The sequence below is a fragment of the Hypanus sabinus genome, chromosome 6 (genome assembly GCF_030144855.1).
Source record: "Hypanus sabinus isolate sHypSab1 chromosome 6, sHypSab1.hap1, whole genome shotgun sequence".
NCBI classification, from domain to species: Eukaryota; Metazoa; Chordata; class Chondrichthyes; order Myliobatiformes; family Dasyatidae; genus Hypanus; species Hypanus sabinus.
The window spans coordinates 118,088,285-118,198,953 of NC_082711.1; the positions used below are offsets into that span (position 1 = coordinate 118,088,285).

Here is a 110,669-nt window from a genome sequence, read left to right on the forward strand (position 1 = left end):
AAATATTTACACAATTTGCCTTTTGGACATTGTTTCATTTTGTCAGTTTTTTTAATGTAGAGTTCTGCATAAATTCTATTGTATTGCTTTATTTTTTGCAGTAAATGTCTGCAAGAAAATGAAACTCAAGCGATAATATATATGCTCTTTGATAATATATTTGATTTTGGTTCTGCCTGGTGTCGCTGTATCCCTCAGGAAAGGACTGCAATGAGGACAGAGCAGCCTGTCTGACAGCCTTCCCCTCCACCTCAGCATGCATCGCTGTTACTCATCCACCTGCTCCATTACATGCCACCTCCACAGCACGCAGCTCAAGTGCAGCAGGCACATGTGGATACTGCCACCTGCAGGTACGTCCTGCAAACCCCATAGACCAAAGAACCATACAGCACAGGAAACAAGTCCGTTAGCCGAAGGTGTTGCAGTGAACCACCCAAAGGGCCAACTAAACTAATGTCTTCTGCCGACACACCCTTCAATTTTGCTCATATCCATGTGCCTATCTAAATGTCTCTTAAAAGTTCCTAATGGACTGTATCTGCCTCTGCCTCGATCACAGACAGCACACTCCAGACACACACCATTCTCTGTGTAAAACAAACTGCCTCCCACATCGCCTCTGAAATTACCCTCACCCTCCTTAGATGCATGCCCCCTGGTTTTAGACACTTTAATCCTGGAAAGCAGTGCTCCCTGTCTACTCTGTCAATGCCTCTCATAGTCTTATAAACCTCTGTCAGGTCTCCCCTCAGTCTCCAGTGCTCCAGGTTCGTTCAGACTCTTGCTATAGCATATGCCCCCTAATCCAGGCAGCATCCTAGTACCTCTTCCAAAGCCTGGACATCCTTCCTATAACAGGGCAACACAGACTGCATGCTATACTGATGAAGAATCTCAGCCCAAAACATCGACTCTTTATTCATTTCCATGGATGCTGTCTGACCTGCTGAGTTCCTCCGGTATTTTGTGCATGTTACTTTGGATATCCAGCATCGACAGGATTTCCTGTGCATCCAGTATTTCAGATGCAGCCTGACCAGAGTTTTATAAAGCTCCCGACTTTTAAACTCAGTGCTTTGACTAATAAGGGCAAGCATGTCATATGCCTTCTTAACCACCCTGTCAACCAGTGGAGCCACTTTCAACAAGCTGTTGGAGAATCACTTAGCAGCTTTGTGGTTATTTTCTTGAAAGAGGAAGCAAAAACCATTCCAGATATTACAGTTAAGGAAGAAAAGTGAGAAACCAACAAGAGTGAGCTACCGATATAGCTCACAAAATTACAGAATTTGCTACAAGACAATTTGGTGAGAATAAAGCCTGATGAATCCCAAGGACCTGATTGTCAACATCCAAATGAGAGGCTGGATAAACTTGTGTTGTTTTCTCTGGAGTGGTAGAGGCTGAGGGTGATCTGATAGAGATCAATCATATTATGAGAGGCAAAGATAGAGGAGACAGACAGAATCTTTATCCATGAGCTGAAATGTCTTGTATCAGAAAGCACGTATTTAAGGTGAGAGGTGGTAAGTCGAAAGGAGATGTGAAGTGTAAATTTTTTTACACAGAAAACGATGGATGCCTGGAATACACTGTGCGGGGTGGTGGAACTTTTAAGAACCCTTTAGATCGGCACATGAATGTGAGAAAAATTGAATGATATGGGAATTCTGTAGGCAGAAGATGTTAATTTAGTCGGCCACTTAATGGGTTTGGCACAGCGTTGTTCCTGTTCCAGTAATGTACTGTTCTATGTTTTGTGTTCTGCGAAAGAGTTGATTAATGGACCTGCATTCCTTGGTTATCATTTTCCAAACTTCTATAAATTCATGAATTCTTCCTTGGATTCACAGGGAATAAGTGTGATCCAACAACACAAGAAAGGAGGGAGAGAAACAATCAAGGAAATATTGACTTGTTAGCCTAATATCAGTTGGAGGGAAATTCTGGAAATCAGAACACAACATAATTACAACACAGGTCAAGAATGAGATTAAACAGAGAGTCCACTTTATTGTGTACCTCCTCAACCTAATAAAGGGGCTACTGAGTGTATATTCAAGGTCATGAGGGAATCTGCAGATGCTGGAAATTCAAGCAACGCACACAGAATGCTGGTGGAACACAGCAGGCCAGGCAGCATCTATAGGGAGAAGTAAAGTCGAAGTTTTGGGCCGAGATCATTCATCAGGACTAACTGAAAGAAGAGATAGTAAGAAAGTGGGAGGGTGAGGGGGAGATCCAAAATGATAGGAGAAGACAGGACAGGGTGGGATGAAACTAAGCTGGAAAGTTGATTGGAAAAAGGGATATAGAGCTGGAAAAGGGAAAAGATCATGGGATGGGAGGCCTAGGAAGAAAGAAAGGGAGAGGGGAGCACCAGAGGGAGTTGGAGAGCAGGAAAGGAGTGATTGTGAGAGGACAGAGAGAGAAAAAAAGAGAGAGAAAAGAAGAAAAAGGGAAAAAGTAACAAACAAATAAATAAATGGATAAATAAATGAATGAATGAATATATAAATAAAGGATGGGTAAGAAGGGGAGGAGGGGCATTAATGGAAGTTAGAGAAAACAATGTTCATGCCATCAGGTTGGAGGTTACCCAGCCGTATATAAGGTGCTGTTCCTCCAACCTGAGTTTGGATTCATTTTGACAGTAGAGGAGGCCATGCATAGACATATCAGAATGGGAATGGGACGTGGAATTAATACGTGTGGCCACTGGGAGATCTTGTTTCCTCTGATGAACAGACAGTGTTGGAGTGTTGGAGACAGGTACCTATTTTCCGTCCTTCTCTATTGTATTTTGTGTTTAGTTCCGATGATTTTATTGCTGATAATGGTAATTTGTCACAGGGGTTGGGGTATGGTAGAAGCAAGTGAGTTAGTCACATAGTCTCACTTTGTGCTCGTTAGTTTAGTTGGAGAGAGTCTCGGTTACTTGGAAGCGCATCATACAGTGTCGAGTCCGTCACTCAGTCAACAAGCGTGTGTTGGTTTAGTTTTCAAATAACTCCTGACGAGTCATACCAAACAAACTTCAATTTACCGCAAGTGATCACTTCAGAGCTTGAATTGGAATCACCGCTTGCGGTAGGATTATATGTGACCTTTGAGTATTTGTGGTTTGGACACAGTTTTGAATGGTCAGCACTGCCTGCCCATCACAGACTGTTGTTCAATCGAGTGGAGTTTGCCCGAGGGTCCGTCGCTTTGTTTTACTGAAATGCTGAAGTGTTCCTCTGGTTGCCGAATTTGAATTGAATGGTGCTTGTTTACGCGCTGTGGATAGTTTGTTTGTTGTATATGTTTATTGAATGGAATACCGCTGGTGCATTTTGTGAATGTGCTGTGGGTGAACAAAGAGTTAATAAAGGGAAAGTAACATGAGGGAATCAACCCGGAAGTCAGGGCTGGCAAAAGAGAAGTTAACCTTACTGCCAAAGTGTTGGTGAGTAGAACTAAAGGTCTTCAAAAGGAAAGTAAACAAATTTGAACAAAAGAAAGGTTTAATACCATCAATATAGTAAGAAAAATAAGGAATATAACTTAAAAGTGTAATCTCAGCTTGAGAATTCAAGTAATTTCTGTGAAACTGTTGCTAAATAACATCAAGAGCTCATCGCATTGTTGCCCAAGGACAAACAGGCAAAACAGAAGGAATGGTTTTCAAGCGTAGCAGTGGACTCAGAGGAGATGAAACAATGACCCAGATGAGTTACTTTGAATGCCATGTTGCTGTAATCAGTGAATGTGTCTCTCCACCCAACAGACAAAGTTTCTCAAACTCCAAGGCATGTTTCGATGACACATAGAGCCGATGACTCACAGGATGATGTGAAACCAAGTGACAGAATTTCATATGTCAGCACTTGGAACTCTGCTGCTGGAAGAAAATCTTCAGTGTCAACTACCTCCTCTGCAGGTATTAAAACAGAGGCTGATTTAGCTGCATTAATGGCACGTCAATGACTACTGAATGACCAACATGAACTGGAACAAGAGCAAGGAAAAGGAAGGAGCAGTTTAAGTTGCAGGAAGAATTCGCCCCACAGCTGGCCAAAGTTAATGTGTTAAAGGCTTCAAGTGTGGTGAGTCCAGCAGGACTGTCCTGTGGTGAGAGCTCCCATGTTGAAAGGGCGGAGAGGAAAATAAAAACACCCAGTGTCACTGTTGAGTCATTTGTTCCTGAAGTGTTTGGGATGTGGGATTAAAACATCCAAGAGGTAGTGCACGGTGTTTACTCTCAGCCTGTTCCAAAGTGGCACTGTGAACATATGTCACATCCCTCAGATCAAAGGCTCATGGAAACATTCATTTACAGCATGAAAACCCTCTTATTTCAGGTGATAGACATCAAAATAGAACTATTGGATAGTATGAGGAAGCAAAATTAAATAGCAACCTTATTTCCACAACAACAACGCATTTCATCTTTGCTTAAAAGTGAGATTCAAGTATTGGATGGCAACCTGTTGCAGTATCATGCATTCATGAAAGCCTTTAAAAACAGTATTGAACAGATGACCGGCAGCCATCGTGACGGCCTCTATATTTTTAACAATACCCTAGGGGTCGCCCTAGAGAATCGGTCAGAAGTTGTCACCATGATAATTCTAGAAAGGATATGCCAAGGCTAAGGCTTTACTACAGGAACATTTTGTATTGAACAGAAAATTTCATCTGTCTACATGCAAAAGGCTTTCTTCAGTACCTATTAAATCCAAAGATGTGAAATGTTCTTCAAGTCTACAGTCTTTTACCTAAAAGCTCTTGAAATGCCACGGAAGAATTGCAGTACAAGAATTGGAAATGCCTGCCAATATGTTGATTGTCAGAAAGGATAAGCTTAGGGATAAATGGAGAATAGTGATCTGTGAACTGCAAGAAAGGCACAATGAATAAGATTTCTTTAGCTGATGTTGTTGATTTAATAGGAAGTCAAGTACAGATTACTACACACCCAGTGTTTGGGAATATACACGATGCTCCATCGCTGGCAATAAGCAAAGGTGTGAACAAAACTAAGTCACAACTTTGTTGTAAGGCTAAAGCTGCTTAGCTTTGCCACTGCAGTTACTCCTGTGAGAAGTTAAAGCTAAAACTGAACATGTAACTAATGGAAGGGAAATAGTCTCATCAGCCAAAGGGATTTGTCTGTTGTGTGAGGTTGAACACACATTGGATTTATGCCCTCAGCTAAAGAAAGGGCTCAAAGTGAGAAGACTACCTTCCTAAAGGAAAATGGTGTTTGTTTTGGCTATTTGTGTGCAGGATGCATCAGCAAGGATAGCAGGGAGCATCTTACAATGCATGATTTACAGTTTTAAGCATGCCAGCACACTTTATATTTATACTAATGAAAAAGGTGCAGAATCAAAACAAGCTGAATTAGGCACAGCAGTCTGTAGTGATAATCTTACCAGGGCTGGTGATCATGATTGTAAACTTCCCAGAGTTCCAGTACGAGTGAAGTCTAAGAAGGTTAACAAGACAGTGGTTACAGGTACTTTCCTAGACCAAGGAAGTACAACAGTGTTTGGCACAGTGGTCCTAATGAACAAGATCAACCTCACAGGAAAAAGGACACATTCTCTTACACCCCATGGGTCAAGAGAAGGTCATGAGCAGCTGCACAGCTTCAGCATTGGAAGTGGCGGGCTTAGATGTGAAAACTATTGAGGACTATCTAATATCTATACACAGGAAAGTATGTCTGTCCAAACAGAGAACATTTCATGACAGAGAGCTCTCCACGGATGGTCTCACCTGAAATGTGCCAAAGATTGATTTGGAAGTTCTGGGACGAATGTGCCTAATGCATTAGAGCCATTGCATGTGATTTACATGTTAATAATGGACCCTATGCAATTAGAACAATGTTGGGTTAGGCTGAAAGGAGACAATGGTGGTGGGAGAGACTGTGCACAGCCTGAGCGGGATCTCAGTTTTGTATTTGGATGAGCTTTGGCAGTTCAAGGCTGACTTCACTAAATGCAGTCAGGATGAACAACCTGGCTTGTGAAGAGAAGACCACAAGTTCATGGAGCTGGTTATGTTATGAATTCTGTAAAACTGGTGGATGACCACTACCAGACCAAGTAATAGGAAGATTACAGAACAGCATGCTCTAAATCCAAGGAAGAAGCTCACACTGACTACCCAGCTTTCAGGAAGGATGTCATATCTGAAGATTATGCCAAAAGAGTACCGGCAAAGCATCTGGAATGCAGTGATGGGGAAGTGTGGTACATTCCGCATCATGGTGTTTACCAGCTCAGGAAAAGGAAACTTTGTGTTGTGTTTGACTGTGGAACAACTTTTCAAGGGAACATCACTTGATCCTCAGCTCTTACAGAGACCAGATTTTGCTAACTGGAGTCATAATAAGATTGAAAAAAGAACCAGTGGTGACCATGGCAGGTAATGGTTCATCAGGTTAACATACTAGTGGAAGATACAGATCTGCTGAGGCTTTTCTGATTTCCCAGTGGTGACTTTAGAATGGTGGTGCATCTCTTTAGAGCAACTTCATTGCCGAGTTGTGCCAACTTTGCCCATTGGAAATACACAAAACACAGTGAAGAACAGTTCAGCTGTGAGGTGGTGGGTAAGGTTTTGCATTGCTTCTATGTTGATGACTGCCTTGTGTCAGTGTCCTCTGAGGAAGGAACAGACTCTCTTTATCATGATCTTGCTTCCGTTTGTGCTACAGGTGACTTTTTGTTCACAAAGTGGATAAGCGACAGACATGGTTTACTATCTGTGATATCAGAGGAGCAAAGAGTGAAAGACATGAAGGATTTGAATCCAGATCAAGATATACCTTCAATGGAGAGAGTATAGCGTGTACAATGGTACATTCAGTTTGATACTTCCAAGTTTAAGATCAGGATCTAACATAGTCTACTCACCAGAAGAGGAATATTCTCCACAGTTAGTTCTATCTATGATCCTTTAGGAATCTTGAATCAGGCGGTGCTATCTACTAACAAGATCCTACAAGATCTATGTAAGAAAGAACTTGGCTGGGTTGACACTATATCAATGTCAGTTGCTCATGGAAGGACAAGCAGGCTGGAAGAACTCTGCAACTTGGCAGACTTCAAGGTTGCGAGATGTTTGAAACCCCTGGATTCTGGAGAAGTTACTGTAGCACAGTTGCACCACTTTTCAGATGCAAGTGAAGATGGCAATGGGGCAGTGACCTGCCTATTGTTGAACCATACACACAGGTGCACAGTGCTTTCATCATGGGAAAATCTAGGCTAGCTCCACTGAAATCAGTTTCCATCCCTCATCTGGAGCTCTCTGCCGCTACGATGGCAAGCCGTGTGGACACATTATGGAGGAAGGAGTTGCACGTGCAACTTAGGGGCTCAGTGCTTTGGATGGATAGTACTTACATGCTGAAACATATCAATAATTAAACTTCCAGGTTCCAACCCTTCATTGCAAACAGACTTGCAGAAATCCTTAAGATCTCACAAGCATCTCAATAGAAATATATAAACACATCAAGCTACTACCCAGCAGATGTGGCCTCTAGAAAGTTGAAGGTGGAAGCATTCCTGAAGAATGAGACATGGGTGTCAGGGCCTCAGTATCTTCCTCAGCCTGAAAGGGAATGGCCTGTGCATACCATTTGTTCTGGAGAAATACTGCCACAATGAATGGCATGCAGATTGAAGAGGAGGTGGACGAGGTAACATGTCTAATCCATCACTTCTCATCTTAAAGCTGTTTGAGGAAGACAGAAGCCTGGATTCTTAGAATTAATAACCTGCTCTTCTTTCTTAGTTGAAAGAGGAAGCAACTGAATATCCCTCCTGCTCAGTCTGACTTGGATGAAGAACAACATGGGTATTCTTTAGAGCTGGAGATGGAGACAGGTCCAATACATGTCAAACTTGTTTTGGAAACGGTCGGTGAAGGAGTACTTACCACAGTTACAGGAACACCAGAAATGGTAAGGTATAATATGCAAATTCCTCACAGAACACATTGTGTTATAGTTGATGTGTCAGCACCTTTGAACTCACAGATCATGGGAAGAGTCATTCAGGTCTTTCCAGACAGAAGAAGATTCGAGCACATCAAGACCAAGACCAGCTCTCTGGACTGGCCTATAACCAAGATCTGTCTTTCCCAGGAGGCAGAGGTTTGACATGCTCTAGCTCTTCACTTACTTTGGATGTTTGACTTCATGACTTCGACCTGACTTACTGACCTAATAGAGAGTGGTGGTAAAGATCACTCTGTACTGGGCTAAGCGTTGGTCACCTCTGGCCTAGATGGCTGCTACATGACTATGCATGAAGAAGAAAGAGGATATTTCCGTAAATACTAAGATGTTACTCCTTGGAGATTTCATGTTTCCTATTATTACAAAAATTACAATTTTTTTCTCAGCTCAAGCTGGTAAAGCCTGAGGTACAGGCATAGGCAAGCACACTCATTTGTCAATTGCTGGGAACTTTTCGACTATTCTAGCTTTCTTTAGTATTGGCTTTCTGAAGATTTACATAGATATTACTGTCTAACCCTAATTGTTTAATGCTATTGTGTAGTGCCTTTGGAATGATACCCATTGTAGATATTACAATCGGGACCTTTATGATTATCAGTATTTATTTTCACCTTCTTTTTTCTATTTGCAATGTTTGTTGCTTTCTTTCACGTTTGTTGTCCACCCTGTGGGTACAGTCTTTCATTGATTCAAGAAAATGGATCTCAGGATTATATATGGTGACATACATGTAGCTTGATAATAAACATTGATAAAGATATATCTTCTACTCCTCTGCCTCTGTCTGTACAGGATCTCATCCCAAAGCCCTCTTTTTGTAACAGATGTTGTTTGTGGTCGTCTGACCACAAGACTCTGGATTGTGAGGACTGCTGAGAGAATCACTGGGGTCTCTCTTCCCCTCATACCCAGGACATAACACGAGAAGCACTGCACACACCAAGCCCCCAGCATTGTCAAGGACCTCTCCCATCTGCCCACAATCTCTTTGACCTCTAACAGTGAGGCAAAAGGCACTGCTGTAAAAGAACGTTAGACTGGGGTAACAACTTCTTCCCCCAAATGGTGAGAATCTGAACACCCCAATACCACCCAGTGGACAATATTTGTGACTGTGCCAGAAGCATTCTTTATTTATTAATTTAGAAATACAGCACAGTGTGACAGCAACCAGTTGATAAACAGACATCTCCTACACACATCTCCTCCCCCCTCCCAGTCATTTGGCTGTCATCGTCGTGCTCAGTGTACACACTTCAATGCCTTCTCCAGTATATTCTAATAACCGAGCTGATGTACTCCAGTTGGCTTTATGGTGCCTTTAACACCATACACAGTGGAACACTGTGGAGTGGCGCAGAATGATGATGGCGCTAAATGGCGACTCCTTTGCTTCCATCTTGAAACAACTCAGTTTCCATCTTTAATTTTTCCCTTGTTGTTCGGCACACTAGGGGCTCGGCCTAAGTATTTGGCTCAGCTTTGGAAGCCTAGGATCTCGGAGCTCTGCAGACGGGTGGATCGAGGGTCAGTATCATGACAGGAGACCCGTGTGTTGTCGGGGGATTTGTAATATCTACGGCTGTGTGTCCAGAGACTCGTGATCTAGAAGAAAAACCAACATGGCGGTCTTTTAACATCATTAACCAGTGAGTTATTTGTTAAGTGTAAAAACAGAGTCACTCCTTTCTCCCCTGTTAGATTGAGAGCCTGTGCTTTGTTGAATGCCATCTTTGGGGTAAATGCAAGTCTGTGTCTTTGCTGTTGCTTTGCCAAGCTTGAGGGCTTGGTGGCAGGTGCTGATGGTCTTTCTGACGGTGGGGGGAGGGGGTTTGTTGCTTGTTACCACTTACCTGCAGGAGAGAGGGGTGCTAGGGGGGGATTTTGGGGTTCTAATATTTAACTGTCATTCATTTGGGTGATCTCCATAGTCTTCATGGATGGTTGTGAAGAAAAAGCATTTCAGGGTGTATATTGTATACATTTCTCTGACACTGAATGTACCTTTGAAATGTTTGAATACTGCATTTCTTTACAAATGGGGGTGTAAAAGTTGTTTGTATGCTGTATGTCAGGTTGATACTCCTGTTTATTCCATAATATGATTGTAACTACATTGTGGGGAACATCATATTCTGATTGATGTGTAGTCTTCAGTTAACTTTGTGGTAATCAAAGATGGTATGTCTATGAAAAGGGACAGTTCATTCCCAGAAGGAGAGAGAGATTGGGACTGCTAGGAATTCATACTGGACAAAATGTATGCAAATAATTATTGTCTTTTCTAGTATATATCTTTTTGTAAAGATTGGCAGTTTTCTTTTCACTATTTTAGCAAATTTGATTTTTGATGCACTTAATAAGTATCCCTGCATGAAGTCCTAAGCAACTCCAGCCATTTTTCCATTGGAAAAACATGTGGAATAGACCTGTCCAGCCCAACAAGTGCCTATTTAACCATAGCCTAATCACAGTACAATTTACCATGACCAATAAACCCTGTAAACTGTACGTCATCGGGATACGGGAGGAAACCCACATGCTCATGGGAAGGACGTACAGACAGCATTGGAATTGAACTGCAAACTCCAACACTGCGCCCTCATAGAGGTTGTAGATTGATTAAATCTGCAGTGGCTGAGGAGCAAAAATGGGGGATGGACATTTGAGAGAGTTACGTGAGCTGAGAGAGTGAGACAGAGAGACAGATTGAGGCAGGCAGAAAGAGAGATAGTGACGCAGAGACAGACAAATAGAGAGAGAGAGAGATGAAGATAGTGAGTGTGAGGAAGAGAGAGAAATACAGAGATAGAGAGTCCTGAGTGCCAGAGGCAGAGAAACAATGTGAAAGAGGAGAGGGAGGGAGGGAGGGAGGGAAAGGGAGAGGGAGAGAAATTCTTTTTCCAGTTTAAGATTGTGCTACTGAAAGCATATGACAGCTCACTGGTAGTACAAAAGGCAAGAAATGCGACTAAAAAAATCACTAAAAAAGCCTTTACTGAAGTAAATTGAGGTAAATTATCAGCGCAAACACAATCAAAGCAAAAGTGATGCAAATTTGAGTGATGAATCATACAGGGGTGTTGCAGAACTGACGCAGATGGAGTGAGCTATTCGCAGAAAAGCTGAGCTGGAAGAGTTCCGATGCCAGTACATCTGGCCCGGGTGTGAGGTTGTTTCACTCTGGGCGCTGATCAACTTGGAGAACTTGAGGTCAGCTTTGGGTTGGGCTGCAAAATCTGGGCCTGGAGTGAGTTGCTGGGCAGCGTCGTCAATGTCCAGTGTGTTTTGCTGGGTCGGGGCCAGGGTCCTAGTGCAAGGTTCGATGTGCTGTTTGGACAATTTAAGTGCCGACTGTTATGAATGTACCACAGCTCTGAGGGGCCGAAGGGGCGGGAGCAGCCCCCTCCTTCCGGAGAATCGCAAGAGTACTATTAATTTGGGTCTCGGACCCAGGCAAATGAGAGACAATGTAATGGTTTTGGCTAGGGCTCTTAGAGACACCTGTGCTGAGGGCATGACCCTGCTACGTAACAGCTACCACGGATATGGACACCCTCGGGCAATGTGGGGGTGGGGATTGCATCACCCTACTTTGATGGACATCTACAACTCTGCAAGTCAAGATAAAAGGGGACTGCAAAAGGTGGTACCCCAGAGAGACGCACCAGAAGGACTCGATCACGGGTGGCTGATAATACCGAGAAGGACTTCGAACTAATAACAGGGAAACAACGCTCCCCTGATTCAATGGAGTTGCTTCGTCAAAGACCTGGGCAAGTTTTGTTGTTTCTGCTCACTCTCTCTGAAACACGTGAAACCCAGCGATTCCCCAAAAAAGACTGAAGCCTACAGACTTCTGAGTGACTTTTATATTTCCAACGGACAATATATTATCCCCTAGACAACAGTCGAGATTATTTCTTAATGATGATTATTGCTATACCCGCGCTTTAGATTGAGTTTTGCCGATGTATATGTTCTGAGTGTTTGTATTGACCTTACTGTTGTGCCCCCCTTTATGAATAAAACCGTTCGAAAATAGTACCATCAGACTCCAACGGACCTCTCTATCTTTGCTGGTGAGTTATCCAGTTACGGGATACGTAACAACTTGGGGTTTCTCATCTCGGGATTTGACACCAAATTGGGAGGCCAGTGAATCGGGCTTGTAGTCCAAAACTTGAATCTGGTTACGCGGGTAGCCAGACGGGAAATCAGCAAAGATGGACGTGGGTGAATTTATGGAAAACACGACTGGGGGGGGGGGGGGGGCGCTAGAAGTGGCCACCAAATCAGACTTGTTAAATTTGGCGAAGGGGTTGAACCTCGCAGAAGTGAGGTCATCTATGAAAAAGCGGGAGGTGCGAAGGGCCAAAACTCAGTATTACATTGGGAAGAATGTGTTTGAAGCTGAGGTATTGGGAGATATCCCTGAAAAGGTACCATCAAGTGGGATGGTTCAGTTAGAGGTGGAGAAATTAAGGCTGGAACGTGAAATTAAGTTAAAAGAGCTGGAAGCGGCTGAGAGAGAGAAAGAAAGGGAGAGGCAAAGACAGCATGAAATTCACCTAAAGAGCTAGAAGCAGTCGAGAATGAGAAACAGAGGAAACATGACTGGGAGATGGAGAAGATAAGGAACGAGCGAAAAGATCAAGAGTTAGACCGAGCGGAGCGGTTTAATGTTAGTAGGGAGTTGAGATTGGTACCCCCGTTCGAGGAGACAGATGTCAATAGTTATTTCTTGCTTTTTGAAAAGGTGGCAGTAAATCAGAAGTGGCCAAAAGAGCAGTGGGTGGCGTTGTTACAAAGTGTGTTAAAGGGGAAGGCCCAACGAGCATATGTGGCGTTGTCCCTGGAGGAGGGGGAAGCGGAGAATTATGCTGAAGTAAAGGAGGACATTCTCCGAGCTTACGAAGTGGTCCCCTTGCATAGGGTCCTTCTAGATTGTGAGTTGGTGTCGGGACCAGTGGAGCTGGGGGTCCTGCCGGAGTTGCCGGGGGAAGGCGTGGATGTCCTTCTGGGGAACGACCTAGCGGGAGGGAAAATGGGAACAGCCGTGAAGCTGACAACCCAGCCTGCGAGGATTGAGGCCCCTCCCTCCGATCTGAAGATATACCCCGCCTGCGCGGTCACTCGCAGCATGTCGAAAAAGACAGCTGAGAGAGAGCAGTCTAAATCTGGCCGGTTTTGATTTGGCCGACACGTTTTTACCGACTCTGTACCAGCGAGGGTTCGAGGAAGGTAAACCGGAGAGTAAGGAGGGGGGAGAGAGTAAACAGGGGGAGGTAGACCTGCCCTTAGCCAGACGAGAGTTTGTACAGGAACAGGAAAGGGACGAGGAGCTGATAGCCTTGAGAGAGTTGGTTCTTTCGGAGACCGAGGTTGAAACCGAGCCCGAAGGTTACTACCTGAAGGAGGGTGTGTTGATGAGGAAGTGGAGGCCCCCCAAGGTGTCGGTCGATGAGGACTGGTTGGTGGTACATCAGATAGTAGTCCGGAAAGCGTATTGGGACGAAATTCTGAACTTAGCTCATAAGGGAGCATTAGGTGGGCATCTGGGAATAACGAAGACAGTGGATCGGGTTCAAAGAGAGTTCTATTGGCCAAACATGAGAAAAGAGATTACTGAATATTGTAAAAGGTGTCATACCTGCCAAATGGTGGGTAAGCCGAACCAAGTTATCCCTAAGGCACCCCTCCGACCCATCCCCGCGTGCGAGGAGCCTTTCTCCCGAATCATTGTAGATTTTGTGGGACCCCTACCTAAAACTGCAAGGTGGCGGCAATATATCATGATCATGATGTGTGCCGCTACACGATTTCCAGAGGCTGTGCCTCTGGGTAATATTAGGACCGCAGTGGTGGTGAGGGCCCTCATCAAATTCTTTACCACAGTGGGGCTGCCTAAGGAGATACAATCGGATCAGGGGAGTACCTTCACATCTAACGCATTTCGGCAGATGATGACCCAGCTAGGGGTCAAACAAATTCTAGCCTCCGCGTACCACCCGGAATCCCAAGGGGCGTTGGAAAGGTTCCACGCTACACTAAAGACCATACTTAAAACTTATTGTCAGGAGAACGTTCGAGACTGGGATGAGGCTTTACCCCTTCTGTTATTTGCCGTCAGGGATACAGTCCAGTGCTCACTGGGGTTCAGTCCGTTTGAGCTCGTTTTCGGTCACAGACCCAGGGGCCCTCTAACCCTCCTGAGAGAAAAGTGGTCCAGCCCGACAGTTCCAGTCGACCGATCGACTATGTTCTGAAATTCTGGGAGAGCCTGCATAAAGTACTCGCCTTGGCAAAGGAAAACCTTAAAGAATCCCAGGAAAAAATGAGCTAGTGGTATAACCCAAGAGTGAGAGAACGAGAGTTTTACGTAGGCGACAAGGTTTTGGTCCTATTTCCGGTAGTTAACCATCCCCTTCAGGCGAGGTTTCAAGGACCATATACAGAGCATAAGAAAATAGACTCGCTGAATTACGTGATTGAAACCCCCGATCGGCGAAAGCCGACCCAGTTAGTTCACGTGAACATGATGAAAAGGTACCATGACACTACCCCCGCGGTGGCCGGTGCGGCCATGAAAACCGATCACAACCCGTTGGTATTCCTGGCCAATACGGAAAATAAAAAACAGGAGGTTATTGAGCTGGAGTCTGATGCTGCTGGAATTCGATATTAAGATACAGCACGTTACGGGGAGTGATAATGTGCTAGTGGATTGTTTATCTCGATGCTGAACTAAGTGTATAACTGTATGGCTCTGTAATTAAAAGAAAAAGCTTGGGTATTCTGTTAGATTAAAAACCATGTAAGACTCTGTACAACTCCGTTTTTAACCGCTGGTAAAAAACGTTTTTTTAGAGGGGAGGTGTTATGAATGTACCACAGTTCTGAGGGGCCGAAGGGGCGGGAGCAGCCCCTTCCTTCCGGAGAATCGCAAGAGCACTATTAATTCGGGTCTCGGACCCAGGCAAATGAGAGACAATGTAACGGTTTTGGCCATGGCTCTTAGAGACACCTGTGCTAAGGGACACTCTGCTACGTGACAGCTACCACGGATATGGACACCCTCGGGCAATGTGGGGGTGGGGATTGCATCACCCTACTTTGATGGACATCTACCACTCTGCAAGTCAAGATAAAAGGGGACTGCAGAAGGCGGTACCCCAGAGAGAGACACACCAGAAGGACTCGATCGCCCAACGCTCCCGTGATTGCTGGAAGCCAGTCAAAAGCCACGTGCGCTCCGTAACTTCTCTGCCTGGGGAGCTGGTGGCTGATAATACCGAGAAGGACTTCAAACTAATAACAGGGAAACAACGCTCCCCTGATTCAACGGAGTTGCTTCGTCAAAGACCCGGGCAAGTTTTGTCGTTTCTCCTCACTCTCTCTGAAACACGTGAAACCCAGCGATTCCCAAAAAGACTGAAGCCTGCAGACTTCTGAGTGACTTTTATATTTCCAACGGACAATATATTATCCCCTAGACAACAGTCGAGATTATTTCATAATGATGATTATTGCTATACCCGCGCTTTAGATTGAGTTTTGCCGATGTATATGTTCTGAGTGTTTGTATTAACCTTAATTTTGTGCCCCCCTTTATGAATAAAACCGTTTGAAAATAGTGCCATCAGACTCCAACGGACCTCTCTATCTTTGCTGGTGAGTTATCCAGTTACAGGATACGTAACACAACCCAGATAGATCGGAAAGACATTGTCACTCTCCCCGATGGTCTCTCCTCTTTCCATGGCGCTGAGGCTATGAAGACTGCCCAGTTACTGTGCTCCACACCTGCCAACATGGAGGCATTGGGCCTACTCCAGGCTGCTTCACGGTTCAGATCTAAGGACTTATTTTTGGTTCAGAACGCTGTTGTTCAGTTCAATTGTTTGCATGACTTGTGTTTCTTTCCCCTCTCTCTCTGCGTTGGGAGTTGGTCTTTATTTTATTTTTTTTTAAATTGGGTTCTTTCCGGTTCCTTGCTTTGTGGCCACCTGTAAGCAAACAAATTTCAAGATTGTATAATTTATACATTCTTTGACAATAAAAGTACTTTAAAACTTTGAAACTTGGAAGTCACACTGACAAAGCCCATCTGAAACAATGAGAGAGACTCACACAGATAAAGAGGGACTGACAGGGATAATGGAAGAGACAGACAGAGAGAGATGGGGGAGCATTCAAGATAACATTATCTTGAAATAGAGAGAGAATTTTGGAGAAAGTGAGACTAGAAAGCAGACAAGGGGAGACCGAGAGTTGCACCAAAATTGAGAGGCTGATACAGACACACAGCAACTGAGAGACACACACAATCTAATTCAGAGAGAAAGTCAGAGAGTCCATTGAGACAGAAAGACGGATGGCGGGGAATGAGCGAGCAAGAGAAGCACAGAAAGAGATTGAGAGACATTGTGTCTGACAATGGAAAAGAGAAATCAAGTGAGGCAAAGAGAGAGAGAGTGGAAGAAGTTGGTGCAACTTGTCTCTTCACTGTACGTCCCTGTGTCAGATGTAAAACATGCTGCCTGATCCAATCACAGGCGAGTTTAAGTGTCAGTTCCTGTTCTTTATTCTGTTGCTTTGAATCCCACAATACAGAAATACAACTTCAAGATGCTGCAGTCCTTCATGCTGAGGGTTCTCTGCCTGCTCTCCGTCTCCCTCTTGGCCATCTGCACGGGTAAGGTCTGATTTTAAAACTGATGCTGGTTATCGTGTGTGAGCCTTGCCTTGGTTTTCACTGTGTGTAAAGGTCTCTCAGTCCATTGTAATCACACCTCGGCTCTCTGCTAGTCCGTACACTGCCCAGCTGAGACCCTAAAATACAACACACTACTGCCTTGCCTTGTCCTCTTTCCTTCATTAATTGGTTTTATGTTCTCTTGAGGTCACCTCTCTCCCACGGTCTGTGTATATAATGTGTGTGTGTAAATGCTCCTTTGCTCTTTGTCCTCTCCAGCTCTGTCACTATTTCTACAACCTGACTCATCAGCTTTGAAGATTACCAAGCCTTGCCTTTGTCTCCCCAACTCCCAACCCATCTCTCACTCTCTGTCTGTCTCACTCTGTTTCTGTTTGTCTCTGTCTGTCTGTCTGTCTGTCCATCTCTCTCTGTTTCTCTCTCTCTCTTAACTCTCTGACCCCCAGCTGTTTCCTAATATCCTGAGTCCAGCCAGCACTATTCTTGGCTGCATCTACCACTTGTTCACCAGAACTGTTCAGAGCCTAAACCACTTCCTCTCAGTGTCTGCTGCAGAGTCTGACCAAACGTCCTGCATTTGAGAATCAGCTCATCACACAAACTGACTGCAGCTTCCCTCTGTCACAGGGTGGGTGGGTGTTCAGAAATGCACCAACTTTTTCCAGAGGGAAAGCCAGGGAACGGGCCAGTGACCAGTCAGGACAGAGGACACCAGATCGTTTATGATGAGTGCTTGTCCCCTGAATGAAAACATTCAGAACAGTCCTGGCCAACTCCCCAGATGGGTGGTGAAGCCTCCAGTTCCTGCCAGTTTGCTGGGGTAGTCTCCCACACAGACAGAGTGTGTGGTAGTTCACACAATCTCCTAAATCCAAGGGCCCATTAACACTGACCAGGCAGTTCACAGCAGTGTACACAGGACAGATTGGGACTACAGATTCATAGAATCAAACAACACAGCAATAGGTCCTTCAGCCCATCGGATCCAGACTAACCCTCATTACTCCCATTTATTCCTATCATCCTGTGACTTGCCTGTTTGATTGTCTGTCTGACTAAGTGTCTCTTCAACACAATGTTTGTATCCAGCACTTTCAGATAACAAACACTCTCCAATATCTCTGCTCAGTGTAATAAACTGGACTCTGATTCTGTGTTTTTAAAAAAACATATGCCCCGGATCCTCCTTCAAACGTCTTCTTCGCAAAGTTCAAAGTAAATTTATGTTGTTTTTTGGTAATTTATTTTTATTGAAGTTCATCATCAAACAAACATTTCCATAAGATGTATTTCAGATATTGTATGTATATATCATATGGTCATATATATCACAGATTTCCACAATTTATCTGAGGTATACACTTACAGAAAAGAGTGGAAAGAAAGAACAAGGCAAAGGAGAAAACTATGTACATCCCCCCCCTTTCCTTGGCTAATTGTAAAGTTTTGAAATGAACTATAGGCCTTTTACCTTGCCAAATATATCTTGATAACATATTGTTCCATTCATTGAATTGATTTTGATTAATCTCTATTGGTAGGGTCTGAAAGAGATAATATTCTGGGCAGTATATTCATTTTAATAGATTCAATCCTTGAACTGAGAACAAAAAAAGGAATTAGGTTCCATCTTGTTCTATCTCCCTTAATTTTTTTATATGTACGCTGATAATTGCATTCTGATATTTTTGCCAAATCTTTTGGCATAATGACGTCCAAATATTTTTGAAGACTCTGCCATGCCCAGGGATATCTACTTTCAATTTACCTTGATGGGCTATAGTTATATGAAAGTAATTGGATTTTATCTAATTGAATTGAATTGAATGATCTTTATTGGCATTCTACATAGGTACAATTAAACTCTGTTTGGCTTCCTCTCAGGCAATCAAACAAAGTGGTAGATAAAAACAAGTCAGTAACAGAAAACAGTATTAGATAGATAAGTAGCAGAAAATAAGTTGCAGCAACACCTGAACATCACAGTAATGCACAAAGTGGCATTAGTGCAATGAGTCCTTGTGTGTGCTCACAGTTTCAGTCATTGTTCTGTGGGAGTGGTGTGATGGAAGCCACAGATCTGGGGTAGAAGCTGTTCCTCTGTCTATTTGTTCTGGTTTTTAGTGTCCTGAACCTTTTGCTGGACGGCAGCGGGTCAAACAGGGAGTGGCCGGGGTGTGTGGTGTCTCTGGTGATGCTGATTGCTTTCCTCCTGAGTCTGCTGGAATAGATGGTGTCCAGTCCTGGGAGCTCCATCCTGACAATTCACTGGGCCGCTTTCACCACGGAATGCAGGTCTTGTCACTCAGCGGCTGTGCAGCTGGCATACCACACTGTGAGGCTGTTGGTCAGGATGGTTTCAATTGTGCTTCTGTAGAAGTTAAGCAACAACTTTTGTGGGAGTTCGGCCTGTTTCAGCTTCCTGAGGAAGAAGGGTCTTTGTTGTGCGTTTTTGACAAGCAGCGAGGTGTTGGTGGTCCATGTCAGCGAGGTGTTGGTGGTCCATGTCAGCTGCTTTGACAACATAACTCCACGGAACTTCAGGTTTTCCACACTTTCCACTACCTCTCCATGTATATGGATGGGGGTGTGTACTCTGTACTTTGATCTCCTAAAGTCAATGATCATCTGTTTTGTTTTAGAAGTGTTAAGGACCAGGTTGTTGTCCTTACACCACTCTGTCAGATGATCCACCTCGAGCCTGTAGGCTGTTTCATCCTTATCTGAGATCAGGCCAACCACTGTGGTATTGTCCACAAATTCATTATGGAGTTGGAGGTGTAGATGGGTGTGCAGTCATGTGTGAAGAGTGTGTAGAGCATTGGGCTCAGCACACAGGCCTGCACGGGGTGCCTGTTTTTAAGATGAGGGTAGTGGAGGTGTGCTTACCAATTCTGACTTGCTGTGGTCGGTCTGTGAGAAAGTCCATGATCCACGAGCACAGGGAGGAACCAAGGCCAAGAGTGTTCAGTTTGCTGACCAGTTTATGGGGATGACTGTGTTAAATGCAGAACTGAAGTCCACAAATAACATCCTCACATAAGTGTTCAGTTCCTCTAAGCGAGTCAGAGCAATATGGAGGGCTGTTGTGACTGCATCCTCTGTGGAGCATTTTGCCAAATAGGCAAATTGGTGTTTGTCCAGAACAGGTGGGATTATAGCCTTAATGTGTGAGAGCACAAGTCTCTCAAAGCACTTGATGGCTATGGGTGTCAGTGCTACAGGGCAATAGTCATTCAGGCACTTCAGAGCTGATTTTTGGGCACTGGGATGATGGTGGAGGTTTTAAGGCATGTTGGAACAGCAGCTTGTTGGTGAGAGGTTAAATATACTTGTAAACACCTCAGCAAGCTGGTCGGCATATGCACAGTACCCGGCCGGGCACTCCTTCTGGGCCAGCTGCCTTACTCACATTCACCTTCCTCCGGGAGGATCTCACCTGCTGTTGCTTAAGAACCAGTGTGGACTCATCGACAGTTGGGTTCATGAGTGGAGCAGCCTCCTCCCTCTGAGTATCAAAGCGGGCAAAGAACTGGTTTAGGACATCAGGCAGGGTGGCGTCATCATCTGGCAGCAGATTATTGGTTTTGTAGTCTGTCAGCACCTTGTTGCCTTTCTACATACTATGGGGATTGTTGTTATCAAACCGATTTTCAATGTGCAATTTGTATTTGTGCTTTGCATCCCTGATGTCCCTGCGGAGATTCCCCTGTGCTTCACTGTAGGCTTGTTTGTCTCCTGCCCCGGAGGCTGCATCGTGCTCATTTAATATATCCTAGGACTGAACCAGCATATTCCTCCAGGTCTGCTCCCTTTGCAAACAAGCCCCAATCTGTGTTGTCAAAACAGTCCTGTAGCCTTGGGGTGGCTTCCTCAGACCACACATGTACTGTCTTGATGGTTGGCTTTACTCTGCAGATCGGTGGTCTATAAGCTGGGGTCAGTGTGAGGGAGGTATGGTCTGATTGTCCTAGGTGTGCAGATGGGGTTGCTTTGAAAGCTCCCAGGATATTTGTGTAGACTTGGTCTAGTATGTTGATCTTGTGTCAATAAGTTTATTTTAAAAGAACACATATCTACTATAGACAACCCTGAGATTCATTATCCTGCAGGTATGCATAGTGAATAAAATGAAACAAAAAAAAAATAGTAAATACATAAGCAATAAGTATCACAAATATGAGATGGAGAGCTTGAAAGTTTATGGGAACAGTTCAGTGTTGGGGCAAGTGAAGTTATCCCCTCTGGTTCAAGACTGAAGGTTGAGGGGTAATAATTGTTCCTAAGCCTGGTGCTGTGGGTCCTCAGGCTCCTGTACCACCTTCCTGAAGGCAGCAACGAAAAGAGTGCATAACCCGGATGGGTGGACGTCCAAGATGATAGATGCTGCTTTTGTAACCCAGGTTAATTAAACCCAAAGATGTAATGGTAGAAAGCTCCACCTGGGGAAGGATGAGACCGAATTTGAAAATGACAACTTGGGGAAAAAAGCTGTGCGTGTCACGAGGTGGGGACAAGAGTGCTGGGAGAGGACCCACAAGCAGGACACAAACACATCTTTCTTAGGTACAATAAAATGGCATTTATTACTTGTTACACAGAAGATCGGGAAATCGAGGACAAAGGAACATGAACCTCGGACTAGGGGACTGGGGACTCGGATCGCCGCGGACCTGGGTCTTGGAAACAGGGAACTAGGATCACCGATGCCATGACTTGGAGACTGGGACCTTGATTCACCGCCGCCAAACACTTGGATACCATGGATCGTTGCAGCCAGAAACGTGGACACCAAAACACAGGACAAGGAATCTTGAACCAGGACTCCTCCTTCAGATCAGGCACTGAGCCGGGACTCTTCTTCGGTGGGTAGATACAGACACTGGGCATGACATCGAGCCGGGACTCCACCTTCAACTCGGACACCGAGCTGGGACTCTTCTTCGGTGGGTAGATACAGACACTGGGCATGACATCGAGCCGGGACTCCACCTTCAACTCGGACACCGAGCTGGGACTCTTCTTCGGTGGGTAGATACAGACACTGGGCATGACATCGAGCCGGGACTCCACCTTCAACTCGGACACTGAGCCGGGACTCTTCTTCGGTGGGTAGATACAGGCACTGGGCATGACATCGAGCCGGGACTCCACCTTCAACTCGGCCACCGAGCTGGGACTCTTCTTCGGTGGGTAGATACAGACACTGGGCATGACATCGAGCCGGGACTCCACCTTCAACTCGGACACCGAGCTGGGACTCTTCTTCGGTGGGTAGATACAGACACTGGGCATGACATCGAGCCGGGACTCCACCTTCAACTCGGACACCGAGCTGGGACTCTTCTTCGGTGGGTAGATACAGACACTGGGCATGACATCGAGCCGGGACTCCACCTTCAACTCGGACACCGAGCTGGGACTCTTCTTCGGTGGGTAGATACAGACACTGGGCATGACATCGAGCCGGGACTCCACCTTCAACTCGGACACCGAGCTGGGACTCTTCTTCGGTGGGTAGATACAGACACTGGGCATGACATCGAGCCGGGACTCCACCTTCAACTCGGCCACCGAGCTGGGACTCTTCTTCGGTGGGTAGATACAGACACTGGGCATGACATCGAGCCGGGACTCCACCTTCAACTCGGACACCGAGCTGAGACTCTTCGAGGGGTAGACATGGACAAGGGGCATGAACGTCAGGTCAGGACTCCGCCTTCAACTCACCACTGGTAGATTGACCTTGCCCGGACCCAATCTGGTGACAGAAGGTGAATTGCTGGTACTCCGATGCGGGCTGGATCACTCCGGCTTGTCGTAGCGGCGACGGTGACTTGCGAAGGCATCTTAACACTCTCGCCCTGAACGGCTAAGGCCAGGGGCTTATAAGCTGCCGGTTCGGGTCAAGGGTAGATTACCTTGATTGCCAAGCTCAAGGGATGCGTGAAACGGAATTAGAAGGGAATAAGGCGTCAATGGTCCGGATCGCAACCTAATTAAATTTAAAGGGGAACCGATCCGGACCATGACAGTGTGAGAACGAGGCATGGATGACAGGCGCAGACAAGCAAAATGGAGTAAACTATTCAAAACTAAATATATAAGCTGTTAAAAGTGGAATTAGTAGTGAGCATCTCTACTCTAATTACTAGAAAAGCTCAAGGTAAAACTCTGCAGGAGAGAATATCGATGAAAAGGTTATTGAAGCCTTGGCTACTATAACGAGACAAGATGGGCAGAGACGAGTGTGGAAGATCTCTACCGTATAACCAGGAATTAGTTTTGGTACATCATATCTAAATTTGATTTTCTGGAAGAACTGATTATTTTTGCTTTGATAAGTTACTGCATGAGATTTATTTGGTTTAAAAGTGTGATGTTGGAGAATTGTTGTGAAAGGATTTAAGCTGTACAGATATTTTTTGAATTTGTAAACGTACTGACTGGCACTGAAATTGAAGTTAACCATAATACTTAAGAATAGGAATTCAAATAGTTTTCTAACTAACTAGGGATACATAGAAAAGCAATTGTTGGTCTGTAAACCATTAAATAAGGAATTACAATGGATCTAATTAGTTAGAGGAATTGGAGTAACAAGGCTTATTCTAATGAAGATCATTCATTCTAATTAAACAGCACTTTGGTTTTCGTTTGATGTCTGAAATCTGGAACCTAAACAGAATGTTGTAATTCTGAAGTGTTCTTACTCGTGTAAGTACTTAGTATATGTATTTTTGTGAACAAAACTTACCTCCAGAAATGTGACTTTTCGATTCACTGCCACATTCCAATACCTGGAGCTTCTGATGGTCCACGAGCACCTCATGCAGTGCTCTGTGATTAGATTTTCTCATAAAGGGAGCAGTGTCCAGTCACATGAGATCAGACCGACATAAAACTTGGTGAGCCAGCCAGGAGGCCGTGTATCAGATAACCAGTAACACACTCGTTAGTGTACAAAGCACTGAAAGAGTCTTACTGTTCAAACTCACTTGTTCAATTAAGCCTACAGTGAAAGAAAATGAAAGACATAGAGGAAAAGGGGGTTAAACCCCCAATACTGTTTTATTCAGTGGCAAACAGGAACAGAAAATGATGAGGAAATACCAGACTTTCTAAAAGAATGTGGTTCAGTTGCCACAGACTAATGGAGTTACAGTGAACCCATCCCTCTCTCCCAGGCTAATTTCAGTTACTTCTCAACTGGCTGAATAAATTGCTGAGCTTCAAAGTCAACTAGATACTCCACAAACTACAACACAGCAGAAGGTAAAAGTGAGTTCGAAGGCAACAAGTGATAAGTCACTAAAAGGAAAGGCAGACACAAATGAGAACCCACTATCACTGACAAACAGACAAGTGTCAAACCAAAACCTTGGTTGTGCTTTAAATGTGGTGAATCTGGGCACACAACCATCTCTTGCTGCTGTGAACCCAATCCAGCATGAGGAACAGAAAAGGAAAGACAGCTTGAAAAGAGACGGAGTGAGAGGGAATCACGTCATGGTACTTTTCAGTCTCATTTTAAACTAGAAACAATTGCTGTTGTGGGACAAAAAGGTACAAATGTTGACAAACCATGTCCCAAAAGCACCAAGAACTTGCTTGGTGGAATGAAGTACTAGATAGGGTACAGGAACCATGGTGTACAAAGGCTGTTGTAAATCTAGTCAAGAAGGAAAAAAAAAGCTTATGAAAGGTTCAAAAACCTAGATAATGATAAGAATCGAGAAAATTATAATGCTAGCAGGAAGGAGCTTAAAATGAAATTAGGAGAGCCAGATGGGGCCCTGAGAAGGCCTTGGCAGACAGGATTAAGGAAAACCCCAAGGCATTCTACAAGTATGTGAAGAGCAAGAGGATAAGATGTGAGATAACTGGACCAATCAAGTGTGACAGTGGAAAAGTGTGTATGGAACCGGAGGAGACAGCGGATGTACATAATGAATACTTTGCTTCAGGATTCACTATGGAAAAGGATCTTTGTGATTGTAGGGATGATTTACAGTGGACTAAAAAGCTTGAGCATATAGACATTAAGAAAAAGGATGTGCTGGAGGTTTTGGAAAGCATCAAATTAGATAGGTCACTGGGACCGGATGAGATGTACCCCAAACTACTGTGGGAGGTGAGGCAGGTGATTGCTGAGCCTCTGGCGATGATCTTTGCATCATCAATGGGGACGGGAGAGATTCCAGAGGACTGGAGGGTTGCGGATGTTGTTCCATTATTTAAGAAAGGGAATAGCGATAGCTCAGGAAATTATAGACCAGTGAGTCTTACTTCAGTGGTTGGTAAGTTGATGGAGAAAATCCTGAGAGGTATAATATGATTACGAGTAGTCAGCATACGAGTAGTCAAGGGCAGGTCATCCCCACTACACCACACACACCCTCCCCTTTACCTCATATTTACCCTCCTGAAACATACCCCCCACTCCTACCTACTGGGTTCCATTTGTTATTTCTGCACTACCCTAATCTGTCTATTGATATCTGGCTGAAGGGTGCCATGCCCTTCCTCAGGTCTTCACTCTTCCCTCTCCCCCGTGACTCACTGTTAGATGAAGGTACCGTAGGCCGATCATCCCACACAGGGCCAGGAGCCTGACGATGGGCCACATGGTCTTCGTCTTTGCCTGTGACTCTCCCAGCTCCGATTTCTCCTCCGGTCACTGAGCTGACCTGCTGTCTGTCTCCTCTTGTCTCCTCAGCTGGGAGTGGGGCTGCCCCTCTCACCGTGACTGGAACCCTGGGACAGTCAGCCTCCTTACCTCCTGGGATCCCAGATGGAATGGATGTTACTGAGTTTGTGTGGAAGAGAGACGTATCGGCAGTGGTGCTGTATGTGAACAGAAACATCACTTACTTTGGTTCTGAGGATTTCAGGTCACGGTTAACTCTTGATCTGGTGAGCTTCAGTCTGCAAATCCGTGACCTACGGAGAGAGGATGCCGGTGATTATGAGGCACTTGTTACATCAGGTTCAGGAGCTGAGCATCGTGTGACAATGTGACTGGAGGTGTACGGTGAGTGACATTCCTCTGACGGTCCCGGATTTACTGGTTCCTGAACACCCATGATTAATGGGTGAGGGTACGTTGGAGAGACACAGCACAGACCAGACAATGGCTCGATCAGATTTGTCCTGCTTTCTGTGAACAGGACACACCCGGGTAATGGTCCACATTGTCGGTGGATGCCACTACTGTACACGTCCTGGGACAGCTCGGCCAGAGGTCCATCTGGTGCTGGACTCTGGTCTTCAGAACCACAGCTGGGGTGTTGTCTAGTCCCGTAGCTGTTGCTGTATCCAGTGCTCTCTGCCATTCCCTGATATCACAGGCAGTGAACTGAATTGTCTGGAGACAGGTTTCTATGACGGTGGTCTCAGGGGAAGTCGAGGGAGATCATCCACTCCTCATGTCTGTCTGAACACATACGTGAGTGGTCTCCTTGTCTCCTGCTCTCACACGTGGGGTCCCAGCATCAGTGAGGGTAGGGATGTTCCTGGAGCCTTCTCCTGTGAACTGTTGCCAGACATTGTTGGATGAGATTATTATAACCACAAGGTTTTACAGATGCTGGAAGTCCAGAGCAACACACACAAAGTGCTGGAGGAATTCAACGGGTCAGGCAGCATCTACTGAGGGAGATAAACAGTTTAAGTTTCAGGCTGAGTACAAGCCGAGGGTGATAGGTGAATTTGGGTGAAGAGGATGCTGGGTAGGTGGGGGAAGGGGGATAAAGTAAGAAGCTGGTAGATGATAGGTGGAATTGGAAGAGGTAAAGGACTAAAGAATGTTTGAACAGGGCATGACTGCGCAAGCGCGTATGTTTCAGCCAGTGACAACAGTGGGAAGAGTTTAAAAGGAAGCAGAGTTTAAAAGGTGACAGATATTTGTTCAGCGGCTTGAACGGGGCACAACTGTGCAAGCACATGGAGGTCAGCCAGTGAGAACAGTGGGAAGAGTTTAAAAAGAAGACAGATTTATTGAGCGGGTGTCAGCGTAGTGGGAGACAGGCCAGGTAGGCTATCTGTTTAAAATAAAAACAGAAAGTATGTGTGTGAGGCCTGTTTTCTGTGCTCTGTGTCAGATGTGGGAAGTCCTGGAGACTCCTGGCCTCTCGAAAGATCAAATCTGCACCAGGTGCATCGAGAGTAGTGGGAGACGGAGTAGGAAGGCTTTGGCTCAATGGGGCTTCGGCGATAAGGGATTGAGGCCAGTTAAGTTATCTATTTAACCTACCTGGGGATACGAATTGACAATAAACTGGTCTGGTCAAAGAACACTGAGGCTGTCTACAAGAAGGGTCAGAGCCGTCTCTATTTCCTGAGGAGACTGAGGTCCTTTAACATCTGCCGGACAATGCTGAGGATGTTCTACGAGTCTGTGGTGGCCAGTGCTATCATGTTTGCTGTTGTGTGCTGGGGCAGCAGGCTGAGGTTAGCAGACACCAACAGAATCAACAAGCTCATTCGTAAGGCCAATGATGTTGTGGGGGTGGAACTGGACTCTCTGACGGTGGTGTCTGAAAAGGGGATGCTGTCCAAGTTGCATGCCATCTTGGACAATATCTCCCATGCACTCCATAATGTACTTTCAGACACAGGAGTACATTCAGTCAGAGACTCATTCCACCGAGATGTAACACTGAGCGTCATAGGAAGTCATTCCTGCCTGTGGCCATCAAACTTGACAACTCCTCTCGGAGTGTCACACCCTGAGCCAATAGGCTGGTCCTGGACTAATTTCCACTTGGCATTATTTACTTATTATTATTGAATTATTTATGGTTTTATATTGCTATATTTCTACACTATTCTTGGTTGGTGCGACTATAACAAAACCCAATTTCCCTTGGGATCAATAAAGTATGTCTGTCTGTCTGTCTACCTGTTTTCTGTGCTCAGTGTCAGATGTGAAATTCCTAGAGACTCCTGGCCTCCCAGAAAACCACTTCTGCACTAGGTGCATTGAACTGCGGCTCCTTAGAGACCGTGTTAGGGAACTGGAGCTGCAGCTCAATGACTGTCATCTGGTCAGGGAGAGTGAGGAGTTATAGGCAGGTAGTCACCCTGGGACCACAGGAGACAGAGAAGTGGGTAATATTCAGGAGAGGGAAGGGCAAGAAGCAGGTGTTAGAGAGTACCCCAGTGGCTGTCTGCCTTAACAATAAGTATTTCTGCTTGAGTACTGTTGGGGGGGAGCAGACTACCTGGGGGAAGCAACAGTAGTCACGCCTCTGGCACAGAGTCTGGCTCTGTGGTTCAGAAGGGTAGGGAAATGAAGAGGATGGACAGAGCGATAGAGGACTCTATACTTAGGGGGTCAGATAGGTGAATCTGTGGACACAGGAAAGAAACGCTGGTAGTAATTTGCCTCCCAGGTGCCAGGGTCCAGGATGTTTCTGATCGCATCCACGATATCCTGATGTGAGAAGCAGAACAGCTAGAGTTTGTGATACATGTTGGTACCAACAACATAGGTAGGAAAAGGGCGGAGGTTCTGAAAACAGACTGCAGGGAGTTAGGAAGGAGGTTGAGAAGCAGGACCTCAAAGGTAGTCATCTTGGGATTACAGCCTGAGCCACATGACAGTGAGGATAGGAATAGAGTGATTTGGAGGATAAATGTGTAGCTGAGGGATTGGAGCAGGGATTCCATATCATTTGGACTTCTTCTGGGGCACGAGTGACCTGTACAAAAAGGACGGGTTGCACTTGCATCCCGGGGGACCAATACCCTTGCTGGAAGGTTTGCTAAGGTTATTGGGGAGAGTTTAAACTAGAATTGCTGGGGGGTGGGAACCAAACTGAAGTGACTGAGGAAAGGGAGGTTGGCTCACAAATAGAGAAAGATTGGAGACAGCACGAGAGGGAGGATAGGCAGGTGATAGAGAAGGGATGCACTCAGACCAATGGCTTGAGATGTGTCTATTTTAATGCAAGGAGTATCATGAATAAAGCGGATGAGCTTAGAGCATGGATCAGCACTCGGAGCTATGATGTTGTGGCCATTACAGATACTTGGAGAGTGCAGGGGCAGGAATGGCTACTTCAAGTGCCAGGCTTTAGTTGTTTCAGAAAGGACAGGAAGGGAGGCAAAAGAGGTGGGTGCGTGGCACTGTTGATCAGAGATAGTGTGACGGCTGCAGAAAAGGAGGAAGTCACGGAGGGGTTGTCTACAGAGTCTCTGTGAGTGGGAGTTAAGAATAGGAAGGGGTCAATAACTCGACTGGGTGTTTTTTATATACCACCCAATAGTAACAGGAACATCAAGGAGCAGATAGGGAGGCAGATACTGAAAAGCAGTTGTGGTGGGAGATTTTAATCTCCCAAATATTGATTGGCATCTCCCTAGAACAAAAGGTTTAGATGGGATAGAGTTTATTAGATGTGTTCAAGAATGTTTCTTGACACAATATGTGGATAAACCTACAAGAGAAGAGGCTGTACTTGATCTGGTATTGGGAAATGAACATGGTTGGGTGTCAGGTCTCTCAGTGGGAGAGCATGTTGGAGATAGTGATCATAATTCTATCTCCTTTACCAGAGCATCTGAGAGGGATAGGAACAGACAAGTTAGGAAAATATTTAATTGGAGTAAGGGAATTGAGACTATCAGACAGGAACTTGGAAATATAAATTTGAAACAGATGTTCTCAGGGAAACATACGGAAGAAATGTGGCAAATGTTCAGGAGATATTTCCGTGAGTTTCTGAGTAGGTATGTTCCAATGAGACATGCAATGGATGGTAGGGAAGAAGATCTGTGGTGTACAAAGGCTGTTGTAAATCTAGTCAAGAAGAAAAGAAAAGCTTACGAAAAGTTCAAAAAACTAAGCAAAGATAGGAATCTAGAAGATTATAAGGCTAGCAGGAAGGAGCTTAAGAATGAAATTAGGAGAGCCAGAAGGGGCCATAAGAAGGCCTTGGCAGACAGGATTAAGGAAACTTTAAGAGATTCTACAAGTATGTGAAGAACAAGAGGATAAGACATGAGAAAATAGGACCAATCAGGTCTGACAGCAGAAAAAATTGTTCTGAACCAGAGGAAATAGCGGAGGTACTTAATGAATACTTTGCTTCTTGGCAATTGTAGAGATGACTTGCAGTTTCGAGAATGTGCTGTAGCTTTTGGAAAGCATCAAGTTGGATAAGTCACTGCAACCGGACGGGATGTACAGTCTACTGTGGAAAGCAAGGGAGGAGATCGCTGGTCCTCTATCAATGATCTTTGCATCATCAATGGGGATAGGAGAGGTTCTGGAGGACTGGAGGGTTGTTGATGTTGCTCCCTTATTCAAGAAAGAGAGTAAGGAAAGCCGAGGAAATTATAGACTAGTGAGACTTACTTCAGAGGTTGGTAAGTTGATGGAGAAGATCCTGAAAGGCAGGATTTATGAACCTTTGGAGAGGCATAATATGATTAGCAATGCTTTATCAAAGGCACATCATGCCTTATGAGGGTGTTTGAAGTTTTGGAGGATGTGACTGAACATATTGATGAAGGTAGACAGTAGATGCTGTGTATATGGATTTCAGCAAGGCAGTTGAGAAGGCATTTGCAAGGTTTATTGAGAAAGTAAGGAGGTATGTGATCCAAGGGGATATTGCCTTATGGATCCAGAATTGGCTTGCCCACAGAAGGCAAAGAGTGGTTGTTGACGGGTCATATTCTGCATGGAGGTTGGTGACCAGTGGAGTGCCTCAGGGATCTGTTCTGGGATCCTTACTCTTTGTAATTTTTATAAACAACCTGAATGAGGAAGTAAAGGGATGGGTTAGTAAATCTGCTGATGACACAAAGGTTAGGGGTGTTGTGGGTAGTGTGTCGGGCTGTCAGAGTTTACAGCGGGACATTGATAGGATGCAAAACTGGGCTGAGAAGTGGCAGATGGAGTTCAACTGAGATAAGTGTGAAGTGGTTCATTTTGGTAGGTCAAATATGATGGCAGAATACAGTATTAATGGTGAGTCTCTTGGCAGTGTGGAGGATCAGAGGGATCTTGGGGTCTGAGTACATAGGACATTCAAAGCTGCTGCACAGGTTGACTCTGTGATTAAGAAGGCGTATGGTGCATTGGCCTTCATCAACTGTGGGATTGAGTTTAAGAGCTGAGAGGTAATGTTGCAGCTATATAGGACCCTGGTCAGACCCCACTTGGAGTACTGTGCTCAGTTCTGGTCACCTCACTGCAGGAAGGATGTGGAAACTATAGAAAGGGTGCACAGGAGATTTACAAGGATGTTGCCTGGATTGCGGGGCATGTTTTATGAGAATAGGTTGAGTGAACTCAGCCTCTTCTCCTTGTAGCAGCGGAGGATGAGAAGTGTCCTGATAGAGGTGTACAAGGTAATGAGAGGCATTGATCGTGTGGATGGTTAGAGGCTTTTTCCCAGGGCTGAAATGGCTAGCACGAGAGGGCACAATTTTAAAGTGTTTGGGAGTAGGTACAGAGAAGATGTTGAGGGTAATTTTTTTACGCAGGGAGTGGTGAGTGCATGGAATGGGCTGCCGGCGATGGTGGTGGAGGCGGATACGATAGGGTCTTTTAAGAGACTCCTGGATAGGTACATGGAGCTTAGAAAAATAGAAGGCTATTGGTATCCCTAGGTAATATTTAAAGTAAGGATATGTTTGGCATGGCTTTGTGGGCTGAAGGGCCTGTACTGCTGTAGGTTTTCTATGTTCCTGTATTTCTGTCTCCAAGTCCGGGTAAGGAGAGCAGCTGTTTGGTGCATTCAGACTCTAATCGTCCTAGAGTCTGTAAAAGGTGAGTTTTCAGCAATTGGTAATCATTGTTTCCACTTGGTGTTCAAGCAGACTCACCACTCTCACCACCATGGCATTGCTGAGTGGTAGAATTTGATGTTTTGAGCATTAACTTCTCTCAGTGTGAATTGGGCCTCAGCTTGTATGAACCAAGCGATGGCATTTTGCTCCCAAAACTCCAGCAGATTCAAAGTGACTGTATTAGCTGACATGCTCAATAACTCAGGAGTTGTCCTAGAGCAACAGGGTCGCCAATCTAGGTCCTCGTAAATAAAATGAAGTAAGGCATTTTATGATTAATGAAATCCATTATATATTTTATTGAACTCCAAAACCTAAACCCCAAAGCACGCAAAAAATCTTTACATAATAACGTCATCACATCAGGCCATCCTCTTACAGCGAAACCCCGACTCAATGTTGTTGGTTGTGAATATGTATATTTCTCCCGATTATGTTATCCTTGCAGTGCAGAAGAAGCACTCCTGCCTGGAGCTTGGCCCTATTAGTCCATGCCTCTGATTTCACTGTGGGTGAATCTGTCGCCTCAGATCCCTACTGCATCCGGTGATGGATTCCACATTCTGACCCCATGTTTCCCTCTCAGAACGAACCACAGCACTGGTTTGTTGTCCATCATGTTCAACGACACCAGGAAACCTGTGCAGGAGAGTTTTTAAATGTGGAAAAGCTGTCATACTGGGGTAGTTCCACTGTCTCATCCCTAGAAATCTGGGTCCGGTGGTACAAACAGTCATCACAACTGGGGTCTTGCAGTGGATGACCATAAGTTCTGTGCTTTCTCATACCCCCTCCCTTCACAAACTGTTGCAGAACTTCCTTCCTGGCCATCCATCCAGTCCACTGAAGCTGCCTTCACATGCTAGGATAGGTATAACTTCCTGATTCCATCCCCCTATCTATTCACCCGGGACTGTTGGGGATGGGATTGGGAGCTGGGGATTGAGCTGTCCAGGATGATCTCCTGTACTCATCTTACATCTGTCCATCCCGTGTCCAGAACACACATCAAAGTTCAGAACATGACTGGGAACTGTGACCTCACCCTGACCTGCTCCGTGACCTCAGGCAGCCCCACCAGCTTCAGCTGGTGGAGGGGAGGAGAAGCTGTGGGAAATGACGACACCCATCACCTCTGGGAACACAATCAGACTGTATCGATTCATCATACCGGAAAGGTCAACGATGCGAACTACAGGTGTGAGGTCAGGAACCCCATCAGTCAGGACACAGCAAATATCTGGCTGAGGGACTTATGTAATATAACCACAAAAGGTGAGTCAAACACACTAAAGATATTGGACATCTGAAATAAAAATAAATGATACTAGAAAAATGCACTGAAGGTCAGATGGTAAACAGAGAGAACATCTTTGATCAATGACCTTGAGTCAGAACTTGGAAAAAGTTTGGAATCAAATATGTTTTATCTGACAGAGCATTGAGAGGATTGGATGTTAGTGATGAGTAGAGGCAGAGAGACACGTAATAACTGTGAAGATAGTGGTGGCTGAGAAAGGGCGGTGAAGACAACTTTGGGACATGAATTAGGATGAGAAAGGGAGAGAAAGAAAGAGAAGGGGAAAGAGAGAAAGAGCAGAGATTGAGAGAGAAAGGAGAGGGGCAGAGATAGGCAAAGACAGACAGAATGAGAGGGAGGATGGGGAGGAAGGAGAAAGAGGGAGAGGAGGGAGAGTCAGAGAGGTGAGGAAGGAGACTGAGAAAGGGAGAGAGAGAGTGTGGAGAGGAACTGAGTGGGGAGGAAGAGAGAGAAATAGAATGGGGGAAAATGAGAGGGAGTGAGAGAGATTGGGTGGGGGAGAGAGGGAGGGAGAAGGGGAAAGAAAGAGGATGAAGAGAGTAAGAAAGAGCGGGAGAAAAGGAGAAGAGGAAGAGGGAGGGGAGAGAAGGAGAGTGAAAGAGAGGTAGAGAAATGGGGTAGGGGGAGTGGGAAGGAGGGTGGAGAGAATGAGAGAAAGGGAGGGAGAGAGAGAGTGGGAGAGAAACTGAAAAGCAAGAATGATCCAGAGGAGTTTTGGAATTGGAGTTGTTGAATCAAATATGTTTTATCTAACAGAGCAGTGGGAGGATTGGATGTTAGTGATGGATTGGATGTAGAGACAGAGAGACACGTAACAACCGTGAAGATAGTGGTGGCTGAGAAAGGGCGGTGAAGACAACTTTGGGACATGAATTAGGGTGAGAGAAGGGGAGAGGGAGAGATATAAAGAGAGATATAGAGAGAGGCAAGAGGAAGGAGGGGGGAGAGAGATGAAAGAGTGGGAGGGAGAAAAAGATAAAGAGAGCGAGAGAGAGAAGAGTATGAAAGAGAGAGAGAGCAAAGAAAAAGGAGGAGGGGTCGAGAGGGGGGAACAGAGAAGGAATGGATGGAGAGAAAAAAGAGATAGTAGGAAAGGGGAGAGAGAAAGAAGGAGAGAGATAGGGAGGGAGAGAAAAAAGAGACAGAAACCTCATGCTGAAGCTGAGGGATAAAAAACCTTTTATTCCTCATCAAGGCGGGCTAGAATTCATCAGGATTGTGATGTAGGAGATGAAGCTGGAGGCTCTGCAAAGAAGAGATTGTCAGAGGGTGGACAGCAAGTGAAGAGAAATGCAGGGAAGAGAAGAAAATACTGAAAAGCGAGAATGATCCAGAGGAGCTTTGGAATTAGAGTTGTTGAAGTTTGTGATTATTCATGCCTGAAAGGACGTCTTCTGAACCATCAAGTACAATGATAAGTGCAGTGGGACTGTGGAAATGGACAGATTTGAGAACTTGTTGAGAGAGATCAAGAGAATGTTCTTGTCAACGGTCAGCCTTCAGCATGGATCTCAGAGTGCCATGGGAATGCTGAAGAACTTGAATGTTCCTCCAATCTTAGGTAGGTCTGGAATTCTGAGAATTCCACTTGGAATCACCACACCAGCATACCCACCATCAAGGGCATTTATACAGAAAGGTACTTCTGGTGAGATGATAATGGTAAAGTGGACCTAAGGTGATTACAGTAAGAAACAGACAGGTTATGTGAGGGAAAGGATCTGTAAATGGAGGATAATGTGGGAATATGTGAGATTATTCATCTTGGACATTATGTAAATGGTGAGAGATCACAGTCATGGCATCAAATAGCACAGAAACAAGCCCTTCAGTCTTTGATGTTCATTATCACCAATTGACACTAACCCCACTCACCACTTCTTTGTCCATAGTCTTCTAAGCCTTGTACATTCACGTTCAGCCAGAAGTTTAAATGTTGTACTTGCCTCACCACCTTGTTGAACAGTGTAGTCCAGACTTTAAGTGCTCTCTGGGTGAAAGAAAATCCTCCTCAGATTTCCTATAAACCACTTATTACTCACACTCAACTTATGTCCTCTGGTGTTAGAAACCTCTATTATTGTGAAAGGTTTCTTCCCATCAATTATCTATGTGCTTTTGTACACTGCTATCAGGTTCCCTCAGCCTTCTCTGCTTCAAGAGAAACATCCAGTCAGTTCACTCTCCACAGATAGAACAAACACTCCATCTCAGAAACATCCTGCTGATTCTCCTCTCCAATGCAATCACGTCCCTCGGAGCCTTGGTACTTGCGTGGACCAGACCCTCTTGCTGCAGTGTTGCCTGTTACAGCCACCCAGGAGAGGAGATGCTGAGGTGGAGCGGGAAGGAGCAGAGGCCCCTGTGGGCTTGCAGGAATCTGTACTGGTTTGGGTGCTGCCCCCACCCATCAATGCTGCTCTCCTGCTTTCGCTCAATGCTGCCTTACATTCTTCACTCTGTGCTGCCCTCTAGTGTTCACTTGGTGGAAGACAAACTGGAGCATGACATCCTCCCATGTACCATCAATCAGCAGAGTTGCAGATATCTTGGTCCAGACCCCCAACTTTCCCTTCCATAAGGCTCAGACATAGGAATACAAAGAGGCCATTCAACCCATCAAGTCCTCTTCATCATTCCTTCTTGGCTGATTTATTATCCCTCTCAACCCAATTCTCCTGCCTTCTACCAGTAAACTTTAACACCCTCATCAAGAACATATCAACCTCCACTGTAAATGTACCCAATAACTTGGCATCCACAGCCATCTGCACACGTTCACCACACTCTGGCTAAAGAAATTCCTCATTATCGCTGTTCTACAGGGATGTCTTTCTATTCTGAGGCGATGCCTTCTGATCCTTAACTTCATCACTATGGGAAACATCATCTCCAAGTTCACCCTACCCAGGCCTTTCAAAAGTTGATGGTTTCTATGAGATCCCCACTCATTCTTCTAAACTCCAACAAACTCAGGCCAAGAACCATCAATTTCACATATATTAACCATTTTATTTCTGGAATCCTATTTTATGAATACTCTCCGGACCCTCTCCAATGCCAGCTCATTTTACCTCAGATAAGATGCCCCAAACTGGTCACAATACTCCAAGTGTGATCTGACCAATGCCTGGTAAAACCTCAGCATTACATCCTTGTTTTTATATCTTCTCAAAATGAATGCTGACACTCCCTGAGAATCCAGCGTAGTTCCCATCCAATCCCTGGGATTTATTCCTTATTTTGCTTTGCAAGACACCTAACAGCTTCATCTTCTTGATACTGACATGAACCAGACCATCGATATATCCCTCTCTAAATTTGACATCCTTTGTATTCTTCTCATTACTAAGAACTATTGATTAAGGATCTCACTCACAGCCCCTATCTCCATACATCGATTAAGAACACATACAATTTCTCTGGCAATCTCTTTTGTTTAATGTATTTACAGAATATCTTGCTTGCCAAGGATATTTCATCACCAAGGACTCTCGGAAATTTGTACAGATGTACTGTGGAGAGCATTCTAACAGGTTCCATACTGTCTGGAATGGAGGGTCCCTGCACAGGACTGGAGAAAGCTACAGAAAGTTGTAAACTCAGCAAGGTCCATCATGGGCAGTAGCCTCCCCAGCACGGAGGTCACCTTAAAAAGGTGATGCCTCAAAAAGGCAGCATCCATCATCACAGACAGCCAACACACAGGACATGCCCTCTTCTCATTGCTCCTACCAAGGAGGAGGGACAGGAGCCTGAAGACACACACTCAACATTGCAGGAACAGTTTCTTCCCCATTCACCATCAGATTTCAGAACTGGGAAGCAATAGGAGGCTCTGGGTTAGTAGGATAAAGGATAGGCATTTGGAGGAGGGAAGAGAGGAAATAGTAACAGAAGCAGAGAGATGATTGGGCATCATGGTAGTGTGGTGATTAGTGCAACACAATTACAGCTCGAGGTGTTTGTGTTTGGAGTGCATTCTGGCATCCTATGTCAGGACATTTGTACGTTCTCCCCATGAGAACATGGGCTTCCTCAGGGTTCTCCAGCTTCCTCCCAAAGTCCAAAGACAGACTGGACTATTGAGTAGTTAACTGGTGATTGTAAATCATCCTGTGATTTGGCTAGGGTTAAATAGGTGGGACTGATGGGCTGAAATCCCTAAATAAATCAACGGAATGACAGGTGGAAACAACAAAGGGCTGCACATGATGGACCCGATATGAAACAAAGCAGGAACACGGAATCACATAAGGGCGGTGGGGAGAGCAGATGGGAACAGTGGGGAGAGGAACCGAATGGGAGGTGAGTGTGCAGAGGGGAAGATGAAGTGTATAGGGGAAAGGAACAAAGTGATTGTGGACTGGGAATGCGTGGTGGAGATAGAAAGAAATGGGTAGATTAAAGAGGAGAAAAATGGACAGAAAGCAAGCAGGTTATCTGAAATTGGAGAATCGATTGTTCAAGCCATTGGATTGTACACTACCAGATGGAAGGTGACGTGCTGTTGGGCTGTATACTTCCTGACAGAAGGTGACGTCCTTTTCGGTTGTACACAACCTGACAGAATGTGACGTGTCATTGGGCTGTACAACACCAGATGGAAGATGCCGTGCTGTTTGGTTGTACACTACCTGATGGAAGGTTACATGTCATTTGGTTGTACGCTACGTGAAGGAAGGTGAGATGTCATTGGGTTATAAACTACTGGATGGAAGGTGATGTGTCATTGGGTTGTACACAACCTGACAGAATGTGACGTGTCATTGGACTGTACAACACCAGATGGAAGATGCCGTGCTGTTTGGTTGTACACTACCTGATGGAAGGTGACACTCTGTTGGATTGTACAATACCTGACAGAAGGCAACACTACCCCTACACTGTGTTGAGTCTCACCTCGGCAGTAGAGGAGGCTGACGAGGTCACTGTGGCAATGTGCAGAGAGACTGAAATGGCTACCAACCATGAACACCACAGAGCCACGACAGACTGTTGTCTGCCAACTAACAGCCACATTTGCTGCCTGACTGCTAAGTTCCTCCAGCAATTAGTTTTACAGTGAGTTTGAATGTTGGAGAGCTGTATTGAAAATGATATCAATATTCTGTATGTCAAAGTATGGCCCATCAGTTCCCTGTCAATGGAGACAAAGGATAGAATTGTTGCTTTGGATTTCCAGCATCTGCAGAATCTCTTGTTTAGGATATGAATCACTGAAAGTTTTTTCTATTTCTGTTGTTATTGCAGAATCATCAAGATTAACAATGATTGAAATAATTATTATTTCAAGAAGTGTGGCTGGTATATTTATCGTTGTTCTCCTTATTTGGCTTGCCTATTTCATTCCCAGAAAAGCAACACCAGGTCAAATGCCTCGAGTCACCGGAGGTAAGTATCTGACAACCAGTCCATGAGTCTGAGGATTCGGGTGGGGGAGCACAGGGTGCTGGAGGGGTGAGGCAGATGGGAGAGGGGACTGGAACAGGGATCACAAGGGGGAAGGTGCAATGGTCAGAGGGGGGAGGAATTTGTGTGGGGCAGGAAAGGGCAGAGTGTGTGAAGGGGCTGTTAGATTCTGGTGTTTTCAATCGTGTCCTTTCAAAAGTCAGGAAAGAGGTTTAAAACTTGATACTTCATAGTCATTTTATTAAGCACTAATTGAACAAAGAGAGCTGGAAATGTAGAGTTGCAAAAGTCTAGTATGTAAGTGAGAGAGTGGAAGAAGTGATCAGAGAGAGAGTCAGAAAGGGCGGGGAGATAGGAAGGAAGGGGATGGGAGTCAATAGGAAATGGCTTTGAGGTAATTGGTATTTGCTGATGTTGTGTGGAGGTCTTTATCACCTCTACTGTTGCTTAACAGACCCACCACCCGAGGAGGCTGTGTACACACAATTTCAGCAACCACAAAGACATGCAGCTGGCCGAAAGCATCCAGAGGGGAATGAGATTGTAATAGGAGGGGAAGAGGGCAACAATCTCTCAATCCCTGAAGCATTTTCACCATTCCTCATATGGACACAATTCCCCATGAAGGGGGAATGGGGAAGCGAATTGCTCAATCTTCTGGGACCACCTTCAACATCCTGGGGCACATTGTAACAGGAACCTGCTTACACATAGAGCAGTGCTGGGATGAGCCAGAGATGGCTACTGAATGAATGCAGAGTACTCTTCTGTCATTTTAGGAAACTACACAGAGGTTCAGATACATCCCAAAAACAAACAAGGAACCTGTTGCTCAGGAAGGACACAAGCCCAGTTATCCCCATATCAGCGAGGCTGGGAAAGAGAGAGGTGGAACCACCCAGTCTCTATTCTCCATGTACCAAACACACTGGGGTACACTGACCCCACACACAGTCACTGGGGTACACTGTCCCCAGACACACCCAATCACTGGGGTACACTGTCCCCAGACACACCCAGTCACTGAGGTACACAGTCCACCCACACCAAGTCACTGCCATTTGATCAGATTTCATCAGGGAGCTTGAGGTAAAGGATCAGTAGAAGGCAGTGATGATGATATAAAATATTTCCCTCCTGCAGTTTGAGAGGGAGAAGCTGAAGTGAGATTTATTAGTAGTACAATGAGTATTACAGAGGTGTGAGAGAGAGCTGGCTGGGGTAGAGCAGGATCTTCCAGTGGCCCCCATGTCATTTCTACTTCCCATTCCCATTCTGACATGTCAGTCCTCAACACCCTCTGCTTCAGCACTGAGGTCACACTCAGGTTGGAGGAGCAACACCTTGTATTCTATCTGGGTAGCCTGCAACCTGATGGCATGAACATGGATTTCTCAAAGTTTTGGTAATTGACTCTCCCCTGTTCACAATTCCCTCTTTCCCTTTATCTCTTTACCTGCCTTTCACCTCCCTCTGGTGCTCCTCCCTGCCCTTTCTTTCAAGGTCTTCTCACCTCTCATATCAGATTCCCCCTTCCCAGAACTTAATTTCTTTCATTGATCAACTTCCCAGCTCTTTACTTCACCCCTCCCCGTCTCCCGGTTTCACCCATCACTTACCACCTTGTACTTCTTCCTCCCCACCCCTCACCCCACCTTCTGTCTCTGACTTCTCATCTGTTTTCCAGTCCTGATGAAGGGTCAGTCTGAGACTATTTCCATTGATGCTGCCTGGCCTGGCCTGCTCTTCAGTATTCAGCGGGTGTTGCTTGGATTTCCAGCAATTACAGATTTTCTCGATATGGACAGACGATTGTCTGATTGGCAGGAGACAAAGAGTGGGAGTAAAGGGGAATTTGTCTGGTTGTCTGCCGGTGACCGGTGGTGTTCCACAGGGGTTGGTGTTGGGGACTTTTCATGTTATATGTCAATGAATTTCATCATAAAACTGATGGCTTTGTGGTAAAGTTTGTGGATAATATAAAGATTGGTGAAGGGGTAGTTAATGTTGAGGAATGAGGGTATCTGCAGAATGAGAGAATGGTCTTGTCCCCCACCTGCATTTCCCGTATCCAGGATTGCATCTCATCTCTGAAATCTGTGCTTTCTCTGCAGGTTCACAGTCAAGAGGAGACGATGGCGGTTACTCCTACTGTGTATGATACTGTCAAGGCTCCTAGGTCCCCTCCAATGACCCATCTGTTGTGAACCAGGAATCATCCGTCCTCCACGGATGTGATCCGTGTTCTATAACCATGTAACATATAACAATTACAGCATGGAAACAGGCCATTTTGGACCTTCTAGTCCATGCTGAACACTTACTCTTACCTAGTCCCACTGACCTGCACTCAGCCCATAACCCGCCTTCCTTTCCTGTTCATATACCTGTCCAATTTTACTTTCAATGACAATACCGAACCTGATCTACCATTTCTACTGCAAGCTCGTTCCACACAGCTACCACTCCCTGAATAAAGAAATTCCCCTTCATGTTACCCCTAAACTTTGGCCCCCTAACTCATGTCCTCTTGTTTGAATCTCCCATACTTCCCTTCAAACTTCTACGCTCCAAAGAATAAAGGCCAAACTTGTTCAACCTTTCCCTGTAACTTAGGTGCTGAAACCCAGGTTTCTACAGCTGCTATCGTGAGTGCTAGGGTGTTAAATCATGGTGGGGATGGTGGGAGGGGCAGATATGGCAATGGGTTTCTCTTGTGGCCCAGGCAGTGCCCCTGTGAGGGTAGGTGTGGGTGGGGTAGGTAGAACATGTATATCGGGTAACTTGCCCACCCCATCCTTCACCCTTCCTGTTCATACAGCTCACCGAGTACCATCTGTACCAAACCCATTCACCAACACCTGCTCCGTAGCCTCTGTGCTTTGACTATTCGAGTGTTCACCAGATACTTTCAAATCTTGTGAGAGAACTGTGTTTCAGGTTGCAAACTTGCTTTCCCGAGATCCCCTCAAATGCCTCTACTCCTCAGATTAAACCTATGCCCTCTGGTACCGGATGCCTCCATTATCTGCCCTTCACTAACTCAAGTTCAAGTTTATTGTCATCTGACTGTTTTTATTTACAACCAAATAAAACAATATTCCTCTGGAGTGTGGCACACCCACAAGACGTATACCACACACAACACATAAAACATCACGTTATTACCACAAATAATAAAATGTAATTCTGAGCACATGTAGTCTGCAGGACCAGTAAGCTGTTCACTATCTGAGTGACGAGACCTCGGTGCTGACAGGGGAGTCATTAGTCTCACAGCCTGGGGGAGTAATCTGTTCCCAGTCCTGATGCATCTGTACCTCCTTCCTGATGGTGGTGGCAATTTTGAGATGGGTGGAAGGGGTTCTCATCAATACTTTGGGCTCTTTTATCAACACTCCCAGTAAATGTCACACACATGGTGGAAGGAGTCCCTGCTGAACCTCTCAGTGGATTTTACTGTCCTCTGTAGGGACTGTGGTCCAATGCCTCACAGCTTCCATATCACACAATGATGCAGCCAGACAGGACACTTTCAATGGTGCTCCTGTAGAGAGTTGTTGGAATGGGGCCAATCTCCTCAGGAAGGCCAGATGCTGCTGTGACTTCTTGATGAATCAGGAGGAGTTGTAGGTCCAGATTAGACTGTCCATTCTGAGCGCACCAAGCAACTTCATGATCTTCACTCTCTCCACAGCAGAGCCACTGATGTGCAATGGAGAGTGGTCGACAGGCGCCTCCTGAAGTGCACAATCATTTCTCGTCTTGTCTACATGGAGACTCAGGGTGTTGCTCTCACACCATTGGACAAGCCTCTCTATCTCCTCTCTGTTTGCAACCATTGTCCTATCATCAGCAAACTTGATGATGCGCTTGAGCTGTGGTCTGGCAGTGCAGTTGCGGGTCAGCAGCAGGAACAGCGGTGGCCTGTCTATCAGACACCAGCCCACACACTGACCGATCACATGGAACAGTAACAGGCCCTTCAGTCCACATTGTCATGTTGAACCAAAAGCCTGGGGAAACATCAGTGATCTCTAGAGTAGACTGTGGGCATGTAGAGGTGGGGAAACAGCAACCACCCATCACTAACATACTCCCACCCCCTACACTGACTCAGACCAGTGCCTAGGATCTGTTCAGCAAAGATGCTGAGAGAGATGGCCAGATAGAGAGATAGAACACATTCATGAAGGAAGAGCAGTGGATGTAGTGTATGTGGATTTCAGCAAGGCATTTGATAAGCTACCCCATGCAAGGCTTATTGAGAAAGTAAGGGGGCATGGGATCCAAAGGAACCTTATTTTGTGCATCCAGAATTGGCTTGCCCACAGAAAGCAAAGAGCAGTTGTCGGCGAGTCATATTATGCATGGAGGTTGGTGACCAATGGTCTGCCTCAGGGATCTGTTCTGGGACACCTACTTCATGATTTTTATAAATGACCTGGATGAGGTAGTGGAAGAATGGGTTAGTAAATTTGGGATTGAGTTTAAGAGCTGACAGATAATGTTACAGCTATATAGGACCCTGGTCAGGTCCCACTTGGAGTACTGTACTCAGTTCTGGTCAACACACTAGAGGAAGGATGTGGAAACTATAGAAAGGGTGCAGAGGAGATTTACAAGAATGTTGCCTGGATTGGAGAGCATGCCTTATAGGAAAAGGTTGAGTGAATTCGGCGAAGGATGAGAGGTGACCAGTTAGAGGTGTAGAAGATGATGAGAAGCATCGATTGTGTGGATAATCAGAGGCTTTTTCCCAGGGCTGAAATGGTCAACACGGGAGGTCACAGTTTTAAGATGCTTTGAAGTAGGTATAGAGGAGATGTCAGGATAAGTTTTTTAAGCAGAGTGGTAAGTGCATGGAACGAACTGCTGGCAACAGTGGTGAAGGTGGAAACGATCGAGTCTTTTAAGAGACTCCTGGATAGGGACATGGAGCTTAGAAAAATAGAGGGCTATAGGTAACACTAAGTAATTTCTAAGGTAAGGACATGCTCAGCACAGCTTTGTGGACTGAAGTGTGTGTATTGCGCTGTAGGTTTTCTATGTTTCTATGTTATAGTGTTAGAGCAGTGGGAAGAATGACACTCTCTTATTCCCATGTAACCAACTCAAGAGGAGCTGAATATTCCCTTCATGTCCCAACACGGGCTGAGAACAAAATCTGACATTGGCTGCTGCCTTTAACAGCAGCAAGTTTTGTGAGAGCTGAACCACGTCCTGTACAGTGGGGAACCTGGTGCTGATGCACTGACAGATGAAAGCACAGACTTGTGCACAGAGCTGGTGATCAGAAAGTTGTTGCTGAGCTGACTGACTGCAAAACTGTACTGCAGACATGGGGTTGGAACTATCACTAGAAAGTGGATGCCCCCATCTCTCTGAGATTGGAACTGCAAGTTAGAGCAAAGCTCCAGACATTGGGTAAGGGCTGAGATAGGGAACAGTTTCAGACACAATGGGTATTGAGATACTGAAATGTGTGAGATTGAAGGTGTAACAGGAGTAAAAGGTAAAGATTTGGTGGAGGTTATAAGGTGTGTTTTCACAAGGAGTGAGGGGTGCCTGGAGAGATGGTAATGGAAGAGGAGTGGGTACAGAGACAGGAAGGGGAGTGAAGATTGAGTGGGTACAGAGACAGGAAGGGGAGTGAGGATTGAGTGTTCACAGAGACAGGAAGGGGAGTGAGGATTGAGTGGGTACAGAGACAGGAAGGGGAGTGAGGATTGAGTGGGTACAGAGACAGGAAGGGGAGTGAGGATTGAGTGGGTACAGAGACAGGAAGGGGAGTGAGGATTGAGAGTTTACAGAGACAGGAAGGGGAGTGAGGATTGAGTGGGTATAGAGACAGGAAGGGGAGTGAGGATTGAGTGGGTACAGAGACAGGAAGGGGAGTGGGGATTGAGTGTTTACAGAGACAGGAAGGGGAGTGAGGATTGAGTGTTCACAGAGACAGGAAGGGGAGTGAGGATTGAGTGAGTACAGAGACAGGAAGGGGAGTGAGGATTGAGTGAGTACAGAGACAGGAAGGGGAGTGAGGATTGAGTGGGTACAGAGACAGGAAGGGGAGTGAGGATTGAGAGTTTACAGAGACAGGAAGGGAAGTGGGGATTGAGTGGGTACAGAGACAGGAAGGGGAGTGAGGATTGAGTGGGTACAGAGACAGGAAGGGGAGTGAGGATTGAGAGTTTACAGAGACAGGAAGGGAAGTGGGGATTGAGCAGTTACAGTGTTTGGAGATTTCCTTTTCCACACAAGGCTCAAACCCAGGTATTCGTTACAAGACTCTTTATTTCTGGGACATGGTGAGCCTCCCTCCAGAGAGCAATGACCATCAGTACACACGTCCCTTTCTGGTTAATTGGAAGGGGCTTGGTTTGTTCCACATTTCCGTATTTAGAATCAGCACTCTAGAGGGAGAAGCACCTCAGTCTCGTCACCTCGTGCTGTCCGGTTGCCAGCTGGAGTATAATACCATGTACAGTAATCGAATGTCTACAGCAGTGGGGCAAGGGGCAGCTTCACGAGTTTCTGCTGAGCCAGGCATTAAGTAATACAGACACACAAGTCTATAGTCTCACAAAGTATTTACTCAACCCCAGAAGATGAACTCTGAAATTAAAGAAAGATGGCACTACTGTTGAGCAGACCAAGGTTCAGAGACCTTAGCCATGGTCAATGTTGGGGGCTTATGATCCACACAAGCCATAAATGGACGGCCCTCTCAGAGAAAGAGAAAATGCCATTCTACATGGTATTGTACTCCACCAAGAGGTTCATGGACGAACCTGCTGTAATTGCGAAGCTGACAGCGAAAAGAGGTGAGAGGCTGCCAAATGCCATTTACCAAGAGCTGATGTACTGTATCGACCGCACAATCCGACATGTCCGTGCTGAGAGCGATCGGTGCATCTGGAAGGGGGGCGCGCACCAGCTGCGTTGCATTACACAATGCCTGCTGAGTGTTGAGAATGCCTTGGACCTTTCCTCCATCCAGTCCACAATATGCTTCGCTGCTTTTCCCCCAAGGGCCTCGAGGAGTTAAGCCGCTTTGGTGACAAAATGGTGATAAAATTTCACCAAGCCCTCAAACTCCTGCGGGGCCCTAATAGTGACTGGTGGAGGGAAGCGTTTAACAACCTGAACTTTCACCAGCAGGGGATTGCCCCTGCTGTATTGACATAGTGTCCAAGGAAACTGACCATGGACGGTCCAAGCTGGCACTTCGCCAGGCTGACAACAAGACCATGCTGACAAAGGTGTTCGAAATGGGTTCTCATGTGTAAGAGATGTTCATTCCGAGAAGAGCTGGCTACCAAAATGTCATCCTGGTAAACAAACAAGAATGGAAAATCCCTGGGAACACTGTGCATGAGGAGCTGAAAGGTCTGGGCCACATTCTTCAGCCTGAATAAGACCATAAGATATAGGAACAGAAATAGGCCATTTGGCCCATCAATCATCGCTGATCCAATTCTTCCAGTCATCCCCACTCCCCTGCCTTCACCCCATAACCTTTGATGCCCTGGCTAATCAAGAACTTACCTATATCTGCCTTAAATTCACCCAATGGCGTGGCTTCCACAACAGCTCGTGGCAACAAATTCCACAGATTTACCACCCTCTGACTGAAGTTATTTCTCCACATCTCTGTTCTAAATGGACGTCCTTCAATCCTGAAGTCCTCTTGTCCTAGACTCCCCTAACATGGGAAATAACTTTGCTATATCTAATCTGTTCAGGCCTTTTAACATTCGGAATATTTCTATGAGATCCCCCTCATTCTCCTGAACTCCAGGGAATACAGCCCAGGAGCAGCCAGACATTCCTCAAATGGTAACCCTTTCATTCCTGGATTCATTCTTGTGAATCTTTTCTGAACCCTCTCCAATATTCAGTATATCCTTTCTAAAATGAGACCAAAACTGCACACAATACGCCAAGTGTGGGCTCACGAGTGCCTTATGGAGCCTCAATGTCACAACCCTGCTCTTATATTCTATACCTCTAGAAATGAATGCCAACATTGCGTTCACCTTCTTCACCATCGACTCAACCTGGAGGTTAACCTTTAGGATATCCTGTACAAGGACTCCCAAGTCCCTTTCCGTTTCTGCATTTTGAATCCTTTCCCCATCAAAATAATAGTATTCCCATTAACTTCTTCCACCAAAGTGCATTCCAACATTGTATTTCATTTACCACTTATTTTCCCATTCCCTAAACTATCTAATTCTCTCTGCAGGCTCTCTGTTTCTTCAATACTACCCGCCCATGGACTGCTGGACTGCCTGACGATGCCCAGCCCTGTATTGTGCTGTCGGTTTTCTATGTCTCAATGATTGCCTCATGTCCAGGTGGCGGCAAAGCCATCCAGCCGCATGGTCACACAGGTCCTCTTGGTGGTGGAAAACACCTTGTCAGCCTCTCTCGCGAGAGGCCGGATGTCTTTGAGGGGAGAGTCGCACCTCGCCTGGTAGTTGTTGCAGGGAAAGCTCTCTGAAGATGAAACACGACTGATGTCCGCCAAGGAGGGACAACATCCGGCTCGTCAACTGCAATGGCTTGGAGTCACCTAAGCCGGGCAGTGAGAGAAGCCAACAGGTGCACTGAGACTCAGAAAGTCCAAAAGTCTTTAGAAAGAGTTGCTTAAGAGTCTCTTACCTGCTGACTTCCGGGGGCTGCTCTAGGACGATCATCACCCTGGTCACTGTAGAGCGACAACACTTCCACTTCCTCATCCAAGTCAATTATAAAATCCACAAAGAGCAGATTCACAGAACAGATCCCTGTGATCACTGACCTACAGGGAGTTTACATTCTGAATCTACAAAGCCAAGTTTCCCTGGACCCTGTCCCTCCTAACTTTCTGAGCTGACCATTGGGAACATCATCAACACTTACTAAACTCCAGAAGCAATTCACAACAGTATAGAGTTATAGAATCACCAGCACAGAAACAGGCCATTCAGTTAACCAAGATTCCCATCTAATCTCGTACCATTTGCAATCATTTCATCCATATCCCCCGAAACGTTTCCTATCTATGGATCTGTCCTGATCTCTTTTACATGTTCCTATGTTCCAAGGGAAAAAGTCCCAGACACTGAGTATATTTAAAGTGGAGTTTGATAGGTTCTTGATTAGTAAGGGTGTCGAAGGATATGAGGAGAAGGCAGGAGAATGGGGGTGAGAGGGACAAATAAAGCTTATCTTTATTTACAGCACCACAGTAGGGGAGCATTTAGTATGACACAACTACGGCTTGGGGCATCGGAGGTCGGAGATCAACTCTGGTGTCATCTGTAAGGAGTCTGTACATCCTTCCCATGAGTGAATGCCTTTCCTCCAAGTGCTCAAGTTTCCTCTCACAGTCCAAAGTCTTACCGGTTAGTAGATTAATTGGTCATTGTAAATTGACCTGTAATCAGGTAAAGGTTAAATAGGTGTGTTGTTGGGTGGTGTGCTTGTTAGGCCAGAGAGTGTATTCCAAACCCAAAGAGTGGGGTACGGTCCCACCCAAACACAAACAATGGGGTATGGTTCCATCCAAACCCAAACAATGGGGTACGGTCCCATCCAAACCCAAACAGTGGGGTACGGTCCCATCCAAACACAAACAGTGGGGTACGGTCCCATCCGAACCCAAACAATGGGGTACGGTCCCATCCAAACCCAAACAGTGGGGTACGGTCCCATCCAAACACAAACAGTGGGGTACGGTCACATCCAAACCCAAAGAGTGGGGTACGGTCCCGTCCGAACCCAAACAGTGGGGTACGGCCCCATCCAAACACAAACAGTGGGGTACGGTCCCATCCGAACCCAAACAGAGGGGTACGGCCCCATCCAAACACAAACAATGGGGTACGGTCCCATCCGAACCCAAACAGTGGGTACAGTCCCATCCAAACCCGAACAATGGGGTACGGTCCCAACCAAACCCAAACAATGGGGTACGGTCCCATCCGAACCCGAACGGTGGGGTACGGTCCCATCCAAACCCAAACAGTGGGGTACGGTCCCATCCAAACCCGAACAATGGGGTACTGTCCCATCCGAAACCAAACAGTGGGTACGGTCCCATCCAAACCCAAACAGTGGGGTACGGTCCCATCCAAACCCGAACAATGGGGTACAGTCCCATCCAAACCCAAACAGTGGGGTACAGTCCCATCCAAACACAAACAGTGGGGTACGGTCCCATCCAAACACAAACAGTGGGGTACGGTCCCATCCAAACCCAAACGGTGGGGTACGGTCCCATCCAAACCCAAACAGTGGGGTGCGGTCCCATCCAAACACAAACAGTAGAGTACAGTCCCATCCAAACCCAAACAGTGGGGTACGGTCCCATCCAAACTCAAACAGTGGGGTACATTCCCATCCAAACCCAAACAGTGGGGTACGGTCCCATCCGAACCCAAACAGTGGGTACATTCCCAGCCAAACCCATACAGTGGGGTACGGTCCCATCCAAACACAAACAGTGGGGTACGGTCCCATCCAAACCCAAACAGTGGGGTACGGTCCCATCCAAACTCAAACAGCGGGGTACATTCCCATCCAAACCCATACAGTGGGGTACGGTCCCATCCAAACCCTTAGAGTGGGGTACGGTCCCATCCAAACACAAACAGTGGGGTACAAGCCCATCAAAACCCAAACAGAGGGTACGGTCCCATCCAAACCCAAACAATGGGGTACGGTCCCATCCAAACCCAAACAGTGGGGTACAAGCCCATCAAAACCCAAACAGAGGGTACGGTCCCATCCAAACCCAAACAATGGGGTACGGTCCCATCCAAACCCAAACAGTGGGGTACGGTCCCATCCAAACTCAAACAATGGGGTACAGTCCCATCCAAACTCAAACAGTGGGGTACGGTCCCATCCAAACCCAAACAATGGGGTACAGTCCCATCCAAACTCAAACAGTGGGGTACGGTCCCATCCAAACTCAAACAGTGGGGTACAGGCCCATCAAAACCCAAACAGTGGGGTACGGTCCCATCCAAACCTGAACAGTGGAGTACGGTCCCATCCGAACCCAAACAGTGGGGTACAATCCCAACCAAACTCAAACAGTGGGGTACAGGCCCATCAAAACCCAAACAGTGGGGTACAATCCCATCCAAACTCAAACAGTGGGGTACAGGCCCATCAAAACCCAAACAGTGGGGTACGGTCCCATCCGAACCCAAACAATGGGGTACGGTCCCATCCAAACCCAAACAATGGGGTACGGTCCCATCTGAACCCGAACGGTGGGGTACGGTCCCATCCAAACCCAAACAGTGGGGTACGGTCCCATCCAAACCCAAACAGTGGGGTACAGGCCCATCAAAACCCAAACAGTGGGGTACGGCCCCATCCAAACTCAAACTGTGGGGTACGGTCCCATCCAAACACAAACAGTGGGGTACGGTCCCATCCAAACACAAACAGTGGGGTACGGTCCCATCCGAACTCAGACGGTGGGGTACGGTCCCATCCAAACACAAACAGTGGGGTACGGTCCCATCCAAACACAAACAGTGGGGTACGGTCCCATCCGAACTCAGACGGTGGGGTACAGTCCCATCCGAACCCAAACAGTGGGATACGGTCCCATCCAAACACAAACAGTGGGATACGGTCCCATCCAAACCCAAACAGTGGGATACGGTCCCATCCAAACACAAACAGTGGGATACGGTCCCATCCAAACACAAACAGTGGGATACGGTCCCATCCAAACCCAAACAGTGGGGTACGGTCCCATCCGAACCCAAACAATGGGGTACGGTCCCATCCAAACCCAAACAATGGGGTACGGTCCCATCCGAACCCAAACCATGGGGCACGGTCCCATCCGAACCCAAACAATGGGGTACGGTCCCATCCGAACCCAAACAATGGGGTACGGTCCCATCCGAACCCAAACAATGGGGTACGGTCCCATCCAAACCCAAACAATGGGGTACGGTCCCATCCAAACCCAAACAATGGGGTACAGTCCCATCCAAACCTGAACAATGGGGTACGGTCCCATCCAAACCCAAACAATGGGGTACGGTCCCATCCAAACCCAAACAATGGGGTACGGTCCCATCCGAACCCAAACAGTAGAGTACAGTCCCATCCAAACCCGAACAATGGGGTACGGTCCCATCCAAACCCAAACAATGGGGTACGGTCCCATCCAAACCCAAACAATGGGGTACGGTCCCATCCAAACCCGAACAATGGGGTACGGTCCCATCCAAACACAAACAGTGGGGTACGGTCCCATCCAAACACAAACAGTAGAGTACAGTCCCATCCAAACCCAAACAGTGGGGTACGGTCCCATCCAAACCCAAACAGTGGGGTACGGTCCCATCCAAACCCAAACAGTGGGGTACGGTCCCATCCAAACACAAACAGTAGAGTACAGTCCCATCCAAACCCAAACAGTGGGGTACGGTCCCATCCAAACACAAACAGTAGAGTACAGTCCCATCCAAACCCAAACAATGGGGTACGGTCCCATGCAAACCCAAACAGTGGGGTACGGTCCCATCCAAACACAAACAGTGGGGTACGGTCCCATCCAAACACAAACAGTAGAGTACAGTCCCATCCAAACCCAAACAATGGGGTACGGTCCCATCCAAACCCAAACAGTGGGGTACGGTCCCATCCAAACACAAACAGTAGAGTACAGTCCCATCCAAACCCAAACAGTGGGGTACGGTCCCATCCGAACCCATACAGTGGGGTACGGTCCCATCCAAACACAAACAGTAGAGTACAGTCCCATCCAAACCCAAACAGTGGGGTACGGTCCCATCCGAACCCAAACAGAGGGTACGGTCCCATCCAAACCCAAACAATGGGGTACGGTCCCATCCAAACCCAAACAGTGGGGTACGGTCCCATCCAAACTCAAACAATGGGGTACAGTCCCATCCAAACTCAAACAGTGGGGTACGGTCCCATCCAAACTCAAACAGTGGGGTACAGGCCCATCAAAACCCAAACAGTGGGGTACGGTCCCATCCAAACCTGAACAGTGGAGTACGGTCCCATCCAAACTCAAACAGTGGGGTACAGGCCCATCAAAGCCCAAACAGTGTGGTACAATCCCATCCAAAACCAAACAGTGGGGTAGAATCCCATCCAAACCCAAACAGTGGGGTACAGGCCCATCAAAACCCAAACAGTGGGGTACAATCCCATCCAAACTCAAACAGTGGGGTACAATCCCATCCAAACCCAAACAGTGGGGTACAATCCCATCCAAACTCAAACAGTGGGGTACAGGCCCATCAAAACCCAAACAGTGGGGTACAATCCCATCCAAACTCAAACAGTGGGGTACAGGCCCATCAAAACCCAAACAGTGGGGTACGGTCCCATCCGAACCCAAACAATGGGGTACGGTCCCATCCGAACCCAAACAATGGGGTACGGTCCCATCCAAACCCAAACAATGGGGTACGGTCCCATCTGAACCCGAACGGTGGGGTACGGTCCCATCCAAACCCAAACAGTGGGGTACGGTCCCATCCAAACCCAAACAGTGGGGTACAATCCCATCCAAACTCAAACAGTGGGGTACAGGCCCATCAAAACCCAAACAGTGGGGTACGGCCCCATCCAAACTCAAACTGTGGGGTACGGTCCCATCCAAACACAAACAGTGGGGTACGGTCCCATCCAAACACAAACAGTGGGGTACGGTCCCATCCGAACTCAGACGGTGGGGTACAGTCCCATCCGAACCCAAACAGTGGGATACGGTCCCATCCAAACACAAACAGTGGGGTACGGTCCCATCCAAATCCAAACAGTGGGATACGGTCCCATCCAAACACAAACAGTGGGGTACGGTCCCATCCAAACCCAAACAGTGGGGTACGGTCCCATCCGAATCCAAACAGTAGAGTACAGTCCCATCCAAACTCAAACAGTGGGGTACGGTCCCATCCGAACCCAAACAATGTGGTACGGTCCCATCCAAACCCAAACAATGGGGTACGGTCCCATCTGAACCCGAACGGTGGGGTACGGTCCCATCCAAACCCAAACAGAGGGTACGGTCCCATCCGAACCCAAACAGTGGGTACAGTCCCATCCAAACACAAACAGTGGAGTACGGTCCCATCCAAACCCAAACAGTGGGGTACGGTCCCATCCAAACTCAAACTGTGGGGTACGGTCCCATCCAAACACAAACAGTGGGGTACGGTCCCATCCAAACACAAACAGTGGGGTACGGTCCCATCCGAACCCAAACAGAGGGTACGGTCCCATCCGAACCCAAACAGTGGGTACAGTCCCATCCAAACACAAACAGTGGAGTCCGGTCCCATCCAAACACAAACAGTGGAGTACGGTCCCATCCAAACCCAAACAGTGGGGTACGGTCCCATCCAAACTCAAACTGTGGGGTACGGTCCCATCCAAACACAAACAGTGGGGTACGGTCCCATCCAAACACAAACAGTGGGGTACGGTCCCATCCAAACTCAGACGGTGGGGTACAGTCCCATCCGAACCCAAACAGTGGGGTACGGTCCCATCCAAACACAAACAGTGGGGTACGGTCTCATCCAAACCCAAACAGTGGGGTACGGTCCCATCCAAACACAAACAGTGGGGTACGGTCTCATCCAAACCCAAACAGTGGGGTACGGTCCCATTCAAACACAAACAGTGGAGTACGGTCCCATCCAAACCCGAACAGTGGAGTACGGTCCCATCCAAACCCAAACAGTGGGGTACGGACCCATCCAAACCCATACAGTGGGGTACAGTCCCATCCAAACCCAAACAGTGCGGTACGGTCCCATCCGAACCCAAACAATGTGGTACGGTCCCATCCAAACCCAAACAATGGGGTACGGTCCCATCTGAACCCGAACGGTGGGGTACGGTCCCATCCAAACCCAAACAGAGGGTACGGTCCCATCCGAACCCAAACAGTGGGTACAGTCCCATCCAAACACAAACAGTGGAGTACGGTCCCATCCAAACCCAAACAGTGGGGTACGGTCCCATCCAAACTCAAACTGTGGGGTACGGTCCCATCCAAACACAAACAGTGGGGTACGGTCCCATCCAAACACAAACAGTGGGGTACGGTCCCATCCGAACCCAAACAGAGGGTACGGTCCCATCCGAACCCAAACAATGTGGTACGGTCCCATCCAAACCCAAACAATGGGGTACGGTCCCATCTGAACCCGAACGGTGGGGTACGGTCCCATCCAAACCCAAACAGAGGGTACGGTCCCATCCGAACCCAAACAGTGGGTACAGTCCCATCCAAACACAAACAGTGGAGTACGGTCCCATCCAAACCCAAACAGTGGGGTACGGTCCCATCCAAACTCAAACTGTGGGGTACGGTCCCATCCAAACACAAACAGTGGGGTACGGTCCCATCCAAACACAAACAGTGGGGTACGGTCCCATCCGAACCCAAACAGAGGGTACGGTCCCATCCGAACCCAAACAGTGGGTACAGTCCCATCCAAACACAAACAGTGGAGTCCGGTCCCATCCAAACACAAACAGTGGAGTACGGTCCCATCCAAACCCAAACAGTGGGGTACGGTCCCATCCAAACTCAAACTGTGGGGTACGGTCCCATCCAAACACAAACAGTGGGGTACGGTCCCATCCAAACACAAACAGTGGGGTACGGTCCCATCCAAACTCAGACGGTGGGGTACAGTCCCATCCGAACCCAAACAGTGGGGTACGGTCCCATCCAAACACAAACAGTGGGGTACGGTCCCATCCAAACACAAACAGTGGGGTACGGTCTCATCCAAACCCAAACGGTGGGGTACGGTCCCATCCGAATCCAAACAGTGGGTACAGTCCCATCCAAACCCAAACAGTGGAATACGGTCCCATCCAAACTCAAATGGTGGGGTATGGTCCCGTCCGAACCCAAACAGAGGGTACGGTCCCATCCAAACCCAAACAGTGGAGTACGGTCCCATTCGAACACAAACAGTGGAGTACGGTCCCATCCAAACCCGAACAGTGGAGTACGGTCCCATCCAAACACAAACAGTGGAGTACGGTCCCATCCAAACCCAAACAGTGGAGTACGGTCCCATTCAAACTCAAACAGTGGAGTACGGTCCCATCCAAACCCAAACAGTGGAGTACGGTCCCATTCAAACACAAACAGTGGAGTACGGTCCCATCCAAACCCGAACAGTGGAGTACGGTCCCATCCAAACACAAACAGTGGGGTACGGTCCCATCCAAATCCGAACAGTGGGGTACGGTCCCATCCAAACCCGAACAGTGGGATACGGTCCCATCCAAACCCCAAACAGTGGGGTACGGTCCCATCCAAACCCAAACAGTGGGGTACGGACCCATCCAAACCCATACAGTGGGGTACGGTCCCATCCAAACACAAACAGTGGGGTACGGTCCCATCCAAACACAAACAGTGGGGTACGGTCTCATCCAAACCCAAACGGTGGGGTACGGTCCCATCCGAATCCAAACAGTGGGTACAGTCCCATCCAAACCCAAACAGTGGAATACGGTCCCATCCAAACTCAAATGGTGGGGTATGGTCCCGTCCGAACCCAAACAGAGGGTACGGTCCCATCCAAACCCAAACAGTGGAGTACGGTCCCATTCAAACACAAACAGTGGAGTACGGTCCCATCCAAACCCGAACAGTGGAGTACGGTCCCATCCAAACACAAACAGTGGAGTACGGTCCCATCCAAACCCAAACAGTGGAGTACGGTCCCATTCAAACTCAAACAGTGGAGTACGGTCCCATCCAAACCCAAACAGTGGAGTACGGTCCCATTCAAACACAAACAGTGGAGTACGGTCCCATCCAAACCCGAACAGTGGAGTACGGTCCCATCCAAACACAAACAGTGGGGTACGGTCCCATCCAAATCCGAACAGTGGGGTACGGTCCCATCCAAACCCGAACAGTGGGATACGGTCCCATCCAAACCCCAAACAGTGGGGTACGGTCCCATCCAAACCCAAACAGTGGGGTACGGACCCATCCAAACCCATACAGTGGGGTACAGTCCCATCCAAACCCAAACAGTGGGGTACGGTCCCATCCAAACCCAAACTGTGGGGTACGGTCCCATCCAAACCCAAACAGTGGGGTACAGTCCCATCCAAACCCAAACAGTGGAGTACGGTCCCATTCAAACACAAACAGTGGAGTACGGTCCCATCCAAACCCGAACAGTGGAGTACGGTCCCATCCAAACACAAACAGTGTGGTACGGACCCATCCAAACCCAAACAGTGGGGTACGGACCCATCCAAACCCGAACAGTGGGATACGGTCCCATCCAAACCCCAAACAGTGGGGTATGGTCCCATCCAAACCCAAACAGTGGGGTACGGACCCATCCAAACCCATACAGTGGGGTACAGTCCCATCCAAACCCAAACAGTGGGGTACGGTCCCATCCAAACCCAAACTGTGGGGTACGGTCCCATCCAAACCCAAACAGTGGGGTACAGTCCCATCCAAACCCAAACAGTGTGGTACGGACCCATCCGAACCCAAACAGTGGGGTACGGTCCCATCCAAACCCAAACAGTGGGGTACAGTCCCATCCAAACCCAAACAGTGTGGTACGGACCCATCCAAACCCAAACAGTGGGGTACGGACCCATCCGAACCCAAACAGTGGGGTACGGACCCATCCAAACCCAAACAGTGGGGTACGGACCCATCCAAACCCAAACAGTGGGGTACAATCCCATCCAAACCCAAACAGTGGGGTACGGACCCATCCAAACCCAAACAGTGGGGTACGGACCCATCCGAACCCAAACAGTGGGGTACGGTCCCATCCAAAGCCAAACAGTGGGGTACGATCCCATTCGAAACCCAGACGGTGGGGTACGGTCCCATCCAAACTCAAACAGTGAGGTACAATCGTATCCGAAACACATGCACATAAAGACACACAAAGACACATGAGATGTGTGGGACAAATATTATTTTACATAGAGAAGAGGTGGGTGCCTGGAATGGGCTGCAAGGGCTGATGCTGTTGGGTACATGAATATGCATCAGCAACTCACTCAAAAACCTGGAGGAACACAGCAAGTCGGGAGGCATCTATGGTGTTGGCACAAAATGCTGACTGTTTTGTTTTCTCAAAAGATGTTGCCTTACCTGCCGAGTTCCTCCAGCGTCGTTGCTCCAGTTTTCCAGCATCTGCTGAATCTCCTGTATTGATGATGACCCATGAGGTGACCGATTAGAGGTGTATAACAAGAGAAGCAGCAAAGAGTGGACAGCCAGCAACTTTCTCCCAGGGTGAAAATGGCCAATATGATGGGACATCATTTTAAGGTGACTAGAGGAAAGAGTTGCCTTCCTGTCAGCTTGAATCAGTCTGGCCATTCCCCTCTGACCTCTCTCATTAACAAGGCATTTTCACCCACAGAACTGCCACTCAGTGCAATTTTTTGTTTATCACACCTTTCTGTGTAATATGTAGCCACTGTTATGCAGGAAAATCCCAGTAGATCAGCAGCTTCTGAGATACTGGAAGGTGACAAGTGGAAAAGGTAAAGGCTGAAGATGAAGGACTCTGACAGGGGAGGAGTGGATAAAGGGGAAGAGGATCGGCACCAGGGTAGGTGATGGGCGGGGAGAAGAAGTGGTAAGAGGCCAGAGTGGGGAATTGAAAATGAGGGGAGGGACAGGGGCAAAATTACTGGAGGTGGGGAGTCCTGATGAAGTCCTTCAAATTATCTTCTAAATTTCAAGAGAAACGTCAGTGACAATAAACCTGATACTGATTCTGTGCTCCTGTAACTCGTGAGCGTATGTACTTCTAAGTCAGGAGGCATGAAGAAGTATTGTTGGAAAGGCAAGTAAGATCAGGGCATGGATCAAAAACCTGGAATTATGATATTGTAGCCATGAGTGAGATGGTTGCAGGAGAGGCAGGACTGGCAGCCCAGTATTCTGGGCTCCCGTTGTTTTAAATGTGACAGAGTGGGAGGGATTAAATTAGGAAGTGTGGTGTTACTGGTCAGGGAAAATGTCATGGCAGTGCTCATTCAGAACAGACCTGTGTAATTAGACAGGTAAGACCACATTAATGGGCTATATTACAGAGCACCCAACAGTCTGAGGGATTTAAAGGAACAAATTTGTAGAGAGGTCTCAGACTGTTGTAAGATACATTAGGTTGTTCTGGTAGGTGATATTAACTCTCCACTGCAGACTCAGACTCCCATACTGTCAAAGGACTAGATAATAGACAATAGACAATAGGTGCAGAAGTAGACTATTCGGCCCCTCGAGTCTGCACCGCCATTCTGAGATCATGGCTGATCATTCATTATCAATACCCAGTCCCTGCCTTGTCCCCATATCCCTTGATTCCCCTATCCATCAGATATCTATCCAGTTCCTTCTTGAAAGCATCCAGAGAATTGGCCTCCACCATCTTCCGAGGCAGTGCATTCCACACCTCCACAACTCTCTGGGAGAAGAAGTTTTTCCTCAACTCTGTTTTAAATAACTAACCTCTTATTCTCAATCCATGCCCTCTGGTACTGGACTCTCCCAACATCTGGAACATATTTCCTGCCTCAATCCTATCAAATCCTTTAATTATCTTAAACGTTTCAATCAGATCCCCTCTCAATCTCCTCAGTTCCAGTGTGTACAAGCCCAATCTCTCCAATCTCTCTCCGTAAGACAGCCCTGCCATCCCAGGAATCAACCTAGTGAATCTACGCTGCACTTCCTCAATTGCCAGAATGTCCTTCCTTAAACCTGGAGACCAAAACTGTACACAATATTCCAGGTGTGGTCTCACCAGGGCCCTGTACAAATGCAAAAGGACATCCTTTCTCTTGTACTCAATTCCCCTTGTAATAAAGGCCAACATTCCATTTGCCCTCTTCACTGCCTGTTGCACTTGCTCATTCACCTTCATTGACTGATGAACTAGGACTCCTAGGTCTCTTTGCATTTCTCCCTTACCTAACTCTACACCATTCAGACAATACTCTGCCCTCTTGTTCCTGCTTCCAAAGTGGATAACTTCACATTTATTCACATTGAATGACATCTGCCAAGTATCTGCCCACTCACCCAGCCTATCCAAGTCTCCCTGTATTCTCCTAACATCCTCTTCGCATGTCACACTGCCACACAGTTTAGTATCGTCAGCAAACTTGCTGATATAGTTTTCAATGCCCTCATCTAAATCGTTGACATAAATCGTAAAGAGCTGTGGTCCCAATACAGAGCCCTGTGGTACCCCACTAGTCACCTCCAGCCAGACCGAGAAACACCCATTCACTGCTACCCTTTGCTTTCTATCTGCCAACCAGTTTTCTATCCATGTTGAAACCCTGCCCCCAATGCCATGAGCTCTGATTTTACTCACCAATCTCCTATGTGGCACCTTATCGAATGCCTTCTGAAAATCTAGGTACACAACATCCACTGGCTTACCCTCATCTAACATCCTTGTTACACCCTCAAAAAACTCCAACAGATTAGTCAAGCATGATTTGCCCTTGGTAAATCCATGCTGGCTCGGCCTAATCCTATTACTGCCATCAAGATATGCCACTATTTCGTCCTTAATAATGGACTCAAGCATCTTCCCCACGACTGACATTAGTTCTCCGTTTTCTCCTTCCCTCCCTTCTTGATAAGTGGGATAACATTAGCCACTCTCCAATCTTCAGGAACTGATCCTGAATCTAAGGAACATTGGTAAATGATTACCAATGCATCCGCAATTTCCTGAGCCACCTCTTTTAGAACCCTCGGATGCAGACCATCTGGACCCGGGGATTTATTAGCCTTCAGTCCTACCAGTCTACTCATCACAGTTTCTTTCCTAATGTCAATCTGTCTCAATTCCTCTGATATCTTATGACCCTGGCCCATCCATACATCTGGGAGATTGCTTGTGTCCTCCCTGGTGAAGACAGATCTAAAGTACGCATTAAATTCAGTTGCCATTTCCCTGTTTCCCATAACAATTTCTCCCAATTCATTCTTCAAGGGGCCAACATTGTTCTTAACTATCTTCTTTCTCTTCACATAGCTAAAAAAGCTTTTGCTATCCCCTTTTATATTCCTGGCTAGACTGAGCTCATACCTGATTTTTTCTCTCCGTATTGCTTTTTTAGTTAAGATCTGCTGTTCCTTAAAACTTTCCCAATCATCTGTATTCCCACTCATCTTAGCCCTGTCATACTTCTTTTTCTTTAATGCTATACGATCTCTGACTTCCTTTGTCTACCACTGTGGCCCCTTCCCCCTCTTTGAATCCTTCCTTCTCATTGGAATGAACTGCTTTTGCATCTTTTGTATTATGCCCAAGAATGTCTGCCACTGCTGATCCACTGTCTTTCCTGCCAGGGCATCCGCCCATTTAACTTTGGCCAGCTCTTCCCTCATGGCTCCGTAGTCTCCTTTATTTAATTGCAACACTGACACCTCTGATCTGCCCTTATCCCTCTCAAATTGTAGATAAAAACTTATCATGTTATGATCACTACTTCCTAATGGCTCCTTTACTTCAAGATCACTTATCAATTCCTGTTCATTACACATCACCAAGTCCAAAATAGCCTCGTTCCTGGTTGGCTCAAGCACAAGCTGTTCCAAAAATACATCCCCTAGACACCACAAACTCCCTATCCTGGGGTCCAGCACCTACCTGATTCTCCCAGTTCACCTGCATGTTGAAATCTCCCATAACGAGTGCATTACCTTTAGCACATGCCAATGTCTGAGAATTCTCAGAACTTATCTGGGTCCCACTCTGACAAATTGATAGGAGGTAGATTTTGAAAATCACCAGCCACGAGGGTTTTAGTCATGACTGTACCAAGTGTTTTCCAATAAGGGCCGAGCACTGGTTGTAAACCAACTGGTGACGTCCATGCCATGGTCACCTTGCTCCCACCCCACGTCTCTCCCGCCAAGATCCAGAAGCAGATGGTGGATTTTCTGTGTGGCAAGGATTTCTGGTATGGTTCTGAGACTCCTGATTGAGGAGAGTGGTCAGTCACGGGTGTGCTTCTAAAACCAGGTGGCAGCTCTCTGAATCTGGACCCTGCAGATCCCTGTATGTTGAGCATCTTCCCAGAGTGTAGTCACACCTGATGCATTTCTTCCGCCAGGAATAGGGCTGAAGGGCTCTTTTCTCAGCTCTGTGTTACATTATGACGCCAGGCCCTCAGGACAACAAGCGGCTCCCAGTGGCGAGCACCTGTTTCCCTGTTAAAGCTGCCTGCCTATCACTGGAATCAGGGAATCCCTACCTCCAGGTACTGCGACTTGACAGGGAAGGAGTGAAATGCTTGAAGAGCGAAGCTGCACAGCACCAAGTCTTCTAGTGGATGATTTTGGTTTCCATGTCACCTTGTGATAAGAGATTTCTACATATTTTTACAGATATACTGTGGAGACATTCTAACAGGTTGCATCACCATCTGGTATGAAGGACCATTGCAAAGGATTGGGAAAAGCTGCAGATGGTTGCAATCTCAGCCAGCTCAGTCATGGGCACCAGACTCCTGAGTACTGGGGACACCTTCAAAAGGTGACAGTTAAACAAAGGAGATATCCGTCATTAAGGATCCTCATTACCCAGGACTGGCTCTAATCTCATCGCTGCCATCAATGAAGACATTTTAGGAACACCTTCCTCCATCAGCTTTCTGAATGGACGGTGAACCAACTCATGAACACTGCCACACTATTTGTTTTGCTCACTTTTTGCACTACTTGTTTAATTTTCTTAATGTATTTTATATTCTATATATAAATAATACACAAGTGTCTTACTGTGACTTGGTACTTGACTGCACTGCGACCACAAAACAACATATGCCCGTCCTATTAAACCTGATTCTGATTCCAATCAGGGGTCTCATGACCATTGTCTGCTCCCAACTGGACAGACTCCCATTTTCCAGGAATTGCTTCTTGGCCTGAGAGTTCTCAGAGACAGTCTTTCACAATTATGGGCTGTTTCTTGCAAATGCCTTGTATCCACATGGAGGCATTTCCTGTACACCCTAACTGTTCACCGTCATCTCCCCCATCTCTGGCCATTGTTCTGTGTCCTGGATATAGCTATATGGGACCTGGGGTGGGGTGTGTGCTGGTGGAAGCAGTGCTGTGCAGTAGAATTTTAATTTTATATTCACCTGTGGACTCACGGGTTCCTGTCTTTTTGTAGCCTGGATGAATATGCATTCCGTGTACAAGAATGTGAGTCTCAATTCAGTATTTGATGTTTGCTTGGACTTAATCCCTGAACAAAGTGTGGCCAGATGAGAAGGGAGGGAGACCTCCTCATCATTCTGTTCATGAGCAAGGTGGCCATTCCTAGTGCAGACAATATCCCATCGAAAGCTCCACCTGAACCCACAGCCTGCCCATCATCCGAGGATATATCCATTCATGGACGTTAAATTAGAAGAAGTAAGCATTGTCTGCTGGAGACTTTCAAGGAGCAGTGGGCTCCACAAAGCTGGGTCCATTCTATGAATGGGACAAATGCTTTAATCAAGCTTTGCCTAAAATAAGTGGGGAAAATATTGGGTACAGAATAAACCCCTCTCTCCAGTGATCTGTCAAACACTGCCAAGATACGTCAGATCTAGAGTAAAGCTCTTCTTTGCTGTCCCACCACACACTCTCAGCACAAGATTCAAAGTGAAGCTCTCTGTACACTGTCCCACCTAATGCTTCCAAGATACGGGCTCGATACAGACTGAAGCTCCCTCTGCAGGGAAACAACACCCTCAGAATAACCTGGGTTCTTTACTCTGACACTCACCAGATGTGTCCAGTTTGCAGATGTCCTTCAGCTGGATCTCTGCCTTTCCATTACTGATGGGGTTCCTGGCCTCACATTTGTACACAGCGTCCTTGACCTCTGCAGTGTGATGAACCTCTAGCATATTTCCGAGTACCCAGATGTGCCGCGTGCTGTCATTTACCAAAGTTTCTCCTTCCCACCACCACTTGAAGCTGGTGGGGTCACCTGAGGTCACGGTGCAGGTCAAGGTGAGGTTGCAGATCCCAGTGGTCTGAACTGTGATGTTTGCTCCTGACACAAGCTCTGAGGTTGGGACAGAGAGATGCAAGATGAGTAAAGGAAATCTTTGTGGACACTTCAATCACCAACTTCCCCATCCCATGCTGAACTGTCCCAAGTGAACATAAAGCTGATCCCAGTTCATATCCCCCCACCCTTTAACCCTTTACTCATCTTCCATTCAGCCAGTTGCTGCTAGAGGAAGTTCCCACATGTGCTGTGCCCTCCATCCCAAAAATTGCCCAGGCTCATCCACAAGCACTCAGCTATGTCTTGTTGATGGCTCTGTATGCTGGGAATTCTCTCAGTTCCATGTCTTTTGTTGCTCCTGAATCTGGAACAAGAGCAGTAACCATGGGACTGTGACTGGCACAGAGCTAGACTGGAACAGTGTGCAGTGTTCCAGAGTGAACCTGACACTGGAGATCCTGGGTCACACACCTCCTCCCCCATTCATCAGCTCACAGACCAGGGCCATGGGGATGTTGTTTCCCATCTCACATTCTGAGAAGGGAAACGAGGCAGAGCGGGGAGTAGGATGCAGTGATGGGCAGTAATTTGGGATGACAGATTCAGCCTTCACTCAAGGGCAGCACTCCATGTACAGCTGCAGCTTTGCAGAGCTGGAGACCGAGGTTCAATCCTGATCTTGGCTGGTGTCCGTGTGGAATTTGTATGTTCTCTGTGGAACGGCTTTGGTTTCCCCCGGGAGCTTTGGTTTCCTTCACATGTCAAAGTCATTAGGGTAGGGAAGCTAATTAGACATTGGACATGCATTGCCACTGGTCTGTATGTCTAGAGCAGGTTGATGAGAATGTGGGAGCAATTAAAAATGGAATTAGTGCAGGATTAGTGTGAATGTGCGATGGTCAGCGTGGATCAAGGGCTTAATGGCTTTTTGTGTTCTGATCATGGGCTAGAGGGCTTTTCCTGTTCCGTATATCTGATAGGTTTTTCCCGTTCTGTATATCTACAGGGCTTTTCCTGTTCCTTATATCAAAAAGATTTTCTCTGTTTATGCATGGGAGGGCAGGGAGCTGGGGGGACTTTGGGTTCTAACATTTAACAGTCTTTGGGGCATTTTTCTTTTCATGGATGGTTGCGATGAAAAAGATTTGGAGCAGGGATGTGAGTGAATGGCTGATTATTCGGAGCGAAGGGAGTTCTTTACTACTCGGGGTAAAAGAGAGGTGAGGCTGCGCAGGCACATGACATCAGCCAATAGTGCGCGAAAGGTTTAAAAAGAAGACCGCCGTATCCAGCGGGCAGTGGAGTAAGATGCAGCAGAGTGACAGGGCTTTGGCGGTAACGGGACGAGGCGAGGTAGGTTTAACTGTGTTAATTGCGGAAAGGAAGTAGTACGTGTGTGAGGCCAGTTTTCTGTGCTGGGTGTCAGATGTGGGGTATCCTGGAGTCTCCTAACCTCCTGGACGGCCATATCTGCACCCCGTGTGTCAAGCTGCAACTTCCCTAACTCTGAGTTAGGGAACTGGAGAGGCAGCTCGATGAACTTCGACTAGTCAGGAGAGCAATGAAGTGATAGAAAGGAGTTATAGGCAGGTTGTCACACCAGGGCCATGGGAGATGGACAAGTAGGTCACAGTCAGGAGGAGGAAGGGGAAGAGTCAGGTATGAGAGAGTACTCTTGTGGATGTACCCCTTGACAATAAGTACTCCTGTTTGAGTACTGTTGGTGGGGACAGCCTACCTGGGGGAAGCCGCAGTGGCCAGGCCTCTGACACAGAGTCTGGCCCTGTGGCTGCGAAGGGTAGGGAAGGGAAGAGGAAGGCAGTAGTGATAGGGGGTTCCATAGTTAGGGGGTCAGACAGGCAATTCTGTGGTCGCAGGAAAGAAACTCAGATGGTAGCTTGCCTCCCAGGTGCCAGGGTCTGCGATGTTTCAGATTGCGTCCATGATATCCTGCGGTGGAACGGAAAACAGCCAGAGGCCATGGTAAATATTGCTACCAATGACATAGGTAGGAAAAGGGAAGAGGTCTTGAAAAAAGACTACAGCAGTTAGGAAGGAAGTTCAGAAGCAGGACCACAAAGGTAGCAATCTCGGGATTACTGCCTGTCCCACTCGACAGTGAGAATAGGAACAGGATGAGGTGCAGGATAAATGTGTGGCTGAGGAATTGGAGCAGGGGGCAGGGATTCAGATTTCTGGATCATGGAACCTCTTTTGGTCAGGTGTGACCTGTACAAAAAGGGACCGGTTGCATTTGAATCTCAGGAGGACCAATATCCTGGGGGTAAGGTTTGCTAAGGATACTGGGGAGAGTTTAAACCAGAATTGTTGGGGGCTGGGAACCGAACTGAAGAGACTGGGGAAGAGGAGGTTGATTCACAGATAGAGAAAGCTTGTAGATGGTGTGAGAGGGAGGATAGGCATGTGATAGAGAAGGGATGTGCTCAGACCGAAGGTTTGAGATGTGTCTATTTTCATGCAAGGAGTTTTGTGAAGTTCATGGAGTTTTTGGTGTGTTCAGGAAGGTTTCTTGACACAATATGTAGATAAGCCTACAAGAGGAGAGACTACTCAATTTGTTATTGTGAAATGAACCTGGTCAGGTGTCAGATCTCTCCGTGGGAGAGCATTTTGGAGATAGTATTCATAATTATGTCTCCTTTACAATAGCAATATAGAGAGATAGAAACAGACAAGTTAGAAAATTGTTTAATTGGAGTAAAGGGAATTATGAGCCTATCAGGCAGGAAATTGGAGGCTTAAATTGGAAATAGATGTTCTCAGGGAAAAGTACGGAAGAAATGTGGGAAATATTCAGGGGATATTTGTGTGGAGATCTGTGTAGGTACGTTCCAATGAGACAGGGAAGTTATGGTAGGGTACAGGAACTCTGGTGTACAAAGGCTGTAATAAATCTAGTCAAAAAGAAAAGAAAAGCTAACAAAAGGTTCAGAGAGCTAGGTAATGTTAGAAGTCTAGAAGATTATAAGGCTAATAGGAAGGAGCTTAAGAAGGAAATTAAGAGAGCCAGAAGGGGCCATGAGAAGGCCTTGGCGGGCAGGATTAAGGAAAATCCCAAGGCATTCTACAAGTATGTAAAGAGCAAGAGGATAAGACTTGAAAGGATAGGACCTATCAAGTGTGACAGTGGGAAAGTGTGTATGGAACCAGACAAAACAGCAGAGGTACTTAATGAACACTTTACTTCAGTATTCACTGTGGAAAAGGATCTTAGTGATTGTAGTGATGACTTACAGCAGATTGAAAAGCTTGAGCATGAAAATATTAAGAAAGGGGATGTGCTGGAGCTTTTGGAAAGCACCAAGTTGGATAAGTCACAGGGACCGGATGAGATGTACCCCAGGCTACTGTGGGAAGCAAGGGAGGAAATTGCTCAGCCTCTGGTGATGTTTGCATCATCAATGTGGATGGGAGAGTTTCCAGAGGATTGGAAGGTTGCAAATGTTGTTCCTTTATTCAAGAAATGGAGTAAAGATAGCCTAGGAAATTATAGACCAGTGAGTCTTATCTCAGTGGTTGGTAAGTTGATGGAGAAGATTGTGAGAGGCAGGATTTATGAACATTTGGAGAGATATAATATGATTAGTAGTCAGCATGGCTTTGTCAAGGGCAGGTCGTGCCTTACAAGCCTGATTGAATTTTTTGAGAACGTGACTAAAAACATTGATGAAGGAAGAGTAGTAGATGTAGTGTATATAGATTTCAGCAAGGCATTTGATAAGGTACCCCATGCAAGGTTTATTGAGAAAGTAAAGAGGCATGGGATCCAAGGGGACATTGCTTTGTGGATCCAGAACTGTTTTGCCCACAGAAGGCAAAGAGTGGTTGTAGACGGGTCATATTCTGCATGGAGGGCGGTTACCTGTGGGGTGCTTCAGTGATCTGTTCTGGGACCCTTACTCGTCGTGATTTTTGACCTGAATGAGGAAGTGGAGGGATAGTTTAGTAAGTTTGCTTTAGACACAAAGGTTGGAGGTGTTGTAAATAGTGTGGAGGGCTGTCAGAGGTTACAGCGGGCATTGATAGGATGCAAAACTGGGCTGAGAAGTGGCAGATGGAGTACAACCCAGATAAGTGTGAAGTGGTAGGTCAAATATGATGGCAGAATATAGTATTAATGGTAAGAATCTTGGCAGTGTGGAGGATCAGAGGGATTATGGGGTCCCAGTCCATAGCACGCTCAAAGCAGCTGAGCAGGTTGACTCTGTGGTTAAGAAGGTGTAGGTGTAGATGAAAGTATTGGCCTTCATCGATCTTGGAATTGAATTTAGGAGCCAAGAGGTAATGGTGCAGCTATATAGGACCCTGGTCAGACCCCATTTGGAGTACTGTACTCAGTCCTGTTTGCCTCACTACAGGAAGAATGTGGAAGCCATATAAAGGGTGCAGAGTAAATTTATAAGGATGATGCCTGAATTGGGGAGCATGCCTTATGAGAATATGTTGAGTGAACTCGGCATTTTCTGCTTGGAGGGACGGAGGATGAGAGGTGACCTGATAGAAGTGTATAAGATGATCAGAGGCATTGATTGTGTGGACAGTCAGAGGCTTTTTTCCCAATGCTGAAATGGTTACCACAGGAGGAAACACGAGGAAGTCTGCAGATGCTGGAAATTCAAACAACAACACACACAAAATGCTGGTGGAACACAGCAGGCTAGGCAGCATCTCATTTCTGCATACCTTGACACTGTCTTATCCCCCCTTGTTAAATCTCTTCCCACCTATGTTCGTGACACTTCTCATGCTTTGAATTTTTTCAATGATTTTAAGTTCCCTGGCCCCCACCGTCTTATTTTCACCATGGACGTCCAGTCCCTATATACCTCCATCCCCCACCGAGATAGTTTCGAAGCTCTTCGCTTCTTTTTGTTTCCAGACCTAACCAATTCCCCTCTACCACCACTCTCCTCCATCTAGCCGAATTAGTTCTTACTCTCAATAATTTCTCCTTTGCCTCCTCCCACTTCCTCCAAACCAAGGGTGTAGCCATGGGCACCCGTATGGGTCCCAGTTATGCCTGCCTTTTTATTGGCTTTGTGGAACAGTCCATGTTTCAAGTCTATATCGGTATCCATCCCCCTCTTTTCCTTCGCTACATCAACGACTGCATTGGCGCTGCCTCTTGTACGCATGCTGAGCTCGTTGACTTCATTAACTTTGCCTCCAACTTTCACCCTGCCCTCAAATTTACCTGGTCCATTTCCGACACCTCCCTCCCCTTTCTTGATCTTTCTGTCTCCACCTCTGGAGACGGCCTATCTACTGATCTCTACTATAAGCCTACAGACTCTCAATGCTACCTGGACTATTCCTCTTCCCACCTTGTCTCTTGCAAAAATGCTATCCCCTTCTCGCAATTCCTCCGTCTCTGCCGCATCTGCTCTCAGGATGAGGCTTTTCATTCCAGGACGAAGGAGATGTCTTCCTTTTTTTAAACAAAGGGGCTTCCCTTCGTCCACCACCAACTCTGCTCTCATACGCAACTCTCCCATTTCCCGCACATCTGCCCTCACCCCATCCACCCACCACCCCACTCGGGATAGGGTTCCCCTTGTTCTTACCTACCACCCCACCAGCCTCCAGGTCCAACGTATAATTCTCCGTAAGTTCCGCCACCTCCAACGGGATCCCACTACCAAACACATTTTTCCCTCCCCCCCACTTTCTGCTTCTCACAGGGATCACTCCCTACGTGACTCCCTTGTCCACTCGTCCCCCCCATCCCTTCCCACTGATCTCCCTCCTGGCACTTATCCTTGTAAACAGAACAAGTACTACACCTTCCCTTACACATCCTCCCTCACCACCATTCTGGGCCCCAGACAGTCCTTGCAGGTGAGGCGACACTTCACCTGTGAGTCAGCTGGTGTGGTATACTGCGTCCGGTGCTCCCGGTGTGGCCTTTTATATATTGGTGAGACCCGACGCAGACTGGGAGACCGTTTTGCTGAACACCTATGCTTGGTCCGCCAGAAAAAGCAGGATCTCCCAGTGGCCACACATTTTAATTCCACATCCCATTCCCATTCTGATATGTCTATGCATGGCCTCCTCTACTGTCAAAATGAATCCAAACTCAGGTTGGAGGAACAACACCTTATATACTGGCTGGGTAACCTCCAACCTGATGGCATGAACATTGATTTCTCTAACTTCCATTAATGACCCTCCTCCCCTTCTTACCCTATCCCTGACATATTTAGTTGTTTGCCTGTTTTCCATCTCCCTCTGGAGCACCCCCCCACTTTCTTTCTCCTGAGGCCTCTCGTCCCATGATCCTTTCCCATCTCCAGCTCTGTATCACCTTTGCCAATCACCTTTCCAGCTCTTAGCTTCATCCCACCCCCTCCAGTCTTCTCCTATCATTTCGCATTTCCCCCTCCTCCCACTACTTTCAAATCTCTTACTATCTTTCCTTTCGGTTAGTCCTGATGAAGGGTCTCGGCCCGAAACGTCGACAGTGCTTCTCCCTGTAGATGCTGCCTGGCCTGCTGTGTTCCACCAGCATTTTGTGTTTGTTGTTGTTCCCACAAGAGGAAACAGGCTTAAGGTGCTGCGGAATAGGTACAGTGGAGATGTCAGGGGTAAATTTTTTACTCAGAGCGTGTTGAGTGCGTGGAATGGGCTGCTGTCAAGGGTGGTGGAGGCGGATACGATTGGGTCTTTTAAGGGACTTTTAGATACATACATGGAGCTTAGTAAAATAGAGAGACATAGGTAAGCCTAGTAATTTCTGAGGTAGGGACATGTTCGGCACAACTTTGTGGGCCGAAGAGCTTGTATTGTGCTGTAGGTTTTCTGTGTTATTTTCAGGATGTATATTGTATACATTTCTCTGACATTAAATGTACCTTTGAAACTTTTGATCATACTTGGCTGGACCATCCATAGTACCTATAGTTTTTGCCTGTCTTGGTTTAGAATCAGGAAATAATTCATAAAGCAGAATATGTACGTTCAACCAATCCCAGCTGTGGCAGTTGGGATGGATCTGTCTAGCACTGTTCACTCTGAGCTATGGGGATGCACGGTTGCACAGTGGCTGAAATACTCCCCACACGTAGCCTATGTTGATGCATTAACTGGAATTGGACGCAGCTAGAATAAGCTTTTGGGGACCCTGCAGCTCGTGCTCGTGTTCCCAGTATTATTTGTGTACTATTTCATTTGCACAGTTTATCCTCTTTTGTCCTCTGGATGTTTGTTGTTCTTTGTTCTATGTCTTTTTGTGGATTCAATTGTATTTCTTTGTTTTCCAGTGGTTCACTCACAAACACAATGAATCTCCCGGTAGTGTAGTGGTTTGTGAGATGCTAACGCTCAGGGCGATGGAGTTCAGTGTCCAATCCCAATGTTCTTCATTCTCCCCGTGACCGAGTGGGTTTCCTCCAGGTGCTCCGGTTTACTCCCACAGTCCAAGCCGTACAGTTAGTTTGCTAATCAGTCATTGTAAATTCTCCTGTGATCAGGATCATATTAAATCTGTGGGTGCTGGGGGGTACGGATCATTGGGCCGGACGGGCCTGTTCCCCACTGTATCTCTAAGTAAGTACAAATGTGAAAGATCTTCTTTTCTGTACTCGGTTTCATTATACCCTACAAATAATAAAATCAGAAGAATGCAAATTATCAATTGTCTAGGTATTTATAGTATGCACATTACAGAGAAATTTCATGTGCTGTGAAGTTTCCAGGCTGTTTAAAGATTTCCTGCTCAGAACAATGGTGGATCCGCGCAGTTGTAAAAAAATGTTTGCGTGAATGCTGATATCCAGCTTGATCCCAGCTTCCTACCGTGGCTCCATCCCTGCAGGTCACAGTGTCTCGATTCACCTGTGTGCTGCTTGGATGTGGTAGGGCCTTTGCCTTCTCACCCTACCCATCAGCAAGTCCCAGATGTCCTGGCCCTCTTTGAGAAACCCCTTGATTCTGTCTCCTCCACCACCACAAATTTGTGCTTCGTGTCAACCCAACTGTCCAGGAAAACAGATCCTCGTGAGTTTGTATTCAATCCTCTGTTTGGTAGTAAGAGTGTAATCTTAAATACACAGATGCTGGAAATCCAGAGCAACATGCACAAAATGCTGGAGAACTCTGCAGGTCAGGCAGCATCTATGGAGAGGAAGCCTTCCTCAAGACTGGATAGGAAAGGGAAAGAAGCCGGGATAGAAAGGTGGAGGTGAGTGGGGTTCAAGAAGAGGTCAGCAAACAGGCTGTCCCCAGAGATCAAAGAAGGGGAGAGAGAGGTCAGAAATAGACTTAGTCAATCTCAGGGTGGAAGTTGGAGGCAAAGTTGACAAACTCGCCCAATCTTCTTCTCCCTTCCTTTCCAATCCTGTTGAGGGGGTCTTGGCCCAGAACGTTGACTCTTTTTTCCTCTCCATAGATGTTTCCTGACCTGCTGAGTTCATCCAACATTTTGTGTGCATTGCTCTGGGAGCAGAATCTTCCTGCTCTTACATTCTTTTTCTTAACTGATAAATAACATTCTGTTTGCCTGTTTATTCCCCAGTGGTCTGAGTTTTAAAGGCATGTGGACACATGATCTGATGTTCTGTTGAATCTCCACTCTGTGTATGGCAGCAGCTCAACGCATAAAATCCATGGTCAAGGGATCAAGTTGTTGTTCAGACCAAAGATCAGAATGGGAAAGAAATGTGATCTTTGGCTGATGGGGTGTTTTGAGTATCTCCAAAACTGCTGATTTCTGGGATTTTCATGCACAATAGTCTCAAGTTTACAGAGAAGGGTATGTAAACCAAAAAAAAAATCAATGACCAACAGATCTGTGAGCAAAAGTGCCTTGTTAGTGAGAGCAGTCAGAGGAGAATGGCCAGACTTGGCTTTGAAGTGGACAGGCTCCAGCAGGAGAACCCCACACCCTGCGGGTTCCACTCCCCCATCTAATAAAGAGGGCACTGACTCTACTTTTACATGACTATCAGTGTCCTCATCTCTCCAACACTTTGGGCAGAAACTCTTCAGAATAGAGAATGACAGCTATGGGGGCGAGCAGTGGCAAATGGAGCTGAGGTGTAGTGGGGCCGAGGCAGTGCAGGGCTGGGGGAGATTATGAAGTGCCCCGGGACAGGGTGTGCACAGTACATAGAGCGAGGTGGAGATCACTTTACTAGGTACACGTACACCTGCTCCTTCATGTTAAGTGTCTAATCAGACAATCCTGTGACTACAGAAAGTTGTAAACTCAACCATCGTGGGCACTAACCAACCCAGCATTGAGCAGAACTTCAAAAAGTGGCATCTACCATTAAGTACCCCACCACCCAGAACATGCCCACTTCTCATTGCCTACATCAGGGAAGAGGTACAGGAGCCTGAAGTCACACACTCATCATTTCAGGAAAAGCTTCTTCCCCTCCCCCATCAGATTTCTGAATGGACAATGAACCCATTCACTCGACCTCACTACTTTTTCCTTTCATTGCTCTCTGTTTTGACTGTTTATTTAATTATATATATATATATATATTCTTTATTGTTAATTGGAGTGTTTTTATCATGTACTGCTGCCTCGAAACACTAAATTTGATGACATATGCCAGTGATATTGAAACTGATTCTGATTCTGGTTCTGTTCTAATTGTACGTGTTTGTATCACACTCCTCCCTGTGTGCTGCTTCTCCAGGCTCGGGGCCACAGGGTCACCCTGCACGGCCACTGGCCTCATCTCCAGGGATGCAGTGGATGTGTTCCCCCAGCCCGGCACTGTCTCAGCCCCACTACACTGGGACCGTGAGCCCAAATGTGGACACAGGCAGACAGTACATGATCTGCCCTCACCCATTAATCCAGGACCCTACACAAAGGTTTTACTCACCGTACACCTTAAGTTGGATATGCTCTAAGCGTTCTTTTCCTGAATCTCTTTCTGTAACAATGACCTCATATTCATCAGCATCCTCTTTCCTCAGATCATGGATTTCCAGGCTGAAGTTTCCAGAATGAAGAGTTATTCGATTGTTGTGATTGGTATTAAAGTACTTAATCGATCCTTGTGAGTATCGAGCTATCTTTTTTATGGGTGATAACCTTCTCCACACAACCTCATCCATGTCCTGTCTGACTGGGATCGAAGGAAGCAAGGAAACCGAGTGTCCCAGGGTTCCATTCACGATGGCAGGGGAAGCTCCAGTCCTGGCTGAGGAGACAAGAGGAGGCAGTCAGAATGTGAGCTCAGTGACCGGAGGAGGAATCAGAGCTTGCAGGATCACAGACACAGGGGCAGGCCATGTGGCCCATTGTCTGGCTACTAGCCCATGAGTGATCTGCCCCACAGTTCCTCCATCACACAGTGAGCTCATGGGGGGAACAGAGTGAAGATTCTCTGCAGCCAGGCCTGAGAAATGAACTCATGGAGGTAGAGAGATGGCAAAGGAACTCAGTCAAGGGAACGGTTTCAGTGGGGAAGGTAGAAGCTTTTGAGGAGTTTGAACAAAAGAGGAATAGAGCAACACTCTTACAGTTCAGCGCATTGGAGTTCAGAGTCAACTCTGGCATCCTGTGTAAGCAAGTTTCTCCGTTCTTACCGTGAGTCCACCCACTGCCCAGAGACATACCGGTTAGAAGGTCAAATGCTCTTGTAAATTGTCCTGCAGTTAAGCTCGGGATAACTAGTTGGGTAGCTCGTCTGGCCGTAAGGACCTGTCCAAGTCATATCTCTAAACCAATAAATAAATTGTATGGGGTAAATGGGAGGGTGTGAGCCATGTGGAGGAAGGGATTTCTGAAAATGGTGAGACATAAACGGTGAGGTGGAGAATCGAATACGAGAGAGTCTGAGGTTGGTAGCTTTGGAATAGAGATGGGCATTAGAAACGATTTAAATCAGTGATGAGGTTGCTTCGTTCATGTCAGTCATGATGCAGGCCTTGGTACAATTAATGAAATTAAAGTCATATGCAAAGTGGTCATTCAGTAATCTGGGAACTTTAACAGGGAAAATTACGAACATCTCATTCTGTACTGTATAAAAGAAGGAACTGCTTATTTGGAATCCAGGATGCCCTGATTGTGAGGCAGACTCCCCGTGATATATTTTGTAAATATAGTGGGTTTGATCCCTATCTTCAAGGAGTCCAATATCAAAATAGTTAGTTCAGCTAACAGCAGGAATTAATAGCACAAGAAAGTCTGTGGGCACAGGGAACCCAAAGCAACACAAACAGAGTGCTGGTGGAACTCAGCAGCTCAGGCAGAATGAATAGAGAGTCAAAGTTTTGGACCAAGACACTACTTCAGGACTGAGAGGGAAGGGGGAAGGTGCCAGAATAAAAAGGTGAGGGGAGGGAAAAGAGGCTAGCTGAGAGGTGGTAGGTGAAGCCAGGTGGGTGGGAAAGGTCAAGCGCTGGAGAAGAAGGAATCTGACAGGGAAGGAGAGTAGACCAACAAAGTGAGACTGCCTGGAAGTGCAGATAATTCTCACTACAAAACACTGTCTGCTGTTGCCTAAGTTTAATACACTAGAGTATTAGATAATTCTGTCTATCTCTGAGAAAAAAAGAGTGAATAAACCTTTATAACTTGCATTTGTGGAGTACCGTAGGGACATTGTTTCTGTCCCAGACTACCCACAGTCATATCAGTGTGGAGTACCGTAGGGACATTGCTTCTGTCCCAGACTACCCACAGTCATATCAGTGTGGAGTACCGTAGGGACATTGTTTCTGTCCCAGACTACCCACAGTCATATCAGTGTGGAGTACCGTAGGGACATTGTTTTTATCCAAGACTACCCACAGTCATATCAGTGTGGAGTACCATAGGGACATTGCTTCTGTCCCAGACTACCCACAGTCATATCAGTGTGGAGTACCGTAGGGACATTGCTTCTGTCCCAGACTACCCACAGTCATATCAGTGCGGAGTACCGTAGGGACATTGTTTTTATCCAAGACTACCCACAGTCATATCAGTGCGGAGTACTGTAGGGACATTGTTTCTGTCCCAGACTACCCACAGTCATATCAGTGTGGAGTTCCGTAGGGACATTGTTTTTATCCAAGACTACCCACAGTCATATCAGTGTGGAGTACCGTAGGGACATTGTTTTTATCCAAGACTACCCACAGTCATATCAGTGCGGAGTACTGTAGGGACATTGTTTCTGTCCCAGACTACCCACAGTCATATCAGTGTGGAGTACCGTAGGGATATTGCTTCTGTCCCAGACTATCCACAGTCACAGTGTGGAATTCTGTAATGATATTGCTCATACCTCAGACTATATCCAGTCATATCTGTGACCAAAATGATGACACCAAACCTAATATTTACAATTTTGACAATGATACCAAATGAAGTGAGATTTAGAGTTGTATTGTGAGTGTAATGATGTTTTAAAATGACAGACAGGCTGTGTGGGTGAGTAAGACCATGACAGATGGAGTATGTTATTGAAAAACATGAAGTTATCCTCGATCGAAAAGACAAAAGTACTAAGTTTAGTAAGTGTTGTTCAAAGGAAATAGATCCCCTGTACACATTGTCACATGGAATCAATGTTCAGATACAGGAAGTACTTTGGAAGGCAAAAACAATAGATTCTGCAGATGCTGGAAATCCAGAGCAACATACAGAAAATGCTGGAGAAATTCAGCAGATTAGCAGTCGATGTTTTGGACCGAGACCCTTCATTGGGACAGGAAAGGATAGGGGAAGATGGCAGAATAAGAAGGAGGTGGGAGGGGAGATGCTCGACAAAGTGGCCCCTTAATTTACATCGGGTCTCACCAATGAAGAGGAAGCACTGGACAGAATTGATGTCTCAAGTCGATTTGCAGGTGAAGTGTTGTCTCACCTGGAAGGTCTGTTTGGGGCCCTGAATGGAGGTCTGTCCTCACTCCCACTGAGAACTTCTGTCGAAACGTTCAGAGGTGGCACAAGTGCAGAAAGAGAGAGAGACTTTGAAGCAGGTCAGCAGATCTCCGACTTCCATGAGAAATGTTGCAGAATTTGAGGAGAAGAAAATCAATAAACACTCAGCCAATGGGGCATGATGTTACTGAAGTTATTGAGAGGGGTGATGTTTCTGGCATTTTGTATAAAGTACTTGTAAAGTCTGGATTGTTTTCAAGACCTTTGACCTCGCTGAGAGAAATAGCTCTCTCAGATGCTGAGACAGTAGAAGTTGATTTGTTTAACTATGTTTTAGAATTTAAAGATAAACAACTTGGTGATGTTCAAGTTTGTGATTTGGAGAGATGGAGTTTGGAGACTTCTCAAAACAAAGGGAAGTGTTGTTTTGACCAAGAGAGGCCATCTGCAGGTGTTATTATGGAAACATAGAGATCTAAAGATCTTGGAAATAGATTTAATGACTTGTTTGGAAGTTCAGCGAATGGGCTTAGTTTAGAAAACATGAGTGATGGGTTGGCACCTGTGCAGGGTGAAGTTCAGGATGTCCTTGAAAGCCCTGTTTGAGCTGATCACGTGATGGTTAAGTGTTCTGTGGTGAAGGGGAAGAAAGAAAATGGTTGATCAAACTCCATTTTGAATATAAAAAGATCTGGTTTTGCAGGAATTTGATTTTGTAACAAACTAGGTGAAAGGTAAAGGCAAAAACATGGTGGATTGATTGGATGTTAAGTTTAAGAATGAAATAGAAACTGGTATTTGTATAGGCTTCTGTAATGTGCTACATGTTAATCACAAATGTTTTGCTTTATATTCTGTAAACTACAGTTTAGAAAAATTTTGCTCTTTGATCAAAATTGTTCTTTCTTGGGTTTATGTGTTATGTACCCCATAGATCCTATCATATTCACCTCCTCCACTGTAGCTGGCAGCCCATTCCATGCACTCACCACTCTCTGCGTAAAAAACTTACCCCTGACATCTCCTCTGTAGCTACTCCCCAGCACTTTAAATCTGTGTCCTCTTGTGGTCACCATTTCAGCACTGGGAAAAAGCCTCTGACTATCCACACAATCAATGCCTCTCATCATCTTGTACATCTCTATCAGGTCACCTCTCATCCTCCTTTGCTCGAAGGAGATAAGGCCGAGTTCACTCAACCGATTCTCATAAAACATGCTCCCCAATCCAGGCAACATCCTTGTAAACATTCTCTGCACTCTTTCAACCTTATTAATATCTTTGCTGTAATTAGTTGACCAAAACTGCACACAATACTCCAAATTTACTCACCAATGTCTTATACAACCTCACCATTACATTCCAACTCTTATACTCAATACTTTGATTTATAAAGGCCAATGTACCAAAAGTTTTTGTTACAACCCTATACTCTGAAACCACTTTTAGGGAATTATGTATCTGTATTCCCAGATCCCTCTGTTCTACTGCACTCCTCAGTGTCCTACCATTTACCTTGTATGTTCTACCTTGAATATTCCTTCCAAAGTACAATACCTCACACTTGTCTGTATTAAACTCCACCTGTCATTTTTCAGCCCATTCCTCCTACTGGTGCACTTCCTCTGCAAGCTTTGAAAACCTTCCTCACTGTCCACTACACCTCCAATCTCTGTATCATCAGCAAATTTGCTGATCCAATTTGCCACGTTATCATCCAGATCATTGCTATAGATGACAAATCACAATGGACCCAGCACTAATCCCTGTGGGACACCACTAGTCACAGGCCTCCACTCAGAGTAGCAATCCTCCACTACCACTCCCTGACTTCTTCCATTGAACCAATGTCTGATCCAATTTATTACCTCTCCATGTATACCTAGCGACTGAATCTTCCTAACAAACCTCCCATGTGGGACCCTGTCAAAGGTCTTACTGAAGTCCATGTATACAACATCCACTGCCTTCTCTTCATCCACATTCCTGGTAACTTCCTACAAAAACTCTAATAGATTAGTTAAACATGACCTACCATGCACAAAGCCATGCTGACTTTTTCAAATAAGTCCCTGTCTATCTAAATACTTATCTCTTAGTATTCCTTCCAATAATTTACCTACTACCAATGTCAAACTATAATTTCCCAGCTTACTTTTTGAGCTTTTTTTTAAAAAATGGAACTACATGAGCAATGGAATAACACTGGAACTCCAATCCTCCAGCACCTGACACATGGATATTGACATTTTAAGTATTTCTGCCAGGGCCCCTGCGATTTCAAAACTAGTCTCCTTCAAGGTCCGAAGGAATAGCCTGTCAAGTCCTGGGGATTTATCTACTCTGATATATTCACTTATTTTTTGTATGACTTTTAAGTTTATTTTGAAAGAAAGAAGTCCGTTCTAATATTATCTACTTGGACTTATTCTTTTCTGAATACGTGATTAATACACTTTAGATGAATTTAAGATGGCCGTCACCGGTTACGATGTTATTGCTGTCAGATGTAACATTGCAGTATTTGAAATTTTATTATGGCTAATTTCGGTGGGATAATGGAGGATGGGGTTAAGTGTCATTAGCGTGCAACTATCCTATCGGTCGCTTTTTTCTGGGCTTTCGGGGAGGGGGGGCTATTAGAATAGTTTTTTTTTCTCGACTGGGCGGTTCTAATGAGGTTACTTTTTTTCTCAAATATGTCGTCACTTCTGGACAAATCAGTTTCTTTTGGATTAATGTGCGCTTCCACAATACTTTTCTTCATAAAACTTTAAATTAAATCTTAACCATGGATGTTAATAAGATTTTTGAATTTTCTCCCTATTTAGAAAACGGCATCAGGAAGTGTAGGGTCATGCGCTTTGGTAGAAATTAAAAAAGTAGACACTGTATTCTATCTGTCACTTCTTTGCCTATTCCCCTAATCTGCCAAAGACCTTCTGCAACCATCCCTGCTTCCTCAACACTACCTGCCCCTCCCGTACCTTTGTATTGTCCTCAAACTTGCCCAGAAATCCATCAATTCCATCATCCAAGTCAATGAAAAGAAGTGGTGCAAACAGAAACCCCTGCAGAGCACCACTACTCTCCAGCAGCCAACCAGAAAAAGCTCTCCGATGAGGGGAGGTTTGATAGAGGTATACAAAACTATGAGGAGTATCGAGTAAATGCAAGCAGACTCTTTTGACTGAGTTGGGTGGGTGGAACTAGAATTCAAGGTTCAGAATGAAAGCTGAACATCAGGACGAGCTTCTTCACTCAGAGGATGGTGAGGGTGTGGAATGAGCTGCCGGAGAAAGTGGTGAATGTGTGTTCAGTTTCAAAATTTAAGAGAAATTTGGGTAAGTACATGAATGGGAGGGGTTTGGAGAGTTTGTCTGGGTTTTGGTTTAATGGACTAGGCAGAATAACAGGTTAGCATGGTCTGGATGGGCTGAAGGGTCTGTTTCTGGGCTGAAGTGTTCCATGAGACTATGCATCTCTGAAATCCAAATAGATCAATTAAAGCATCCTGAAAAAAATGTGATATCCCTTCCCTCTCTCTGGGAGGAGTTTCTCCCTCATGTCTCCAGACTGAAAGGATGGACAGGGAAGCAGGTGCTGGAGTCTAAGAGCTGGCGGGTCTGAGTGCCCCGAACTTCTATGAAAGGCGAGGAAAATGTCAGGATGTGATAAGCATGGCATCAAATGGTGACCAGACTGGAAATACATAGTTCGATGGTCACAGCAGGAGGCCAGCAATACGTGCAGCAGAAAGAGGAACATTATTTACCATTCAGACAAGTATATGGGAGGGGGAGGGAGGCAGATGGACTTGCATGGATAGATATGTTGAAGGACCAAAAAAAAATGAGAGCTAAATGAGCAAAAGGAAAAAAGGATATTGAGGGTGAAAGTGTATGGATAGACGGAGATATTGAGAGAGCGAGAGAGAGAGACTTGTGGAGGTAGACCGAGATCAAGGCAGTTCAACAGAAGCTGAGGAAATCAAGGGCTGAAGGTGAAAATTGGAATTGCGTATGTTCTGAGAAAGGGTTTGAATCAGCGGATCGGGACGTAACCACGATAAATAGTGCTTTCACGCACTGAAAACCTGCACACATCAAAATGTTCTGTAACCTGAGATGAAACATTGAAATCTGACCTTACCGAGAAAGATGGCCAATACAAAAGCACAGTTCCAGGACGTCCCCATCTTCAAGCTTGTCTGGTGAGTTCGATGGCCTTGTGACTGTCTCAGGAGGAAGTAGAGCAGGAACTGAATATGTCATCACGAGATGAGAAGTACATATTTGACAAAAGAATCATACTGGGCCCACCCAGTTCCTTTATCTGACTCAAGTTTTAACTTTCCGATTTTGAACTACTAGCACCCTCCTCACTACAAGCGTGCAGTACTGACAAGGCTGCTTCCACTGTGGTTTGCAGAACCGATCACCATCAGCTCTCAGCAACAGACCTCATTTTTCCGGATCATTTTCACTTTTCCCCACTGCCACACAGCCATTCCGAGCCCATTTGGAGCTTCAATTCCAGAAAAAGAAGTTGGATTGTCCGGGTGGATAAACGTTTTCAGTGGCCCGAGCCTCACTGGATCGTCCTGGTGGATCAGCTATTTCCAGCTGTCCGAGCCCCTCTGGACCATCCAGGGGGATCAATTGTTTCTAGCTGCTCAAACCATAAGATATAGTAGAAGTAGGCCATTCAGCCCATCGAGTCTGTTTTGCTATTCAATCATAGGCCGATCCAATTCTTCCACTTCCCTGCTTCCATAACCCTTGATGCCCTGGCTAATCAAGAACCTATCTATCTCTGCCTTAAATGCACCCAATGACTTGGCCTCCACAGCCACTCATGGCAACAAATTCCACAGATTTAACACCCTCCGACTAAAGTAATTTCTCCACATCTCTGTTCGAAAAGGACATCTTTCAATCCTGAAGTCCTCTTGTCCTAGACTCCCCTACCATGGGAAATAACTTTGCCATATCTAATCTGGTCAGAGCTTTTAAACATTCATTCAGATTGTTTCTATAAGATCCCCCCTCATTCTCCTGAACTTCAGAGAATACAGCTCAAGAGGTGCTAGATGTTCCTCATATGGTAAACCTTTCATTCCTGGAATCATTCTCGTGAATCTTTTCTGAACCTTCTCAACTGTCAGTATTTCCTTTCTAAAATAAGGAGCCCAAAACTGCACACAACACTCCAAGTGTGGCCTCACCAGTGCCTTATAGAGCTTCAACATCACATCCCTGCTCTTATATTCTACGCCTATAGAAATAAATACCAACTTGCCTTCTTCACAACCGAATCAACCTGGAGGTTTTAGGGTATTTAGGGTATCCTGCACAAGGACTCCCAAGTCCCTTTGTACCTCTGCATTTTGACTCTGTCCTCATCTAAATGATAGTCTGCCTGATTATTTCTTCCACCGAAGTGCATGACCATACACTTTCCAATATTGTATTTCATTTGCCACCTCTTTGACCATTCCCTAAACTATCTAAGTCTCTCTGCAGGCTCTCAACACTACCCACTCATCCAACTGTCTTTGTATCATCGGCAAATTTACCCACAAGTCTGTGAATCCCATAGTCCAAATCATTTGTCATACATCATAAAAAGCAGTGATCCCAACACCGACCCCAGTGGAACTCCACTGGTAACTGGCAGTCAGCCAGAATAGGATTCCTACTCTCTGTTTTCTGCTGAACACCCAATGCTCCACCCACTAATAACTTCCCTGTAATTCCATGGGCTCTTAACTTGCTAAGCAGCCTCATGTGCAGCACCTTGTCAAAGGCCTTCTGAAAATCCAAGTACACCACATCCACTGCATCTCCTTTGTCTACCCTGCTTGTAATTTCCTCCAAAAATTGCAGTAGGTTAGTCAGGCAGGATTTTCCTTTCAGGAAACCATAATGGTTTAGGCCTATCTTGTCATGTGCCTCCAGATATTCTGTAATCTCATCCCTAACAATTGATTCCAACAACATCCCAATCACTGATGTCAGGCTAACAGGTCTATAGTTTCCTTTCTGCTGCCTCCCACCTTCTTAAATAACAATTTTCCAGTCATCCAATACAATGCCAGAATCTATTGATTCTTCAAAGGATGCCTCCGCAGACTCTCCAGCTACTTCCTTCAGAACCCAAGGATGCATTCCATCAGATCCAGGAGATGCATCCACCCTCAGACCTTTAAGCTTCCTGAGCACCTTCTCAGCTGTAATTTGTACTGTACAAACTTCACTTCCCTGACACTCTTGAATGTCCAGTATACTGCAGATGTGTTCCACTGGGAAAAATGATGAAAAATTTATATTCAGTTCCTCTGCCATCTCTGTGTCTCTCATTACAATATCACCAGCGTCATGTTCTATTGGTCCTATATCTACCATCAACTCTCATTTACCCTTTATATATTTAAAAAAGCTTTTACTTTCTCCTTTGATATCAGTCATCAGCTTCCTTTCATAATTAATCTTTTTCTTCCTAATGACCTTCTTAGTTTCCCTGTGCAAAAGCATCCCAATCCTTTATCTTCCCACGAGCTTTGGCTTCCTTGTATGCCCTCTATTTTGCTTTTACTTTGGCTCTGACTTCACTTGTCAGCCACGGTAGTGTCCTTCTTCCATTCAAAAATTTCTTCTTATTTGGAATATCTGTCTTACACTTCCCTCATTTTTTGCAGAAACTCAGTTCTTGCTGCTCTGCTGTCCCTTTCCATTCAACTTTGGCTGTTTCCCTTTTCATACCATTGTAATTTCCTTTATTCCTCTGAAATATCGACACATTGGAATTCAGCTTCTCCTTCGCAAATTTCAAAGTGAACTTTGTAATATTGTGATTACTGAACCCTAAGGGTTCCTTAACCTTAAGCTCTCTTATCACCTCTGGATCATTGCACAACACCCAATCCAGCACAGCCGATCCCCTAGTGGGCTCAACAAGCTGTTCTAAAAAGCCATCCTCCAGATATTCTAAAAATTCTCTCTCTTGAGGTCCAGTACTGGCCTGGTTTTCCCAATCCACTTTCATGTTAAAATCCCCAACAATTATCATGACATTGCCTTTCTGACATGCCTTCTCTATCTCCTTCTATCCCGGCTGTTGTTTGGAGGCATATATACAACTCCTATTAAGGTCCTTTTGCCCTTGCCATTTCTTAACTCAACTCATAGAGACTCTACACCTTCCGATCCTATGTCATTTCTTTCCAATGATTTAATATTATTTCTTATACACAGAGCTACACCACCCCTTCTGTCTACTAACCAATCTTTCTGATATACTGTATATCCTTGAACCTCCAGCTCCCAATGGTAGCCATCTTTTAGCCAAGATTCAGAGATGGCCACAACGTTGTATTTGCCAATCTGTAGCTGAATTTCAAGATTGTCCATTTTATTCTTTATGCTGTGTGCATTCAAATACAACACTCTCAGTCCAGTATTTGTTGCTTTCTGTTTTAGCTGCACCACACCTCTATTGCCCTATAACTCACGCCACTGGCTTTGATTAAGCCTTATCTCCTACATGTTCTTTCTATAATCTCTGTTGCACACTATCTTTGATTTATTTCTGTTTTCCTCTTCCTCAGCCCTATCACTCCGGTTCCCATCCCCCAGCCAAATTAGTTTAAACCCTCCTGAACAGCTGAATTAAATGTGCCTGCTAGAATATTGGACCCTTTTGGTTTCTGGTGTTACCTGTCCTTTTTGTACAGGTTGTACCTCCCCCAGAAGAGGCCCCAATGATCCAGGAATCTGAAGTTCTGCTCCGTACACCAGTCTTTTAGTCCAAAAATGTTATGCCTGATCATGCTATTCTTGCACTCACTAGCAGGTGGCATGGGCAGCAATCCTGAGAGGACTACCCGGGAGGTCCCATTTTCAGCTTCCTACCGAACTCCATGAATTCTTTCTTCAGGGCCTCCTCCCATTTTTTTCACCAACGTGTACCAAGACTTCTGGCTGGTCACCCTCTTCCTTCAGAATACTCTGCACCTGATCCGAGACATCCCATACCCTGGCATCTGGAAGGCAACACACCACGCGGCTAACTCTATCAGGCTGACAGAACCTCCTCTCTGTTCCCCTCACTATGGAATCCCCAATGACTACCACATTTATCATCTTCCTCTTTCCCTTCTGCACCACGGAACCAGGCTCAGTACCAGAGACCCGATCGCTGTGTTCGTCCTCTGTCAGGTTATCTCCCTCAACCGCTTCCAAAACAAGGTAACAATTACTGAGGGGGATGGCCACAGCGGTGCCCTCTACTATCTGAGCTCTTTCCCTCGTTTCCCTGATGATCACCCATTTATCTAACTCCTGCAGACTTGGGGTGACTAACTCCCCGTAGCTCCTCTCTATCTCCTGTTCACTCTCCCTAATCAGCTGTAGGTCATCAAGCTGCAGATCCAGATCCCTAACATGGTCTCTCAGGAGCTGCACCTGGTGCAGATGTGGCCACCTGGGAGACTGGAAGATTCCCAGGATTCCCATATCCAACAGCCTGAGCATGCCCTCCATGCAGTTTGTCTGTACTTCCCTCTGCCTCAGTAAAGCAGCCACCATTGTCAGAGACCCCACCCATCTCAGACATTCTCTCCCATCCACCAGATGACTCAAAAACCTGAAGGCATTCACCAGCAGGATCAAAACTGTTGGCAGATACAGTGGGGACAATTAAGAAACTGTAACACAGGCAGATGGATGATAGAAAATTTGAGAGCAATGCTGGAAGTTCAAAGGTCTATTGTATAGTCAAAGTATGCATGTAGAACACAACTCTGATTTTGCCTTCTCCAGATAGCCAAGGAATATTGAAAGATCATGAGTATGGATAAAAGAAAAGACATCAACTCCCCCATCCCCGGCACAAAAAAGAATCAAAACAGAATAGTGTTTATTTCATTTCTTACATCTATCTCTCAACATGAGGGATTCAAAATCTTAATGTTGCATCTCCATTGCCACATGTTGCCCAAACACTAAGATTGTGCATGTTATTGTTTTGTATACGTATTTACAATCAGATACAATGTCCAGTCAGATATACAATCAGATCAATGCGTATTGATAAATCTAATTGCCTGGTGAAAGAAGCTATCCCGGAGCCTGCTGTTCCTGGCCTTTTGCTGTGGTACCTCCATACGGAGGCAGCCAAAACAATTTGAGCTTGGGGTGGCTGGAGTCCCTGATTATCATCTGGGCCATTTTTATGCACCTGCTGCTGGAAATGTCCTGAATAGAGGTGGAAAATGACCCACTATAGACCTCACTGCTTCTGTGACAGTCCTCAGACCCTATTGACCTGCCTGTCTCTACAATCCTCTCCAAACCCCATAGACCTCCCTGTCTCTTTAATCTCCTCCAGACCCTATATTCTTCTCTCTCTAATCTCCTCGAACATATATAGTCCTCCCATTCTCTGTAATCCCCTCCAATACCTTTGGTTCTCCCTGCCTCTGCAACAGCCCCCAACCCCTCTAAAATTCCTTGTTACTGCGACGTCCTCCAAGCCTCATAGACCTCACTGCCCCTGTGATGGTCTCCAGACCCTGTAATCCTCCCTGTCTAACCCTAACCCTAACCACTATAGATCTCACTGTCTCTGTAACCCCCTCCAGGCCCAATTGACCCCCTCTATCTGTAAGCCTACAACCCCAATAGGCCTTCCTGTCTCTGTAGCCCCCTCCAAGCTGCATCAACTTTGCTGGCTCTGAGATAGTCACCAGATTCTAAAATCCTCCCAGTCTCTGGAACCCCATCTTTGTCCTTCCTGTCTCTGGAAACCCAAAAACCATTGTACAGTAAACCTCCCTGTGTCTGTAACCTTCCAGATCCCATAGACCTCACTGTCTCTGAAACAGCCTCTGATCCTTTCAGACCCTCCTGTCAACGTAACCCCCTCCAACCACTCTGGAGCTTCCTTTCCCTGTAACCCTCTCCAATTTCCATAGAGCTCCCCATTTCTGAGATAGTCTCCAAACCCCTCCAGGTCAAATAGACCACCCTACATCTATAACACCCACCAAATGCTATCGACCATCCTGTCTCTGGAAATCACTCCCAACCCCATATACCTCACTGTATCTGAATCAGTCTCCAACCCTTACAGCCTCCCTGCCTTTGTAACACTCTCCAACACCTATTGACCCTCCTGTCTCTGTGACAATGCAGAGCCCATGGACCTCCTTGTCTCTGTAACCCCCACCTACTTCTGTAGAACTCCCTGTCTCTGTGACAGTCACCAGACCCTAGAGACCTCCCTGTCGCTATAACCCCACTCGAACCTCTTTCCACCTCCCTCTCTGTAACCCCACTCCAACCCCTTGTCTCTGAAAACCCTCCAACCCTTATAGACCATCCTATAAGGTCTCCAGAATCTCCTCCAGACCCCATAGATCTCACTGTCTCTGAAACAGACCAGGTGTCTACGACAGAACTCCCTGTCTCTGTAACAGCCCTCCAACCGCTATAGACCTTCCTGCCTCTGGAAACCCACTCTGAGCTCCATAGACCTTCCTGTCTCTGAGACAGTCTCCAGATTCTATAATCCTTTCTATCCCTGTAAACCCCTCCAGACCAGATACATCTTCATGTCTCTGTAAACCCCTCAAACCACCATCGACCCTCCTGTCTCTGAGACAGTCTCCAGATTCTATAATCCTTTCTATCCCTGTAAACCCCTCCAGACCAGATACATCTTCATGTCTCTGTAAACCCCTCAAACAACCATCGACCCTCCTGTTTCTGTAACTCCAGCAGACCATATAGACCTCTCAATCTCAGTAACCCACTCCATCCCCTATAGATCACTCTTTCTCTGTCACCTCCTCCAAGCCCTCACTTTCTGTGTAAGCCCCTCCAACCCCTATGGACCTCTCTCTGTGTAACCCCCTCCAGAACATAAAGACACATCTGTCTCTGTAACCCACTCCAGTAACTGTTGCCTTTCCTGTCTCTGTAAACCCTTGCAGGCCCCATGGACCTCCCCAACTTTGTAACTTCCTCCATTCCCTTTACTGAATCCTGTCTCTGTAACCCCCTCCAACCTCTATAGAACTCACTGTCTCTATGACAACATTCAGACCATGGAGACCTTCCTCTGTAGCCCCAGTCCAACCCCGAAAGACCTCACTTTCTCTGTCACCCTCTCCGAGCCCTTTAAACCTCCCTGTCTGTGTGACTGACTGCAGACCCGACATACCTTGCTGTGTCTGTATCCTGCTCCAAATCCTATTGACCCCACTGGCTCTGTAACTCCCTCTAAACCCCTTTAGACTTCTCTATGTAACTGCTTCCAATCCCTACAGAATGCCGTCTCTGTAGCCCCCTCCAAAAACTATAGACCTCCCTGTCTCTGTAATCCCCTTGAACCCCTATAGACCTCCCTGTCTCTGTAATCCATTCCAAAGCCTATAGAACTCCGTCTCTAATTCCCCTCCAACCACTATAGATCTGCCTGTTTCTATAACCACCTTCAGACTCTATCAACCTCTCTGTCTCTGTAACAAACCACAACTCCAATTGAACTCCATGTCTCTGTAACCCCCTCCAGACCTTATCGACCCCCGTCTCCGTAACAGTCTAGAATTCCAATAGACCTTCCAATTTCTGTAACCCCTCCAAACCCTCCCTGTCTCTGTAACACCCTCCATATCCCTATAGATAACGATCTCCAACCCCTACAGATCTCCCTGTCTCTGTAACCCCCTCGATATCTCTATAGATAACAATTTCCATCCCCAATAGACCTCCATGTCTCTGTAACACCCTCCAGACCTTATCGACCCCCGTCTCCGTAACAGTCTAAAATCCCAACAGACCTTCCTGTTTCTGTAACCCCTCCAAACCCTCCTTGTCTCTGTAACCCCCTCCATATCCCTATAGATAACAACCTCCAACCCCTATAGACCTCTATGTCTCATTAACCCCCTCCATATCCCTATAGATAACAATTTCCAACCCCAATGGTCCTGCCTGTCTGTGTAACAACTTCCAGATTACATAGACCTGCCTGTCTGAGTAACCCCCCCTCCAACCTCCATGGACCTTCTCTCTCTGAAACCCTTCCACATCCCACAGACCCATAGTGAATGGTGACTCCTTTGCATTATTGGAAACAGCTTTATTTCTCAGTTTGATATCTCTTTTTTCCCCTTTCAAGGTTCCTTTGAAGACCCTGACCTGAAGATAAACTCTGACTTCGGATCTTTGTGGGAATGGGACCCGCTCTCCGCCGCTTTTTGATATCCCAAGGACTCGCTCTGGAAGACTGGTTCAGCTTCAGGCTGCTGGATTTTCGTGCCTCTGGAGACGGGCTGATTCAAGGCTGACTGACATGTCGCGGGAGAACACGGAAGATCGGAAGCAGCGGGCTTGCTGCTGGCTGTGTGTCCAGAGGTACAGAGCTCAGAAAAAAGCGAGTCCACAGACTTTTAACACCATAAATCAGTGAGTTGTTTTGTAGTGTCTCCCTTCTCGCTGTGAAATGGTGCCGCCTCTTTTTTCCCTTTTTCTGGAGAAAGGGAGTCTGTGGGTTGTCAAATTACCGGGTGAGCGAGTAGTCTTTGGGGTACTGCAAGACTGTGTCTTTATTGATGCTTTGCTGCACATTTGAGTGCTTGGTGGAAAGTGTTGAAGCATTTTTGCTCTTGTGGGGGAAGTTGGGAGGGGCTTTGGTGTTTTATCATTTTAACTGTCTTTCATTCTTTGGGGCACTCCTCAGTTTTCCTGGATGTTTACAAAGAAAAAGAATTTCAGGTGACATTAAATGTACCTATTGAATCCTCCCTGTCTCTAACAGCACTCCAACATTTATTGACCTTCCTGTTTCTGTAACGTCTTACCAGCTCCATAGATCTCCCTGTCTCTGTGATAGTCTCCACAAACTATAACCCTCCCTGCCTCTGGAACCCCACCAGACCATACAGACCTCCCTGTCTCTGTAACAGACCCTATAGTCTTTGTCTCTATAACAGCCTCCCTATCGTTATAATCTCATGCAGCTGCTTTAGATCTCCCTCTCCAGGTAACTCTCTCCAACCCCTGTTGACCTTCCTTTCTCTGTGAAGCCCTCCAACCGCTATAGACCTTCCTGCCTCTGTAATTCTCTGAAGACGCCACAGACCTCCCAATCTGTGTAATTGCCTCCAGACCATGTACACCTCCTTGTCTCTGTAACCCCCTCCAGACCAGAAAGGCATTCCTGTCTCAGTAACCCACCCCCCAAAACCTCTTGACCTTCCTGTCTCTGTAACAACCTGAAGACCCCATAGACATCCCTGTCTCTGTAGCGACATCAACCCTTATCAACCTCACCATCTCCACACCCCAGAGACCTCCATGACCCTGTAACCCCATCCAGATCATATAGATCTCCCTACCTGAGTAACCCATTCCAACCACTATAGACCTTCCTGTCTCTGAATCCCCCTCCAGTCCACGTAGACCTCCCTGTCACTGTATACCCCTCCAAACCCCAGAATCTCCATCTAACCCCTTCCAACCCCAGTAGTCCTCCCTTTCACTGTATACCCCTCCAAACCCCAGAATCTCTATCTCAGTAACCCCCTCTAGACGACATAGACCTCCCTGTCACTGTATACCCCTCCAACCCCCAGAACCTCCATCTCAGTAACCCCCTCCAGATCACGTAAACCTCCCTGTCACTGTATACCCCTCCAACCCCCAGAACCTCCATCTCAGTAACCCCCTCCAGATCACGTAAACCTCCCTATCACTGTATACCCCTCCAACCCCCAGAACCTCCATCTCAGTAACCCCCTCCAGATCACGTAAACCTCCCTGTCACTGTATAGCCCTCCAACCCCCAGAACCTCCCTCAGTAACCCCCTCCAACCACAATTGTCCTCCCTTTCACTGTATACCCCTCCAACCTCTCTAGACCTCCCTGCCTGTATAACACACTCCGACCATAGACCACCCTGTTTGAATAACCCTCTCCAGACCATAGACATCCCTGTCTCTGCAACTCAATCCAAAATCTATTGATCTCCCTGTCTTTGTAACCCCTCCAAGCCTTAGAGACCTCCCTGTCTCTGTAACAGCCTCCAGACCCTTTTGTCCTCCATCTTTATAACCCCCTCCAAATCATATAGACTTCCTTGTCTCTGTAACACCAACAATTGTAGACCTCCCTGTCTCTGTAATCTGCTCCAATCTTAATAGAATTTCCTGTTTCTGTAAAACCATTCAACAACTTTAGATCTCCTTGTCACTGTAAACCCCACCAAACCTTATAGGCCTCCCTGGCTCTCCAACATACTCCAACCCCTGTAGACATCCCAGACTCTGCAAAACCCATCCAAACACTATAGACCCTCCTGTCACTGTAACAGGGGTCCTCTAACCCCTATGCTTCCAGCTCTGAACACCCCTCCAACCTCTATAGAACTTCCTGTTTCTGTGACCATTTCCAGACCCAAGAGACATCCCTGTAGCCCCACTCCAACCCCGAAAGACCTCCCTTTCTCTGTCACCATCTCCGAGCCCTTTAAACCTCCCTGTCTGTGTAACTGACTGCAGACCCGACATACCTTGCTGTGTCTGTAACCTGCTCCAAATCCTATTGACACCACTGGCTCTGTAACACCCTCCAAACCCCTTTAGACCTCTATGTAACTCCTTCCAATCCCTACAGAATGTCCCCTCCAAAATCTATAGACCTCCCTGTCCATTTCCAGACTCAAGAGTCGTCTCTGTCCCTACATCCCCTTTAGACTTTCCTCTCTGTAAACTCACTCCAACCCCCATTTCAGTAACAGTCCCTAGATCCGACAGACCCTCCCCTGTCTCTGTAACAGCCTCTAGACCCTATGTAACTCCATGCGTCTGTAACCCCCTCCTCTATAGAACTCCTTGTCTGTGACACCCCTCCAACTCCTATAGATAATCCTAGCTCAGTGACAGTCCTCAGACCTGAGACCTCCTTGTCCCAATAACCCCAAACAAACCATTTAGACCTCCCTCTCTGTAATCTCCTTTAGACCTCCCTCTCTGTAATCTCCTTTAGACCTCCCCCTCTGTAATCTCCTTTAGACCTCCCCCTCTGTAATCTCCTTTAGACCTCCCCCTCTGTAATCTCCTTTAGACCTCCCCCTCTGTAATCTCCTTTAGACCTCCCCCTCTGTAATCTCCTTTAGACCTCCCCCTCTGTAATCTCCTTTAGACCTCCCTCTCTATAATCTCCTTTAGACCTCCTCTTTAACCCCACTCCAACCCCTATAGGCCTTTATGTTTCTGAAAATCTCCAGATTCAGATTCAGTCAGATTCTGACTTCCCTTTATCTATAACCCATCCAGCACTTTCAGACCTCCCTTTCTCTAAAGGGGTTGGAGTAGGCTTGTGGCTGGGATCCCAACATTTATAGGAATCCCAGTCTCTGTAGCCTCCTCCAACCCTTTTAGACCTCCCTGTTTCTGTCACCCCCTCCAACTTCTGTAGAAATTCCCTGTCTCTCTAATCCCATCAGACCACTATTGACCTCCATATCTCTACATACCCCTCCAACACCAAAAGACCTCCCTGTATCTGAAACAACCTCCAGATCATATAGAACTCCCTGTCTCTGTAACCACTTCCAAACCATATAGAAAAACCTGTCTCTGTAAGTGCCTTCAACCACCATGGACCTTCCTATCTCTGGAAACTCCTCCAGACCCAATAGACCTCACTGTCTCTGAACAGCCTCCAACCTTTTCTACCTCCCTGTTTCTGTAACAGCCTTCAACCCCAAAAGACCTTCCTGTCTCTGCATCCCCCTCCAAGCTCCATAGGCCTTCCTGTCTCTGAGATAGTTTCCAGTTTCTCTGGAACCCCACCAGACCATATAGACCATAGTCTCGGCAAACCTCTCCATCCTCTGTTTCTAGAACTCCATTTGAACCCCTTTACACCTTCCTCTCTGTAATCCCATCGTACAGACCACCCTTTCCCTGTAAACCACTCCAACTCTATAGACCTCCCCTCTCTGTAACATCCCTTCAATCGCTATAGACTGAGAGTCTGTGAGTCTCCGGACTCTGGATTTCCCTTTCTCTATAAATCCCATCAACCCCTTTAAACCTCCTTGTCTCTGTAACAGCCTACAACCTCTTTAGAGCTCCCTATCGGTAACACCCTCCAAACCCTATAAACCCCCTCGTCCATGGAACCTCTCCAACCCCTATAGACCTTCCTGTCCTTGTAAGCACCTCCTATCTCTATAGACAACCCTATCTCAATAACAGTCTACAACCTCCAATGCCTGTAGACCTCCCTGTCTCAGTAACCATCTACAATACCGACCCTATCGACATTCCTCTGTCCATAACAGTCTATAACTCCAATAGACCTCCCCAATTCTGTAATTCCCTCCAACCCCTTAAGTCCTCCATATGCCTGTAACCCCCTTCAACCCCAATAGACCTCTGTGACACAATAACTCCCTCCAACCCCAGTAGATCTCCCTGTCAGTTTCCACACCCTATAAGATTTCTGATCACAAGAAAAAGGAGCAGAAGTAGGCCACTCAGCTCCACCACTCCACCATGAGCTAAACTATTCTCCCATCTAGTTCCAATTTCCGGCTATTACCCCATATCCCTTGATACCCTGACTAATTAGATACCTATCAATCTCCTCCTTAAACACCCTCAATGATCAGGTCTCCACAGCTATATCCTCTTGTCCTGGCTGTAGCCATATATCCACAACACTCTGGCAAAAAAAAAATATTTTCTCATCTCTGTTTTAAATGGGTACCCTCTAATTCTAAGACTGTGGCCTCTTGTCCTGGATTAACCCACCAAGGGAAACAGCCTTTCCACATTTACTCTGTCCAACCCTTTCAACATTCAAAATGTTTCTATGAGATCCCCTCTCATTCTTCTATAATCTAATGAATACAGTCTAAGAGCTGACAAACACTCCTCATATGTAAGTCCCTGCATTCCAGCAATCATCCTCGTAAATCTTCTCTGAACTCTCTCCAACATCAGAACATCCCTTCTAAGATAAGGGGCCCAAAACTGCACAGTTTTCCAAATGAGGTCTCACCAGTGCCCCATAGAGCCTCATCAACACCTCCTTACTCGTATACACTATTCCTCTTGAAATGAATGTCAACATAGCATTCGCTTTCCTTACTGCCGATCCAACCTGGTGTTTAACCTTTAGCATATCCTGCACGAGGATCCCCAATTCCCTTCGCACTTCCGATTTTGAATTTTCTCTGTACACTTCTCAACATTGTATCTCATCTGCCATTCCTTTGCCCACTCTCATAAACTGACCAAGTCTCTCTGCAACCTTTCTGTTTCTTCAACACTTCCTGCTCCTCCACATATCTTGGTGTCATCCACAAACTTAGCCACAAAACCATTTAATCCATAATCTAAGTCATCCATATACAGTGTAAAAAGAAGCAGCCCCAACACTGAACCCTGCGGAACACCACTAGTAACCAGCAACCAGCCAGAGTAGGATCCCTTTATTTCCACCCTTTGCTTTCTGTGATCAGCCAATGCTTCACCCATTCCAATATCTTGCCTGTAATTCCATGGGGTTGCAGCTTATTAAGCAGCCTCTTATGTGACACCTTATCGAAGGCCTTTTTGAAAATCCAAACAGACAACATCCACAGACTCTCCCTTGTCAATTTTATTTGAGATTACCTCAAAAAATTCCAATAGGTTGGTGAGGCAGGATCTTCCCTTCATGAAACAATGCTGGACTCCATCTCCCGCTTAAGGACATGTAAGACTTAGTAGCTTGCTGTCCGCCTTTAATATCTCCCTTTTCCGATTGAAACTTTGAAATGGCTTGAGTGAAGTGTCTCGCAGTGTAAAGACTGATAAGATTGGAAGATTTTATGGTTACAGAAAGTCTTTACCTTAAAATGCATTTTTTTTATCTCTGAAAAAGACTGGTTTGGATGGTTTTAACCTCAGAAGATTTAGTGGGAGAACTGTTGATAGGCTGTAGTTAAGTTTGAACCATCTAGAATTTTTTTTCTGCAGCATTTAAATGAATTAATTGCTTTTTTTAAATTCCGTATCCTTTAGTGAAGATCTTTTAAGTAATTATTTGGATTTCCTTGTGTTTTAAAGATAGATTGGACAATTTAAAGATGGCGATTGTTTTTCTTTTGTGCAAATATTTCAAGAATATTATGAAGGTTACTCTCAAATTGAAGGTCGTCTTGTTTTACAAAAAAAGACCACTATCCTTCCAAGTTAATTATATTGAGATATACTTCGATTGTAATGAGATTTATGTTCAGTAGAGGGAGACAGAGATGACTTTTTAAAAATGTTTTTTATTACTTAGGTGGGCGGAGCTGTATCTGCATCTATGCTTTCCTTGGGGATTGCGTCAATTGATATCGACTTGTTTCTGGGCTTTGTAGTTTGGGTGGGTTTTTCCTTCTTTTCTTATCCCCATTATGGAATCCTGGAACATACGCTAATTATTTTTATTGTTGTTCATCTCTGCCATTTTCGACCACCTTATCCTGACATGCATCTAATTACTCTTTTTTAGATACAAAGTTTCATGATAATATCTAAACAGTTAAATGTTTTAACTTGGAATGTTCGTGGTTGGAATCATCCTATTAAGCGAGAAAACATTTCAAGTTATAAATCGACTCCAGCCTAATATAATCTTTACTCAAGAGACGTATATCAGGTAAAAATCAATTTTTTAAATTCTGGAAGGATCTTCAGTTTCATGCAAATTTCCAAAGTAAAACTAGAAGAGTCTCTATTTTTATTGATTCTAATATTCCTTTTAACGAGGAGGATATTATAGCCAATATTAATGGTAGATTTTTGAAAACTATTTCCAAGTATAGGCAACTACTGTGATAGATGTAAAACTGAAATAGCAACTTTGTCTTGTTATGTTCTGGTCATGTTCTTTGTTAAAATTATTTTGGAAATCTTTATTTTCTACAATTTCTAAAGCTCTGAAAATTAGTTTACAACCTAATAGACTGACTGTTCTATTTGGAATAGTTCCACATCATATTCAGGGTATTTCATCTTCAGATCAACATGTAATTGCATTTGTTACATTATTGGCAAGAAGGGCTTTTCTGTTAAAATGGAAAGGTATCTCTTCCCCTACATCAATTGAAAGGTTTTCTCAAGTAATGTTATATCTCAGTTTGGAAAAAAATTAGAAGTAGAACTTTTGAATCCTGATTCGATTTTGAGGGAAATGGGGTTCTTTCGCCAAATATTACCATTGAATTTGAATTATTCTATATGGTTTCCTTCCAATTTTATTTTTTTTAAATATGAATTGGCAGTTGATGACTCTTTCTCTTTGTATATTTAGATGATGATTAAACGTATTGCTCTGGAGGGTAGATTCCTAATGGTTCTTTTTCCTCTTTTTTTTGTAGTTATAGGGTTTTTTTTTCTTAGACAGGTTTTTTTTCCCTTCTTTTTCCTATGCATATATTTTCTTTTAATTCCCATTTTTATATATTACGATCAGCTTTTTTTTTTCTTCAGCTCTATTAATTGTATACATATTAATTTGTTGAAGTTTTGTATCATTCTATAGCTGTAGAAGATTATGTACCAGTAAAAATATTCTAAAAATGAAAATGAAACCATGCTGGCTTGGGCCTATCTTATCATGCGCCTCGAGGTATTTCATAACCTTATCCTTGAGAATTGACTCCAATAACTTTCCAACTACCGATGACAGACTAATAGGTCTGTGATTCTCTTTTTGCTGCGTCCCTCCTTTCTTAAACAGTGGAACTACATTTGCGACCTTCCAGTCCTCCGGAACCATGCCAGAGTCTATTGATTCCTGGAAGATCACTTCCAATGCCTCCACAATCTCCAAAGCCACCTCCTTCAGAACCTGTGGGTGCACCTCATCCAGTCTGGGAGACTTACCTATCCTTAGTGCATTTAGTTTCCCATGCATTTTCTCTCTAGTAATCTTGACTGTACCTAATTCTATTCAGATTCAGATTCAGATTCAGCTTATTGTAATTTAGAAACCACAGATGCAATGCAGTTAAAAAATGAGACAACGTTCCTCCAGAATGATATCACAAAAACGCATGACAGAACAGACTACACCAGAAAATCCACATAACGTTTGACAATCCCCAATCCAGAGTCCGGAGAGGCTGCTGCATATTAATATCATGCTACCATCTTAACACATTCCCCGGAAAGGAGCTCCAATCCCACCAGACAAGCTACAAGACCTGCACAAAACCACATAGTTACAACAGTGCAAACAATAGCATAATTGATTAAAAAAAACTGACCATGGGCACAGTAAATATAGTCCAAAGATGTTAAAAGACTATAAGTTCGAAAGAAACCACCACACAGTTTCCAGAAGTCCTCAGGGTCCCGATTGACTCATCATCCCACAGCGGCAGCAGAAGGGAATACCCTCGCTATGGACTTCCACGGCACCGCCCGACTCAGCCTCACAAACGCAGCACACAATGAAAGCGACCTGATCGCAGAGGACCGTCGACAGTCCGTCGAACCTCTGAGCCTCCGACCATCCCCTCCGGCACAGCTTCTCCGAGCACCATTCTCTGCCGAGCGTATTAAGATAGCCCCGCCAATGGCCATCAGCAATGTGACCCCGAGGTCTGGGGGCCTGTTCTTCCCAGCAGAGTCCCGGACCTCACAGCAGCAGCAGCAGCAACGAAGAAGGTCTTCCTGGAGATTTTCAGATGTTCCTCCGTGCTCCCACATCCGTTTTTCATCTGATTACGATTGCGCATGGCACCCCGCTTCACAAATAACAGATAATCAGCTCTGGAGTGGCAGCTGCAATCTGCATCGCATCGCCATCTTGGAATATCAGGTATGATGCTAAAGTCTTCCACTGTGAAGACTGATGCAAAATACTAATTTAGTTCCTCTGCCATCTCTTTGTTACCAATTATAATTTCTCCAGCATCATTTTCAATTTGTCCTATATTTACCTTTGTCACTCTTTTACTCTTCATATATTTTAAATCTCTTAGTATCCTTTTTTATGTTAATTGCCAACTTCCTTTCATAATTCATCTTTTCTTTCCTAATGACTTTCTTAGTTTCCTTCTGTAAGTTTTTAAAAGTCGTCCAGTCCTCAGATTTCCCACTAATTTTTGCTTCCTTGTACACCGTCTCTTTCGCTTTTATTTTAGCCTTAACCTCTCTCGTTAGCCACGTGTGTGCCATTTTTCCATTCATGATTTTCTTTTTTCTGGGAATATATTTATCCTGTACTTTCCTTATTTCTTGTAGGGATTTCATCCAATCCTGCTCTGCCGTCCCTCCATCTAGCTTATTATTCCAATCAATTTGGGCCAGTTCCTCTCTCGTACCACCATAATTTCCTTTCTTCCACTGAAATATTGATACACCTGATACCAGCTTCTCCTTTTCAAATTTGAAACTGAACTCAATCATATTATGATCACTACTTCTAAGGGGTTCCATTACCTCTAGCTCCCTAATTGCCTCAGGTTCATTACACAGCACCCAATCCAAAACAGCTAATCCCCTGTTGGGCTTATAGAAACATAGAAACATAGAAAATAGGTGCAGGAGTAGGCCATTCAGCCCTTTGAGCCTGCACCACCATTCAGTGTGATCATGGCTGATCATCCAACTCAGAACCCTCTTCCTGCTTTCTCTCCATACCCCCGATCCCTTTAGCCACAAGGGCCATATCTAACTTCCTCTTAAATATAGCCAATGAATCGGCCTCAGTTGTTTCCTGTGGCAGAGAATTCCACAGATTCACCACTCTCTACAATTATGGACAAGCTGCTCCAACAAGCCATCCTGTAGGCATGCTACAAACTCCCTCTCCTGAGATCCAGTGCCCACCTGATTTTCCCAATCCGCTTTCATATTAAAATCCCCCATAATTATCTTGACATTTTCCTTCTGACATGCTTCTTCTATTTCCAGCTGTAACTTGTGGTCCACATCCCAGCTGCTGTTTTGAGGCCTGTATATAATTACTATTAGTGTCTTTTTACCCTTGCCATTTCTTAACTCAACCCATAAGGATTCTACCTCTTCTGATCCTACGCCCCATTCTTTCTAGTGATTTGATATCGTTGCTTACCATCAGAGCCACTCCACCCCCTTTACCTCCCTTCCTATCTTTCCTATACACTGTGTATCCTTGGACATTCAGCTCCCAATCACATCCATCATTTAGCCATGACCCAGTGATGGCCACAATGTCATATCCTTTAACCTGTAGCTGTACAACTAGGTTATCCACTTTACTTCTAATGCTGTGTACATTTAAGTATAGTACATTTAGATCAGTATCTGTTACCAATTTTGCTATATTTCTGTCACACAGCAAATTACCCTGTCTATTCACCTGCCTGTCCTTCTTGCCATCTTTGCTGCACAGTATCTTTGACTTATTTCTATTTTTCTCTTCCTCGACCCGAACACATTGGTTTCCTTCCCCCTGCCAACTTAGTTTAAACCCTCCCTAAAAGCTATATTAAACAATCCCACCAGGATATTAGTACCCTTTGAGTTCAGGTGTAACCCATCATTTCTGTATAAGTCATGCCTCCCGCAAAATAGATCCCAGTAATCCAAGAATTTGAAGCCCTGCCCCCTGCACCAGTTACTCAGCCACACATTCATCTGCTTAATTCTGCTATTCTTATCTTCACTAGTGCGTGGCTCAGGCAGTAATCCTGAAAGATTATTACTCTGGAGGTCTGTCTTTCCAATTTTCTTCCTAGCTCCCAGTGATCTTCCTTCAGGACCTTCTCTCTTTTTCTGTCTATGTCATTGGTACCAACATGTACCAAGACTTCTGGTTGCTCGGTCTCTCCCCTGAGAATACTCTGGACCCAATCCGAGATATCTCAGACCCTCGCACCAGGGAGGCAACACACCATCCAGATATCTTTGTCCGGCTCGCAGTATCTCCTGTCTGTTCCCCTCACTATAGAATCCCAAGGCTCTCTTGATCACGGCACTGGGCAGAGTGCCAGAGTCCCATTCGTTGTGGTCTTCCTCTGTCAGGTCAACCTCTCCAACAGTATCTAAAACGATATATCGATTCCTGAGGGGGACTGTCACAGAGGTGCTGTCCACCATCTCTCTACAGGTATTATCAATCACCTCCTCACTTTCCCTAATTAGCTGAAGGTCATCAAGTTGCAGCTCCAGATCCCTAACACTGTCCTTAAACAGCCTCATCTCAATGCACTTGATGCAGATGTAATCCTGGGGGAGGCTGGGAGTCTCCCAGGGTCCCCACATCTGGCACTCCAGACACAACGCTGATCCTAGATGCATACCTCTAGTGCTGCTGTTATTACGAAATAAATAAACCTGTAACTTACCCCTTTACTATAAGACTAAATGGTTGCAGGAAGCCTCTTCCCGTTTCCGCCAAAGCCCGATCACTCTGCACCCTCAAACTCTGCTGTCCGCTGGATATGGTGGTGTTCTTTTCAAGCCTTCTGCGCTCTGAGGTTACGCGCCTGTGCATTCGTGTCCCCTCTTTCTACAATGCCCTCTAAAACCTTTAGGGTACCTTGTCTCTGTAACTCCCTCCAATTCCTATAAACCTCCTTGTCTGTGGAACCACCCCAGAGGACTTCTTGTCTTTGTAAACCCCTTCTATTCCTATAGACTTCCCCATCTTTGTAACCACCTCCAGCACCTATAGAATCCCCTGTCTCTGGAAGCCACTCCAACCCTATAGAATTCCCTGTCTCTGGAACTCCCTCCAACCCTATGGAATCCCCGTCTCTGGAACTCCCTCCAACCCTATAGAATCCCCTGTCTCTGGAACTCCCTCCAACCCTATGGAATCCCCGTCTCTGGAACTCCCTCCAACCCTATGGAATCCCCGTCTCTGGAACTCCCTCCAACCCTATAGAATCCCCTGTCTCTGGAACTCCCTCCAACCCTATAGAATCCCCTGTCTCTGTAAACCCCCCTTCAAAAACTTCAGACTTCCCTGACTCAGTAATCCCCTCCAACCCATATAGACCTCTCTGCCTCAGGAAACCCCACTAACCTCAATAGAACTCCCTGTGTCTGTAACTGTCTGCAACCCCTATAGATTTCCATGTCTCAAAAACTTACTCCAACCACTATAAACTTCCTTGTCTGTGTAACTCCCTGTAATGCATATAAATCTCCTATGTCTGTAAACCCCTCCAACCCTTACAGACCTTACTGTCTGTCTAAACATCTCCAACCTGTATAGACTTCCCTGTCTCTATAACATACTCCAAAACTGATGAATTCTCCTCTGGGAAAAGGGGGTTTAATGAAGGGTCTAAGGAATGCAGAGCCAGACAGTCCTCTTATCGTATTCTGGATCACTGGTCGTCTCGTGTCGGGGAGCTCAGATCCCCTGGCTAACTGGAGAATCACATCACCTGGATGAGTGTTTCTAGGCACTGGACACTAGAATACTACAGCACAGTACAGGCCCTTCAGCCCTTGATGTTGTGCCGACCCATATATTCCTTAAAAAAGAAATACTAAACCCACACTACCCTGTAACCCTCTATTTTTCTTTCATCCATGTGCCTGTCCAAGAGGCTCTTAAATACCCTGAAAGTTTTAGCCTCCACCACCATCCCTGTCAAGTATTCCAGGCACTCACAACACTCTGTGTTAAAAAACTTACGCCTGATGTCTCCCCTAAACTTCCGGAAGCAGAAATAGACTGGAGTTTCCGGGGGATAATCACCCCTAAAAGTCAGGAGACAGGTAGCTGGGTGATTGTCAGGACAGGGAAGGGGATTAGACAGGAAGAGCAGAGCACCCCTGTGGGCCGTTCTCATCAATAATAATTATACCATTTTGGATACTGTTGTTGGGGATGACCTACCAGGGACAAGTTGCAGTGATTGCGTCTCTGGCACCAAGACTGTACCCTCAGCTCAGAAGGGAAGGAGGGAAAAGAGGAAAGCAGTAGTGATAGGGGATTCGATAGTTAGGGGGACAGATAAGAGGTTCTGTGGGTAGATCTGTGGGTGAGCAGCCAGATGTCGTGTTCCATGTAGGGACCAATGACATGCATAGGAAGAAGGAGGAGATCCTGCAAAGAGAGTTTAGGGAGTTAGGTGCAAAGTTGAAGGACAGGACCACCAGGGCTGCAGTCTCAGGATTGCTACCCATGCCACGTGCTACTGAGGCTTGTAACAGGAAGATAATGCAACTGAATACGTGGCTAAGGAGTTGGTGCAGAAGGGAGGGCTTCATGTTTCTGGACAATTGGGCCTTGTTCTAGAGAAGGTGGGACCTGTTCCGATGGGATAGGTTGCACCTGAACTGAAAGTGGACTAACATCCTTGCCGGAAGGTTGGCTAGTGCTGCTCCAGGGGGTTTAAACTAGGTTTGCAGGGGGAGGGGAACCAGAATGTTAGACCAGATAGTGAGGTGGAAGAGGTTAAAGGTCATACAAGTATAGCGCATGGAGTAAAGCCAGATCTAACATATGAAGAGGCTTTGAGGAAAGAGAAGCAGAATAAAAGGTTTAAAGGTAGTAAGGTAGAAGGGCTAAAGTGCATGTACTTCAAAGCAAGAAGCATCAGGAACAAAGGTGATGAACTGAGAGCTTCCATGTACACATGGAATGATGATGTAGTGGCCATTATGGAGACCTGGCTGGCATCAGGGCAGGGATGGATTCTCAATATTCCTGGATTTCAGTGTTTTAAAAGGGATAGAGAAGGGGGAAAAGGGGAGGAGGGTGGCATTACTGGTCAGGGATACTATTACAGCTACAGTAAAGGTAGGTAATGTAGCAGGATCCTCTTTTGAGTCAGTATGGGTGGAAGTCAGAAACAGGAATGGAGCAGTTACTCTACTGGGGGTATTCTATAGGTCCCCTGGTAGCAGCAGAGATACCGAGGAGCAGATTGGGAGGCAGATTTTGGAAAGTTGCTAAAATAACAGGGTTGTTATCACGGGTGACTTTAACTTCCCTAATATTGAATGGCACCTGATTAGTTCCAATAGTTTAGATGGGGCAGAGTTTGTTAAGTGTGTCCAGGATGGATTCCTGTCACAGTATGTTGACAGGCTGACTAGCGTGAATGCCATACTAGATCTAGTACCAGTTAACAAACCGGGTCAGGTTACAGATCTCTCAGTGGGTGAGCATCTGGGGGACAGTGACCACCACTCTGTGACCTTTAGCATTATCATGCAAAAGGATAGAATCAGAGAGGACAGGAAAATTTTTAATTGGGGAAGGGCAAATTATGAGGTTATAAGGCTAGAAATTGTGAATTGGGATGATGTTTTAGCAGGGAGCAGTACTATGGACATGTGGTCGACGTTTGGAGATCTCGTGCAGAATGTTAGGGATAAATTTGTCCCGGTGAGGAAGATAAAGAATGGTAGGGTGAAGGAACCATGGGTGACAAGTGAGGTGGAAAATCTAGTCAGGTGGAAGAGATGAGGTTTAGGAAGCAAGGATCAAATGGGCCTATTCAGGAATATAGGGTAGCAAGAAAGGAGATTAAGAAGGGACTGAGGAGAGCAAGAAGGGGGCATAAGAAAGCCTTGGTGAGTAGGGTAAAGGAAAACCCTAAAGCATTCTTCAATTATGTGAAGAACAAAAGAATGACAAGAGTGAAGGTAGGACTGATTAGAGATAAAAGTGGGAAGATGTGCCTGGAGGCTGTGGAAGTGAGCGAGGTCCTCAATGAATACTTCTCTTCGGTATTCACCACTGAGAGGGAACTTGATGACGGTGAGGACAATATGAGTGAGGTTGATGTTCAGGAGCATGTTGATATTAAAGGAGAGGAGGTGTTGGAGTTGTTAAAATACATTAGGACGGATAAGTCCCCGGGGCCGGACGGAATATTCTCCAGGCAGCTCCATGAGGCAAGGGAAGAGATTGCTGAGACTCTGGCTAGGATCTTTATGTCCTCGTTGTCCATGGGAATGGTACCAGAGGAATGGAGAGAGGCAAATGTTGTCCCCTTGTTCATAGAAGATAGTAGGGATAGTCTGAGGTAATTATAGACCAGTCAGCCTTACGTCTGTGGTGGGAAAGCTGTTGGAAAAGATTCTCAGAGATAGGATCTATGGGCATTTAGAGAATCGTGGTCTGATCAGGGACAGTCAGCATGGCTTTGTGAAGGGCAGATTGTGTCTAACAAGCCTGATAGAGTTCTTTGAGGACGTGACCAGGCATATAGATGAGGGTAGTGCAGTGGATGTGATCTACATGGATTTCAGTAAGGCATTTGACAAGGTACCACATGGTAGGCTTGTTCAGAAAGTCAGAAGGCTTGGGATCCAGGGAAGTTTGGCCAGGTGGATTCAGAATTGGCTTGCCTGCAGAAAGCAAAGGTGGAGGGGCTACATTCAGATTGGAGGGTTGTGACTAGTGGTGTCCCACAAGGATCGGTTCTGGGACCTCTACTTTTCGTGATTTTTATTAACAACCTGGATGTGGAGGTAGAAGGGTGGGTTGGCAAGTTTGCAGTCGACACAAAGGTTGGTGGTATTGTGGATAGTGTAGAGGATTGTCGAAGATTGCAGAGAGATATTGATAGGATGCAGAAGTGGACTGAGAATTGGCAAATGGTATTCAACCCGGAGAAGTGTGAGGTGGTACATTTTGGAAGGACAAACTCCAAAGCAGAGTACAAAGTAAATGGCAGGATACTTGGGAGTGTGGAGGAGCAGAGGGATCTGGGGGTACATGTACACAGATCCCTGAAAGATGCCTTACAGGTAGATAGGGTAGTTAAGAAAGCTTATGGGCTGCTAGCTTTCATAAGTTGAGGGATAGAATTTAAGGGTCGCGAGGTAATGATGCAGTTCTATAAAACTCTGGTTAGGCCAAACTTGGAGTACTGTGTGATTGCCTCGCCACAGAAAGGATGTGGAAGCATTGGAAAGGGTACAGAGGAGATTTACCAGGATGCTGCCTGATTTAGAGAGTATGGATTATGATCAGAGATTAAGGGAGCTAGGTCTTCACTCTTCGGAGAGAAGGAGGATGAGAGGAGACATGATAGAGGTGTACAAGATATTAAGAGGAATAGATAGAGTGGACAGCCAGTGCCTCTTTCCCAGGGCACCACTGCTCAGTACAAGAGGACATAGCTTTAAAGTAAGGTGGGGGGAGTTCAAGGGGGTTATTAGAGGAAGGCTTTTTACTCAGAGAGTGGTTGGTGCGTGGAATCTACTTCCTGAGTCAGTGGTGGAGGCAGATACACTAGTGAAGTTTAAGAGACTACTAGACAGGTATATGGAGCAATTTAGGATGGGTGGGTATATATGGGATGCAGGGTTTAAGGGTCGGCACAACATTGTGGGCCAAAGGGCCTGTACTGTGCTGTACTATTCTATGTTCTATGTTATATGTCCTATGAAAATAATTAATCTGCCTGTTCCTATCCTCTCTGTCTCATGGCACAGGCAGCAATCTCGAGATTACCACCCTTGAGTTCCTGCTTTTTAACTTCTTTCCTAGCTTCCTATATTCCTCCTTCAGGACCGCATCCCTACTCCTATATATGTGTCATTGGTCCCCACGTGGACCATGACATCTGGCTGCTCACCTTCTCTCCTGAGAATACAGAGAACTTGATCAGAGATATTGCGGACCATAGCACAGACCATCCGAGATTCTCAATCTGTCCCACAGAACCTCCTATCTGTCCCCCTAACTATCGAATCCCCTATCACTACAGCTTTCTTCTTTTCCCTCCTTCCCTTCTGAGCTGAGGGTCCAGACTCGGTGCCAGAGACATGACCACTACAACTTATCCCTGGTAGATCGTCCCCACCAACAGTATCCAAAACAGTAAACTTTTTGTTGATGAGTACGGCCACAGGTGTGCTCTGCTCTTTCTGCCTATTCCCCTTCCCCCTCCTGACAGTCACCCAGTTAGCTACCTGTCTCCCGACTTTTAGGGGTGACTGTCTCCCTGAAACTCTGATCTATTGCTCCCTCTTCCTCCCGAATGATCTGAAGTTCATCCAGCTCCGGCTCCAGTTCCCTAATTCGGTTTGACAGGAGCTGCAGCTGGATGCAGGTGTAGACATCAGAGACAATTGTGCTGTCCCTGACTTCCCACATCCTACAATCAGAGGCTGGACTGCCCTATCTACTGCCTCCATCACCAACTCCTAAGTTAATTAAAGAAATAAACTTACCCAGCCAAACCTCTTGAGCCAAAGCCTCAAAGCTCCACTCCTTTACAGGCCACTCGCCACTGGCCACTCTGCTTCAGCTACCCCTCTTTTTATTTGGTTGAACTTCTCAATTTTTGATTGCCCAATCAAACTGCTTGATCACCTGACCTCGATTGCCCAAATCAGCTGCTTTCTGCTGAGCCTGAGCTATTAAAACCTTGATTGACTTGATTGCACAATCCAACTGCCGAAACCTCTCGAACCAAAGCCTCAAAGCTCCACCCTTCACTCACTCACTCCCCACTCTCCACTCCCGGTTGAGGTAGAGCTGCCTCTACATGTTTCTGGTGTATTTGAATGGCCTCCCCAAGGCTTTTGTTGCTTCAATAGTCTTTTCATCTGGGCCGTGTGGGAGGTGTAATTTTACATGCTGCTTGGCTGCTTTATCAGCTGCCACATTGCCCCATGTTACGGGATCTGTGGTACCAGTGTGGGCGCCGTACTTGATTGTTGCTGAACTATTTCGCAGCTGCACCGCCTGTAGCAGGTTCACCATCACACTGGCGTGTTGTATAGGCTTCCCAGATGAAGTAATAAATCCCCTATTTTCCACAGGGTCCTGAAGTCATCTACTACCCCACAGGCTTAACGAGAGTCAATATAGATGTTGGCGGTCTTCCCGGCAGCGAAGATACAAGCCCAGGTTAACGCACAGAGCTCACCTGCCTCAGCGGATGTGCCTAGAGGGAGGACTGATGTTACTATCTCCACTACATTCAGGCAATCATGGGGTTGGGAGGACCAGGGAGAAGCATTAAAGTGGAGGGATTTAGGGCTGGTGTTCTGTGAAAAGAGAGGTTAGGTTTACATAGCAACATCACCTCTTAGCCGGTTCGGCGAGGTACGGTCAAATGCTGTGTTGTTGTTGAGTTGAGGAGCGGCAGCTCTGAGTGGGGAGTGAGAACAGTGCAGCCATGATCTAAGACCAATGGCGTGGCTTTTCCCACCATAATGACAGTGGTGGTGACCACAGCACAGAGGCAGCAAGGACCTCAGGGGGCAGAAGGGTCAAATAGTTGGCTACAGACCATCGAAGTCCACTGTGTTCTTGGGTCAAGACAGCACTAGCAAACCCCTCCATTCATTCTCAAATTTCAACAAATAATTGTTTCTGTGCATGGAAAAAGCCAGAGTTCAAATAAACTTCGGCAACTAGTCTCTCCAGACCAAAACCTATGGCCCCACCAAAGAACTTACAAATAGGAGTAATGCCATCTGGCCCATTGAACCCGCTCTGGCATTCAATAAGATGATAGTTGATCTGTCCATGGACTCATCTCCACCTACCTGCCTTTTCCCCATATCCCTTAAATTCCCCTACTACACAAAATTCTATCGAAACTTGTCTTAGATATGTTTACTGAGATAGGCTCCACTGCTTCTTTGGGCAGAGAATTCCACAGATTCACCACTCTTTGGAAAAGCAGTTCCTCCTTATCTCCGTACTAAATGTAATGCCACAAATCTTGAGGCTATGTCCCCTAGTTCTAGTCTCATCTGCAAGTGAAAACCACATTCTTGCCTCAATCTTATCTATCCCTTTCATAATTTTATCTGTTTCTATAAGATCTCATCTCATTCTTCTGAATTCCAGTGAGTACAGTATAAGGAGACTCGATCTCTCCTCATAGTCTAACCCCTCATCTCTGGAATCAACCTCGTGAACCTCCTTTGCACCGCCTCCAAAGCCAGTATACCCTTCCTCAAATAAGCAGACCAGGACTAGACTCAGTACTCCAGGTGTGGCCTCACCAGTAACCTGTACAGTTGCAGCCTCTTGAATTTAATCCCTTCAGTAATAAAGGCAAACATTCTATTGGCCTTCTTGATAGTCTGCTGCACTTGCAACTCAACCTTTTGTGATTCATGCACAAGCACTCTCAAGTCCCTCTGCACAGCAGAATGCTGCAATTTTTTACCATTTCTTTACCATTTAATAATCTGCTCTTCCATGTCTTCCTTCCAAAGTGAATGACCTCACAGTTACCAACATTGTATTCCATCTGCCACCCCCTTGCCCACTCACTTAACCTATCTATGTCTCTCTGCAGACTCTCTGTATCTCCAGCACAATTTGCTTTTTCACTGAATTTAGTATCATCAGCAAACTCAGATACACTACACGCGGTCCCCTCTTCCAGATCATTAACGTAGATCATGAACAGTTGCGGGCAACTGGATCTTCTGGTCTTTCATGTGGCACCTTATCGAACACCTTCTGGAAATACAAATAAATAACATCCATCTGATCCCCTCTATCCACAGCGCTCATTATATCCTCAAAGAACTCCAATAAGTTTGTCAAGCAGGATCAGTATTGGCTGAATCCATCCTGTGTCTGCCTCATGGATCCATTTCTTTCCAGATGCCTGACTATTTCTTATTTAATGATAGCTTCAAGCTTTTCCCAACTACAGATGTTAAACTAACTGGCCTACAGTTACCTGCCTTTTGCTTAAATCCTTTTTTGAACAGTGGTGTGGCATTTGCCACCTTCCAATCTGACTGGAGCTGCCCAGAGTCTAGAGAATTTTGGTAAATTATAACCATATAACAATTACAGCACAGAAACAGGTCATCTTGGCCCTTCTGGTCCGTGCTGAACACTTACTCTCACCTAAACCCACTGAACTGCACTCAGCCCATAACCCTCCATTCCTTTCCTGTCCATATACTTATCCAATTTTTTTTAAATGACAGTATCGAACCTGCCTCTACCACTTCTACTAGAAGTTTGTTCCACACAGCTACCACTCTCTGAGAAAAGAAGTTTCCCCTCATGTTACCCCTAAACTTTTGCCCCCTAACTCTCAACTCATGTCCTCTTGTTTGAATCTCCCTTACTCTCAATGGAAAAAGCCTATCCACGTCAACTCTATCCTCCTCATAATTTTAAATATCTCTATCAAGTCCCCCCTCAATCTTCTACGCTCCAAAGAATAAAGACCTAACTTGTTCAACCTTTCTCTGTAACTTAGGTACTGAAACCCAGTAATGTTCTAGTAAATCTTCTCTGCACTCTCTCTATTTTGTTGACATCTTTCCTATAATTCGGTGACCAAAACTGTACACAATACTCCAAATTTGGCCTCACCAATGCCTTGCACAATTTTAACATTACATCCCAACTCCTACACTGAATGCTCTGATTTATAAAGGCCAGCATACAAAAAGCTTTCTTCACCACCCTATCCACATGAGTTTCCACCCTCAGGGAACTATGCACCATTATTCCTGGATCACTCTGTTCTACAGCATTCCTCAATGCCCTACCACTTACCATGAATGTCCTATTCTGATTAGTCCTACCAAAATGTAGCACCTCACACTTATCAGCATTAAACTCCATCTACCATCTTTCAGCCTACTCTTCTAACTGGCCTAAATCTCTCTGTAAGCTTTGAAAACATACTTCATTATCCACAATGCCACCTATCTTAGTACCATCTGCATACTTACTAATCCAATTTGCCACCCCATCATCCAGATCATTAATGTCTATGACAAACAACATTGGACCCAGTACAGATCCCTGAGGCACACCACTCGTCACTGGCTTCCAACTTAACTAACAGTTATCCACCACTACTGTCTGGCATCTCCCATCTAGCCACTGTTGAATCCATTTTACTACTTCAATATTAATACCTAACAATTGAACCTTCCTAACTAACCTTCCATGCAGAACCTTGTCAAAGGCCTTACTGAAGTCATTATAGACAACATCCACTGCTTTACTCTCATCGACTTTACTAGTAACTTCGTCAAAAAATTCAGTAAGATTTGTCAAACATGACCTTCCTCTCACAAATCCATGTTCCTAATCAGACCCTGTCTATCCAGGTAATTATATATACCGTCTCTAAGAATACTTTCCAGTAATTTACCCACCATTGATGTCAAACTTACAGGCGATTATTGCTAGGTTTACTCTTAGAACCCTTTTTAAACAATGGAACCACATGAGCAATACACCAATTTTCCGGCACCATCCCTGTTTCTAATGACATTTGAAATATTTCTGTCTTCTATAACTTCTAACTTCCATAACTTTTTCTATGATCATCTTCTGTAACTTCTGCCATTTCTTTCAGCACCCTGGGATACAGTCCATCAAGACCGAGGACTTGTCTATCTTCAGGCCCACCTTCAGACCAAGTTTGCTCAGCACTACCTCTTTAGTGACAGCTATTGTATTGAGGTCCTCACCTCCCATTGCATCCATAACATCTCTCATTGGCATGTTAGGCGTGTCCTCCATCATGAGGATGGAGTTATTCAAAGACTCTGCCATTTCCTCATTACCCAAAATCAATTCCCCCTTCTTGTCCTTCAAGGGACCAACGTTCACTATAGCCACCCTTTTCTGCTTTATATAATAATACTGGTGGCCCATTTTCCAAACGTTCACTTTACGACAGCTTGCTGTTACGAAAGACCCACATTAATTATCTGGTTTCGCTAGCCGAAGAGTGTTTTCACTGTTACAAAAAAAAGGCAGCGCGCACCCCGAGCAGCCAAACTCCTCCCCCGGAACAACATTCTAGCTGCCATAGCTTAAACACGTGTCTGTGAGCATGTGTGCTTTATCTCGATTCATTTTGCGCATCCGTTAACAAGATGAGTTCTAAGGTATCGGAAAAGCCTAAGAGAGCTCGTAAGGGTGTTACACTTAGCGCAAAACGGACTTAATTAAGCACTTCGATCATGGTCAACGAAGTAAGGGCATTGTCCATGCGTTGAACTTGCCTGTGTCCACCATTCGCACTATTTACACACAGAGAGAAAGAATCTTGAAAGCTGCCAATGTTACTGTTGGTTCTGCTTGTAGCAGAGTGGTCTCTATTAGTCAGCATCCAATAATGGATAAAATGGAAAGTCTATTGCTTGAGTGGATTGATGTATGTACAAAGTGTGGTGTTTCTTTATCTTATACTTAAGGAGAAATCAGTCAATCTGTTTAATAAGCTGAAACAGAAAGCACTCGACGATGGTGATGAAAGGTAGTCATGGGTGGTTTGATCGGTTTCTGAGGTGAGGGCAGCTTCATAGTTTAACGTTTACTGGACAATGCGCTTCAGCTGATACTGAAGTTGTTGAAAAGTTCCCAGCAGAAGCGAAGAAAATAATTACAGAAGGTGATTATTCATATAAGCAAGTGTTTAACTGTGATGAAACTGCAATTTATTGGAAAAAAATTTTCCCACATGAATTAAATATTTTTGTGAAAATGGAATTTAAAGATAGTCATGGGTGCTTTGATCAGATTTTGAGGAGACAGCAGCTTCATAGCGTAAAGGTTACTGGAGAGAGCACTTCTACTGAGAGAGTTTGTGTGAGATTTTCACTACGCTTGACCGTACTGCAATGGTTGCAGAAAAGTATTGCTACTTTATATATAGGCTGTATATTTATCATATTATTCCTGCCTTTACTATATGTTAGTGTTATTTGGTATGATTTGGTATGTTATTTTTTTGGATCTGGGAACAGTCACAAATTTTTCCCATACAAATTATTGGTAATTGCTTCTTCACTTTACCACATTCCAGCTTACGAACCAATTCACAGGAACACTCTACTTTCGGATAGCAGGGGAAACCTGTAAAAACTTTTACTAGGCAACACGAGTGAATCTGCAGATGCTGGAAATAAATAAAAACACAAAATGCTGGCAGAACTCAACAGGCCAGACAGCATCTATGGGAGGAGGTAGTGATGACTTTTCGGGCCGAAACCCTTCATCAGGAGGGTATTGGCCCGAAATATGGCCACTACCTCCTCCCATAGATGCTGTCTGGCCTGCTGAGTTCTGCCAACATTTTGTGTTTTTAAAAACTTTTACTATCCTTTCTTATATTTTGTGCTAGTTTATTTCCATAATCTATCTTCCCTTCCTTTTTACTTGCTTAGTGGTTTTTTGTTGCTTTTTAAAGTTTTCCCTATCTTCCAGTTTCCCACTACTCTTGGTGACATTATATGCACAAGCTTTTAGTTCTTTTATTTCCTTAGTTGCTGTCTGTCCTCACCCTTACTGTCCTTGCTTTTAACTGGAATATACCTTTTTCTGAGCACTGTGAAAAATGTCTGAAAGTCTTCCACTGCTCCTCAACTGTCCCACCATATAGCCTGTGTTCCCAGTCTACACTAGCCAAATCCTCCCTCATCCCATTGTAGGCGTAATACTCTGGTTTTAGATCAAACTATTGCACTCTCCATTTC

At 45.8% G+C, this 110,669-nt stretch overlaps 2 protein-coding genes across 3 annotated transcripts; one reads left to right on the top strand and one right to left on the bottom strand.

Moving 5' to 3' along the window:
• Positions 1 to 9,267: 9,267 nt before the first annotated feature.
• On the bottom strand, positions 9,268 to 79,441 carry LOC132395069 (SLAM family member 5-like). Of its 2 annotated transcripts, XR_009512512.1 has the most exons (7): positions 79,363 to 79,441; positions 72,215 to 72,535; positions 62,121 to 62,405; positions 25,623 to 25,691; positions 25,312 to 25,530; positions 15,688 to 16,038; positions 9,268 to 9,634 (listed from the first exon to the last, which is right to left on the bottom strand). XR_009512512.1 is itself a non-coding variant. In XM_059971385.1 (5 exons), the coding sequence occupies exons 1-5, from the start codon at positions 79,406 to 79,408 to the stop codon at positions 32,080 to 32,082; spliced, it is 819 nt and encodes a 272-aa protein (XP_059827368.1). In that variant the 5' UTR covers positions 79,409 to 79,441; the 3' UTR covers positions 31,965 to 32,079. The 2 variants fall into 2 exon arrangements, 1 of the variants encoding a protein (XP_059827368.1); XM_059971385.1 differs by lacking the exons at positions 9,268 to 9,634; positions 15,688 to 16,038; positions 25,312 to 25,530; positions 25,623 to 25,691 and adding exons at positions 31,965 to 32,192; positions 56,459 to 56,512.
• On the top strand, positions 32,071 to 41,396 carry LOC132395785 (HEPACAM family member 2-like). The gene is made up of 3 exons (XM_059972823.1): positions 32,071 to 32,828; positions 38,128 to 38,268; positions 40,401 to 41,396. The coding sequence occupies exons 1-3, from the start codon at positions 32,510 to 32,512 to the stop codon at positions 40,445 to 40,447; spliced, it is 507 nt and encodes a 168-aa protein (XP_059828806.1). The 5' UTR covers positions 32,071 to 32,509; the 3' UTR covers positions 40,448 to 41,396.
• Positions 79,442 to 110,669: the final 31,228 nt, after the last annotated feature.

What these genes read in the sequence shown, in the direction of transcription:
- LOC132395785 (XM_059972823.1), top strand. Translation starts at nt 32,510, where the DNA reads ATGATCTCCTGTACTCATCTTACATCTGTCCATCCCGTGTCCAGAACA. An exon ending in ATGTAATATAACCACAAAAG is followed by an intron (nt 32,829 to 38,127) that starts GTGAGTCAAACA and finishes TTGTTATTGCAG; the next exon opens with AATCATCAAGATTAACAATG. An exon ending in AATGCCTCGAGTCACCGGAG is followed by an intron (nt 38,269 to 40,400) that starts GTAAGTATCTGA and finishes CTTTCTCTGCAG; the next exon opens with GTTCACAGTCAAGAGGAGAC.
- LOC132395069 (XM_059971385.1), bottom strand. Translation starts at nt 79,408, where the DNA reads ATGGGGACGTCCTGGAACTGTGCTTTTGTATTGGCCATCTTTCTCG. An exon ending in CTGCAAACTGGACACATCTG is followed by an intron (nt 56,513 to 62,120) that starts GTGAGTGTCAGA and finishes TCATCAATACAG; the next exon opens with GAGATTCAGCAGATGCTGGA. An exon ending in ACGCTGGAGGAACTCGGCAG is followed by an intron (nt 32,193 to 56,458) that starts GTAAGGCAACAT and finishes TCTCCTGCACAG; the next exon opens with GTTTCCTGGTGTCGTTGAAC.